Genomic DNA, 144,179 nt, shown 5'->3' with positions numbered 1-144,179 from the left:
GCCAGGATTATCTGAAGAACGATGTAGTATGTTTTGGCACTTCTCTTTGCACAAATAACATTTGAAGCTTTATTCTTGGTGTTACTCGTATTTTCTAGTGGTGAAGAGTTTTACACGGTCGGTTGGAGGCTATATGTAAAACTAGGAATAAATCGACCTTTTAGAATAAGTTGATCAAGATCCCATTTGAAGTTTTGTTTGTTGCTTTTTCCTCTTTGCTTTCTTGGCCAGCTCTTCAGAAGCCCGTAAATATGTATGCTTTCAAGAAGGGTTCTACGTTGCTCCATGATGATGCTGTGAACTTGATGAATATATGGAGATAGGACCCTTGGCAACTCTGCATCAATTCAATGATGGTTGTTACATCCTTTTGTTAGTTGTTTCGTTTTGGATGATGTCGTTGATGTCTACTATGCTTGTTACTCTATTGTTGCTAATTGGAATAAGTAGTAGGCTTTTCTGTTGTTATGTTTTCACCCCGTAGTATATTTATGTTGATTGCTGCATTGGTGTATCGAGCAGGGTGGACGGGTGATCTAGAAACCACCCTGAGATGTTTTCGTTTCAATAGCCCATATATCATAGCAAAAATAAATAAAAACTCATCTTAGACCAAAACTAATATGAAAAGTATATTATTGGTTCACTCTGGCCCAAAATGTTGATAAGGCATAGGATCATGAGCACGCACATACATTGGGTTTGTGAACTGACTTTGTTCCTTTCTCATTTCCTTTAATGTAAAAGTAGATGTTTTCGTTGAGAAACTAATAGAAATGGTGGTAGCCCGGTTAAAAAAATAATGAATTCCAGTTTTTTCTCCTACTTCAATATTTTTTACGCTGATTACCTCATTTAGCAACCTATCATCCGGATTACCCCATTTAGCAAAGTTTTACTAGTCTTTACACCATTTAAAGTAATTTAGGTTGTAGATAGCTCCTCTAGTAATTATTTTTCTTGACAAAACGTGCATGGAGTTATGTCTAGCACGATCCAACACCAGGAAGCAAATACGGTGAAGAAGAATGAGGTGGAAGCAATGAACAAGGAGTTGCGCGACCTGAAGAAGAAACTCATCAAGGCGAAGAGGCGAGTATGTACAGTTGATGACCCTGAGAAAGAAAAACCATGTCTGACTAAGCCATTCGACCAGTTAGGACTTAGGGGAAAACATCAAGAGAAAAATTGGGACGAATCATACCACGTGTACCTCATGACCGGGACGGACCTGATAGATCGCTAGATGAGGTAAAAACTAGCAAACCTATTGCTAAATGGGTAATCTAGAAGAAAAACTGTTAAATGGAGTAACTCGCATTAAGAATGCCAAAATAGGAGGTAAAAACTGGAATTAACTCTTAATGAAAACATACTGTGTGCATCTACCTACAATTTTTTATATGATCTACGTACACGTTATATGATCTACCTAAAATAGGAGGGTTAGCCCCGGGTTAGTCTCTTTTTTTTTGGCAATTGAATCACATTTGCTGACGATGGCGCACTTGAACTTGTCGCTAAGAAGCGCCATAATTGTGGTATACTCCCTCCGTTTTTATTTACTCCGCATATTAGCTTTAGTCAAAGTCAACTTTTATAAACTTTGACAAAATTTATAGACAAAAATATTAACATGTACAATTACAAATCAATATCATTAGATTCATTATTGAACGTACTTTCACATTATATAGATTTGTTACCATAAATATTTATATTCTTTCCTATAAACTTGGTCGAATCTTATGAAGTACTTTGGTCGGAAACTCATAAGTTCATTATTGAACGTACTTTCACATTATATAGATTTGTTACCATAAATATTTATATTCTTTCCTATAAACTTGGTCGAATCTTATGAAGTATTTTGGTCGGAAACTCAAGGCCCTACGACTATACCTAGACCGTATGCACATATTCTCAAGCAAAATCGCCAACGTTTTTCAACCTCCTTTCAGAACGACAAGATATGTTGTTGACCACGGCACTCATGCACACCCGAGGGAAGAATTAGACGGAGGCGAGGAATGCGCGCGTGTCGCAAGAAGTAGTCTAGGGTAAGGTGAAATTGGCTCAAATTCTCCGTTTGCCAATAAAATAGGAAATGATTGGACCATTGGATGAGCCATGCACAACGACATCGTCTCTGTTGCGTGAAGCTCTTGTGAAACAAATCTACAACCAGTCGCTTGGACGCTTTGGGGTTGGAACTTGGGAGTGGACAACCACCATCACTAATCAGAGAAAGCACACCGAATCCGATATTCATTAGCTTTTTCGCTCGCAATGCACTTTGCCGGTCGGTAGATCCGACATGCACAACGGCAACGAATGAAGGAGAAGATTTGCACTTCCCACACTGCTACTCCAGCCATGGCCAGATGGCCCTGAGATAAAGGAGAAATTCTCTAAAGAAGAGAGGTTCCAGCATGTGCCGTCTAAACTGACGAAAGAACAAGAATGAGCTTTCAGCCAACAGCAGCAGACACTATTAGCTTTGAATTCTGGGAAAAGCATGCAACTGGAACAGGATACTGCATTCACAAACAAGCAAAGCCTTATGGAAGAATACACTGGCAAGCCTTTCGCGCCACAATCATTAACGCTACATGTATGGAATGGTAACACACAATTACAGTGATTGGCTATAGAAAATTTTCATCTCCTACAAGGTTGTTATGGCTATTGTAATATCACATATACTACACATCTGTATAACGATTTATTGAAAAGCTCTCCATCAACAACCAACTCTGCACCCAACCCATCGATTTTAGTACATGAAAAATTGGGTACGAAAATGTGCCGTACAAGACCAAAGAATTGCCTATGTTGCTGCAAGACAGCCTGCCAAGATTGACCCCATTAGAGTAGCCTTCCACTGTAGAGTTTGGATTTCATTTTGTGGGATTTGGCCAAGAAGCAATAAGTGGCTCATTGGTTACTAAGCATCAACCCATTCCGAAGTTCCATTATAAAGTTGGGATTGCAATTGTTTACCCTCGGAAAAACAACAGGTTTAACCATTGAGCTGTGGTTCCCTTGGCGCCTACTCATCATGTTGGGTTAGCACTGCAAGGAAACATGAGATTAAATTCAGGTAGGGTTGGAGTATATATGTATGAAACCTCCTAATAAATAGCAATGGTGTATATTGTGGTAACTGGATTTGTTTCCAAAAGTAAGCAGCTCTAGAAGGATTCGGCTATCCTAGAATTTGCAGGCAAAGCCAGTGAATCACCATAGACAAAATTTGGATTTTTACATTTGCCAAACAATTCTTTTAGGCTGGCGAAGTTCCTTCATTGTTCGTACCCCACTGTTCCTCACCCTCATTCCCATTTACAAGAACGGTTTCTTCTGGTTGATCCGTATCAACTTGGACAGCTTCATCCACGTTCTCCTCCGTTTCCATTACCTAAGAGGAAATTTGTTTTATTATTTCAGAAATTAATAAAATAGCATTGCAATAATAATAATCAAATAGAACAATGCCATGGTGATCAAGACATATAATAAGTTTCCTAAAAGCACCACAGAATATAAGTTGAACAAGAACAAGAGGCATACTGCAAATGCAATACCTCTTCATCAGGCTCTCCATTTTCATCCAGTGCTTCCACTGGTTCCTCTTCTTCAATGACCTGCATCCTTTTGAAAGCTTCCACAAGAGTAGTGTCTGACTTCTCAGCATGGTTCAAGTACTCATCTGCAGAAGGATAGTGCCCCCTGCACATAAAAGACATGTTATTGCAAAAGATTTGCCTACTTCAAAATTATGAGATGGACACGATTTTTTAAATAGGAAAATTATGAGATGTCCAATGCAATTCTCCCTCCGTTCCTAAATACTCATACGGATTCCACTATAAGTTTTTGTAGAGATTCCATTATAAGTGTTTGTAGAGATTCCACTATAGACCACATACGGATGTATATAGATGCATTTTTTAGTGTAGATTCACTCATTTTGCTCCGTGTGTGGTCCATAGTGGAATCTCTCCAAAGACTTATATTTAGGATTCACTCATTTTGCTCCGTATGTGGTCCACAGTGGAATCTCTCCAAAGACTTATATTTAGGAACGGAGGGAGTAGAAGCTAACATTTGATATTATTACACTACAAGGAAAAAAACAATATGCAGCAATTTTTACCTCTGGGAAGCAACATTCTGTTCTACAGTAAGTGCAACCTGCCAGTCCTCAAATAAATTTGGATACTCAGCAGGATCTGCCAGAGAATCTGCAGCTTTTGGATTAACCTGCAAAGAAGGAACAAATGAACAGAAGCCGAGGCCAACAACACTTGAATACACTTTCGTACTTTAAACAGACTTCTCAGCAAGAGAGCATAAGATCAAAATTTTACTTTGCTGAGGTCTTTTCTCCAAATTGCTACAATCTCTGAAACTTTGCTGGGAAGATAAGAACGTGCCATTAATGCAGCTTCAGGTATACGATTGCTGCGGAGTACATAAGATGTAGTTTAGCTTTAAACTGAAGTGCATGGCAATTAGTTCATCACAGCAGAAAAGACTCACCTGTCTACAAGCAATTGTATGCAATCTTCCAATTTACCAAGCATAAAGAGACAGAGGAAAGCAACATTGTTTTTTCCGTGCTCTTTCGCTAGAGAAGCAAGCTTTTCGACTCCTTCAGCATCTCCGAGAGATGAGTATAGTAGCAACAAGCCACTCAAGTCCTTCGCTTGCAGAAGACACTCTTCTGATGCCTCAAGCTGCAATGTGTAATTTGTGAAATACTGAAAACACTGAGCTAGCACAGTTAATACAAATGCAAATTTACAAAATTAGTCAATTATATATGTCAATTTAAATTAATGGCCACCATATGACTGCAATACTGATGAAGACATTTTCGCGAGGGAAAATCTTGGAACGGTATTTTTTTTCCAAAAAGAATGTTTGATTGGATTTTTTTCTGAATTTTAACCAGATAAAATGTTTCAATTCAGAACAAATTGTTAGAAAATTAGAATTTCAGGCTTACAATAAAATATAAGACCCCATTGAAAACTTAACTACTTGTAAACAATAATTCATTAACTCTAGAAGTCACATATCAACAACCTTTCATAAGATTTAATCATTTAAGAACCAACCTTCCCGGTGGACATGGCGAGCTCACCAAGCTGCTTCCACTTTGATTCGCTTTGTGCTTCTACGGCAATAGCCTGCACGCAAATGATGACCAGTTTAGCCAAACTTAGCAGCATAGAACCTTACATCACATGCTCTCTATGATGTGAACTTGTGAAGGAAAAAAACACATGACAATGTGCTGTGTACCTTCGCGATTTCTAATTTTCCAAGCTGCACAGCCAAATCAAACTTATAATCAGCATCAGTGGCTATCTCAAGAGCCTCCTCCAACATTCCTCTGGACTCCAAGAAATGAGCAACACTGCCATATGAAAAGGGAGACCAGAGTTAAGTTAGAACATAACGGATTAAGCCGTCATACACTTCTGATCCTACAAGCTGAGCATATTTCAGATTTGATATTGAGATAAATGGCATCACAGTTACAAGATATGACAGACATCATAAACACGGTCAAAATGGGAGCATAACTGAGCACAAATTTGAAGAACCCATCTTGATTTGTTACTGTTTTAAACAAAAATGCTTTTGTTTATTCAGAAGCCGGAGTAACCCCCCACCACCCCCACCCCCCAAAAAAATAACAGGACCTATCCCTGTGTGTCAAAGACAGCCACTAACCTATTATATTGCGTCTTTGGTATGGACGGTAAGATCTCATTTGCACTTTCCAAATCCCCACGCATCACAAGTGTCTTGTATTCAATCAAACTGAGAAGTAATGTATACCCAATGACACTGCAAGGAGCCAATGTATTAGTTACAGAAAGCAAGAAAGCAACAACAGGTGATACATAAGAACTGAGGTATATTCAAGCAAACGCACTTAAACTCCTTATCAATAAGATAAACTCGACTTTGATTCGCAAGATATCCCATCAAATACATAGGGCGATCCAAGTGATACATTGTGGTGACCTGTAAATAGAGTGTGTAACTATGTAAGGAAATAAAGTTGTATCACACAAAATATCCATATAGAGAACGTGAAAACCAAAAAAAATGTTTTTTCAGAGCAAACAATCTTTACCTCTCCACCAACGCAATAATTTAGGCGCCATGATGAGTTGTTATAAATAAAACAGTCTCCAACCCAAATCCCAGTTCGCACCCGCTCATTGACCTCATGAAGCAACTCAAAAGCATCTTCAGCACCTTCCTCGTCAGCAGGCTTTCCACCTTCCAAGTAGGCAGCAACAACATCTCTCTGCAGGGACAAAAATCATAAACGAAATTTCATGTATGTTCTAGAAAAAGATGTTATGTAAGAACATATTCAAAACCCATGGACCAAGGAAAAATTATAGATGAACATTTAGTAAATGCAATAACATACATTGTACTTCAGGATGTAGAATGATGTATCACTTGCGATTGCAACTAGGTCACCACTATCAGCCCAGTAGACGTTCTACAAGCACAGTTGAAAACAGGTTATTGAAATGTGGACTCCACATATTCATAATTACAATAAGATATACTGAACTCACCTTGACAGTCACATCAATTCTGCGAATTACTCTACAATCAGCCCAGTCATAAAAGCAAATAAAGTCACTGGAACACATTGCCAAAAGTACCCCACCAAAGATACGCTCTGCAGAGAATGTAGGACGGATAGTTTTCTTCTCCTGGAAATCAGATCATTTAAGTCAAGAGATGCATTGCTTTCATAATATGGATTAGAACGGTTCGTAAAATTTATACAAACGTGGTAGATAAAAGATGCCAGGTCATGTATTAGTTCAACATACAGTTGTATGATTTCTAGATCAATGAATATTGCTAAGTACTTGAACATAAGTAAAGCATTCCCTTGAGCTGAAGAACTGCAATATGATACAATACACCACAACACTAAACTACACTGAACCGTAAACCTACAACTGTCTCTAATTCCTTTCACCAAATATGACAAAATACGACCACAAGTATTAGTATAAAACAAAGTACATGATATAAAACTCTAAACTGAATTAATATAAGTGTTTGACAGAAATATTCACTGATTAAAGCAGTATATAAACATCACACACTAAAAACACAAACAGCCCCAAAGTGATCTTGGAAGAAATGGGACAGGCAACATCGATCTTGCACAAGTTGCTGGTAAAAAGGCCAAAAATAATAGTATACCACCCACCTGGAATGATTTATTGAAAATCTTTATTCTGGATGTACTTTCTCTGATTGCGTACTCTCCTTCTGATGACCAAGCGAACTCTAACGCGGATCCAAATGATCTGTTCCTCCAAGCCAGTGCAGTATAGATTATGTATTCACCATCTCCGCATACAACAACAAACCGGCCGTTGGGGTTATGCTTCAAGTTCTAAGCAAACAAAAAATTAAACCATAGTTAGATATAATAATCAAGATATATGAAACAACAAATGTTAACTAAAAAAAGAAAATAAAAACTTTTAACTTAGTATCATATCAAGGAACAAAACTCAAGGTGCTGATTTGCTACAAATTTATCTATGAATATAGAAGATGCATAAATGGGAATGATGTTCATAGAAAACTAAAGCTTGTAGTATTCTTCAGTGCACCAATAACAACTCTATAGGCTTATTTTTATGTGTGCAAAGTTGATAGTTATGTATAAAAAAATAAACATACTCAAGTTATAACCCCTATTACAGTAAGCAATTCATATGTTTTTTTAAGCTTATCCATTTAATTGTCAACAGTCATTACAAGCTACAGAAATGGACAGCTGCTGTTATGCATATCAAGACATGGATGAGCAGCTTATGCAGGAGTTCAGATACTTAGGTATGCTGTAACAATACTAACGAGTGCTAAATATGAAGAGCATTGTACCATCCAAAAGTACCTGCGGGTAAAGATCACAGCTGCCTAACTCCTTCACAGCTAGGGGCAATCTTTCCCCATCTGTAGCCTGGTTTCAAACATAATAATCGATCAGCCAAACTTCTCAATTTGATTAATTTTGTGTACAGAACAGGCAAACTAACCTCAAAGTTTGCACCGACAGTCTTTATATTCACAGTCTGTATCTCATTATGCTTTGCCCAGATGATTTTTCCACTGGCATCCATACTTGCTACTGGTACTTCACGACCCATTTTAATCATAATAGTTCCCTCATCATAACCAATCACCATTCTACATCATAAGAAAATGGTATTATTAGTTTCATGATTGGAGAACAGGGAGTAGAACAACCAGGCCCAAAAAGTGTGGGCATGAGAAACAAGAGGAACTAGTTGCGGAAATAAGAATGTGAAAACTTAACATCTAGAAATATAGGCATATTGGAATAAACATACAAGTGAACAGAACAAGAAGGCATAGAAACATTAGTAAATAACCATCAGTTGACAATGCTAGGTTTTGTCAGTGTGAAATTGCATGCTTAACCAACAACGTTATGCATCGCAAGGTCTGTTAGACTAGCCACAATGGATAGTAACATAGACTAGTAACATGCATATGTGTGGTAACATTCAACACTCCATTTGTTAGACTAGCCACAATGGATAGTAACATAGACTAGTAACATATGTGTGGTAACATTCAACACTTCATTTATTAGACTATAGACTCATCTTGCCTTGATATGTGTGATGCATGGATTTCGAGTCGCTCGACTAGTCGCGACTAGTCGTCGACTAGTCGACGAGTCGCAGTTCCAGGGCCGACTCAGCATCCCGACTCGACTCCTGGGATGAGTCGAGCGACTCGCGCGACTAGTCTCGCCTAGTCGCGGTTTTTGGGTCGAACGACTCAAGGCAGCGCTGGATCTGGAGCACTCTCCCGCCGCCGTGCTGCTGATGCTGCTGCTATGCTGCCTCGCTGCTGCTGCTGCGCCCTTGCCGCCGCGCTGCTGCTGCTGCTGCTGAAGCTGAAGCGGCAAGAGGAGCGGGCTGGGAGGAGGAGCGGTGGCAAGAGAGCTGCTGCGGGGGAGTTGAGAGATCCATCGCTGGGAGGAGGAGTGGTGGACTGGTGGCAAGAGAGTGGCAGCGAATGTGTGGCGGCTCTGGTGAGGGAGGAGGGAGTGTGGATGGTGGATTAGGTCACGGGAGGAGTATATAGCTACTAGATGGGCTTTTGGGCCACAGGGAAGTGCATAACTAGTGGCCCATCTCTCAGTTGGCCCTGGTTACTGCTGCTGGTGGTGTGCTCCTCCCCTCCTCCCCTGGTTGCTGCTGCTGCTGTGCACTTGTGCTCCTCCCCTGACTGCCTGCTGCTTAACTCACGTCGACTCGTCGCCATGTCGACTTGTCGACCGTGAGTCTAGACTAGTCACGACTAGTCTAGAGTCGCCCTCCCCGAGCGACCCGTCGACTGATCGACTCGAAAACATTGGTGTGATGTTACTCATACTACTAGTAACTAGCTATGTTACCACTTTCCTCTCTTTCTTCATTTATTGCTTGCCACATCATCTATTTTTATCTAGATATGTGTGATGTTACTACCTATGTTACTTCCACTGTGGGTAGTCTTAAAAGCAAGCATAAATAACTTGTAACAAGAACTTCACAATAATTTATGAAACACAACACCAGTACACATCCGCTAAATAGAAGAAACATACCACAATTTAATCCTCCTAATTAATAGCAAATTATTATTTTGATAGCTAGTGCCCAATGGATAGGTGGTGACAACAATTAAACAAAGTAGAAAACTAGAAATCAGATGATCATTCATTACCTTCTTGATCCCTTCATGTATCCAACAGCCCAGACTCGCTCAAGGCCATAGTTTAGTGTGTTCTCAAGCCTACAAAATAAGTGAAAAAATAACTAAAATTAAGAACTTCTCACCTTTGTGTAATTTGTAGGATTAAACAAAAGTAATGTGCTATCTCAGAGGCTGACATATTTTCCAACTATTACAAAAAATATCAAATAAGCAAACTGATTAATATATTCAATTAATTATTACCCTGATGATGACAGTTATCTTTTTCATACAAATGCTAGGATGAGAATGTTGAAGATGGCAAAACAGTTAACCGGCAAAACAGTTAACCCCTTTAAGTTAGCACATCATGCAAACTAATAAGATTCCACGGGTTTGAACATAGAAGAGTACAAACAAACGCTAAAAGCCTATTGATGTCATGCTCATGGGCCTTAAAAGTTTATTGTGCCTGCATAGGGGAGTCAAGCCTGTTGTTTAGTAACATTCTGGTTGTTGAGAAACAGTCAAGAGATCTCTAAACCAAACTTTAAAGAAATGCTTCAGTAATCAAATTTTCTCTGGGTAAGAAGTAAAGTGACCAACATGAGAACTAAGAAAGATAGATCCAGAGTTTGCACTAACACATTGATGCAGAAAAGAAAGCAACCTGTAAGTTGTCGAATGCCATATACGAACTGTCCCATCTTCCGATCCAGTAATGATTATAGGAAGCTCAGGATGGAAACAAACAGCAGAAATGTTGTGTGTATGGCCTTCAAGAGTCTGAACACAGCTCTTGGTTTGGTAATCCCAGACCTGGTTTATCATAATTATCCATCTTAGGATTGAACCAACATCTGAAGATTCAAAATACTACAGCGGGTACAAAACACAGACCTTTGCAGTGGAGTCATCAGAACCAGTAATCAAATAGGGTCTGTCACCACCAGTAAAGTAATCAACACAGTTCACACCCTTTTGATGTCCATCTAGAGTAAAATTTGGATCTGGAGAACCCAAACTCCATATCTGCCATTTCAGATTAAGAAGCATTAATGAACAAGACCACATCATGAGTCATGGCTCATACTAACATGTCGCTGCATGTGAGGGGGTGTGAAACAGACCTTTGTAGTGCGGTCGAGAGATGCACTTGCAAAAGTGTTAGTATCCTTTGGATTGAAAGTAACCTGCATGACATAGTGTGAATGCCCCTCAAAGATTTGAGTGCACATCCACCCTTTGTCCCAGTCCCAAAGCTTTATCAACATGTCATCAGATGATGACAGCACATATGGAAGAGTTGGATGGACTGCTACACATCTGATGTAATCAGTATGAGCCTCAAAAACTTTAATTTTGTCCATGGTATTGTAGTTGTAGACACGAATGAACATATCATCTGCACCGGCAACAACCCATTGTTTCCTTGACACAAATTTTGCCGACCGCACTGAAATTATGTTCAAATATACATCATACAGTTAAGTCGGTTCCAGATTCCACTTTCAGCACAACTTCTATTTACATGTGAAGATATGTATGTTGTATACCTGGCAGCTCTGAAACTTCAAATGATTTCACCATGGTCTGCAACATATACAAAAACAAACATGTTAAATAATCGAATTCTGTGGAGTCAGCTTTTAAACTTTTATACAGCAGTACTCCATAGATATACTTGTCAAGAATTAGATTTGTAAATAATATTGAGCAACAAAAACGAGGAGAGGAGCCAGGCAAAGCTTTTGACATATTCCCTCCGTCCCAAAGTAAGTGTCGCTGATTTAGTACAACCTAATTAGCGACACTTATTTTGGGACAGAGGGAGTACTAAACTGTATGTGCATAATTCATCTTGTTAAAACCTAAATAGATCCTAAGGCACCACACATGATTTCAAGAAGATTAGTTTGGCTTAATGTATCCTAAATAGATCAACTAAATCTAGTCTAGATAACGAAATAGTACAAGACGTACTTATGTCACCATTTCATATTTTCAAAATACAATAACAATGCAGTAATGCTCACTGGAGTCTAGACTTGGCCCCAAAAGAGGAGATACGTTACATCATGGGTTTCAGCAGTAATTGGTGTTTAAACTATCAACACGATTTCAGGATCGAGTCATTTTGTGCAAAAATGGAATAATTTGCATTAATTAGAGCACTTAGGAGCAAGAAGAGTGTGATGGCAGTTTGAAGTTGCTCCTTGATTACAGTGACGAGCCTAAAACGAGCTATATGTGTCAGCCGAGAGGGTATCAGTAGTATCTAACAAGAGTGATACTTGGGTGGTGAAGTTCTTACTACTTACAGCACTTTCTACTTGTCGCAAGCTTACCGCACATAATCAATATTACGGCATGGGAAATTCTCCATGACTGGCCAATGAGCAAGGATACAGATCATGAACAGCAGAAAATACATCAGAAATCAAGCTCTAGCCTCAGGGGTTGAAACAATTAGGCCTTAATCATGTTATATTCATGTGTGAGTACTTTGTCTGACTTTTTTAGCTGTAGTGTTGGCACTTGATCGATTGTTATGAGTACGAACTGAAGTACCTAACAGTTACTTCAAGAGATTCAACATCATACAGCAGGAACAAAACTGAAGATAAAAACAGCTCAAGTGCCTTGCCTGCGTCTGGTAGTCCCAGATGCAGAGAGTCCCCGAGTACAAACTCGCCAGGATCCTGCACCATTGCAAAAACCATAAAACCAAGTTATCAACCGTAGCACATCACAGGACAAGCACCGACAGTGCAAATGCGACCGAAATGTACTGAACAGCAGGAAAACGCGAGCACTTGCCATGGCTCCGTGGGGTGCAGATCCACCGACTTGACCCTCTCGGACCGCTGCGCGAACTTCCTCTGATCACACCAACAAAAACGAACACCAAATCAGCTCCCGGCCAAGCCCAACTAACTAACCCACGCGACGCGAACAACAACAGCAACACCAGCAACCAAAACAGAACAGCGGGACCGAGATCCAGCACGGGGTCGAGCGGGGGCGCACCTTGATCTCCAACCTGAGCGGCTGCAGAAACAACAAGCAGAGGGCAACAGCACTGGTCAGATCCCGGCGCGCGCAGCACGAAAATTGAGGCAAAACGAACTGGAGACAGATTCGGGAGGGGCGGGGACAAGAGCTCAGATCCGCGTACCATGGCGGCGACGGCGCGGCGGACGGCGGGGCGATCGGGCGGCGGGGACGGGCCGAGCACCGGAGATCCGCGTCGGCGGGGGCGGGGGCTCCTCGCGGCGCTGCGCGGCGAGGCGGCGAGGGGGCGAGCCGGATCGCGCGAGCTCGGTGGAGGAGCGAAGCGGGGTGGTAGGAGAGATGGGGAGGCGAGGGAGGAGGGGTTTTTGTGCGTATTTTTTTATTTTGGAACGTTTCAAATAAGTACCTGGTGGTTTAATACTTTCGCAGAAAGCAACCTGATCAATTTCACCCCCACCCGCTCAATTTCACCCTCCACCCGCTCAATTTCTCAGAGCCGTTTTTCTAAAAACGCAAATTTTGGGTATTACGAGAACCAAATTTTCCTTATCCAAGAATTAGTTAGATAAGCCAAACAAAGTTTTAGTTGGTTAGAATCTAAAACACATTTATAGCTAACTGGTTCTCTAAAAGCTCGCTAACCAAACAACCCCTAATACCGAATAATCCTGGTCAACGGTACTACAACTGTAGCAATTTTCTGGTTTGTGGAGCTGAAAAAATATGTTCCTGATTGAGTTCTTCAATTGGTCATGTGGCTGGACTTCTTTTTCGTCGACTAGGGTGTGGACCGGCGGTTCTTCAAGTGGCATGACAACCACCTTGATGAGTTCGTCAATAGGCTACTAGGTGACCTGAGCGATGTTCTTAACCACCTGATAGATGTTAGGAAACTAAAGCCCAATAATGCACAGTTGGAGCAATCTCTGATGGAGGCCAAGTGCAACATTGTAGATGTTGATGTTTATGTCATGTATCTGAAGGCCATACATTTTGAAGAAATGGATGTCCTTTTAGAAGGAATTTTAGAGAAGCAAATTAAAGTACAAGTTTGCTATCTTTTGTTGCATTGTCTCTGTGATGTTTCATGTTGTGTACAAGATGTGACTGATGAAAATTAGGTGTATGAGAAAAATATATGTTTCATGTTTCATGTTATGTTGAACTGAAGTGATATGTTGTGAAGTGAATGTGTAATGATGTTTTCAGAGTTGCTCACTGTTTTTGTCAGTTATTGTGAAATGAAGATCTATAGTACTGAATTTTGGTATGAAACTCGTAAAGTTAAATAATTTTTTGTACTGCTATTTTCGGCAGGACCTGGTGTTGTTGTTGATGTTTTAGCTGTTGTAGTTGCTTGTGTTGATGTTTCGGGAGAGCATGTGCAGCTACTGGTGTTGCTTTTTTAGCATGTGAGACAGGAACTGATGTTGCAAGTTTCTCATTCAGATATCTCAACTGGTTTTTCCTTCTTCTTGTAATAGTTTAGTGCGTCTACCTTTTTTAATCTTCACATGACTTTCATACTTACTTATAGAGGTTTGAGTATTTTGTATGATCCTAAGATTTTCTTCATATGCAGAAGTTTGTTTAAACCGTTCCACAACATCTGACACTTGCATTTCAGCACCTTTTTCTGCCTCAACATGTTTTTGTTATGCAACAACGGCATACTCCTCTAACATCGTTTCATCCACCTGTTCTGTGTCCATAGCCTTCACATTGATCGGAGAAAACTTGATACCTCTATGAGTGCAATAGGTTTCATCAACTACAACTGGCACCATATGAGTGTTATCCAAATCCATCATCTCTTCTTCACAAAATTGCCATATCTGAATTATGCATCAACACTTTCTCCACAAAGATCTCTGCATATTCCCCAAGAGGTGTTGCATTGTCCATGTTATGAACCGTTGCATCATCACGTAAAAACAGCAACCAATCAGTCAGTGTTTTTCCTGGAGCAAGCCAATGCAATTTGTAACTGAAATTCCCTTTGCATCGACCTCTTTCAATATTATACATATCTTCTAAATACAGCTAATAATAACTACAAAAATTCATCAGTTTTGCTAGAACTTGCCTGTTTTAGGCTCCCATGCCACACAAAATGGCTACCATGGCAACCATTCACATACAATAGACCGCAAAAATCTTGCCATGGCAACCAAAACCGATGCCATGGGCAGCGGTCTTTGCAAAAACCCTAGACCTTCTCCGATGACCTGCGCCTCCTGCCATGACAAAGGAGCAGAGGAAGGAATCAGGGGGCTCCTCTCCTGTCATGCTGGCGGCGAGCACTGCTGACAGCGTAGTCGACGCCACTAGCGATGGTAGGCGGCAACGCCGGTGTACTCGAGGGGATGAGAGGGGCAGCCGACAAGAAAGGGCGAACTACACCTGATTGATCCGCACACTTCTAAGAAACCACCTCAATTTCACTTTGCCAACTCAGCGAGTCCAGTCAGCATGGTATGGGTGAAAACCACCCAAAATTCTGTCCAAAACACCTTAGGGGGGTAATTGATCCGGTTTTAGACATTTGAGGGGGTGATTTATCAGGTATGAAAGTTGAGGGGGATATTGATCCGCGAGGGGTGATTTGGGGGAAAACTATACTTTCTTAGAAAAAAACACATTTTTTTGAGGGAATAGAAAAAAACACATGTACCAACTTTATGGCTCAGTTCTTCTGGCCCAAAAATACCCTGGGCCAGACGGGTCACGGAGGCTCGATCGGCCCGTATTCTCTCTTTTTTTTCTTGTGACCTCGAGAAGCCCTTCGTCTTGGCTAGTCAAATCGAAACTCGCAGGGAACTCTCCATGGTGGACGGCGAGCTCGGGGGAATCAGGGCGTGGCGTCAGTAACCCAAATCTCAGGTATCAACCTCCCGAAACCTCGATTTGAATCTGCCGATTCGGCCCGGAATCCGTTGATCCAGCCTTTCTGACCCGGGTGGTTCTGGGACAGGTTCCGTATCCACGCCGTAATGCCGGAATCGAGCTCGGATCCGGGCAATGGCAAGGGCAAGAGGAGCCTACCCTCCTGGATGGGCTCCGGCGACGGCGGCGGCGGCGGAGGCGGAGGCGGGGGAAGTCCAGGCAAGAAGAATCACGCGGAGGAGACCCACAAGAGGGCTCAAGCAGGGCCGGATTTCTCCAAACTCTTGGTGCTTGTCCGGAGCCCCCTCTGCATACAATGGGATGCGTGTTGATCTGTGTGGATTGCTGGATGCGGCGATGACTCCGTGCGTTTTGTTGGGCAGGATGGTGTGGTCTTTGTGCTGTCAGGGTTCGTGAACCCCGAGAGGGGCAGGCTGCGCTCCCAGGCGCTGGATATGGGGGCGGTGTACCGGCCCGATTGGTCCGATGATTGCACGCTTCTTGTCTGCGCGTTTGCCAACACCCCCAAGTTTCGGCAAGTCCAGTCGGAGAATGGAACCATCGTAGCTAAGGTTCTTTTTCCTTTTAGTTGTGATCATTGTAGCTGGTTTTTTCTTCAAAGATTCTTTATCATCAAGGGAGAAATACTTGACTTATAGTGTTTTGTTTATGGTTGACTTGACATCCCTTCATTCGTGCATAATGTGATTGATTTTACAGATTAAAGTAGGTAGTCCATAGCCCCTTGGCATTTGCTATTCGCTTCTCTGTTATGAATCTTTCTAATTGATGATGGCATGTGTTCATGATTTCATATTCGTGCTGTTGTAAGCATTCAACTGATAGATTCAGATACCCTTATTTCTGCAACATACTGACCAAAATGTCATTCGGAATGCAAAGAAAGGAAAGAGTCACATACAGAATGTGTACTGTTTCATCTGCACTCCAGTGATCCATGCTTAATATAGCTATGTCATCATGCACTATATGTTTCTACGTCTTCGATGGTCTGAGAGCAACTATGTGCCACAAGAAGACTAGCTCTCTCAATAGTTCCATGGAGACACTGGGCTCCTCGGTTCTCTTCAAGCCATATCTATTGCCTTGTCCATGCTAATTAAGCAATTAAATTTATGACAAGATTAGCTGCATATCAAACAAGCTTAGTACTCTGCTCATAGGTACACTTAAAAAGTTAGCCTCGATATGGATAAACAGAAACCTTAGTCCAGCTTACTTTGTCATACATCTTAACATTAGATAAGTTGGATTTGGTTTTCCTGGAGCAACACGATAGTTTCTTATCATTTTTACTTGTTCTAGGAATGGATCTCAGAATCTCACAGCCAAAGAAAACTCGTTGATATTGAGCCTTACCTTATGCATGCTGGAAATCCATGGCGCAAAAATAAAGTGCCAGTTGATTCCAGTCAAGGTGGTAAATTCTTTCATCCAAGATAAAGTTTTATCAACATAGTTTATTTGAGCTTATTTCTTTCATTAGGTGCTCTTAAGACCATATTATTGTTTTTCTCTTACCAATGTGGCATATTTGGGTTCTGCCCTATAACTTCTTTGTGATTTAGACAATATGCAAATTAATGTGAAAAAGTTCGATCTTTGAACTTTTATCCTTTGCCCGTGGACTATGTCAGTGTGATACCATTTTATCACTTTTCAGATAGCTCAAGAAGGTGCTTTCTAAAACTTAGTTTTTTGTAATTTCCCTGGTTATGGGTTCGGGCTACCCTCCCCATGGGAAGAGGGAGCAACTACACTTTGTCCCATACTCCCACTGATGGGAGTAATTTAGTGATGCTCAGTTAGTAACACATGCCAAACATCGCTGTAGACTTGGTTATGGTAATGGAAGAACTAGGATTTAGTTTCGGTAAGCTTAATAAAGAACCATTTGATGCCCATTAACTAATTTATAAAATTTAAATGATATTTGCAGCTCTGTTACTTTACTACTTTTTCCTTGTGTACTTCTGAATTTGAAGTAGCCAATTAAATATAAAGTTCTATTTGTTTAATTTTGTTTTATCATCATGTTGTAGATCAGAAGAAGCCACGTAAAGAGCATGAAAAGCAACCTGAGAAGACTAATGCTAAGACACCGCCCTCTGCTGCCACTAAGGTCTGTTCAAAATAAATTAGTGAACAGTCAAGAACCATGCTTTGCCAGAAGCCTGTTTAATATGCCATATAAACAATTTCTTCTCTGTAGTAACTATTAGCTGGTAGGTTTATCTTACCTGAACTTGGATGTTTCCACAAGGAAGCAAGAAACAAAGCAAAAGCAATGAGGCCCGGCAAGAGAGAAGAGTGTGTAAGCACATGTTTTAATTGGATTTCCCACTGTTCAGATTAGTTAAAACGAATGTGCTTTTGAGCAACCCCTCCAATCTTCTATATCTGGTGGAGGATATTAACACATAAAATTTCAAGGGAACGAAGGTAGGTTGTACGTGATCCAGGTTCCAGACTGACCATCAGAATAAACTGACCATAGTTGATAGTAACTTCCAACCTGCATATGCTAAGATGCATTTGATAAAATATAATGTACTGTGGGATGATATTGATGTTTCTTGAAAACCACTCACAAAAAAAAAGATGTTCCTTGAAAACAAATGACTTCTCAGAGGCATTAAATAGGTAATGACATCTAAATTATAACACAGTCTATGTTTAGATTTTCATGAATGGAACAACACACAGGCAATACTTGTCCCAGAAGCATCTCAATATGCTTCCTTTCTACAGGACCTCATAATAGTCTCTTTTCTACAGGCAGGACGTTCAGATGCTATAAACAAACAATTTTCGCCTTCAAAAATTAAACAATGGGCAATGGATGATTTTGCAAAGACAATATCTTGGTTGGAGAGCCAAGAAGAGAAGGTGAGCAATTGTGGGGATAATAAAATGATCAGGTGATGGTGATGAAATTATATTTCAACTTTCAAGCCTCCTTATGGTCTTAGTTTTTTGTTTAATAATATTTCAGCCTCAGGTTTGGTATGTAATAAAGTACTTTTACAATCAATGTATGGCTACCATAGAGATGATCTGCACGAATTGATCAGACTTTTCCATTTTACCTAATGTAAATGAGATTAGCATTTTCTTAGGCTAATATAACAAAATGCAATGCATATTATCTGTCATGATGGAACGAACAACTAAACAATGGTGATGCATCACTGTTGCTAGCAAATTGTAGAGCAGCAGACAGTTTTGTTTACTATTTGGTCGACTTGTCCTAGATATGTTAATGCAATGGGAATGATGATTGCTGTTATATTGACTTGCCTGGCTTCTTGTCTTGCAGCCAGAGCCAAACGAATTAAAGGCAATAGCTGCTGAAGGGGTTATCACTTGTCTTCAGGATGCCATTGAATCCCTTGAGCAAGGCAATGTAAGGAATGCACACCACTCATTATTTAGATATATGCAGGTCTTTCGAGTTACTTTTCTATTACTTCCAAGTATCATCAACAAAGAAAGAATGTACTACTCAATATCTTGGTGATTTGTATTAGTACACATGCGGACTGAGGTACCAGCCTTAAGTAACCTGAACACATTAAAATGATGCTTGCCTAGAGGGCAATTGTTGATCTGGGTCAAATTGCCATTGACTTATTGTTAATTTGTGATTATGTTTCCAGCAGTGAAACCCAGTGTACCAAACATGTTTACGAAGATCTGTTGTGTTTCTCATTGGAAATGCGGTATACTCTCGGGTGGCTGACCAATGATCATGATCTACTTTTTTGTAGGATATCAGCGGAGTGGCGGAGCAGTGGAGCTTCGTCCCCCATGTTGTGGACGAGCTAGTGCGGCTGGACAGAGAGGGCTCATCGCTGTCTAAAGAGCAGCTGGCCAAACTAGCAACCAAATGCAAGAAAATCTACCAGGCCGAGCTTGCGCACATGGACGGTGGTGACAAGAAGGGCAAGGAGCGCCCCGGGAAGGCTGGGACGGACGACGCTGAGTATGACAGCGATGATACAATTGAGATGACGGAGGAAGAGATCGACCTCGCTTGTAGACAGTTCTCGGGGATTAGTAGTAGCTAGGTCGGGAAATGTTAGTTTGTTTCTGAAGAGAAGAACCCTGGCTGTATATGAGTGAGGATGGTACGGCCGGCAGTGATCGAATCGCTGTTGTCGAGGATTGATAAGCTTAAATTTTCAAATTGTGCTGTTCTTGGTCAAGTATTTTTTTTATTCTCTTTATCGTGCACTTACGCATGTCACTATGTCAGCATAACAGCCATCAACGGATGTGCCATGCTGCTTATTCACTCACACGATGTTTTCATGAACAAGCTAGCGATCATGGGATGAAGGGCAGTGATCGAATCGCTGTTGTCGAGGATTGATAAGCTTAAATTTTCAAATTGTGCTGTTCTTGGTCAAGTATTTTTTTTATTCTCTTTATCGCGCACTTACGCATGTCACTATGTCAGCATAACAGCCATCAACGGATGTGCCATGCTGCTTATTCACTCACACGATGTTTTCATGAACAAGCTAGCGATCATGGGATGAAGCAGTAGGGGCCGCCATGGATGGTCGGCAGGTCGCACTGCCCCGGCAGGGCGAGCGTTGTGGCGAAGTGTCAGGACAGGAATACCAGCGACAACAGTTAGAATCATAACAGTACCGTTTTGTTTGCCCAAGAGCATAGCGACTGTCGATCTGCGATCCTACAATGCCGGCGGGTTTGCCCAAGAGCATAGCAACTGTCGATCTGCGATCCTACGATGCCGGTGGGCGTAACGCTTCGCGCTCAACCGTAGATCTCAAGATGAACGATTCCAGTGGTTGTAACCTCTCTTTTGAACTTTACCTCAGCTCTGTAATGACTGAACCTGTCACTATCTCGCTTTTCACCTGCTAACCTTTTTTAAACCCTTCTCCGGCTTGTGGAGAGGGCATTCTGGATGTAATTGGGCATGGCCCCTAAAGCCGCCGTGTTCCGACTGGCGAACCCTAGTTTTGTGGCTCAGATCCACCGCAATCGATTCCCCCAATACGCCACCAAATTGAGTGATTTCCCCCCTGTTTTCTAAATTTTAGCGACCGTCTCTAGTTCGGTCCTGTCAATTGGTATACAGAGCAAGGTTTAATCCTCGGAGGCGGCGTTTAGCGGACTCCAGATCGGATCTGGAGAAGGCTGGGCGGCGGCGCGAAGCAGGGAGGAGACATCGGCGGTAGATAGCTCGGAAGCAGGATCGGACCGGTTAGTGGTTTCTGAAGAACCTTTCTTCAGTGTCAAATCCCACCCAACCCTCCCTTCAGTGCTTCTTTCCCCGGTGGCGGACGACGTTCGTGGCAGCAGCGGCGAGAGAATTCGGGGCTCGAGATCAGGTTTCCGGAACACCGGAGTAGAATCCCTCCCTCCACAGCCTAGTAGCAACTCCGGCCAAATACTCAACTCCTGAATGATCAATCCGCCCCTGGACCCGATGGCGAAGGAGGACGAGACACTGCATCTCTGGAATTAGAATCTCTGCAGTTGGACATCAAGGCCCTGAGGCAAAATAGAGAGGACAATAAGAAGGAATTTTATGACTTTACTAAAACTGTCAACAGGAATTTTGCCAGCATCGACAGGAACTTCAAGAAGATACATGCGAGCCTGCGAAAATTAACAGAAGAGGATAAAACAGAGGAAGAGGAAGAAGATCCAAGTCCTCAGTCAGCTGTGGGAGTACTATACCTCCTGGCCGCCCCAAGCAACTGTCAGCTTCAAACCAGGGTGAACGAACAGGAGTGACAGTACCTGGATCTGCTGTACTCACTAACAAGGCAACAGGAAAAGAACTGAATTTGGATGGCACACCTAAAAGGCCTTACAGACATCCAAATCATTCAGCAAACAAAGTGGAAATGGTCACACCTCAGAGTAATATTGGAGCAAACCAGGGAGCAATTCAAGCAGTAGAACAGATCCAGGAAGAAGGCCATCGCCAGGAGACACAAAGAGCACGACCCTTGCATAATGATGTGTGAAGGAACATATTAAGTGTCAAACCTGCCAAACTCAACATCTCTGAATTTGAAGACACTGATGCAGACTCTTGGATACAGAACATAGAGCAATTCTTCGAAGCTTCCAGAACTCCTTTGGAGTAAAGAACTGAAATTGTTGTATCTTACTTGAAAGGAGAAGCAATACAGTGATGGAGAGGGACAGGTTTTCTGGTAGCAAACATGCCCTGGCACAGGTTTTGCTTCCACCTGACAGACATGTTTGTAGTAACTTCTGTCTGTGAAAATGTTAAAGCTTTTCACAGCCTTACTCAAACCAGCACCGTGGCACAATACATTACTGCTTTTGAGCAACACATGAACCTCATGAGAAGAGACAATCCTGCAGTGCCAGACAGCTACTACATGCACATTTTCATCTCAGGGTTAAACCCCTACATTCAGAGTCACCTGGAATGTCACCAGCCTGATAATATGCAAAGGGAAATGTGGATTGCAAGGAGGATAGAGAAATCATGTCCCACCCCTACCAACTACAAGAATTCCACAACCTATTACAAGAGACAGAACACTGCTGAAATTAGTAAAACACCAGCTCCTCTTGTAACCCCTGTAGCTAATATTATCCAACAAGCTAGAGAAAAGGGAATTTGCTACAAGTGTAGAGAGCCCTGGTTTCTTGGACACAAACAAGTATGCAAAATGTCACAGAAAGCTCAGATTCAAGCACTACGAGAGCAAAATCCAGTAAACCCTGATGTCATATACATTGTTGATGCAGAGGAAGAACAGTCTGACACTGAAGATGACAACACAGACTCACAACAATTGAAAATATCCATGCATGCTGCAAATGGTACACCTGAGGAACAACCCAAACATACCTTCACACTACAAGTCCAAATTGGATCAACTATGGCCCTAGCACTTGTTGACAGTGGAAGTACAACTACTTTTCTATCTCCTTTGCTAGCTATAAGATCTGGGTGTGAACTGACACCAGCAAAACAAGTAAAGGTCACTGTGGCAAAAATGGACGAACACTACTCAGTGATTTTTCCTGCATCCAGGAAAATTATAACATCCAAGGAAAATCCTTCTGCTCTCATTTCAGAGTGCTTAAGCTCACTGGATATGATATAATATTAGGAGCTGATTGGATGTACAAGCACAACCCTGTCACTTTTGATCTCCCAAACATTACACTGACAATCAAAGATGACAAGGGACAATTGACCACTTACATTGATGAAAGTTTGCCCACAAAACCCTGTTCTCGCACTCTACAAGAGATGGACCACCTCCTAGATGACATGTTATCTGGAGCTTTACTGTGGATGCAACCTGTCACAATGGACAGTGAACTAATAGGAGAACATACATCTGAAATATCTAAACTGCTCACTGATTTTCAGGATGTTTTCCAAGAACTTGCAGGCCTGCCTCCTAAGAGACCTTGTGATCATGCAATCAGCTTGGTTCCTGTCATAAATCAAAGATGTTACAAAATGCCACCTCATCAGAAGGATGCAATGGAACAAATCATAAAAGACCTCATTCAGAAAGGAATAATTAGATTAAGTAGCAGTCCTTATTCTTTTCCTGCAATCTTAGTCAAGAAAAAGGATCTAACTTGGAGACTGTGTGTGGACTACAGGAAACTGAATGCTTATACTATTAAAAACAAATATCCCATCCCTATGATTGAGGATCTCCTTGATGAACTACATGGAGCAACAGTATTCACCAAGATTGACCTCAGGAGTGGATATCATCAAATCAGAATGAAGGTAGAAGACATTGAGAAAACTGCTTTCAACACACACCTGGGCCTATATGAATTTCTTGTGATGCCTTTTGGAGTGACTAATGGACTGTTGGGGAACGTAGTATTTCAAAAAAATTCCTACGATCACGCAAGATCTACCTAGGAGAAGCATAGCAACGAGCGGGGAGAGTGTGTCCACGTACCCTCGTAGACCGAAAGCGGAAGCGTTTAGTAACGCGGTTGATGTAGTCGAACGTCTTCGCGATCCAACCGATCAAGTACCGAACGCACGACACCTTCGCGATCTGCACACGTTCAGCTTGTTGACGTCCCTCGAACTCTTGATCCAGCTGAGGCCGAGTGTCGGTGTCAAAACCGGCGGATCTCGGGTATGGGGCCCCGAACTGTGCGTCTAAGGCAGATGGTAATGGGAGGTAGGGGACACGATGTTTTACCCAGGTTCGGGCCCTCTTGATGGAGGTAAAACCCTACGTCCTGTTTGATTGTTCTTGATAATATGAGTAGTACAAGAGTAGATCTACCAGGAGATCAGAGAGGCTAAACCCTAGAAGCTAGCCTATGGTATGATTGTATGTTGTCCTACGGAGTAAAACCCTTCGGTTTATATAGACACCGGAGGGGGCTAGGGTTACACAGAGTCGGTTACAAGGAAGGAGATCTACATATCCGTATTGCCAAGCTTGCCTTCCACTCCAAGGAGAGTCCCATCCGGACACGGGACGAAGTCTTCAATCTTGTATCTTCATAGTCCAACAGTCCGGCCAAAGGATATAGTCCGGCTGTCCGGATACCCCCTAATCCAGGACTCCCTCAGTAGCCCCTGAACCAAGCTTCAATGACGACGAGTCCGGCGCGTAGATTGTCTTCGGCATTGCAAGGCGGGTTCCTCCTCCGAATACTTCATAGAAGATTTTGAACACGAGGATCGTGTCCGGCTCTGCAAAACAAGTTCCACATACCACCGTAGAGAGAATAATATTTCCACAAATCTGATCTGCCGACGTACCCCGTAGCGTGGCATCACACATAGCCAGGTCTTTATTCGAATCGATTTTCATAACCTATCTCAGCGTGTTTCGCGAGGCGGTTCCTTGGCACGTCTTGTCGAAGCAGAGATCGTGTCCCCTTATTACGGGATTCCCATCAATACGGATGTGGGTAACGCAACCGCGCCATCAATTACGGCGCTTGGGGGATAAGCGAGTTTTACCAGGCTGGTGGGGGCGCATAGTTTCGTCTGCCCTTATAAAGGGATAAGGTTTTAGCTTTTTCTACCCACGCCTTCTTCCTCCTTGCTCATCCATTTTCGCGCACTCGAGCACCAGTGCCCAAGTCCACATCCTTCTCCTCAACTCTCCCCAAACATGTCCGGAGCGGGAGGCAAGTGGATGGTCTCCTCCGTCACAGAGGGACACATAAAAAACTACGTGGGGCCAGATACTTAGCCGCGGATATCGCGCATCGGCTGCCAGCCGCGGGGCAGATTGTCCCTACCCCGGAACCTCACAGAAGGGTGGTTTTCCTCCCCCACTTCATCCGCGGACTGGGGTTTCCCCTCCATCCGTGGCCTTATGTTCTATTATGGGCTGGACTTTCATGATCTGGCCCCGAATTTTATCCTCAACATCTCGTCGTTCATCGTCGTGTGCGAGGCTTTCCTCCGCATCCGGCCCCACTTCGGCCTGTGGCTGAAGACCTTCAATATCAAGCCGAAGGTGGTTGGCGGCCAACAAGCGGAATGCGGCGGAGCCATGGTGGGCAAAATGCCCAATGTTACATGGCTCAAGGGCTCCTTCGTGGAGACCATAAAGGGGTGGAAATCGGGGTGGTTCTACATCACCGAGCCGCGCGACACCAACTGGGTGCGGCCCCCGAGTTTCGATCTGGAATCCCCACGCGGCTCACTTCCTGGAAGGAGAAGGGCCTGTCCTGGGGCTCATCGGTGGAGCTGGACAGACTTCAGAAGTGTATTCGGAACATGATAAGCAAGAAACTTAAGCTTGTCAACATAGTCCAGGTCATGCTCTTCCGCCGGATCCTCCCATGTCAACAACGGGCTTTCAACTTATGGGAGTTCGACCCGGCCCAGCACTAGACTCTACACGAGCTCTTCGACACGACACATAAGGACGTCTGGAAGGTGCTGTTCAAGGGTGCCGAGGTCCCCCCTTCTCTTACCGAGGACCGCGGGCTAAGCACGAAGCGCCCTGCGAATCCGTAAGTTCTATACATCTGGTAGGGTATTTATTTCCCATAGCTTAACCATGTGCGGGGTCTGAGCTCCCATGCCTTTGACAAGACTGGGTGGAGACATCAGAGCAGATTAACTGTCCGGCCCCTCTGCTCGAAGACCCTGCAGACGCTCTCCTGACGGAGATGCGGACTCCGGCTCCTTATGAGGTGCCGGAGAAGACCAAGAAGAAGGCCACAGGAACCCGAAAGAGTTCCTGGCGCCAGGTGGTATCGGACACATCATCCGATAACTCCAAGACGCACTCCTCCCGTGAAAACGAGGAGGAGGAAGATGAAGATTCTCCCCCTCCAGCTGGGGGAGACAAGAAAAGGAAGGCCGCCCCAACCGGGGAGGCCGAAGGGTACAAGAAGGGAAGGACTCTCCTTCCGGACTGCTCCACCACCGCCGCCGACGGCGAAGACGAGTGGCTGCTCAGGGCCAAGCCCCTGGCGAAGTCGTAAGTATTCGGATACCAGAGTAACTCATAGCATACTTTTGTTGCACTGCTTCTCCTAATGTCGAATATGATTATGCAGTCCGCCCCGAGCCCGTATAGACGTATCCTCGTCAGACGGTTCCTTGGACTCGTCGGACATGAATAGTGATACACTTCCAACCGCCTCCTCTCCTTGCCCTACGGACAATGCCGAGGTATTGTCTCAAAGGGCACCGAGCCGGGGGGAGGTAGTCCCGGAGGCGCCTCAAGGCGAACTTCCGGACTCCAGGCGCGAAGGGAGCAAGACTCCCAAGGGCTCCAAGTTCGGCCCCCAGCCGAACGCCGCGCCGGAACCTCCAGTGGTTCCGAACTCTGGCAGGCGGCCCCCTTCCAAGAGGGGCAAGCCGCCCGTGCCGGTGACCTTTGTCCATCCAGAGGCACCGGACAACCTGCTGGGAGCACTTCGCGGCGCTTCCATCGACGAAGAGCACCACACTATTATGAGTGCAGTGATCAAGAAGGTTCAGTCCACCAAGAGTGGACTGACTGAAGCCTGTGCCAGCCTTCTAACAGGCTTTGAGGTAAGTATTTAAAATATAGGAAAATATTACCGCATAGACAGTAGCCCCTGATGCTCTGTTTGGTGTTCACAAAGAAAAGCCGAATAGAGGATCAAATAATATCTGCAAGAGTCTAATATAAGTATGTCTATATGCGTATGCAGGCTTCGCTGCTGACCTCTGCCGCACTGACTGCGGAGGTCGCCGCACTGAAGCAGGACCTTGAGCGGTCTGAGAAAGAGCTCGGCCTTGCCAAGAGGCAACTCGAGGAGAACAAAGGTAAGTAATACCTTGTCTATATAAAAAAGAAAATGTGGTTGCGAAATGACAGGATCATCATGAATGTGCCAGGGGCGACGACCGAAGTGGTGACCCTGAAGCAAGCGTTGTTCGAGGCCGAAAACAAAGTGGCCAAGGAGCGCACCGAGCGGGAGAAACAAGAGGCACGGGTGGGTGAGGTGCAGCAAGAGCTCCAGGATCTCGTGAAGAAACACGAGACTTTGGAGCTTGACTCGAAGACGCGAGAGAACGAGCTTGCTGCGGCCCTTGAGAGCACAAAGCATGCCAAGACTGAAGCCCAAAAGGCCCTCCATGAAATTGAGGCGATGAGGAAGATAGCGGCGGGTAAGGCATTCAATATGCAAAGCAAGTTTGTGAAAGTAAATTACTTGTTACTTACCCGAGTCCGGAGCTCTCTAGGAGCATTCGCAGATTTGCCCCGCAGCGTGTCGGATGCCGCAAAATATTACCAGGCCGAGGAGGGAATCTCGACGGAGAAGTTATTCTGGTCTCAGTATATTGGGACCGAACACCCGATGCCTATGAGCGACCAGCTGAAGCAACTGGTCGAGCTGCACAAGGTGGCCGAATAGGCCATGAGGGGCCTTATAGTCCGGATGTGGCCTGGCGGCTCCCTTCCCAACAGCTACTTCGGCCTGGTGAGGCGGCTTGTGGATGCCTGCCCCCGGCTGGAAGTCATCAAGCGGTCCGTCTGCATCGAAGGTGCCCGCCGGGCTTTTGCCCGTGCGAAGGTGCATTGGGCCAAGATGGACGCCGAGAAGCTGGTGAAGGAGGGGCCGCCGCAGGGCAAGGAGCATCGCCACCCTGAAATGTATTATGAGGGTGTCCTGAAGGGTGCTCATCTTGTGGCGGACGAGTGTGCGAAGGATGTAATGTTTGAATGAACTTGCTTGTGTGATCCTGTACTATGAAAACTTGTTCATATGCGCTATGCAACGCTTGTTTGAATTTAAAATATTACCTTTTGTGCGGCTGTTTATTAAATCTGAGAGATGGCCAGTCGTCGGCTTCTGCCCCCATGCCATGAGTGCTGGGGTGTTCGGGATAAATCTGAGCACTCTTTTTCCCATTGTTGGGTCCTTTGAGGGAGGTGCTCAGCGCAACGAACAAGGCAATCGGACTATACTGCTTTATCACTCTCACTTAGCCATAGAAGTGTTGGGGAACGTAGCAGAATTTTAAAATTTTCTACGCATCACCAAGATCAATCTATGGAGTCATCTAGCAACGAGTGAGAGGGGAGTGCATCTACATACCCTTGTAGATCGCGAGCGGAAGCGTTCAAGAGAACGGGGTTGATGGAGTCGTACTCGTCGTGATCCAAATCACCGATGACCGAGCGCCGAACGGACGACACCTCCGCGTTCAACACACGTACGGTTGGGAAGACGTCTCCTCCTTCTTGATCCAGCAAGGGGAAGGAGAGGTTGATGGGGATCCAGCAGCACGATGGCATGGTGGTGGAAGCAGCGGTGATCTCGGCAGGGCTTCGCCAAGCTCCAACGAGAGAGAGAGAGAGAGGTGTTACGTGGGGAGAGGGAGGCGCCAGAGACTTGGTGCAGCTGCCCTCCCTCCCCCCACTATATATAGGGTCCCTAGGGGGGGGGCTCCGGCCCTAGGAGATCCAATCTCCAAGGGGGGGGCCAAGGGGGGCTTGCCCCCCAAGTCAAGTGGGGCGCCCCCACCCCTAGGGTTTCCAACCCTAGGCATAGGGGGAGGCCCATGGGGGGCGCACCAGCCCACTTGGGGCTGGTTCCCCTCCCACTTCAGCCCATGGGGCCCTCCAGGATAGGTGGCCCCGCCCGGTGGACCCCCGGGACCCTTCCGGTGGTCCTGGTACAATACCGATCACCTCCGGACCATTCCGGAACTCCTCGTGACGTCCGGGATCTCATCCGGGACTCCGAAGAACTTTCGGGTTACCGCATACTAATATCTCTACAACCCTAGCGTCACCGAACCTTAAGTGTGTAGACCCTATGGGTTCGGGAGACATGCAGACATGACCGAGACGACTCTCCGGTCAATAACCAACAGCGGGATCTGGATACCCATGTTGGCTCCCACATGTTCCACGATGATCTCATCGGATGAACCACGATGTCGAGGATTCAATCAATCCCGTATTCAATTCCCTTTGTCAATCGGTACGTTACTTGCCCGAGGTTCGATCGTCGGTATTCCAATACCTCGTTCAATCTCGTTACCGACAAGTCACTTTACTCGTTCCGTAACACATCATCCCGTGACCAACCCTTAGTCACATTGAGCTCATTACGATGATGTTTTACCGAGTGGGCCCAAAGATACCTCTCCGTCATGCGGAGTGACAAATCCCAGTCTCGACTCATGCCAACCCAACAGACACTTTTGGAGATACCCGTAGTGCACCTTTATAGTCACCCATTTACGTTGTGACGTTTGGCACACCCAAAGTATTCCTACAATATCCGGGAGTTGCACAATCTCATGGTCTAAGGAAAATATACTTGACATTCGAAAAGCTCTAGCAGACGAGCTACACGATCTTGTGCTATGCTTAAGATTGGGTCTTGTCCATCACATCATTCTTCTAATGATGTGATCCCATTATCAATGACATCTAATGTCCATAGTCAGGAAACCATGACTATCTGTTGATCAACGAGCTAGTCAACTAGAGGATTACTAGGGACATGTTGTGGTCTATATATTCACACATGTATTACGATTTCCGGATAACACAATTATAGCATGAACAATAGACAATTATCATGAACAAGGAAATATAATAATAACCATTTTATTATTGCCTCTAGGGCATATTTTCAACAGTCTCCCACTTGCACTAGAGTCAATAATCTAGTTACATTGTGATGAATCGAACACTCATAGAGTTCTGGTGTTGATCATGTTTTGCTCGAGGAAGAGGTTTAGTCAACGGATCTGCGACATTCAGGTCCGTATGCACTTTGCAAATATCTATGTCTCCATTTTGAACATTTTCACGAATGGAGTTGAAGCGACGCTTGATATGTCTGGTCTTCCTGTGAAACCTGGGCTCCTTAGCAAGGGCAATAGCTCCAGTGTTGTCACAGAAGAGAGTCATCGGGCCCGACGCATTGGGAATAACTCCTAGGTCGGCAATGAACTCCTTCACCCAGATTGCTTCTTGTGCTGCCTCCGAGGCTGCCATGTACTACGCTTCACATGTAGATCCCGCCACGACGCTTTGCTTGCAACTGCACCAGCTGACTGCCCCACCATTCAAAATATACACGTATCCGGTTTGTGACTTAGAGTCATCCAGATTTGTGTCGAAGCTAGAATCGACGTAACCCTTTTACGATGAGCTCTTCGTCACCTCCACAGACGAGAAACATACCCTTAGTCCTTTTCAAGTACTTCAGGATATTCTTGACCACTGTCCAGTGTTCCATGCCAGGATTACTTTGGTACCTTCCTACCAAACTTACGGCAAGGTTTACATCAGGTCTGGTACACAGCATGGCATACATGATAGACCCTATGGCCGAGGCATAGGGGACGACACTCATCTTTTCTCTATCTTCTGCCGTGGTCGGGCATTGAGCTGTGCTCAATCTCACACCTTGCAATACAGGCAAGAACCCCTTCTTGGACTGATCCATATTGAACTTCTTCAATATCTTGTCAAGGTATGTACTTTGTGAAAGACCAATGAGGCGTCTTGATCTATCTCTATAGATCTTGATGCCTAATATATAAGCAGCTTCTCCAAGGTCCTTCATTGAAAAACACTTGTTCAAGTAGGCCTTTATGCTTCCCAAGAATTCTATATCATTTCCCATCAATAGTATGTCATCCACATACAATATGAGAAATGCTATGGAGCTCCCACTCACTTTCTTGTAAACGCAGGCTTCTCCATAAGTCCGTGTAAACCCAAACGCTTTGATCATCTCATCAAAACGAATGTTCCAACTCCGAGATGCTTGCACCAGCCCATAGATTGAGCGTTGGAGCTTGCACACCTTGTCAGCATTCTTAGGATCGACAAAACCTTCTTGCTGCATCATATACAATTCTTCCTTAAGGAAACCATTAAGGAATGCCGTTTTGACATCCATTTGCCATATCTCATAATCATAGAGTGCGACAATTGCTAACATGATTCGGACGGACTTCAGCTTCGCTACAGGTGAGAAAGTCTCATCGTAGTCAACCCCTTGAACTTGTCGATAACCCTTAGCGACAAGCCGAGCTTTATAGATGGTCACATTACCATCCGCGTCTGTCTTCTTCTTAAAGATCCATTTATTTTCTATGGCTCGCCGATCAACGGGCAAGTCAGTCAAAGTCCATACTTCGTTTTCATACATGGATCCTATCTCGGATTTCATGGCTTCCAGCCATTTGTCAGAATCTGGGCCCGCCATCGTTTCTTCATAGTTTGAAGGTTCACCATTGTCCAACAACATGATTTCCAGGACAGGGTTGCCGTACCACTCTGGTGCGGAATGCGTCCTTGTGGACCTTCGAAGTTCAGTAGCAACTTGATCTGAAGTTTCATGATCATCATCATTATCTTCCTCCCTAGTCGGTGCAGACACCTCAGGAACAATTTCTTGAGCTGCGCCACTCTCCGGTTCAAGAGGCAATACTTCATCAAGTTCTACTTTCCTCCCACTTACTTCTTTCGAGAGAAACTCTTTCTCTAGAAAGGATCCATTCTTGGCAACAAAGGTCTTGCCTTCGGATCTAAGATAGAAGGTATACCCAATAGTTTCTTTAGGGTATCCTATGAAGACGCATTTTTCCGATTTGGGTTCGAGCTTTTCAGGTTAAAGTTTCTTGACATAAGCATCGCATCCCCAAACTTTCAGAAACGACAACTTAGGTTTTTTGCCAAACCACAATTCATACGATGTCGTCTCAACAGATTTTGACGGAGCCCTATTTAAAGTGAATGCGGCAGTCTCTATAGCATAACCCCAAAATGATAGCAGTAGATCAGTAAGAGACATCATAGGTCGTACCATATCCAATAGGGTGCGATTACGACGTTCGGACACACCATAACGCTATGGTGTTCCAGGCGGCGTGAGTTGTGAAACTATTCCACATTTCCTCAAGTGCGTGCCAAATTCGTGACTCAAAATATTCTCCCCCACGATCTGATCGTAAGAACTTGATTTTCCTGTCACGTTGATTCTCAACCTCACTCTGAAATTCCTTGAACCTTTCAAAGGTCTCAGACTTGTGTTTCATTAAGTAGACATTCCCATATCTACTTAAGTCATCAGTGAGGGTGAGGACATAACGATAGCCACCGCGAGCCTCAATGCTCATTGGACCGCACACATCAGTATGTATGATTTCCAATAAGTTGGTTGCTCGCTCCATTGTTCCGGAGAACGGAGTCTTGGTCATTTTACCCATGAGGCATGGTTCGCACGTGTCAAATGATTCATAATCAAGAGACTCCAAAAGTCCATCTGCATGGAGTTTCTTCATGCGTTTGACACCAATGTGACCAAGGCGGCAGTGCCACAAGTATGTGGGACTATCATTATCAACCTTACATCTTTTGGCATTCACACTATGAATGTGTGTAACATCACGTTCGAGATTAAATAAGAATAAACCATTGACCAGCGGGGCATGACCATAAAACATGTCTTTCATATAAATAGAACAACCATTATTCTCAGATTTAAATGAGTAGCCATCTCGCATTAAACGAGATCCAGATACAATGTTCATGCTCAAAGCTGGTACTAAATAACAATTATTGAGGTTTAAAACTAATCCCGTAGGTAAATGCAGAGGTAGCGTGCCGACGGCGATCACATCGACCTTGGAACCATTCCCGACGCGCATCGTCACCTCGTCCTTCGCCAGTCTCCGTTTATTCCGCAGTTCCTGTTTTGAGTTACAAATATGAGCAACTGCACCGGTATCAAATACCCAGGAGCTACTACGAGCGCTGGTAAGGTACACATCAATAACATGTATATCACATATACCTTTGGTATTGCCGGCCTTCTTTTCCGCTAAGTACTTGGGGCAATTCCGCTTCCAGTGACTGTTTCCCTTGCAATAAAAGCACTCAGTCTCAGGCTTGGGTCCATTCTTTGACTTCTTCCCGGCAGCTTGCTTACCGGGCGCGGCAACTCCCTTGCCGTCCTTCTTGAAGTTCTTTTTACCCTTGCCATTCTTGAACTTAGTGGTTTTATTCACCATCAACACTTGATGCTCCTTTTTGATTTCCACCTCCGCTGATTTCAGCATTGAATATACCTCGGGAATGGTCTTTTCCATCCCCTGCATATTGGAGTTCATCACAAAGCTCTTGTAGCTAGGTGGGAGCGACTGAAGGATTCTGTCAACGACCGCATCATCCGGGAGATTAACTCCTAGCTGAGACAAGCGGTTATGCAGCCCAGACAGTTTGAGTATGTGCTCGCTGATAGAACTGTTCTCCTCCATCTTACAACTGTAGAACTTGTCAGAGACTTCATATCTCTCGACTCGGGCATGAGCTTGGAAAACCATTTTCAGCTCTTGGAACATCTCATATGCTCCGTGTTGCTCAAAACGCTTTTGGAGCCCCGGTTCTAAGCTATAAAGCATGCCGCACTGAACCAGGGAGTAATAATCACTACTTGTCTGCCAAGCGTTCATAACGTCTTGTTCTGCAGGGAAAACCGGTGCTTCACCTAGCGGTGCATCAAGGATATATGCTTTCCTGGCAGCTATGAGGATAATCCTCAAGTTACGGACCCAGTCCGTGTAGTTGCTGCCATCATCTTTCAACTTGGTTTTCTCTAGGAACGCATTGAAGTTGAGGGCAACATTAGCGTGGGCCATTTGATCTACAAGACATATTGCAAAGATTTTAGACTAAGTTCATGATAATTAAGTTCATCTAATCAAATTATTTAATGAACTCCCACTCAGACAAACATCCCTCTAGTCATCTAAGTGATACATGATCCAAGTCAACTAGGCCGTGTCCGATCATCACGTGAGACGGTCTAGTCATCATCGGTGAACATCTTCATGTTGATCGTATCTTCTATACGACTCATATTCGACCTTTCGGTCTTCCGTGTTCCGAGGCCATGTCTGTACATGCTAGGCTCGTCAAGTCAACCTAAGTGTATTGCGTGTGTAAATCTGGCTTACACCCGTTGTATTTGAACATTAGAATCTATCACACCCGATCATCACGTGGTGCTTCGAAACAACGAACCTTAGCAACGGTGCACAGTTAGGGGGAACACTTTCTTGAAATTATGTGAGGGATCATCTTATTTAAGCTACCATCGTTCTAAGCAAATAAGATGTAAAACATGATAAACATCACATGCAATCAAATAGTGACATGATATGGCCAATATTATTTTGCTCCTTTTGATCTCCATCTTCGGGGCGCCATGATCATCGTCATCACCGGCATGACACCATGATCTCCATCATCATGATCTCCATTATCGTGTCTTCATGAAGTTGTCTCGTCAACTATTACTTCCACTACTATGGCTAACGGTTAGCGATAAAGTAAAGTAATTACATGACGTTTATGTTGACATGCAGGTCATAAATAAATTAAGACAACTCCTATGGCTCCTGCCGGTTGTCATACTCATCGACATGCAAGTCGTGATTCCTATTACAAGAACATGATCAATCTCATACATCACATATATCATTCATCACATCCTTTTGGCCATATCACATCACATGGCACATGCTGCAAAAACAAGGTAGACGTCCTCTAATTGTTGTTGCAAGTTTTTACGTGGCTGCTATAGGTTTCTAGCAAGAACGTTTCTTACCTACGCCAAAACAACAACGTGATATGCCAATTTCTATTTACCCTTCATAAGGACCCTTTTCATCGAATCCGATCTGACTAAAGTGGGAGAGACAGACACCCGCTAGCCACCTTATGCAACTAGTGCATGTCAGTCGGTGGAACCAGTCTCACGTAAGCATACGTGTAAGGTCGGTCCAGGCCGCTTCATCCCACGATGCCGCCGAATCAAGATAAGACTAGTAACAGTAAGTAAATTGACAAAATCAACGCCCACAACAACTTGTGTTCTATTCGTGCATAGAAACTACACATAGACCTAGCTCATGATGCCACTATTGGGGGACGTAGCAGAATTTTAAAATTTTCTACGCATCACCAAGATCAATCTATGGAGTCATCTAGCAATGAGTGAGAGGGGAGTGCATCTACATACCCTTATAGATCGCGAGCGGAAGTGTTCAAGAGAACGGGGTTGATGGAGTCGTTCTCGTCGTGATCCAAATCACCGATGACCGAGCACCGAACGGACGGCACCTCCGCGTTCAACACACGTACGGTTGGGAAGACGTCTCCTCCTTCTTGATCCAGCAAGGGGAAGGAGAGGTTGATGGAGATCCAGCAGCACGGCGGCATGGTGGTGGAAGCAGCAATGATCTCGGCAGGGCTTCGCCAAGCTCCAACGAGAGAGAGAGAGGTGTTATGTGGGGAGAGGCGCCAGAGACTTGGTGCGGCTGCCCTCCCTCCCCCCACTATATATAGGGTCCCTAGGGGGGGCGCTGGCCCTAGGAGATCCAATCTCCAAGGGGGGGGGCGGCCAAGGGGGCTTGCCCCCCAAGTCAAGTGGGGCGCCCCCACCCCTAGGGTTTCCAACCCTAGGCGCAGGGGGAGGCCCATGGGGGGGCGCACCAGCCCACTTGGGGTTGGTTCCCCTCCCACTTCAGCCCATGGGGCCCTCCGGGATAGGTGGCCCCGCCCGGTGGACCCTCGGGACCCTTCCGGTGGTCTCGGTACAATACCGATTACCCCCGAAACTTTCCCGATGGCCGAAACTGGACTTCCTATATATAAATCTTCACCTCCGGACCATTCCGGAACTCCTCGTGACGTCCGGGATCTCATCCGGGACTCCGAAGAACTTTCGGGTTACCGCATACTAATATCTCTACAACCCTAGCGTCACCGAACCTTAAGTGTGTAGACCCTACGGGTTCGGGAGACATGCAGACATGACTGAGACGACTCTTCGGTCAATAACCAACAGAGGGATCTGGATACCCATGTTGGCTCCCACATGTTCCACGATGATCTCATCGGATGAACCACGATGTCGAGGATTCAATCAATCCCGTATTCAATTCCCTTTGTCAATCGGTACGTTACTTGCCCGAGGTTCGATCGTCGGTATTCCAATACCTCGTTCAATCTCGTTACCGGCAAGTCACTTTACTCGTTCCATAACACATCATCCCATGACCAACCCTTAGTCACATTGAGCTCATTACGATGATGTTTTACCGAGTGGGCCCAGAGATACCTCTCCGTCATGTGGAGTGACAAATCCCAGTCTCGACTGGTGCCAACCCAACAGACACTTTCGGAGATACCCGTAGTGCACCTTTATAGTCACCCAGTTACGTTGTGACGTTTGGCACACACAAAGTATTCCTACAGTATCCGGGAGTTGCACAATCTCATGCTCTAAGGAAAAGATACTTTACATTCGAAAAGCTCTAGCAGACGTACTACACGATCTTGTGCTATGCTTAAGATTGGGTCTTGTCCATCACATCATTCTTCTAATGATGTGATCCCGTTATCAATGATATCTAATGTCCATAGTCAGGAAACCATGACTATCTGTTGATCAACGAGCTAGTCAACTAGAGGATTACTAGGGACATGTTGTGGTCTATATATTCACACATGTATTACGATTTCCGGATAACACAATTATAGCATGAACAATAGACAATTATCATGAACAAGGAAATATAATAATAACCATTTTATTATTGCCTCTAGGGCATATTTCCAACAAGAAGTCTACAATTTTAAATTTTGGCGAAGCCCCTAGTATTCGGAAAGCCGAATTCGGGGCGCCATACACGCCTTAAGCCGGACAAAGCCGACTCCTCGCTCTAAGCGGCATAAGTCTTTAGGGACTCGAGACCTCTCGAACAGCGACCAACTCTCACCTTATCATGGCAGCCAGTTTTAGCTTTCTCTACTAAGGTGCTTGCCTAGATGAACCGGGGCACAATCGCAGTAGTTCTCCCAGTGCTACCTTAGCCGATATAGCGGAACGTAAGGTACCAAAACATGGGAGCCGGGCAAACCCAACTATTGACCCAAGACATGATTTGGAGCTGATGCATATAATGCTATAAGTTCGGGGTGCCGCACTGTCGAAAGTGTTCAGACTTCTCACGCCGTATTGTGGGGTACGCTTAAGCCCCTGGCGTATTGGCCGTACCAGAGTGTACGGGTGCTAAATGTCATGAGTGAACATATATATATATATATAAAAGAAAGAATAGAGAATGCGGTAATAGTCTAGTGCTATGCATTGTTTATTCAAAAAGGTGTGTCGAAGCAGAATGATACAAGTAGTGCGATAAGCAAAAGGTAGGACTATTTGACATGTCCCCTCCAAGGGCAACCTGAGGAATGGTATTTAAAGCAAGTATTTCACTCGTTATCAGAGACCACCTGGGAGTGCCGTGGTGCGACGTAGCTTTCTGCCTCCTTGGTTGTTGCATCATGTGTCCGGCAATCGTACTGCCGGACGGGGTTTCCAGAGATTAAAGTCCTGAAAGAGAGAAAAATAACAAAGCGGGAAGCCCCTAGTGTGGTTGAGCCGCGTCTTGGGGCGTGCCGTAGTCGTGCCCCCTCCCCACCTGTGCCCATGGTATTTTCAATGCGTAATTATGTACGCGTGGCACGGATTTCACCATTTGGCTGGTACTGGGGTGGGGGCCGCATTGCTATGCGAGCTCAGAACGTGCCAGGCGGTCTTGTTGCCGATTACTCTGGGCGCACTTGAAGGTGTCCGGGTCTTTAATCGCCGAACTGGTGGATTGCCTTAAGAGGCTGCTTTGCGCTTCTGCTGCGAGGGCCGCAGTGTGCTCCTCCGTGCGGAGAGAGCGCTCTGTGTTTCCATTGACTGTGATGACCCCCCGAGGTCATGGCATCTTGAGTTTGAGATATGCATAGTGCAGTACCGCGTTGAATCTCGCAAATGCGGTTCGCCCGAGCAGTGCATGATAGCCGCTGCGGAACAGGACTATATCGAAGATTAACTCCTCGCTCCGGAAGTTATCCGGAGATCCGAAGGCCACTTCCAGTGTGACTGAGCCTATGCAATGGGCCTCTACACCTGGTATGACGCCTTTGAAGGTCGTTTTTGTGGGTTTGATCCTTGAGGGGTCTATACCCATTTTGCGCACTGTGTCCTGATAAAGCAGGTTCAGGCTGCTGCCGCCGTCCATAAGGACTCGAGTGAGGTGAAATCCATCGATGATTGGGTCTAGGACCAGTGCGGCGAATCCGCCATGACAGATACTAGTGGGATGGTCCCTGCGATCGAAGGTGATCGGACAGGAGGACCATGGGTTGAACTTTGGGGCGACTGGCTCCAACGCATATACATCCCTTAACGCACGCTTCCGCTCCCTCTTGGGGATGTGGGTTGCGTATATCATGTTCACCGTCCGCACTTGTGGGGGGAACCTCTTCTGTCCTCCGGTGTTCGGCTGCCGGGGCTCTTCCTCGTCATCGCTATGTAGCCTCTTATCTTCGTTTTCGGCGTTTAACTTGCCAGCCTGCTTGAACACCCAACATTCCCTGTTGGTGTGGTTGGCTGGCTTGTCGGGGGTGCCATGTATTTGGCACGAGCGATCGAGTATACGGTCCAAACTGGACGGGCCCGGAGTGCTTCTTTTGAATGGCTTTTTCCGCTGACCGGGTTTAGAGCCTCTGAATCCGGCATTGACTGCCGTATCCTCGGTATTGTCGCTATTGACGCGGCGCTTATGTTTGTTGCGACGTGACCTGCCATTGCTATCCTTGGTATCTGAAGTACCATGGTTCTTTGATATGTTATTGCTGCGAGCCAGCCAGCTGTCTTCTCCCGCGCAAAAGCAGGTCATGAGTGTCGTGAGGGCTTCCATAGATTTCGGCTTTTCCTGGCCAAGGTGCCGGGCGAGCCACTCGTCGCGGATGTTGTGCTTAAAAGTTGCTAGGGCCTCTGCATCCGAACAATCGACGGTTTGATTTTTATTTGTCAGGAACCATGTCCAGAATTGCCTGGCCGATTCCTCTGACTGCTGAATTATGTGGCTCAAGTCATCGGCATCTGGTGGTCGCACATAAGTGCCCTGGAAGTTGTCGAGGAATGCGGCTTCCATATCTTCCCAACAGCCGATGGATTCTGCTGGCAGGCTGTTGAGCCAATGCCGAGCTGGTCCTTTGAGCTTGAGTGGGAGGTATTTGATGGCGTGTAGATCGTCACCGCGGGCCATGTGGATGTGCAGGAGGAAGTCTTCGATCCATACCGCGGGATCTGTTGTGCCGTCGTATGATTCGATATTTACGGGTTTGAAACCCTCTGGGATTTGGTGATCCATTACTTTGTTTGTGAAGCATATGGGGTGTGCGGCACCTCTGTAGTGGGCTATGTCGTGACGCAGCTCGAATGAGTCTTGTCCGCTGTGTTCGGCCCGGCCGGATTTACTTTTACTGTATCCGGCGTGATGGTTATCGTCTCGCGTAGTGGCGCGCCCTCGTGATCCGTAGATCGATCTTGCGTGTTTTGATTTTTCCTCCAATATGTCTCACAGGTCTAGCGTGTTTCCCCGTGCCTTGTCATTTTTATTTGAGTGGCGTCGGGGTGCGGGCTGAGTTTTTGGCTGAAATGCCTCTTTGTCGCGGCCATGAGGTGGCCGATCAGCCGCGTCATATGTTGGAGATGTAGGTTTCAATGCTTCTTCCTCTAGTCGGGGTTGCAACCTGCGCTTTGGGTAACTCTTGGAGGGGCATTCGAGTTCATATTCCTCGGCCGCAAGGACTTCAATCCATCTGTCAGCTAGCAAATCTTGATCAGCTTGAAGCTGCTGCTGCTTTTTCTTAAGGCTATTTGCCATGGCTATAAGCTAGCGCTCTTGCTTGGCGGGATCCTCCGGCACGACAAATTCATCGTCGTCGAGGCTTGCCTTGTCTTCGGAGGGAGGCATGTAATTATCATCCTCCGCCTCTCCATCTGCTGCTCTCTCAGGAGGGCTGGCTTCTCCATCCTCCTGCTCTAAATCTTGCTGGAGGGGATTGTTGTCGTCTTCGGCACTGTCCGGAGTGCTATTATCTCCTGTGCCAGTGTCACCGCTTTTGCTTTGGCGAGACTTAGAGCGGCGCCGCTGACGTCGGCGCTTGGGTTGCTTCTTGGGTTGTCTCGTCGCCATTGCCTTCTTTGGGTGTGTCCACCATGTATATATCATATGATGAGGTGGCTGTCCAGTGCCCTGTGGGCAGTGGTTCCTCTTCGTCTCCCGCATCGTCGTCCATACCATCGATGTCTTTGGAGTTGAAGTCGAGCATGTTGGTTAAATTGTCGACAGCGGCTACTAAGTGGGTGGTGGGTGGGCGGCGAATTTCTTCGTCATCCGCATCCCAATCCTGCCGAACATAGTTTGGCCAGGACTCTCCTGATAGGGAGAGAGACCTTAATGAGTTCAGTATGTCGCCGAAGGGCAAGTGCTGAAAGATATCCACGGAGGTGAACTCCATGATCGGCACCCAGTCGGGTTCGATAGGCACGGGCGCAGGCAGTTCGGAGTCCGTGGCCGGGGAAGAATCCGGCAGTTCGGCGTCACGGCTCCCGTGAAGGGTAAGGTCGATACTCGGCTCGATCGCCGCTGAGAATACAGCCTCCGTGGCGGGGTCTATCCACCCGTCCATGGATGGCGCAATTGGCTCCAAATTGAGGGTCGGAGCGGTTGCCGGTGCGGTCTCATGAACACTGTCCGATGGTAGAGCTAAATCATGCTCATCGTGACCGTGCGGCGCACTCGGCAAGGGCTCGAATCCGTCGAAGATCAAGTCTCCGCGGATGTCGGCCGTGTGGTTTAAGCTTCCAAACCTGACCTGGTGGCCAGGGGCGTAACTCTCGATCTGCTCCAGATGGCCAAGCGAGTTGGCCCGCAGTGCGAAGCCGCCGAATACAAAGATCTGTCCGGGGAGAAAAATCTCACCCTGGACTGCATCGCTATCGATGATCGAAGGAGCCATCAAACCTAATGGTGACGACACAGAGGAACTCTCAATGAAAGCACCAATGTCGGTGTCAAAACCGGCGGATCTCGGGTAGGGGGTCCCGAACTGTGCGTCTAAGGCGGATGGTAACAGGAGGCAGGGGACACGATGTTTTACCCAGGTTCGGGCCCTCTTGATGGAGGTAAAACCCTACGTCCCGTTTGATTGTTCTTGATAATATGAGTAGTACAAGAGTAGATCTACCACGAGATCAGAGAGGCTAAACCCTAGAAGCTAGCCTATGGTATGATTGTATGTTGTCCTACGGACTAAAACCCTCCGGTTTATATAGACACCGGAGGGGGCTAGGGTTACACAGAGTCGGTTACAAGGAAGGAGATCTACATATCCGTATTGCCAAGCTTTCCTTCTACGCCAAGGAGAGTCCCATCCGGACACGAGATGAAGTCTTCAATCTTGTATCTTCATAGTCCAACAGTCCGGCTGTCCAGATACCCCCTAATCCAGGACTCCCTCACCGAGGGAGAATTTCGTCAGCACGACGGCATGGTGACGGTGATGATGAAGTTACCGGCGCAGGGCTTCGCCTAAGCTCTACAATGATATGACCGAGGTGGAAATCTGTGGAGGGGGCACCGCACACGGGATCACATAATTAGAGTATAGCACACTAAGTGTTCCTCCAATATTTGGGAGTTGCATAATCTCATAGTCATAGGAACATGTATAAGTCATGAAGAAAGCAATAACAATAAACTAAACGATCATAGTGCTAAGCTAACGAATGGGTCTAGTCCATCACATCATTCTCTAATGATGTGATCCCGTTCATCAAATGACAACACATGTCCATGGCTAGGAAACTTAACCATCTTTGATTAACGAGCTAGTCAAGTAGAGGCATACTAGGGACACTCTATTTGTCTATGTATTCACACATGTACTAAGTTTCCGGTTAATACAATTCTAGGATGAATAATAAACATTTATCATGATATAAGGAAATAAATAATAACTTTATTATTGTCTCTAGGGCATATTTCCTTCAGTCTCCCACTTGCAATAGAGTCAATAATCTAGTTCACATCGTCATGTGATTTAACACCAATAGTTCACATCTTTATGTGATTAGTTCACATCTCCATGTGACTAGTACCCAAAGGGTTTACTAGAGACAATAATCTAGTTCACATCGCTATGTGATTAACACCCAAAGAGTGATCATGTTTTGCTTGTGAGAGAAGTTTAGTCTATCAGTCTGCAACATCCAGATCCGTATGTATTTTGCAAATTTCTATGTCTACAATACTCTGCACGGAGCTACTCTAGCTAATTGCTCCCACTTGCAATATGTATCTAGATCGAGACTTAGAGCCATATAGATTGGTGTCAAAAGCTTGCATCGACGTAACTCTTTACGACGAACTCTTTTACCACCTCCATAACCGAGAAATATTTTCTTAGTACTCTAAGGATAATTTTGACTGTTGTCCAGTGATATACTCCTAGATCACTATTGTACTCCCTTGCCAAAATCATGCTAAGGTATACAATAGGTGTGGTTCACAGCATAACATACTTTATAGTCTATGACCGAGGCATAGGGAATGACTTTTTCATTCTCTTTCTATTTTCTGCGGTTGTCGGGTTTTTAGTCTTTACTCAACTTCACACCTTGCAACACAGTCAAGAACTCCTTCTTTGACTGTTCCACTTTGAACTACTTCAAAAACTTGTCAAGGTATGTACTCATTGAAAATTTATCAAGCGTCTTGATCTATCTCTATAGATCTTGATGCCCAATGTGTAAGCAGCTTTACCGAGGTCTTTCATTGAAAAATTCTTATTCAAGTATCCTTTTATGCTATCCAAAAATTCAGTATCATTTCCGATCAACAATATGTCATCCACATATAATATTAGAGATGCTACAGAGCTCCCACTCACTTTCTTATAAATACAAGCTTCTCCAAAAGTCTGTATAAAACTATATGCTTTGATCAACTCATCAAAGCGCATATTCCAACTCCGAGATGCTTGCACCAGTCCATAAATGGATCGTTGGAGATTGCACACTTTGTTAGTACCTTTAGGATCGACAAAACCTTCTGGTTGAATCATATACAACTCTTCTTTAATAAATCCATTAAGGAACACAGTTTTGACATCCATTTGCCAAATTTCATAAAATGCGGCAACTGCTAACATGATTCAGACAGACTTTTAAGCATCAATACGAGTGAGAAAATCTCATCGTAGTCAACACTTTGAACTTTTCGAAAACCTTTTTGCGACAATTCAAGCTTTTGTAGATAGTAACACTACTATCAGCGTCCGTCTTCCTCTTGAAGATCCATTTATTCTCAATGGCTCGCCGATCATCGGGCAAGTCAATCAAAGTCCATACTTTGTTCTTTATACATGGATCCCATCTCAGATTTCATGGCCTCAAGCCATTTTGCGGAATCTGGGCTCATCATCACTTCCTCATAGTTTGTAGGTTCGTCATGGTCAAGTAACATGACCTCTAGAATAGGATTACTGTACCACTCTGGTGCGGAATGTACTCTGATTGACCTACGAGGTTCGGTAGTAACTTGATCCGAAGTTTCATGATCATCATCATTAACTTCCTCACTAATTGGTGTAGGCATCACTGGAACTGATTTTTGTGATGAACTACTTTCCAATTCGGGAGAAGGTACAATTACCTCATCAAGTTCTACTTTCCTCCCACTCACTTCTTTTGAGAGAAACTCCTTCTCTAGAAAGGATCCATTTTTAGCAACAAAGATCTGGCCTTAGGATCTGTGATAGAAGGTGTACTCAACAGTTTCATTTGGGTATCCTATGAAGACGCACTTCTCCGATTTGGGTTTGAGCTTGTCAGGCTGAAACTTTTTCACATAAGCATCACAACCCCAAACTTTAAGAACTGACAACTTAGGTTTCTTGCTAAACCACAGTTCATACGGTGTCATCTCAACGGATTTTTAGAAGGTGCCCTATTTAATGTGAATGCAACTATCTCCAATGCATAACCCCAAAACGATAGTGGTAAATCGGTAAGAGACATCATAGATCGCACCATATCTAATAAAGTATGGTTATGACGTTCGAGCACACCATTATACTGTGGTGTTCCAGGTGGCGTGAGTTGTGAAACTATTCGACATTGTTTCAACTGAAGGCCAAACTCGTAATTCAAATATTTCGTCTCCGTGATCAGATCGTAGAAACTTTATTTTCTTGTTATGATGATTCTCCACTCCACTCAGAAATTCTTTGAACTTTTCAAACGTTTCAGACTTGTGTTTCATTAAGTTAATATACTCATATCTGCTCAAACCATCTGTGAAGGTCAGAAAATAACGGTACCCACCGCGAGCCTCAACACTCATCGGACCGCATACATCAGTATGTATTATTTCCAGTAAGTCAGTGGCTCGCTCCATTGTTTCGGAGAACGGAGTCTTAGTCATCTTGCCCATGAGGAATGGTTTGCAAGCATCAAATGATTCATAATCAAGTGATTCCAAAAGTCCATCCGCGTGGAGTTTCTTCATGCGCTTTACACCAATATGACCTAAACGGCAGTGCCACACGTATGTTGTACTATCATTATCAACTTTGCATCTTTTGGCAACAATATTATGAATATGGGTATCACTACGATCGAGATTCAATAAACCATTTATATTAAGTGTATGGCCATAGAAGGTTTTATTCATGTAAATAGACCAACAATCATTCTTTGACTTAAATGAATAACCATATTGCAATAAACATGATCCAATCATATCCATGCTCAACGCAAACACCAAATAACTTTTATTTTAGGTTCAACACTAATCCCGAAGGTAAAGGGAGTGTGCGATGGTGATCTTATAAACCTTGGAATCACTTCCAACTCACATCATCACTTCGCCCTTAACTAGTCTCTGTTTATTTTACAATTCCCGTTTCGAGTTACTACTCTTAGCAACTGAACCAGTATCAAATACTGAGGGGTTGCTATAAACACTAGTAAAGTACACATCAATAACATGTATATCAAATATACGTTTGTTCACTTTGCCATCCTTCTTATCCGCCATGTATCTAGGGCAGTTCACTTCCAGTGACCATTTCCTTTGCAGTAGAAGCACTCAGTTTCAGGGTTGGGTCTAGATTTAGGCTTCTTCATGGGAGTGGCAACTTGCTTGCCATTCTTCTTGAAGTTCCCTTTCTTTCCCTTGCCCTTTTACTTGAAACTAGTGGTCTTGTCAACCATCAACACCTGATGCTTTTCTTGATTTCTACTTTCGCTGATTTCAACATCGCGAAGAGCTCGGGAATCACTTTTGTCATCCCTTACATATTATAGTTCATCACAAAGTTCTAGTAACTTGGTGACAGTGACTAGAGAACTCTGTCAATCACTATCTTATTTGGAAGATTAACTTCCACTCGATTCAAGCGATTGTAGTACTCAGACATTCTGAGCACATGCTCAGTGGTTGAGCTATTCTCCTCCATCTTGTAGGCAAATTACTTTGTCAGAGGTCTCATACCTCTCGACTAGGGCATGAGTCTGAAATACTAATTACAGCTCTTGGAACATCTTATATGCTCCTTGGCGTTCAAAACATTTTTGAAGTCCCGGTTCTAAGCTGTAAAGCATGGCGCACTAAACTATCAAGTAGTCATCATACCGAGCTTGCCAAACGTTCATAACGTCTGCATCTGCTCCTGCAATAGGTCTGTCACCTAGCGGTGCATCAAGGACATAATTCTTCTATGCAGCAATGAGGATAATCCTCAGATCATGGAGCTAGTCCGCATCATTGCTACTAACATCTTTCAACATAGTTTTCTCTAGGAACATATCAAAAATAAAATAGGGGAGCTATACGCGAGCTATTGATCTACAACATAGACATGCAAAAACTATCAGGACTAAGTTCATGATAAATTAAGGTTCAATTAATCATATTACTTAAGAACTCCCACTTAGATAGACATCCCTCTAGTCATCTAAATGATCACGTGATCCATATCAACTAAACCATGTCCGATCATCACGTGAGATGAAGTAGTTTTCAATGGTGAAAATCACTATGTTGATCATATCTACTATATGATTCACGTTCGACCTTTTGGTCTCCAGTGTTCTGAGGCCATATCTGCATATGCTAGGCTCGTCAAGTTTAACCCGAGTATTCTGCTTGTGCAAAACTGGCTTGCACCCATTGTATGTGAACGTAGAGCTGATCACACCCAATCATCACGTGGTATCTCAGCACAAAGAACTGTCGCAATGGTGCATACTCAGGGAGAACACTTATACCTTGAAACCTTTAGTAAGGGATCATCTCATAATGCTACCGTCGTACTAAGAAAAATAAGATGCATAAAAGATAAACATCACATGCAATCAAAAAATAAGTGACATGATATGGCCATCATCATCTTGTGCCTTTGATCTCCATCTCCAAAGTACCGTCATGATCTCTATCGTTACCGACAAGACACCATGGTCTCCATCATCTTGATCTTTATCAATGTGTCGTCACATGGTCGTCTCGCTAACTATTGCTTTTGCAACTATTGCTATCGCATAGCGATGAAGTAAAGCAATTATATGGTGCTTGCATCTTATGCAATAAAGAGACAACCATGAGGCTCCTACCAGTTGCTGATAACTTTAACAAAACATGATCATCTCATACAACAATTTATATCTCATCACGTCTTGACCATATCACATCACAACATACCCTGCAAAAACAAGTTAGACGTCCTCTACTTTGTTGTTACAAGTTATACGTGGCTGCTACGGGCTTCTAGCAAGAACCGTTCTTACCTATGCATAAAACCACAACGATTTTTCGTCAAGTGTGCTGTTTTAACCTTCAACAAGGACCGGTCATAGTCAAACTCGATTCAACTAAAGTTGGAGATACTGACACTCGCTAGCCACCTGTGTGCGAAGCACGTTGGTAGAACCAGTCTCATCAACGTGGTCATGTAATGTCGGTCCGGACTGCTTCATCCACCAATACCGCCGAATCAAAGTAAGATGTTGCTGGTAAGCAGTATGACTATTATCGCCCGCAACTCTTTGTGTTCTACTCGTGCATATAACATCTACGCATAGTCCTGGCTCGGATGCCACTGTTGGGGAACGTAGTATTTCAAAAAAATTCCTACGATCATGCAAGATCTATCTAGGAGAAGCATAGCAATGAGCGGGGAGAGTGTGTCCAAGTACCCTTGTAGATCGAAAGCGGAAGCGTTTAGTAACGCGGTTGATGTAGTCGAACGTCTTCGGGATCCAACCGATCAAGTACTGAACGCACGACACCTCCGCGATCTGCACAGGTTCAGCTCGGTGACGTCCCTCGAACTCTTGATCCAGCTGAGGCCGAGGGAGAGTTTTGTCAGCACGACGGCATGGTGATGGTGATGATGAAGTTACGGCGCAGGGCTTCGCCTAAGCTCTACAACGATATGACCGAGGTGGAAATCTATGGAGGGGGGCACCACACATGGCTAAACAATCAACTTGTGTGTCTATGGGGTGCCCCCTCCCCTGTATATAAAGGAGGGGAGGAGGAGGAGGGTCGGATTCAAGGGGCGCGCCCAAGGGGAGGATTCCTACTCCTAGTAGGAGTAGGTTTCCCCCTTTCCTAGTCCAAGTAGGAGAAGAAGGAAGGAGAGGGAGAGGGAGAAGGAAAGAGGGGGGCGCTGCCCCCTCCTAGTCCAATTTGGACCAGCCCATGAGGGGGCGCGCGGCCACCCCTTGAGGCCTGAGGGAGTCCTGGATTAGGGGCTCCAGACAGCCGGACTATATCCTTTGGCCGGACTGTTGGACCATGAAGATACAAGATTGAAGACTTCATCCCGTGTTCGGATGGGACTCTCCTTGGCGTGGAAGGCAAGCTTGGCAATACGGATATGTAGATCTCCTCCCTTGTAACCGACTCTGTGTAACCCTAGCCCCCTCCGGTGTTTATATAAACCGGAGGGTTTAGTCCGTAGGACAACATACAATCATACCATAGGCTAGCTTCTAGAGTTTAGCCTCTATGATCTCGTGGTAGATCAACTCTTGTAATACTCATATCATCAAGAACAATCAAGCAGGACGTAGGGTATTACCTCCATCAAGAGGGCCCGAACCTGGGTAAACATCATGTCCCCTGCCTCCTGTTACCATCGGCCTTAGACGCACAGTTCAGGACCCCCTACCCGAGATCCGCCGGTTTTGACACCGACATTGGTGCTTTCATTGAGAGTTCCACTATGCCGTCACCGTAAGGATCGATGGCTCCTTCGATCATCGGTAACGATGCGGTCCAACGTGAGGTTTTCCCACCCGGACAGATCTTCGTATTCGGCGGCTTCGCACTGTGGGCCAATTCGCTTGGCCATCTGGAGCAGATCAAGAGCTACGCCCCTGGCCATCAGGTCAGGTTCGGAAACTTAAAGTACACTGCCGACATCCGCGGAGACTTGATCTTCGACGAATTCGAGCCCATGTCAGAAGCGCCGCATAGTCATGACGAGCATGACGTAACTCTGCCGTCGGACAATATTCGGGAGATCACATCTGCAACTACTCCGGCCGTCAATCCGAAGCAAATCACGCCATCCGAGAGCGGAGGGATAGACCCCGCCATGGAGGCCGCACTCTCAGTGGTGATAGAGCCGGATACTGACTTCACCCTTACGAGAGCCGTGTCGCCGAACCACTGGATTCACCCCCGGCCACGGACTCCGAGCCGCTTACATCCATGCCCGCCGAATCCGACTGGGCGCCGATCATGGAGTTCACCTCCGCGGATATCTTTCAGCACTCGCCCTTCGGCGATGTGCTAAATTCATTAAGGTCTCTCTCCTTGTTAGGAGAACCTTGGCCGAACTATGTCTGGCTAGAATGGGATGCAGACGGCGAAGAAATTCGCTGCCCACCCACCACCCATTTAGTAGCCACTGTCGACGATTTAACCGACATGCTCGACTTCGACTCCGAAGACATCGATGGTATGGACGACGATGCAGGAGACGAGCAGGAACCACTGCCCACAGGGCGCTGGACCACTACCTCATCATACGACATATACATGGTGGACACCCCTAAAGAAGGCAATGGCGACGAGACAGCAGAGGATGACCCCTCCAAGAAGCAACCCAAGCGCCGACGTTAGCGGCGCCGCTCTAAGTCCCGCCATAGCAAAAGTAGTGATACCGGCACAGGAGATAATAACACTCCAGATAGTGCCGAAGACAACCACAATCCCCTCTAGCACGATGTAGAGCCGGAGGATGAACAAGCTAGCCCTCCAGAGCAGGCAGCAGATGGAGAACCGGAGGAGGACAATTACATGCCTCTCTCCAAAGACGAAGGGAGCCTCGGCGACGAAGAATTTATCGTGCCTGAGGACCCCGTTGAGCAGGAGCGCTTCAAGCGCCGGCTTATGGCCACAGCACATAGCCTGAAGAAAAAGCAACAACAGCTTCAAGCTGATCAAGACTTGCTAGTAGACAGATGGACCGAAGTCCTTGCAGCCGAGGAATACGAACTCGAGTGCCCCTCCAAGAGTTACCCAAAATGCAGGTTGCTACCTCACCTCGAGGAGGAAGCATTGAAACCTCATTCACCAGTGTACGATGCAGCTGACCGGCCACTGCGTGGCCGAGCCAGAGAGGCGTTTCAGCCTGAAGTTCAGCCTGCACCCCGCCGCCACTCAATCAAAAATACCAAGGCCCGGGGCAACACACGGGACCTGCGAGACATATTGGACAGTAAGGCAAAACTTGCAAGGTCAATATACGGGTCACGGGCACGCGCGCCAACACGGGACGATGATCGTCGCGCCGGATACACCAAAAGCAAATCCGGCCGAGCCGAATACAGCAGACAAGACTCATATGAACTGCGTCGTGATATATCCCGGCACAGAGGGCCGCGCACCCCCTATGCTTCACTGATGAAGTTATGGATCATGAATTCCCGGAAGGTTTCAAACCCGCAAATATCAAATCATATGATGGTACAACAGATCCCGCTGTATGGATTGAGGATTTCCTCCTTCACATCCACATGGCTCGCGGTGATGATCTACATGCCATCAAGTACCTCCCACTAAAACTCAAAGGACCAGCTCGGCATTGGCTGAATAGCTTGCCAGCAGACTCCGTCGGCAGTTGGGAGGATCTGGAAGACGCATTCCTTGACAACTTCCAGGGCACTTATGTGCGACCACCAGATGCTGATGACTTGAGCCATATAACTAAGCAGCCATGGGAATCGGCCAGACAATTCTGGACTCGGTTCCTGACTAAGAAAAACCAAATTGTCGACTGTCCGGATGCAGAGGCCCTAGCGGCATTCAAGCACAACATCCGTGACGAGTGGCTTGCCCGCCACCTTGGCCAGGAGAAGCCGAAGTCTATGGCAGCCCTCATGACACTCATGACCCGCTTTTGCGCGGGCGAGGATAGCTGGCTGGCTCGCAGCAATAAGACATCGAGGAATCCGGGCACTTTGGATACCAAAGATGCCAACGGCAGACAATGTCGTAACAGACCAAAGCGCCGCAGTAGCGGCGATCACACCGAGGATACGACAGTCAATGCCAGATTCAGAGGCTCTAGATCCGGTCAGAGGAAAAAGCCATTTAAAAGAAGTACTCCGGCTCCATCCAGTTTGGATCGCATACTGGATCGCTCGTGTCAAATCCACGGCACCCCCAACAAGCCAGCCAATCACACCAACAAAGAATGCTGGGTGTTGAAGCAGGCCGGCAAGCTAAATACCGAAAACAAGGAAAAGAGGCTGCATAGTGATGACGAGGAGGAGCCCCAGCCGCCGAACACGGGAGGACAAAAGGGGTTCCCCCACAAGTGAAGACGGTGAACATGATATACGCAACCCACATTCCCAAGAGGGAGCGGAAGCGTGCACTAAGGGACGTCTATGCGATGGAGCCCGTCGCCCCAAAGTTCAACCCATGGTCTGCTTTCCCGATCACCTTTGATCGCAGGGACCACCCCACTAGTATCCGTCATGGAGGATTCGCCGCACTGGTCCTAGACCCCATCATCGACGGATTTCACCTCACTCAAGTCCTTATGGACGGCGGCAGCAGCCTGAACCTGCTCTATCAGGATACATTGCGAAAAATGGTATCGATCCCTTAAGGATCAAACCCACCAAAAGCACCTTTAAGGGCGTCATCCCAGGTGTAGAGGCCCATTGCACGGGCTCAATCACACTAGAAGTGGTCTTCGGATCATCGGACAACTTTCGAAGCGAGGAGTTAATCTTCGACATTGTCCCGTTTTGCAGTGGCTATCATGCACTGCTCGGACGAACTGCATTTGCAAGATTCAATGCAGTACCGCATTACGCATACCTCAAGCTCAAGACGCCAGGACCTCGGGGGGGGGGGGGGGGGGTCATAACAGTACCGCTTTCCACTATCCATACGCAGCTTGCCCTTGGATAGGACATTTCGAGTAGTCCTACTTTCTATTTATTGCACTACCTGTACCAGTACGCTTCGACGTATTATTTAAGTAACAATGCATATCATTAGTCTATTATTGCATTATTCATTCCTTTTTCCCCTTATATGTCCATTTACGACAATCCGCACCCGCAAATTCGGGTACATTCAGTACGCCAGGGGCTTTCGTTTACCCATAATACGGCGCGAGAAGTCCGAACACTTTCGATAGTGCGGCACCCCGAACTTATAGCATTATATGCATCAGCTCCGAATCATGTCCTGGGTCAATAGTTGGGTTTGCCCGGCTCCCATGCTTTGGTACCTTACGTTCCACTATATTGGCTAAGGTAGTGGTGGGAGAACTACTGCGATTGTGTCCCGGTTCTTCCGGACGAGCACCTCAGTAGAGAAAGCTGAAAACTGACTGTCATGATAAGGCGAGAGACTGGTCGCTGTTCGAGAGGTCTCAAGTCCTTAAAGACTTTTTCCTCTTCGGGCGAAGAGTCAGCCTTATCCGGCTTAGGCATGTATAGCGCCCCAAATTCGGCCTTCTGAATACTAGGGGCTTCGCCAAAATTTAAAATTGTAGACTTCTATGGCTAAGTGAGAGTGATAAAGCCTTATAGTCCGATTGCCTAGTTTGTTACGCTGAACACCTCCCTTGAAGGACCCAAAATTGGGGTAAAGAGTGCCTAGGTTTATCCCAAACACCCCAGTACTAGTTACATGGGGGCAGAAGCAGACGACTGGCCAACTCTCAGATTTTGTAAATGGCCGCACAGAAGATAATATTTTAAATTAAGAAAAAGCATTGCATAGCGCAGATGAACTTGTTTCACATTACAGGATCACATGAGCATGTTCATTCGAAAATTACATCCCTGGCACATTCATCCGCCACAAGGCGGGAACCCTTCAGGACACTATCATAATACATTTCGGGGCAGCGATGCTGCATGCCCTCCGGCGGCCCCTCCTTCACCAGCTTCACGGCGTCCAGCTTCGCCCAGTGCACCTTCGCTCGGGCAAAATCCCTGCGCGCACCCTCGATGCAGACGGACCGCTTTATGACTTCAAGCCGTGGGCAGGCGTCCACGAGCCGCCTCACCAGATCGAAGTACCTGCTGAACAGGGGATCGCCAGGTCACATCCGGACTATAAGGCCCCTCATGGCCTGTTTGGCCACCTTGTGAAGCTCGACCAATTGCTTCAGCTGGTCGCTCAAGGGCACGGGGTGTTCGGTCCCAGTATACTGAGACCAGAACTACTTCTCCATCGAGCTCCCCTCCTCAGCTCGGTAAAACTCCGCAGCATCCAGTACACTACGGGGAAGATCTGCAAACGCTCCTGGAGAGCTCCGAACTCGGGTAAGAAAAAGGAAAGTTTCCTTCACATGCTTGCTTTGCATAAAGAATGCCTTACCCGCTGCTATCTTCTTCACCACATCAATCTCCTGGAGGGCCTTGTGGGCTTCACCCTTGGCGCTCCGGGCGCTTTCAAGCGCCTGCGCGAGCTCGGACTCTCGCGTCTTAGAGTCAAGCTCCAAGGATTCGTGTTTTTTGGCGAGAGCCTCGAGCTCCTGCTACACCTCGCCCACTCGGGCTTCTTGTTTTTCCCGCTCAATGCGCTCCTTGGCCGCTTTGTCTTCGGCCTCAGACAGCGCCTTCTTCACGGTCGCCACTTCGGTCGTGGCCCCTGGAAAATCCATGATGATCCTATTACTTTACACCCAGAATTCTTTTATATATATATAGACAAGGTATTGCTTACCTTTGCTCTCCTCGAGCTGCCTCTTGGTAAGGCCGAGCTCATTCTCGGACCGCTCCAGGTCCTGCTTCAGTGGAGAGACCTTCGTAGTACGCGCGGCAGCTGTCGGGGGTTGGGTGCGACATATACCAATGGATGGCTTATCATGGTGGGGGCGAGTAGAACGTCGCCGGTGCTTGGAAACGGGATGAGGCGTAGACACGAACGCCGGCGTACTTTACCCAGGTTCGGGGCTCTCCTAGGAGATAACACCCCTAGTCCTGCTCGGCGGGGTCTCCGCATGATCACTAAGATAAAGTGAATACAAGGGCGCTCCTCGAGCTGTATGCTGAAGGTAGGAGAAGGCAGGGCCAGCTCTCTCCCCCCTCTATGATCTAGTCTAGTTCTAATGGATCGGGGCCCTTTGCATGGGTGCCCTGGGGGGTTTATATAGGCCTACCCCCAGGGGTATAATGGTAAACTGTTTAGGCGCAGGGCCCAGCCGTCAGTCTCTTCGCCTGCCGTCCCTTCCGCCGACTGCTGGGGCCCGCCGGCTGGTGGGCCCCGCCGACGGGTCTGGTACGAAGCTGACAGGCCGTACCTGCCGCTTGCGGGGCTTGCCGGCTGCTGATTACTGTAGCCGTGCTTCTAATGACGCAGGCTTGGTCATGGGGTCGTGGCTATAGCCCCGCCGTCTGGCGGGTGATCACTGTAGCCACTCCCCGTCTTGTCTGGTTAATGGCGCGGGGAACCCGCGGGAGGGGCAGGCCGACTCCCTAGGGCCGACTCCCTGCCGGCTCGACTGGTGGCGCTCTTGCCGTCTTCTGGCTCTCGCTGACTGGTAGGGCCCGTCATCCGTGGACCATACTGACATGCCGTCGTGGGCACAGGACTCCGCCCACTATTGCTGATGTCAGGGATGGCATGGCAACAGTGCCGCGCCAGACGGAGATCTCCATTGGTACAACGCATTGTGGCCTAGCCATCTACTGGAAAAGGGGAGGGAGTGGGCTTCACTGTTGCCACTCCCTGTCCCATCCCCCCTGATGAGGGCATGGGCTTTGTTGGTGCTGTGGGCCGACTCCCCGTGGCCGGCTTCTCTGGAAGCCGCCAGGCGGGAGTCGGCTGGTCTTGACCTTGTCTCGAGGACTCGGCTGCATGTGGGCAGCCGACTGTTCCTTCAGCTGTCCCTCAGAAGGCGGCTCTTCATCCATCGTCTCGAGGGGCGCAGTCAGCCCCGATGTATTGAAAGGTTTTGGGCCTCGGGTTAGCCTACCCGTGGCCCATTACTCCGACAGTAGTCCCCGAAGCTGATGAGGCGCCGCGGACAATCAGCCGAGGAGCCTCAACAGTTTCTTTCTCCGAGTATTTGAGGTGAAAACCTCATTCGATTTCTACCGGGCCGACTGGCAAGAGTCGGACTCACCCAATTTGACTTGTCCAAATTTTTTTTGAATGCCCTGGCGGGATCCCAGCGGCGTGCTTGCTAAGCTTCCAGGCCGCAGCCCGTTTCGAGCTCGTCACGTGGCAACAAGCAGCCAGGCCAGTCTGGCCATCCACATGTGCGACGGGACATGCCCTCAGGCGGGGCCCACCACTACCGCGCCTCGGTGCGCGAGCGGATCCGCTGCGGCCGGAGTGGACGGTTGAGGTTCCCGCGGAGTTACTGCGCGCAGTAACTTTGTGCGATAAACGTGGGGGGCGTGGGGTAGTGGGCGCAGTAGATCCCACAACCACCCCCTCGACTTCATAGCCCATGAGGCTATAAGTAGGGGGAGGAGGGGGAGCGGCAGAGCACGCGCGTCCCTCCTCCTCATTGCTTCTTCTTCTTCTCTCTCGCCGCTGCACCTCAAGCTACGTCGAGCGCTGCGGTGGTCCGCTCACAATGAGCTCTTCCTTCACCGTCACGCCCCCTACGACGCACTCCGGCACCTAGGACGGTTCAGAGGTCCACGACGATCATGTCGATTTCCTCCGCAAGACACGTCGGCTGCCCCGCGAGGACCTCGTGCGGGTCCGCCTTGCGTGGAGGGGGAAAATCTCACCGGCGCCGTAGGAGGGTGAGCGGGTCGTCTTCCGCTCGCACTGCCTATGCAGCCTGGGCTTACCGGCAAGCAACTTCTTCCGCTCTTTTCATGAGTTCTACGGACTCCAGCCGCACCACCTCACCCCCAACACGGTGGTGCTGCTGTCCGCCTTCGTCACCTTGTGCGAAGGCTTCCTCGGCGTTCTCCCCACCATCGAGCTCTGGGGAGAGTTCTTCTACTCCAAGCTCGGCACCCAAGCCGTGGGTGTGCCGGCTCAGTGCGACGCGTTCATCACCATGCGGAGGTCGGGGGCCGACAACCCGTTTCCCTCCATCAAGCTGATAAAGTTGGTGAAGATGTGGCAGCGGTCGTACTTCTACGTGAAGAACGTCTCCGCAGAGGGTGATTGGGTCAATCTGCCGGCCTACGTAGCCGGCCCGCCGGCGGGGAGGCAGCCCAACTGGTCGCATCGGGCCAGGATGCTGACGCCCGCAGGAGCCGGCGCCGTCGCGCGACTTCGAGTGCTGACGCAGTCGGAGGGCCTGACCGGGCCGGATTTGCTGGCCGCCTTCGTGGTGCGCCGGGTGCTCCCACTCCAAAGTCGCCCCCACATGATTTGCCAAATGAGCAGGCATCGGGGCCCGAGTCGGATGTGCACCAAGGAAATGCCTCACGAGAAGGTAGCCTATATGGTTAATTATCTTGCGAGCTGCAACCACAAAGAAGAGTGGCAGTTCGGCAAGGAGCCGTATTCATGTGCTGCCCTTCCGCCTCTGGTGAGTCGTTTTCTTTTTATCTTTTCCTTTGACTCTCCTGACCTCTTTGTTGCCGAGTCCGTCTTGTACGATCTGACCAGTCGGCTTTGGTCAGAACCCCCCTCCAGCCAGCAGCCGGCACTGTGGGGCCGGACCGTGAATTCCTCCCCGACCGAGCGGAGAGCGACGTTGACGACCCCGACTTGGGGGCGGCGGCCCTGGAGGACGACGCCGAGGGAGGAAGCGGCGCAACGGGTGGCCCGAGACTTGGGGCCAGTCTCCAGGACTGGCCTGACAATGATGAGGAGGTCGCCCCGCGCCACCAGCCAGGGGCCGGCCAGCCGAGCACGAGCTCGGCCGTCGCACCGGACGCCCAAGGCGGTGCTAAGAAGCGCAGGGCCGGGATGAGCCTGTTCGGCAGCCGGCCAAAGAAGCCCAAGGGATCAGCCACGGCGACCAAGCGGGATGAAGCGGCCGCAAAGGCCAACCGCTTCCACAAGGTGGTGAAGACGCCACAGTTGATTTCTGCGTAAGTGCTACCTCCCTTTGTATCTTCACTTTTCTTCGTTGACTCTGTCTAAAATTCCTTTGCTTTATATTCTTGACTTTAGGGCCCTGCTCTCTCTTGAGAAGTCGGCCGCTGACTCCGTCATGAAGTCTACGGAGACCTCCTCCACCACCCGGCGGATTGATCCGGCCGCCGACCTCTGGGAGGCGACGGAGCGGAATGCGCGGGAGGCGCGCGAGGAGCGGGAAGCCGCCCGCCTGAAGAAGGCGGAAGCCGACAAGGCGGAGGCCGCCGCCCTGAAGAAGCTGGCGGAAGCCGAGGCCACCGACGCGGAGAAGAAGCGCGCTGAAGAAGCCGCACACTGCCAGTCGGCGGTGTTCGTCATCCCCTTGAACTCTGCGCTGCCACCACCGGAGTTCACGGCGCAGACTGGGGAGGTCGGCGACGAGAACCCAGTCATGGAGAGGGACGCCGATGACACCGCCACGCCAGATGTAATCATGCCGCCACCGCCGCCCTCCAGGAGCGCGCCAGGCGGGCAGCCGGCGGACCCGCCGGTGCCGCCAACTGAAGGCGTGGTGGCGACGGGCCTGGCTCTTGAGGTCGGCACGCCGATGCGCCGCTGTCTCGCGAAGGCAGCCTCGGTGCCGCGCCCTTTGGAGACCGACACCACAAGCTCCACGATCCCGGACATCGAAGCGACGAGCGCCGCGCCCACTGGGTGGGTGCGGGGAGGCGGGACGGGCCCGTTGAACCGGGCGCTTTTGGACGTCCAAGCCAAGCTCCGAGCCGAGGGTGACGCCATCAAGGAATGCACCAAGGCGTATCTGGCGCCGCGAGCAGCCATCCGGGTACGCGTCCTTCCTTCTTTGTTTTTGTTTCTTATTCTTCTTTGTGGGGGCACGCCAGCGCACCCACTGGGTGTAGTCCCCGAGTTTCGGGCCGGCTACTGAGCAGGCGGCTCGGAACTCTAATCGGTGAGTTCCAAGTACCAACGCTTTGTCTGAAATTTTGATGCAGAATTACCACAATCTTCGCGTGACTGCCTTCAACGCCAACGTTGAGGAGCTGCCCAAGCGGACCGCTGACTTGTCGGACAGCCGGGGTGAGTCCTCTTCCTTCTCTGCGGGGGCTCGCTGGCGCACCCGCGGGCTGTAGTCCCCGAGATTCAGGCCGACTGCTGAGCAGTCGGGCCAGATCTCCCCGGCGACCTTTCTTCTTTGGTTGATGATTCCTTCCTTCGCGAGGGCGTGCTGGCGCACCCACGGGCTGTAGTCCCCGAGATCCGGCCCGACTGCTGGCCGACTGCTGAGCAGTCGGGCCGGATCTCCCCGACGACCTTTCTTCCTTGTTGACGACTGACACCCCTCCTCCTTCTTCTTCAGAGGCCAACACCGCCCTGCAGCAGCAGCTGGGCGAGGCCAACACCGCGCTGCGTGTCAAGGAGGAGGAGTGCGGTCGGCTGACGGAGGAGCATGACCGGCTGGCTACGCAGCTGGCAGAGCAGAAGGAGCTGCTCCAGAAGGCCTAGAAGGAGGTGGAGGACTAGGAGACCGCCCTCCTTGCCGAATTCGCGTCTGAGCGCTCCTCCTAGACCGACACGGAGACGACACTGGTCTCCGGCTTCCACGCGATCGAAGATCTTGTCGATGGCGAGCTTCCCCTCATTTTCCTTTTCTAAGCTGCCGACTGCTAGTTGAGTCGTTCTCTAGTCTTTAACCTTGTTCTTCGTTCTTCTTCCTTGGCAGACTTCTTCCCCGGCTATTCGGACGCCGCCAATCAAGCCATCGAGGCTGATCGTGAAGGGCGGAGGGCGGACGGCGCACAGATCGCCGCCAACGCCCCCCGAACTCTTGGCGAGCAGATCCTGAGCATCGAGGCCCGCCTTCGGCCAGCCCATTGGATGCTGCCCGGCTTCAACGTGTCGGCGCCCAGGCGATTGCCGCCCTGTGGCCGGATATGCAGGCATCGCGCACCCCCAGTCAGACTGCCGACTGGCTGGAGGTAGCAGCCGGCCGCCTTGACGCCTGGAAGGGCTCTTCGGCCCGGGCTGGAGCGCGCCGGGCCTTAGAGTTCGCCAAGGTGTGGTATCCTGGGCTAAGTCTAGCCCAGCTAGCCACATTCCGGTTGGAAGCTCAGGCGGAGTTGGTGGTCGTGGAAGACGATCTCGTCAAGCACGCCGCGTCAATTGCCGAGTACACCAACACCAGCGTCTTCGTCCTAGAGCGGGCTGAGAACGACGAGGAGGCGCTGCTGGAGTGGTTCGGGCTGAACCCGGACGACGACGAGGACTCGGCGGAGGTGATTGACTCCAGTGGCGAGGAAGAAGGCGAGGAGGAGGAAGGAGACGAGGAGGGGGCGCCAGAGGTCGGGGCAGACGACCAGCCCCAGCTCGACCGTGCCTCTAGCAACGAGCCGCGCCCAACCGAGCCAGCTGCTGCCAGAGGTGATCAAGCGGAGACCAACCAGCCGGCCGCCCCGGCAACTGGCACCGCCGACCCCTCCGGTCCTCCAATTCCGTCCGTAGTTTCCTAGGCTGTCACTTTATCTTTGTTTTTATCTGCTTAATAGTCTGAATGAACTTGTTAATTTGCACAATTCCACCCACGGGGTGTATCTTGAACTTCTGTTTGAAGATTCGGCCAAGGGCCTTTTCTATGTAAATATTTATCCGCGTTCTATCTCTTCTTGCTTATTGCTCTTTGGCTTTTTCCTTTGCCGCCTTCCCTTGGTTGCCGTCTTGCCAGTCGGACAGCGCTCTGCAGACTGCTGCTGGATCAAGTACTTAGCTTCTTTGGGAAGGCAAGTACTTAGCCGTTTAGAGTTTTTAGCAAGTTAATTTAGAAAACGGCGAGCCGGCTGCTCAAGAGTCGGTTGTAAAAGGCTGGAAGCCGGCTTAAACTATGTGCATGCTTTGAGTCCTTAGCCATTTTTCATGTGGACACCCATTCTACCTTACTCTTGCCCACCAGACAGTCGCTCTGCGATCTACAGCTTCTAACAGGAGACGGCTAAAGTGCCACACACTACTTGTCCGGCTGCAGGAAGTCATTTCATAGTTCAAGACGGCAAGTCCCCGGGCCAACTAGTCGAACCCGGTGCCAAGCGGTATAACAAAGAATAACATACTCATAGGCATAATTCTTATCATATAGATAAAAGAGGACAGTCCCCGAGCTCTTCTCGAGGGGCCCAACGTCTTCGTACTTTAATACAAAAGGTAGCACGGTACATACTGCATTAACTGTAAAATCTTCGAAGGAGGTTTGCATTCCATGGCCGCTCTGTCTCTTTGCCAGAGTCGTCCCTCTTGCGTGCTCGGGGCTTCTGAGCATCTATCAGGTAGTAGGAGTCGTTGCCCAACACTTTGCTGATGATGAAAGGGCCTTCCCAAGGTGCTGAGAGCTTGTGCTGGCCGGCTGTTCACTAAATCAGCTGGAGCACAAGGTCTCCTTTTTGGAAAGATCTCGGCTTGACCTTCTGGTTGTAGTATCGGCGCAGGCTCTGCTAGTAGATGCTGGATCGGCTGAGTGCCAATAGCCGGCCCTCTTCCAGCAGATCAATGCCGTCTTGACGTGCTTCTTCTGCTTCCTCTTTGGTGTACATGGTGATTCGAGGGGAGTCAAATTCCATGTCCGTTGGGATGACGGCTTCGGCACCGTAGACGAGGAAGAAGGGCGTGAAGCCGGTTGACTTGTTTGGAGTTGTGCGCAGGCTCCAGAGGACGGCTGTCAACTCATCAAGCCAGCAGCCGGCTGAACGCTCCAGAGGCTCGACCAGTCGAGGCTTGATGCAAGACAAGATTAGGCCGTTTGCTCGCTCTACCTGGCCGTTGGACTGCGGGTGGGCAACAGACGCTAAGTCCAGCCGGATGCCCCGCGTTGCGCAGAAATGGGCCAAGGCACCTTTGGCAAAGTTCGTGCCGTTGTCGGTGATGATGCTGTGCGGTATGCCGTACCGAATTGTGATGTCGGAGATGAAGGTCACAGCAGTCGGACCATTCAACTTCTTGATTGGTTTTGCTTCTATCCACTTGGTGAACTTGTCACTGCGACAAGTAAGTGAGTCAAGCCACCTCGTGCCGTCTTGAATGGTTCGACCATGTCCAGGCCCCAAACAGCAAAGGGCCAGGCAATGGGAATAGTCTTGAGTGCAGAAGCCGGCTGATGTGGCTTGGAGCGGAACTTCTGGCACCCCTTGCATTTTTGGACCAAGGCCTTGGCGTCTTCAAGAGCAGTCGACCAGAAGAAACCATGGCGGAAGGCTTTGGCGACGAGTGCTCTTGAAGCCGCATCGTGGCCACACTTGCCTTGATGGATGTCCTTGAGAATTGCTTGGCCTTGCTCCGGCTCCACACAACGCTGGTAGACACCAGTGACACTGCGCCTTACGAGCTCTCTGTTGACTATGGTGTAGGCTGCCGCCCGGCGTTGCACTTGCCGAGCTAAGATCTCATCAATTGGTAGCTCTTTGTTCACCAGGAATTTGAGGATGGGCTGGGCCCATGATGGTGCTGCAATTTCTGCAACCGTCAGGACTACGACTTGGACGAGGGCGGCTGGGCCGGGAGGTGGTGGGTTCGAGTCGGCAGCTGCTTGCTGTGTCGATGAAGTCCACGGGCCGACTAGCGCGGTCCCCGGACCGGGCTCTAGAGTCTCCGGTCCGACCGCCGCAGTCCCAGGGCCGGGTACGACTGGCACGATCCCCGCGCCATCTGCCGGAATACTCGTGCCGTCTGCGGGGGCTCTCGAGTCGGATCCGATTGCTTCAGGAGGAGCCGGTACAAAGATAGAGTCTGACTCTGGCGATGGCTTGACAGACGGCTTGAGGAGGCGCTGAAGGGCGACGCCGGACGGTATTGCTTGTCAGGTGGAGCCGATTCGTGCCAGGGCGTCTGCTTGGTCGTTGTCGTTTCTTGGCACATGGAGAAACTCACACCCCTCAAAATATCCACTGAGTTGCTGTACGAGGAAGCGGTAGCTTGCCATGTTTGCGTCTTTGGCGTCCCAATCGCCTGACGACTGCTGGACCACCAAGTCGGAGTCACCATAGCACAAGTTCCGGCGAATGCCGAGCTCTTTGGCCAGCCGGAGCCCGTGAATGAGTGCCTCGTATTCGGCGACGTTGTTGGAGGCGGCAAAATGGATTTGCAGCACATACTTGAGCTTGTCGCCTTTGGGAGAGGTGAGGACGATGCCGGCTCCCAAGCCGAAATCCGTCGGGACACCTAGCAAGTCTTTGGGGGACCATGCGAAGATATCCCGATTCTCATGGAGGAAATCGACGAGCTCGCCTTCCTATTTGCTGTCGAGGTTGGTACCTACGACAACGTACCTCTCTAGGTGCTCCGGGTCCAAGGGTATCTTCTTCGTTTCTTTGGCCGGCTTGAACGAGCCCTCAGCTTCCGACTCCCTGGGATCGGGCGACATCTCTGGTTGTTTGCTTGCCATCGCCACAACCCGGTCAAGGAGCCGCTTCTCAGCTGCGATCACGAGGGACTCGGCCAGCCGACTGCTCTTTGCTGCGCAGGCGGACGACTTCTTGTAGTCGCCAGTTATGGTCAGAATCCCCTTAGAACTCGGCATCTTCATCTTGAGGTAGGCATAGTGGGGGACAGCCATGAACCTGGCCAGGGCAGGCCGGCCAAGTAGCGCATGGTATGGGCTCTCAAGGTCCACCACCTCGAACCAAATTGACTCTCGGCGGAAATGATCTTTGTCTCCAAAGAGGACATCAATCAAGATCTTGACGATTGGTGAGCAGGAAAGGCCAGGAACTATGCCATGGAACACTGTCCGGCTGGACTGAAGCTGCCTCTGTCTGATTCCTAATTTCTCCATGGTATCCTTGTACAGGATGTTGATGCTGCTGCCGCTGTCTATCAGGACTCTAGAGAAGCGAGCAGCTTGCTTATCCACGGCAAAGGTGGCGTCCAAAACCAAGGCATAGGAGCCGGGTTTGGGCATTACTTCCGGGTGGTCAGCTCTGCTCCAGCTGATGGGCTTCTCAGACCAATGCATGAACTCTGGTGTATCAGATGCTACTGCATTCACCTCCTGCTGCTGCAGCCGCCTGCTGCGTCGATCATCGACCATGCTGGTGAACACAACATAGGCTCCATGCTCTTGTGGGTACTCGTCTTGTATCGTGCCGACTGGTCTGACCGCCCGCTGCTGGGGCGAAGGAGGAGACGGCTGCACAACAGGTGGGGGAGGCAAAAGACCGTCTCCCTTGGCGATCCTGGTGAGCCAGTGGCACTTCCGAGTGGTGTGGTTGAACGGCTTCGCACCACTATGGAATTTGCAGGGTCCATCCAAAGTCTGCTCATATGAGAAAGCCGGCTGCCAATTGGGCTTGCCGCCCTTCTGGCGTTTGGGCGGAGGCTGCCCTTCCGGCTGCTGGTCTTCGACTGTCGCCACCTGCCGACTGGTGGAAGCCGGCTGTGGGGCTTTGCGCTTGTGGTCGTTTTGCTGTTGACGCCGACTGGTGTCTCCAGCCGGGGTTCGAGGAGCCTGAGGAGCCACCTTGCCTGTCGCACTAACTTGAATCTCCGTCTTCATGGAGGAGTCGGCCGTGGCATATTTGTCTGCTATGATCAGCGGCTCATCGAGGGTCTCTGGCTCATCGCAGAGAAGCCTGTGCTTGAGGAGGGTGCCCTCTCGGCATCCCACAGTGAAGTACTCAATGGCCTGCACCTCGTGCATGCCCTCGCAAGAGTTGCGGAGCTCGGCCCAGCACGTGAGGTAGTCGCGAGTTGACTCGTTGGGGCCTTGCACGCACAAGGAGAGCTGGCGAGGTTTGGGTGGCCGCTTGTATGTGCTGGTGAAGTTGCGGATGAAGGCGTTGGTAAAGTCAACCCAACTGTTGATGCTGCGGGCCCTCAAGCTGTTCAGCCATGTCCGGGTCGTGCCCTGGAGCATGAGCGTAATGTACTTTACGGCAACACACTTGTTGCCATTTGCTATGCTGACGGCCGTGGAGTAGTCGACTAGCCAGTCTTCCGGCTTCATGGAGCCGGTGTATTTGGGTGTGTCTCTGTGGAGCGTGAACCCTTTGGGGAAGGGCTCGTCTTGAATGCGGGGGCCGAAACACGGCGGACCCAACTCATCTTCTTCCTCAAGCGCCAGGGATCGGTGGAGACGGTCGATCCGGTGGCGGGCGTCATTCTCTCCGACTCCCTCTTGGCGGCCAAGGTGGTTGCCGAGTGTCGGGTGATCAACAGGCGGTGGGGAGACTCGCCTTTCCCTTCGAGGGGGAGTAGGCGGACAGTCGTCCCGTCGTTCCACTGTTCTTGGGCGGCCGTCTCGGTCGCGCTCTATGGTGATGCGAGTCCGACTGTGGCTGGCAGCCGGCTCCTTGTCCTTTCTTCCGCGGACGCCACCAGTCGGCGTCTGAGATGTCACGCCTTGGTCTCGGCGGGGAGGCAGGTTGTCATTCTGCCGGTGCGGTGCATCAGTGCGGCAGTCGGCCTCGTTCTGCTCCGCAGCCGCGTCAAGGAGTCGCTAGACGCGCTCCGTCATCAAGCGACGTTCTTCGCCCTCGAACTTGTCCAGCTCGTCTGCCGCCGCCTGGGCGGCTCGGATGTTCTCCGCAGGCGTGGCGTAAATGGGGTGATTTGCCCCGAACAGGTCGGCGATGGCCACGCCGCGCTGCTGGACCGTGCCAAGGCGGCTAGGCCTAGCTGGAGCCGACGTGCCGCCCACAACGCGGTCCATCTCGCGCCGGTAGGCCTCTGACAGGCGTCTCATGCTGGCCAGCTTCTTGGCGCCTTCGACTAGCTGAAGGCGGCATGCCTCCAGCGTCTCGGCATCGGCGTCTTCGGGAATGGGCGCTGCCAGGTCTTGCAGCGTCGCGCTGAGTGGGTCATAATCACCCCCGCCGGAGTGCTCGCCATGACTAATGACAAGCACTTCCGTGATAGTGCTTCCGCCGCTCTCCGCGCGAGGGAGCGGCTCGTCGTAGACCACCACGTTGGTGGGGAACGTGTCAAGCGACGCAGTGTCGGAATCGACCAACATCGGATCGGTGGAGCCTACGGACTCCAAGTCCCCAGCTGGCTCGCTGGCGACATGGAGTTGATCGAGGAGGCCCGTGAGGAGGCTCTCGGGGCCGCCTGTGCCTGCGTCGGATGCGGGCTCGTCGGAGAGGCGGACCTCGCCGACAAGATCGGCGAGGCAACTGGCCGCGCAGGCGATTTCAGCGCCATGTAGCGTGTCGGCGCAGACTCCGTCTGGCGTGCCGGGCTGGCTGCGCTCGCCAGGGAGGAAAAGGGTTCCCGTCCTGAACAGGTCTCCAGACGACGGTGCACCATGCCCCACGGTGGGCGCCAAATGTCGGGGGTTAGGTGCGACATATGCCAATGGATGGCTTATCATGGTGGGGGCGAGTAGAACGTCGCCGGTGCCTGGAAACGGGATGAGGCGTAGACACGAACGCCGGCGTACTTTACCCAGGTTCGGGTCTCTCCTAGGAGATAACACCCCTAGTCCTGCTCTGCGGGGTCTCCGCATGATCACTAAGGCAAAGTGAATATAAGGGCGCTCCTCAAGCTGTATGCTGAAGGTAGGAGAAGGCAGGGCCAGCTCTCTCCCCCCTCTATGATCTGGTCTAGTTCTAATGGATCGGGGCCCTTTGCATGTGTGCCCTGGGGGGTTTATATAAGCCTACCCCCAGGGGTACAATGGTAAACTGTTTGGGCGCAGGGCCCAGCCGTCAGTCTCTTCGCCTGCCGTCCCTTCCGCCGACTACTGAGGCCCACCGGCTGGTGGGCCCCACCGACTAGTCTGGTACGAAGCCGACAGGCCGTACCCGCCGCTTGTGGGTCTTGCCGGCTGCTGATTACTGTAGCCGTGCTTCTAATGATGCAGGCTTGGTCATGGGGTCGTGGATACAGCCCCGCCGTCTGGCGGGTGATCACTGTAGCCACTCCCCATCTTGTCTGGTTAATGGTGCGGGGAACCCATGGGAGGAGCAGGCTGACTCCCTGCCGGCTCGACTGGTGGCGCTCTTGCCGTCTTCTAGACTCTCGCTGACTGGTAGGGCCCGTCATCCGTGGACCGTACTGACAAGCCGTCGTGGGCATAGGACTCCGCCCACTGTTGCTGATGTCAGGAATGGCATGGCAACAGTGCCGCGCCAGACGGAGATCTCCGTTGGTACAACGCACTGTGGCCTAGCCATCTCCTGGAAAAGGGGAGGGAGTGGGCTTCACTGTTTCCACTCCCTGTCCCATCCCCCCTGATGAGGGCAGGGGCTTTGTTGGTGCCATGGGCCGACTCCCCGTGGCCGGCTTCTCTAGAAGCCGCCAGGCGGGAGTCGGCCGGTCTTGACCTCGCCTCTAGGACTCGGCTGCATGCGGGTAGTCGACTGTTCCTTCAGCCATCCCCCAGAAGGAGGCTCTTCATCTGTCGTCTCGAGGGGCGGAGTCAGCCCCGATGTCTTGAAAGGTTTTGGGCCTCGGGTTAGCCTACCCGTGGCCCATTACTCCGACAGCAGCGGCCAGCAGCGAAGCCTGCACATACACATAGATATATTCTGATTAGACTCCTCAGTCATCATTTGATCCTCTATTTCGGCCTTTCTTCTCGAACGCCGAACAGAGCATCAGGGGCTACTATCTATGCGGTAATTTTTTCTTATATTTTTATTGCTAACCTCAAAGCCTGTTAGGAGGCCGGCACAAGCTTCGGTCAGTCCGTTTTTGGTGGACTAAACTTTCTCGATCACCGCACTCATGATAGTGCAGTGCTCTTCGTCGATGGAAGCGCCACGAAGCGCTTCCAGCAAGTTATCCGGTGCCTCTGGATAGACAGAGGACAACGTCACGGGCGGCTTGCCACCCTTAACGGGGGGTCGCCCGCCGGAGTCCAGGACCACCGAAGATTCCGGTGCAGTATTCGGCTGGGGGCCGAACCTGGAGCCCATGGGAGTCCTACTCCCTTTGCGCCCAGGGTCCGGAAGGTCGCCTCGAGGCGCCTCCAGGACTACCTCCCCTTGGCCCAGTGCCTGTTGAGACAACACCTCGACATTGTCCGCAGGGCAAGGGGTGGAGGTGGTCGGAAGAGAACCGCTGTTCATATCCGATGAGTCCAACGAACCGCTCGACAAAGATACGTCAAGATGAGCTCGGGACGGACTACATAATCATGTTCGGCATGAGGAGAAGCAGTGCAATAAAACATACCATGAATTACTATGGTGTCCGGATACTTACGACTTCGCCAGGGGCTTGACCCTGGGTAGCCACTCGTCGCCGCTGTAGGCGGCCGTCGTGGAGCAGTCCGGAGGGAGGGTCCTTCCTTTCTTGAACCCTTCAGCCTCCCCGGTTGGGTCGGCCTTCCTTTTGTTGTCTCCCCCGGCTGGGGGGGGGGAGAACTTTCCTCTTCCTCCTCCTCGTTTTCATGGGAGGAGGGCGCGTCGGAGTTATCAGACGATGAGTCCGATACAACCTTGCGCCGTGATACGTCTCCGTCGTATCTATAATTTTTGATTGTTCCATGCCAATATTCTACAACTTTCATATACTTTTGGCAACTTTTTATACTATTTTTGGTACTAACATATTGATCCAGTGCCCAGTGCCAGTTCCTGTTTGTTGCATGTTTTTTGTTTCGCAGAATATCCATATCAAACGGAGTCCAAACGGGAGAGATTTTTTTGGAATATATATGATTTTTGGGAAGAAAAATCCACGCGAGACGGTGCCCGAGGTGGCCACGAGGCAGGGGCGTGCCCCTGACCCTCGTGGGCCACGCGTAAGGCGGTTGGTGCCCTTCTTTCCCTGAAATAAATCTAATTTCCGGATAGAGATCGTGTTAAATTTCAGCCCAATTGGAGTTACGGATCTCCGGGAATATAAGATACGGTGAAAGGGAAGAATCTGAGAACGCAGAAACATAGAGAGACAGAGAGACAGATCCAATCTCGGAGGGGCTCTTGCCCCTCCCACGCCATGGAGGCCATGGACCAGAGGGGAAACACTTCTCCCATCTAGCGAGGAGGTCAAGGAAGAAGAAGAAGAAGGAGGGGGGCTCTCCCCCCTCGCTTCCGGTGGCACCAGAGTGCCACCGGGGGCCATCATCATTACCGCGATCTACACTAACACCTCCACCATCTTCACCAACATCTCCATCACCTTCCCCCCTCTATCTACAGCGGTCCACTCTCCCGCAACCCGCTGTACCCTCTACTTGAACATGGTGCTTTATGCTTCATATTATTATCCAATGATGCGTTGCCATCCTATGATGTCTAAGTAGATTTTCGTTATCCTATCGGTGGTTGATGAATTTCTATGATTGATTTAATTTTCTTGTTGTTATGTTGCTGTCCTTTGGTGCCTATCATATGATTGCGCGCGTGGATCACACCCTAGGGTTAGTTGTATGTTGATAGGACTATGTATTGGAGGGCAAGAGTGACAGAAGCTTCAACCTAGCATAGAAATTGATGCATACGGGATTGAAGCGGGACCAATATATCTTAATGCTATGGTTGGGTTTTACCTTAATGAACATTAGTAGTTGCAGATGCTTGCTAATAGTTCCAATCATAAGTGCATAGAATTCCAAGTCAGGGATGACATGCTAGCAGTGGCCTCTCCCACATAATACTTGCTATCGGTCTAGTAAAGTAGTCAATTGCTTAGGAGCAATTTCGCAACTCCTACCACCACTTTTCCACACTCGCTATATTTACTTTATTGTTTCTTTATCTAAACAGCCCCTACTTTTTATTTACGTACTCTTTATTATCTTGCAAGCCTATCCAACAACACCTACAAAGTACTTCTAGTTTCATACTTGTTCTAGGTAAAGCGAATGTCAATCGTGCGTAGAGTTGTATCGGTGGTCGATAGAACTTGAGGGAATATTTGTTCTACCTTTAGCTCCTCGTTGGGTTTGACACTCTTACTTATCGAAAACTGTTGCGATCCACTATACTTGTGGGTTATCAAGACCTTTTTCTGGCGCCGTTGCCGGGGAGCAATAGCGTGGGGTGAATATTCTCATGTGTGCTTGTTTGCTTTATCACTAAGTAATTTTTATTTGCTGTTCTTAGTTGTTTTCTATCTTTAGTTATGGGTAGGAAACGCAAAATACCAAAAAAATTAGTTGTACCTACTAAACCAATGGTTGAAGAACCACTCAAAATCTATCACACTGCTGAAGCTTATTACTTGGATCATCTTCGATCCCTATGTGCTCGTGCTGAAACCCCAACTAGCTTAGTTGAGGGCAAATCTTTAGATGAGCATGCTTGTTATGTGCGACACCGAATATCTGAAAAAGGGAAAACTTTACTGGATCAAATTCATCGTTTGCAATGCTATGCTTGGAATTTATGTGAAATATATGATTATACTTGTTGTTCTGAAGACCCTAAGAAACACCTTCCCTACCAATGTTTGTTTAGTGATAATGGAATCTATCTTCGTATGCTAAGGGTGCTTATAGTTACTATGATGTTCAACAAATTGAAGAATTTGTTGCTTTTGAGGGTGCTTATGCAATTGTTTCTTTGATTGAAAAGTATGATGCTACTCTTTACAAATCTGAAAATTTTGCCATATTTAAATATTGCTATGATAATTATGCTTCTAATGCCTATGTTGAACCATATATTGAGTACTACTCCGCTGTCCAAGAAGAGACTAATATTTTGCAGGAGTCTATGGAAGAAGAAATTGATGAAACTGTGAGCTCATTGGATGAAAAAGATCAGGAGGAGAGCGAAGAACAAAAGGAGGAAGAGCGGATTAGCTACCCGTGCCCACCTTCTAATGAGAGTAACTCTTTAACTCATACATTGTTTAATTTCCCTTCGTGCTTACCGGAGGATGATTGCTATGATCCCGTTGATTCTTTTGAAATATCCCTTTTTGATGATGCTTGCTATGCTTGTGGCCATGATGCCAATATGAATGATGATTATAGAGATGAACTTGCTATAGTTCCTTATGTTAAACATGAAATTGTTGCTATTGCACCCACGCATGATAGTCCTATTATCTTTTTGAATTCTCCCGACTACACTATATCGGAGAAGTTTGCTTTTATTAAGGATTATATTGATGGGTTGCATTTTACCGTTGCACATGATGATTTTGATGAATATAATATGCATGTGCTTGCTGCTCCTACTTGCAATTATTATGAGAGAGGAACTATATCTCCACCTCTCTATGTTTCCAATATGATAAAATTGCAAGAAACTGTTTATACTATGCATTGGCCTTTACTTTGTGTACCTGAATTGTTCTTTTATGACATGCCGATGCATAGGAAGAGAGTTAGACTTCGTCATTACATGATATATGTTACCTTGTGCTCACTACTAAATTACAAATCATTGTTAATTAAAATTGGCTTTGATATACCTTGGGATCCGGGTGGATTTACTACTTGAGCACTATATGCCTAGCTTAATGGCTTTAAAGAAAGCGCTGCCAGGGAGACAACCCAGAAGTTTTAGGGAGTCATTTATTTCTGTTGAGTGCTTTCATATAGTTTAAAAACAACAAAAATAAAGAGGGGAACCTAAAACTTTTTCAAAAAGGAAAGTGAAAGTGAGAAAGACAAGCATTGTTGAAGTGGGAGAGCTCCTTGAACTTTGTTCATGCTCACGGCAACTTTATGAATCTTGATTACATAAACTTTTCAACAAAAATAATTATCCCCTTGTACAATTCCATTGTATTATAAAAATAATGTGCCAAGGTTTGCCTTTAGGATGTTTACATTTGCTTGATGGCTTGTACGGTGCAGGACAGAAACTTTGGCTGTAGTGAGCGATTTTACATTTTTTTCTGGAACGTCAAATGGTTCTGATTCTTTTTGCACTGTCTTCCTATACAAATTGTTTATTTTTCATAATTTTGGTAGAATGTTTCAAGTACTATAAGTATGCTGAATGTTCAGATTATTACAGACTGTTCTGTTTTAGACAGATTCTGTTTTTGATGCATAGTTTGCTTGTTTTGATGAAACTATCGATTCATATCAGTGGATTAAGCCATGAAAAAGTTATATTACAGTAGACAATATGCAAAAACAAAATATGAATTGGTTTGCAACAGTACTTAGAGTAGTGATTTGCTTTATTATACTAACGGATCTTACCGAGTTTTCTATTGAAGTTTTGTGTGGATGAAGTGTTCGATGATCGAGAAGGTCTCGATGTGAGAAGAAGGAAGAGAGGCAAGAGCTCAAGCTTGGGGATGCCTGAGGCACACCAAGTAAATATTCAAGGAGACTCAAGCGTCTAAGCTTGGGGATGCCCCGGAAGGCATCCCCTCTTTCTTCAACAAGTATCGTATGTTTTCAGATTCGTTTCGTTCATGCGATATGTGCAATCTTGGAGCGTCTTTTGCATTTAGTTTTCATTTTTCTTTTATGCACCATGCTGGTATGAGATAGTCCTTGGTTGATTTATAGAATTCTCATTGCACGTCACTTATATCTTTTGAGTATGGCTTTATAGAATGCTTCATGTGCTTCGCTTATATCATTTGAAGTTTGGATTGCCTGTTTCTCTTTACATAGAAAACCGCCATCTGTAGAATGCTCTTTTGCTTCACTTAGATTTATTAGAGCACGGGCATATCTTTTGTAGAAAGAATTAAACTCTCTTGCTTCACTTATATATATTTAGAGAGATGACATGAACTAGTCATTCACATGGTTAGTCATAAAATCCTACATAAAACTTGTAGATCACTGAATATGATATGTTTGATTCCTTGCAATAGTTTTGCGATATAGAGATGGTGATATTAGAGTCATGTTAGTGGGTAGTTGTGGATTAGTAGAACTACATGTGTTGAGGTTTGTGATTCCCGTAGCATGCACGTATGGTGAACCGTTATGTAACAAAGTCGGAGCATGATTTATTTATTGATTGTCTTCCTTATGAGTGGCGGTCGGGGACGAGCGATGGTCTTTTCCTACCAATCTATCCCCCTAGGAGCATGCGCGTAGTACTTTGTTTCGATGACTAATAGATTTTTGCAATAAATATGTGAGTTCTTTATGACTAATATTGAGTCCATGGATTATACGCACTCTCACCCTTCCACCATTGCTAGCCTCTCTAGTACCGCGCAACTTTCGCCGGTACCATAAACCCACCATATATCTTCCTCAAAACAGCCACCATACCTACCTATCATGGCATTTCCATAGCCATTCCGAGATATATTGCCATGCAACTTTCATCATCATCATATACATGACTTGAGCATTCATTGTCATATTGCTTTGCATGATCGTAAGATAGCTAGCATGATGTTTCCATGGCTTGTCCGTTTTTTGATGTCATTGCTACGCTAGATCATTGCACATCCCGGTACACCGCCGGAGGCATTCATATAAAGTCATAACCTTGTTCTAGATATTGAGTTGTAATATTGAGTTGTAAGTAAATAAAAGTGTGATGATCATCATTATTAGAACATTGTCCCATGTGAGGTTATCAAAATAAAAGTGGCCAAAGAAGCCCCCCCAAAAAGAGAGAGAGAGGCCAAAGAAGCCTACAAAAAAAGAAAAAAAGAAAAAAAAGAAAAAAATGAGAGAAAAAGAGAGAAGGGGCAATGTTACTATCCTTTTACCACACTTGTGCTTCAAAGTAGCACCATGTTCTTCATATAGAGAGTCTCTTGAGTTATCACTTTCATATACTAGTGGGAATTTTCATTATAGAACTTGGCTTGTATATTCCAACGATGGGCTTCCTCAAATGCCGTAGGTCTTCATGAGCAAGCAGGTTGGATGCACACCCACTTAGTTTCAGTTTGAGCTTTCATATACTTATAGCTCTAGTGCATCCGTTGCATGGCAATCCCTACTCACTCACATTGATATCTATTGATGGGCATCTCCATAGCCCGTTGATACGCCTAGTTGCTGTGAGACTATCTTCTCCTTTTTGTCTTCTCCACAACCACCATTCTATTCCACCTATAGTGCTATGTCCATGGCTCATGCTCATGTATTGCGTGAAAGTTGAAAAGGTTTGAGGACGTCAAAAGTATGAAACAATTGCTTGGCTTGTCATTGGGGTTGTGCATGATGTGCGTATTTTGTGTGGTGAAGATGGAGCATAGCCAGACTATATGATTTTGTAGGGATAACTTTCTTTGGCCTTGTTATTTTGAAAAGACATGATCGCTTTATTAGTAGGCTTGAAGTATTATTGTTTTTATGTCAAATGATAGACTATTGCTTTGAATCACTCGTGTCTTTATATTCATGCCATGATTAGACATATGATCAAGATTATGCTAGGTAGCATTCCACATCAAAAATCATCTTTTTTATCATTTACCTACTCGACGACGAGCAGGAATTAAGCTTGGGGATGCTGATACGTCTCCGTCGTATCTATAATTTTTGATTGTTCCATGCCAATATTCTACAACTTTCATATACTTTTGGCAACTTTTTATACTATTTTTGGGACTAACATATTGATCCAGTGCCCAGTGTTAGTTCCTGTTTGTTGCATGTTTTTTGTTTCGCAGAATATCCATATCAAACGGAGTCCAAACGGGATAAAAATTGACGGAGATTTTTTTGGAATATATATGATTTTTGGGAAGAAAAATCCACGCGAGACGGTGCCCGAGGTGGCCACGAGGCAGGGGGGCGCACCCCTGACCCTCGTGGGCCACCTGTAAGGCGGTTGCTGGTGCCCTTCTTTCGCCACAAGAAAGCTAATTTCCGGATAGAGATCGTGTTAAAATTTAGCCCAATCGGAGTTACGGATCTACGAGAATATAAGAAACGGTGAAAGGGAAGAATCTGAGAACACATAAACACAGAGAGATAGAGAGACAGATCCAATCTCGGAGGGGCTCTCTCCCCTCCCACGCTATGGAGGCCATGGACCAGAGAGGAAACCCGTCTCCCATCTAGGGAGGAGGTCAAGGAAGAAGAAGAAGGAGGGGGGCTCTCTCCCCCTCGCTTCCGTTGGCACCGGAGTGCCACCAGGGGCCATCATCATCACCGCGATCTACACCAACACCTCCGCCATCTTCACTAACATCTCCATCACCTTCCCCCTCTATCTACAGCGGTCCACTCTCCCGCAACCCGCTGTACCCTCTACTTGAACATGGTGCTTTATGCTTCATATTATTATCCAATGATGTGTTGCCATCCTATGATGTCTAAGTAGATTTTCGTTGTCCTATCGGTGATTGATGAATTGCTATGATTGATTTAATTTTCTTGTGGTTATGTTCCTGTCCTTTGGTGCCCATCATATGATTGCGCGCATGGATCACACCCTAGGGTTAGTTGTATGTTGATAGGACTATGTATTGGAGGGCAAGAGTGACAGAAGCTTCAACCTAGCATAGAAATTGATGCATACGGGATTGAAGGGGGACCAGTATATCTTAATGCTATGGTTGGGTTTTACCTTAATGAACATTAGTAGTTGCGGATGCTTGCTAATAGTTCCAACCATAAGTGCATAGAATTCCAAGTCAGGGATGACATGCTAGCAGTGGCATCTCCCACATAATACTTGCTATCGGTCTAGTAAAGTAGTCAATTGCTTAGGGGCAATTTCGCAACTCCTACCACCACTTTTCCACACTCGCTATATTTACTTTATTGTTTCTTTATCTAAACAGCCCCTACTTTTTATTTACGTACTCTTTATTATCTTGCAAACCTATCCAACAACACCTACAAAGTACTTCTAGTTTCATACTTGTTCTAGGTAAAGCGAACGTCAAGCGTGCGTAGAGTTGTATCGGTGGTCAATAGAACTTGAGGGAATATTTGTTCTACCTTTAGCTCCTCATTGGGTTCGACACTCTTACTTATAGAAAACTGTTGCGATCCCCTATACTTGTGGGTTATCACGCCGGAGACCCTTTCGGGTCCCCGCGGCCTTCTTTTTGACCTTCTTCACCGGCACCTCGTAAGGTGCCGGAACCAGCATCTTCGTCAGGAGAGCATCTGTACGATCTTCAGGCAGGGGGCGGGGCAATCGGTCTGCTCCGCTGCCTTCACCCAGTCCTATTAAAGGCATGGAAGGCTTAGATCCCACACATGTTTAAACTGGGGCAAATGGATGCCCTGTGAAATATAAAAACTTACCGGATTGGCGCGGCGCTTTGCGCTGAGTCCGCGGTTCTCGGTGAGGGAAGGAGGTACCTCGGCGCCCTTGAACAGCACCCTCCAAACGTCCTCGTGCGTCGTGTCATAGAGCTCTCACAGCGTCTGGTGCTTGGCCGGGTCGAACTCCCACAAGTTGAATACCCATTGTTGACATGGGAGAATCCAGCGGAAGAGCATGACCTGGACCACATTGACGAGCTTGATTTTCTTGCTCATCATGTTCCTGATGCAGGTCTGGAGTCCGGTCAGCTCTACCGAAGAACCCCAGGACATGCCCTTCTCTTTCCAGGAAGTGAGCCGCGTGGGGATTCCGGATCGAAATTCGGGGGCCGCCGCCTAGTTGGTGTCGCGCGGCTCGGTGATGTAGAACCACCCCGATTGCCACCCCTTTATGGTCTCCACATAGGAGCCTTCGAGCCAGGTGACATTTGGCATCTTGCCCACCATGGCGCCTCCGCATTCTGCTTGCTGGCTGACCACCACCTTCGGTTTGACATTGAAGGTCTTCAGCCACAGGCCGAAATGGGGCTTGATGCAGAGGAAGGCCTCACACACGACGATAAACGCCGAGATGTTGAGGATGAAATTGGGGGCCAGATCATGAAAATCCAGCCCGTAGTAGAACATGAGCCCGCGGACAAACGGGTGGAGGGGAAATCCCAGTCCACGGATGAAGTGGGTAAGAAAAACTACCCTCTCATGGGGTTCGGGCGTAGGGATGACCTGCCCTGCATCTGGCAACCGGTGCGCGCTATCCGCAGCCAGATATCCGGCTTCCCGTAACTTTGTGATGTTCTCCTCCGTGACGGAGGAGACCATCCACTTGCCTCCCGCTCCGGACATGCTTGGAGTGGTTTGAGAAGAAAGACGCGAACTTGGGCACTGGAGCTCGAGTGTGCGAGAATGGGTAAGCAAGGAGGAAGAAGGCGTGGGTAAAAAGAGTGAATCCTAATCCCTTTATAAGGGCGGAAGAGGCAATGCGCCTCCCCACTTGCCTGGCAAAATCGCTTATTCCCCAAGCGCCGTAATTGATGGCGCGGTTGGGTTACCCACGTCCGTATTGATGAGGATCCCGTAATAAGGGGAACACGATCTCTGCTTTGACAAGACGTGTCAAGAAAGCCGCCTCGCGATATGTGCGGTGCTGGTTGAGAAAAACAGTTCGAATAATGACCGGGCCGTGGTGTTATGTCATGCTGTCAAAACGTGTCAGTAGATAAGATTTGTGGAAATATTATTCTCTCTACGGTGGTATGTGGAACTTGTTTTGCAGAGACGAACACTATCCTTGTGTTCAAAATCTTCCATGGAGTATTCGGAGGAGGAACCCGCCTTGCAATGCCGAAGACAATACTGCGTGCCGGACTCATCATCATTGAAGCCTGGTTCAGGGGCTACTGAGGGAGTCCTGGATTAGGGGGTCTTCGGACAGCCGGACTATATCCTTTGGCCGAACTGTTGGACCATGAAGATACAAGATTGAAGACTTCGTCCCGTGTCCGGATGGGACTCTCCTTGGCGTGGAAGGCAAGCTAGGCAATACGGATATGTAGATCTCCTCCCTTGTAACCGACTCTGTGTAACCCTAGCCCCCTCCGGTGTCTATATAAACCGGAGGGTTTAGTCCGTAGGACAACATACAATCATACCATAGGCTAGCTTCTAGGGTTTAGCCTCTATGATCTCGTGGTAGATCAACTCTTGTAATACTCATATCATCAAGAACAATCAAGCAGGACGTAGGGTATTACCTCCATCAAGAGGGCCCGAACCTGGGTAAACATCGTGTCCCCTGCCTCCTATTACCATCGGCCTTAGAAGCACAGTTTGGGACCCCCTACCCGATATCCGCCGGTTTTGACACCGACAAGACCCTTCTCTCCTTTCCCGTATGGCCCATTAAGGCCCACTACTTCCCCCGGCGAATTCCTGTAACTCTCCGGTACTCCGAAAAATACCCGAATCACTCGGAATCTTTCCAATGTCCGAATATAGCCTTCCAATATATCGATCTTTACGTCTCGACCATTTCGAGACTCCTCGTCATGTCTGTGATCTCACTCGGGACTCCAAACAACCTTCGGTACATGAAATCACATAACTCATAATACAAATCGTCATCGAACGCTAAGCGTGCGGACCCTATGGGTTTGAGAACTATGTAGACATGACCAAAACACATCTCCGGTCAATAACCAATAGCGGAACCTGGATGCTCATATTGGCTCCTACATATTCTACGAAGATCTTTATCAGTCAAACCGCATAACAACATACATTGTTCCCTTTGTCATCGGTATGTTACTTGCCCGAGATTGGATCGTCGGTATCATCATACCTAGTTCAATCTTGTTACCGGCAAGTCTCTTTACTTGTTCCGTAATGTATCATCCCGTGACTAACTCATTAGTCACATTGCTTGCAAGGCTGATAGTGATGTGCATTACCGAGAGGGCCCAGAGATACCTCTCCGACAATCGGAGTGACAAATCCTAATATCGATCTATGCCAACTCAAGAAACACCATCGGAGACACCTGTAGAGCATCTTTATAATCACCCAGTTACGTTGTGACGTTTGATAGCACAATAAGTGTTCCTCCGGTATTCGGGAGTTGCATAATCTCATAGTCATAGGAACATGTATAAGTCATGAAGAAAGCAATAGCAATAAACTAAACGATCATAGTGCTAAGCTAACGGATGGGTCTAGTCCATCACATCATTCTCTAATGATGTGATCCCGTTCATCAAATGACAACACATGTCTATGGCTAGGAAACTTAACCATCTTTGATTAACGAGCTAGTCAAGAAGAGGCATACTAGGGACACTCTGTTTGTCTATGTATTCACACATGTACTAAGTTTCCGGTTAATACAATTCTAGCATGAATAATAAACATTTATCATGATATAAGGAAATAAATAATAATTTTATTATTGCCTCTAGGGCATATTTCCTTCATGGACCTCCATCTTTCCACCAACTAATGCACTCAGTATTGGGACCACTTCTCGGAGAATGTGTTTTAGTTTTCTTTGATGACATCCTGGTGTTCAGCAAGTCCTACAGGGAACATCTGAAACATTTGGATTTGGTATTTAAAGCACTCAGAGAACACCATCTATATGCCAAAATGTCTAAATGCACTTTTGCACAACAGAAAGTAGAATATTTGGGGTTTGTCATTTCTGCTAAAGGAGTTGCCACAGATCTTGCTAAAGTTGAGGCAATCACCCAATGGCCCACACCAGAAAATGTAACTCAGCTCAGAAGTTTCTTGGGACTGGCAGATTACTACAGAAGGTTTATCAAGAGCTTTGGAATTATCTGCAAACCACTATTTGATGCATTAAAGAAAGATGCTTTTACTTGGTCTGAGCAACAAGCTCAAGCTTTCCAAACTCTCAAAACAAGCATGACACAAGCCCCAGTCCTAGCATTACCTGACTACTCCTCTCCTTTTGTTCTGGAAGCAGATGCTTTTGGTTATGGAATTGGAGCAGTTTTAATGCAACAGGGCAACCAATAGCTTTTCTGAGCAAATCCCTGGGTTCCAGCAGGATGGTCCACTTATGACAAGGAATCTCTGGCCATCATTGAAGCACTTAAACAATGGAAACATTACTTTCTTGCATCCTCCATCATAATAAGAACTGATCAGCAAAGCCTTAAACACATAGAAGAACAGAAAATTACTGAAGGAATTCAACATAAATTGGTCATTAAACTCTTGGGCTACAAGTTCATAGTGGAATATAAGAAAGGAAAATAAATCAAAGTAGCAGATGCTTTGTCTAGAGTCAAATATGCCCTGCATACTTTACCCACTATTGCTGCAGTACCAGTTTGGATAAAGGAGGTGGTAAACAGCTACAACAGTGACAAAAAGTGTTCTGAACTACTTGCTGAACTAGCTGTTGCTCCTAAGGGACACCCACCCTACACACTCACCAGTGGGGTGTTAAGGTACAAAGGAAAAAAAATCCTAATTGGCAACAACTCTGAATTGAGGGCATCACTGTTGCAAGCTTTTCACACATCTGAATTGGGAGGACACTCAGGGGAGAGAGCTACCTACCACAGACTGAAAATTATTTTCACCTGGCCTGGCATGAGGCAAGCAGTGAAATCTTTTGTTCAATAGTGCCATGTGTGTCAAATTAACAAAGCTAACCACTCCCCTTCACCTAGCTTACTACAACCTCTACATGTTCCTGATTTTGCCTGGACACATATCTCCATGGATTTTGTGGAAGGCATGCCAGTGTCTGACAACAAAGACCTCATCCTGGTGGTGGTGGATAGGTTCACCAAGCATGCCCACTTCATTGCTCACAAGCACCTATCACTGTGAAGGTTGTAGCATAGACATCTGATACATCTCCAACGTATCTATAATTTTTGATTGTTCCATGTTGTTTTATTATCAATCTTCGATGTTTTATAACCATTTTATAGTCATTTTATATCATTTTTTGATACTAACCTATTGACATAGTGCCCAGTGCCAGTTCCTATTTTTTCATGTTTTTTACATCACAGGAAATCAATATCAAACAGAGTCCAAATAGCACAAAACTTTACGATATTTTTTATGGGCCAGAAGGAAGCAGATGGGCCCTGGTGGCACCCGGGGGGAGTCCTAAGGAGGGGACAACTCACCAGGGCGCGTCAGGAGGCCCTGGCGCGCCCTGGTGGGTTGTGCCCACCTCGGGTACCCCCCGGACCGCCTCTTTGCTCTATAAATATCCCAAAAATCCCAGAACCCTAGGGGAGTCGACGGAATATTCATCCAGCCGCCGCAGAGTCCAGAATCACCAGATCCAATCTAGACACCATCATAGAGGAAATATGCCCTAGAGGCAATAATAAAGTGGTTATTCATATTTCCTTATATCATGATAAATGTTTATTATTCATGCTAGAATTGTATTAACCGGAAACTTAGTACATGTGTGAATACATAGACAAACAGAGTGTCACTAGTTTGCCTCTACTCGACTAGCTCGTTGAATCAATGATGGTTATGTTTCCTAACCATAGACATGAGTTGTCATTTGATTAACGGGATCACATCATTAGAGAATGATGTGATTGACTTGACCCATCCGTTAGCTTAGCACGATGATCGTTTTTGTTTTTGTTGCTATTGCTTTTTTCCATAACTATACATGTTCCTATGACTATGAGATCATACAACTCCCGAATACCGGAGGAACACTTTGTGTGCTACCAAATGTCACAACGTAACTGGGTGATTATAAAGGTGCTCTACAGGTGTCTCCGATGGTGTTTGTTGAGTTGGTATGGATCAAGATTAGGATTTATCACCCCGGTTGTCGGAGAGGTATCTCTGGGCCCTCTCGGTAATGCACATCACTATAAGCCTTGCAAGCAATGTAGCTAATGAGTTAGTTATGGGATGTAGCATTACAGAATGAGTAAAGAGACTTTCCGGTAACGAGATTGAACTAGGTATTGAGATACCGACGATCGAATCTTGGGCAAGTAACATACCGATGATAAAGGGAACAACATATACCGTTATGCGGTTTGACCGATAAAGATCTTCGTAGAATATGTCGGAACCAATATGAGCATCCAGGTTCCGCTATTGGTTATTGACCGGAGATGAGTCTCGGTCATGTCTACATAGTTCTCGAACCCGTAGGGTCCGCACGCTTAACGTTCTGTGACGATCGTTATTACGAGTTTATGTGTTTTGATGTACCGAAGGTAGTTCAGAGTCCTGGATTTGATCACGGACATGACGAGGAGTCTCAAAATGGTCGAGACGTAAAGATCGATATATTGGAAGCCTATATTTGGACATCAGAATGGTTTCGAGTGGTTCGGACATTTTCTAGAGTATCAGGAGGTTACCGGAACCCCCGGGGAGTATATGGGCCTTATTGGGCCTTAGTGGAATAGAGGAGAGGGAAGGGAAAAGAGGGAGGGCCATCCCCAAGCCCAATCCGAATTGGGAGGGGGGCCGGCCCCCCTTTCCTTCCTTCCTCTCTTCTCCTTCCTTCCTCTCCTACTACTTGGAAGGGCTCCTACTTCTACTAGGAAAGGGGAGTCCTACTCCCGAGGGAGTAGGACTCCCCCAGGGCGCGCCATAGAGAGGGCCGGCCCTCCCCCTCCTCCACTCCTTTATATACGGGGAGGGGGGCACCCCATGGACACACAAGTTGATCAGTTGATCTTTTAGCCGTGTGCGGTGCCCCCTCCACCATAATCCACCTCGGTTATATCGTAGCGGTGCTTAGGCGAAGCCCTGTGCCGGTAGCATCATCATCACCATCATCATGCCATCGTGCTGACGAAACTCTCCCTCGAAGCTCTACTGGATCGTGAGTCCGCGGGACGTCACCGAGCTGAACGTGTGCAGATCGCGGAGGTGTTGTACGTTCGGTACTAGGGATCGGTCGACCGTGAAGACGTACGACTACATCAACCGCGTTGTCATAACGCTTCAACTTACGGTCTATGAGGGTACGTGGACGACACTCTTCCCTCTCGTTGCTATGCATCACCATGATCTTGCGTTTGCGTAGGAATTTTTTTGAAATTACCGCGTTACCCAACAGTGGCATCCGAGCTAGGTTTATGCATAGATGTTATATGTACGAGTAGAACACAAAGGAGTTGTGAGCGTTGGTATATATATATTGCTTGCCGTCACTAGTTGATTCTTGATTCGGCGGCATTGTTGGATGAAGCGGCCCAGACCGACATTACGCGTACGCTTATGCGAGACTGGTTCTACCGACGTGCTTCGCACACAGGTGGCTAGTGGGTGTCTGTTTCTCCAACTTTAGTTGAATCAGATTCAATGAATAGGGTTCTTTCTGAAGATCAAAAAGCAATCACTATACTGCGTTGTGGTTTTTGATGCCTAGGTAAGAACGGTTCTTGCAGCCCGTAGCAGCCACGTAAAACTTGCAACAACAAAGTAGAGGACGTCTAACTTGTTTTTGCAGGGCTTGTTGTGATGTGATATGGTCAAGACGTGATGAGATATAAGTTGTTGTATGAGATGATCATATTTTGTTGAAGTTAGCGGCAACTGGTAGAAGCCTTATGGTTGTCTCTTTATTGCATAAGATGCAAGCGCCAAATAATTGCTTTTCTTTATCGCTATGCGATAGCAATAGTTGCAAGAGCAATAGTTGGTGAGACGACCATGTGATGACACGTTGATAGAGATCAAGATGATGGAGATCATGGTGTCATGCCGGTGATGATAGAGATCATGATGGTACTTTGGAGATGGAGATCAAAGGCGCAAGATGATCATGGCCATATCATGTCACATATTTTGATTGCATGTGATGTTTATCCTTTATGCATCTTATTTTGCTTAGTTCGGCGGTAGCATTATAAGATGATCTCTCACTAAATTTCAAGGTATAAGTGTTCTCCCTGAGTATGCACCGTTGCGACAGTTCGTCGTGCCGAGACACCACGTGATGATCGGGTGTGATAAGCTCTACCTTCACATACAACGGGTGCAAGCCAGTTTTGCACACGCGGAATACTCGGGTTAAACTTGATGAGCCTAGCATATGCAGATATGGCCTCAGAACACTGGAGACCGAAAGGTCGAGCGTGAATCATATAGTAGATATGATCAACATAGTGATGTTCACCATTGAAAACTACTCCATCTCACGTGATGATCGGACATGGTTTAGTTGATTTGGATCACGTGATCATTTAGATGACTAGAGGGATGCCTATCTAAGTGGGAGTTCTTAAGTAATATGATTAATTGAACTTTAATTTATCATGAACTTAGTACCTGATAGTATTTTGCTTAACTATGTTGTAGATCAATAGCTCGCGATGTAGCTCCCCGTTTTAGTTATGATATGTTCCTAGAGAAAACTATGTTGAAAGATAATAGTAGCAATGATGCGGATTGGATCCGTGATCTGAGGATTATCCTCATTGATGCATAGAAGAATTATGTCCTTGATGCACCGCTAGGTGACAGACCTATTGCAGGAGCAGATGCAGACGTTATGAATGCTTGGCAAAGCTCGGTATGATGACTACTTGATAGTTTAGTGCACCATGCTTTACGGCTTAGAACCGGGACTTCAAAAACATTTTGAACGCCACGGAGCATATAAGATGTTCCAAGAGCTAAAATTTGTATTTCAGACTCATGCCCGAGTCGAGAGGTATGAGACCTCTGACAAAGTGTTTTGCCTACAAGATGGAGGAGAATAACTCAACCAGTGAGCATGTGCTCAGAATGTCTGAGTACTACAATCACTTGAATCAAGTGGGAGTTAATCTTCCAGATAAGATAGTGATTGAAATATTTCTCTAGTCACTATCACCAAGTTACTAGAACTTCGTGATGAACTATAATATGCAAGGGATAACAGAAATGATTCCCAAGCTCTTTGTGATGCTGAAATCAATGAAGGTAGAAATCAAGAAAAGCATCAAGTGTTGATGGTTGACAAGACCACTAGTTTCAAGAAAAGGGCAAAGGGAAGAAGGGGAACTTCAAGAAGAAAGGCAAGCAAGTTGCTGCTCTAGTGAAGAAGCCCAAGTCTAGACCTAAACCCGAGACTAAGTGCTTCTACTGCAAAGGGACTGGTCACTGGAAGCAGAACTGCCCCAAGTATTTGGCGGATAAGAAGGATGGCAAAGTGAACAAAGGTATATTTGATATACATGTTATTGCTGTGTACTTTACTAGTGTTTATAGCAACCCCTCAGTATTTGGTACTAGTTCAGTTGCTAGAGATTAGTAACTCGAAACAGGAGTTGCAAAATGAACAGAGACTAGTTAAGGGTGAAGTGACGATGTGTGTTGGAAGTGGTTCCAAGATTGATATGATCATCATCGCACACTCCCTATACTTTCAGGATTAGTGTTGAACCTAAATAAATGTTATTTGGTGTTTGTGTTAAGCATGTATATGATTTGATCATGTCTATTGCAATATGGTTATTCATTTAAAGTTAGAGAATAATTGTTGTTCTGTTTACATGAATAAAACCTTCAATGGTCATACATCCAAGGTGAATGGTTTACTGAATCTTGATCGTAGTGATACATATATTCATAATATTGAAGCCAAAAGATGCAAAGTTAATAATGATAGTGCAACTTATTTGTGGCACTACCGTTTAGGTCATATTGGTGTAAAGCGCATGAAGAAACTCCATGCTGATGGGCTATTGGAATCACTTGATTATGAATCATTTGATGCTTGTGAACCATGCCTCATGGGCAAGATGACTAAAACTCCGTTCTCCGGAACAATGGAGTAAGCAACCGACTTATTGGAAATAATACATACTGATGTATGCAACCCGATGAGTGTTGAGGCTCGCGGCGGGTATCGTTATTTTCTGACCTTCACAGATGATTTGAGCTGATATGGGTATATCTACTTGATGAAACATAAGTCTGAGACATTTGAAAAGTTCAAAGAATTTCAGAGTGAAGCGGAAAATCATCGTAACAAGAAAATAAAGTTTCTGTGATCTGATCGTGGAGGAGAATATTTGAGTTACGAGTTTGGTCTTCATTTGAAACAATGCAGAATAGTTTCGCAACTCACGCCACCTGGAACACCACAGCGTAATGGTGTGTCCGAACGTCATAACCATACTTTATTGGATATGGTACGATCTATGATGTCTCTTACCGATTTACCACTATCGTTTTGTGGTTATGCATTAGAGACAGCTGCATTCACGTTAAATAGGGCACCATCTAAATCCGTTGAGACGACACCGTATGAACAATGGTTTGGCAAGAAACCTAAGCTGTCGTTTCTTAAAGTTTGGGGTTGCGATGCTTATGAGAAAAAGTTTCAAACCGATAAGATCGAACCCAAATCGGAGAAATGTGTCTTCATAGGATACCCAAAGGAGACTGTTGGGTACACCTTCTATCACAGATCCGAAGGCAAGATATTTTCTGCTAAGAATGGATCCTTTCTAGAGAAGGAGTTTCTCTTGAAAGAAGTGAGTGGGAGGAAAGTAGAACTTGATGAGGTAATTGTACCTTCTCCCAAATTGGAAAGTAGTTCATCACAAAAATCAGTTCCAGTGATTCCTACACCAATTAGTGAGGAAGCTAATGATGATGATCATGAAACTTTAGATCAAGTTACTACCGAACCTCGTAGGTCAACCAGAGTACAGTGCTCACCAGAGTGGTACGGTAATCCTGTTCTGGAAGTCATGTTACTAGACCATGACGAACCTACGAACTATGAGGAAGCGATGATGAGCCCAGATTCCACGAAATGGCTTGAGGCCATGAAATTTGAGATGGGATCCATATATGAGAACAAAGTATGGACTTTGATTGACTTGCTCAATGATCGGTGAGTCATTGAGAATAAATGGATCTTCAAGAGGAAGACGGATGCTGATAGTAGTGTGCGGTGCCCCCATCCACCATAGTAGTGTGCGGTGTGTTTGTTGGGATCGATGAACTTCGAGTTTATGATCAGATCTATGTTTTTATATCCATGAAAGTATAAGAGATCATGCATAAAAGAGATCAAAGAAACTCAAATACTTTCATGGATATAAAAACATAGATCTAATCATAAACTCGAAGTTCATCGATCCCAACAAACACACCGCAAAAAGAGTTGCATCGTATGGATCTCCAAGAGACCATTGTATTGAGGATCAAGAGAGAGATATGAAGCCATCTAGCTACTAACTACGGACCCGAAGGTCTACAAAGAACTACTCACGCATCATCGGAGAGGCACCAATGGAAGTGGTGAACCCCTCTGTGATGGTGTGTAGATTGGATCTGGTGATTCTGGACTCTGCGGCGGCTGGATGGATATTTCGTTGACTCCCATAGGGTTCTGGTATTTTTGGGGTGGGCACAACCCACCAGGGCGCGCTAGGAGGCCCCGGCGCACCCTGGTAGGTTTTGCCCCCCTCGGGGCACCCCCCCAGGTGCAACCAGGGCCCATTGCCTTCCTTTTGGCCCATAAAAAATCTCCGTAAAGTTTCGTGGCATTTGGACTTCGATTGATATTGATTTTCTGCGATGTAAAAAACATGAAAAAATAGCAACTGGCACTTGGCACTATGTCAATAGGTTAGTACCAAAAAATGGTATAAAATGACTGTAACATGATTATAAAACATCCAAGATTGATAATAAAACAACATGAAACAATAAAAAATTATAGATACATTGGAGACGTATCACTTTGTATTTCTCTCTGATCTACTGATTTGGTTTGACCAACTAGATTGGTTTTTCTTGCCATGGGAGAGGTGCTTTGTAATGGTTAAATCTTGCGGTGCTTATTCCCAGTGACAGAAAGGGACTGACACATATTTGTATTGTTGCCATTAAGGATAAAAAGATGGGGTTTATTCATATTGATTGGATGTATCCCTTTACATCATGTCATCTTGCTTAAGGCGTCAGTCCGTTCTTGTTAATTTAATACACTAGCTGCATGCTGGATAGCGGTCGATGTATGGAGTAATAGTAATAGATGCAGGCAGGGTTGGTCTACTTGTCATGGACGTGATACCTATATTCATGATCATTGTCTTAGATATCGTCATAACTATGCTTTTTTCTATAAATTGCTTAACAGTAATTTGTTTACCCACTATATGCTTTCTTTGAAGAGAGAAGACTCTAGTGAAAACTATAGCCCCGGGTCTATTTTTTATCATATTATTTTCAGATCTATAAAATTAAAACACAAAAATCCATTGCTGCAATTTATTTACTTTTATCTTATTTTGCACTTTTACTTATCTTTTATATATATCACTATTAGATCTCATCCTTGCAAGTAACTATGAATGGATTGACAACCCCTTTATCGCGTTGGGTGCAAGTATTTATTTGTTTGTGTAGGTGCAACCATTGGTGACTTGTGTATTCCTCTTACTGGATTGATACCTTAGTTCTAAACTGAGGAAAATACTTATTTCTACTTTACTGCATCACCTTTTCCTTTTTTTAAGGAAAAAAACCAACGCAAGATCAAGAAGTAGCACTGTCCTCGTCTCCCCACCAAAATTATGACATCGCGCCAATGATTTCTTTGATTTTTAGGAATTTTAAAGATGTATATAGCATAGGTGGAGATAACTTGTACGATAGATTTGAGCATAATTTCTTTCCCTCTAGCGGATAACAATTTTTATGAGAAGTGATGGGATGGAATACCTGAGGCGTGGAACAAAAAGAAGCTTAATAAGGAGAAAATAAATATCTGTTTAATCTGTTATCGTTTATCAAAGATTTGCCATTACTAGCATTTTTGCCGGGCGGTAATGTTATGCGGCTGTCATTCTCTGGGAAGGGGATGACAAACGAATGCATTTTGCTGGCAGTTTTAGTTATGACGCGAGATCAAACAGTGTTAGAAGAAAGTACCATCCTCTGAAGCAATTGTCATGTTGTTTTGAAGAAAATGTCACGCGTCTTTGAAGAAACAAAAAACGTTCGCAAATGTCGTCCCTCTCGGCGAACGTTCGCCGGCTATTGGGGTCCATTGCTGGGTTGCCGGTGACATGTATACTGCGAATCAATCACTTATTGGAAGTAGCCACTCACCACTTTTAGCACGAATTAATTACAAAATCTTCAGTTTCACGCACAAGATGATCTCCTCCTCCTCTCCAGCTCTCCAATACGTAGAATCTACCCCTAATTCCATGCGTGGTGCAGAAGGTAGTAATTAATTGAGTATAGTTACGCAGCGGGCTGGCAAATATTCGTCAACAATTAACTTGGGGAAATTCCCCTATTTATATTTCTCTACCCTGCACAGCAGCAGCAGCAACCAATCCTTGCATTGGGAGTTGAGTTCCAGTATAGGCCACAATGCCTGTGATGACGACGATAACTCGCGCTCTCCTGCTCGTCGGCGTCGCCCTGACGGCGCAACTGTGTGCTTGCACGGCGTACGGCGGCGATGGGTTTAGTGTGGAGTTCATCCACCGTGACTCCGTCGGGTCGCCGTTCCACGACCCCTCGCTCACCGCTCATGGCCGCGTGGTTAAGGCCCTCGCGCGGTCCTACGCCCACGCCGACGCACCGTCGGCCCACGGCGTCGTGTCCGAACTCACCTCCACTCCGTTCGAGTACCTGATGGCCTTGAACGTGGGCACGCCGCCCACCCGTCTGCTCGCCATCGCCGACACCGGCAGCGACCTCGTCTGGCTGAATTGCAGCAGGAAGGGGCCCCACGGTCTTGGCCCGGCGTTCGCCGGTGACGCGCCCTCGCCCACACCCCCGCCGGGCGTCGTGTTCGACCCCTCCAAGTCCAAGACGTACAGCCCCGTGGGCTGCGACTCTGGCGCGTGCCGCGAGCTCCATGAAACCGTCTGCGTCGACTCCAAGTGCGCCTACTTCTACGGCTATGGCGGGGGCTCCACCACGAGCGGCCTCCTCTCCACCGAGACCTTCACCTTCGCGGACGATGCCCCAGCTGGCAGCCGCGGCGACCGGACGACGCGCGTGCCCGACGTCAACTTCGGCTGCGGCACGACCTTTGTCGGCTCCTTCATCAGGGACGGCCTCGTCGGCCTCGGCAACACAAACCTCTCCCTCGTCGCGCAGCTCGGCGCGCACGCCTCGCTCGGCCGGAGGTTCTCCTACTGCCTCGTGCCCTACTCCGTCAACGGCTCCTCCCTGCTCAACTTCGGCGCCCGCGCCACCGTGACGGAGCCGGGCGCGGCCACGACGCCGCTGATCCCGTCCAGGGTGAAGTCGTACTACACCATCGGCCTCCTGTCCGTCAAGGTGGGCAACGCGACCTACGCGGCGCCGCAGCAGTCCCCCGCCGTCGTTGACTCCGGCACAACGCTGACGTTCCTCAACAAGGCGCTGCTAGACCCACTGGTGAAGGAGCTGGCCGGGCGGATCAAGCTCCCGAATGTTGGCGCCGCCTCTCGCAGCGCCGCTTCTTCTTCTACCTCGAGCTGCGTCTCACAGCTCTCTCTCTCTCTCTCTCTCTCTCTCTCTCTCTCTCTCTCTTCTCTCTCTTGTGGTTTCTCTCGAACACACACACACATGGTGAGAAACTCACACGCACACACACTTCACCAAGGAGAAAGCTAGCTTTGCCTTGTCTTCGGTGAAAGTCACAGGCGCTACATGTTTTCTCCTTCGGCCCTCTCGGCCTCGTCTTTTCATTAACTCAATGCAGTACATATATATACACCAGGGCTATGACACACCCACTAACCCGGTCACCACGTTGGCCACTAACCAACTAACGCCACATACTTCATGCAGACCCATGCACTAGCCAGCCACTACCCTCGGCAACTAATCCCACTAGCCCATGGCCTTGTCTTTATCCCTGGAATCGCTCCAACAAACAGACGACTCAGCCATACAACTAGTTACTCATGCATGCTAACAAACTGATAATTACTCACCCAGATCAGCCGGAACTACTTGACCATGCAGCTTGTCACGCTCCTGCTGCTCACACTGCTCGCCGCGTCACACGACGCTACCATACCGCGTCGCACGATCGGATGGCATCTCGCTCCGTTGCACGCTGCAGCCATGACTTTGCCGGGACAAGTCCTAAGATAAACTACATGCAAACTAAAGCAAACTATGCATATACATGAACATGACAAGATTAAACCTAACACCGAAGGCCCGGCCGCCGGCGGACCTCCAGCTGCCGCTGTGCTACAACGTGACCGGGCTAAAGGAGGGGCAGATTGCGGCGAAGATCCCTGACGTGGAGCTGGGGCTGGGCGGCGGCGCGGCGGTGACGCTCAAGGCGTTGAACACGTTCGCGGTGGTGCAGAAGGACACCTTGTGCTTGGCCATTGCGCCGTCGGCTCGGTCGTCATTGATCGGGAACATCGCACAGCAGAAGATGCACGTCGGGTACGACCTCGACAAGGGCACCGTCACCTTCGCGGCAGCCGACTGCGCGAGATCCTACTCCGCCCACCCACCCTCCCCGGCCCACTCTCACGCCCCAGCCACCTCCGGCTCTGCGTAGACTTGTAGCCATAAATCTGATCACCATGGCACGCATGCATGAAAGCATTGTTCTCCCGTGCTCCGTACGTATTGACATGCGCACTCCCTCCGAAAATATCAAAGGAAAAATATGAAAAGTTTGATGCTAATTTTGAGTTAATAAAAGCTCTTTTTATCAGGAAAAAATTTGTTTGCGGGCTGGTCCAAACTCGTCCGTGGACAATGATGTGAAAGCTGGATATCCAATCTTTTAGGATCACCTTCAGGATATAGATATGATCCTGAGTCATTCTTTCTCCTCTAGTCATAACTCTAATAGGACGATCATTCATTTTATTTTCATCTCGTTAAGCAAATCATTTTGTGACTTAGCAACTTGTTCTAACCGAGTATGAGCCATGAATGAATGTTTACCTAAGTTTCTAACATCATTAACAATCTTAAACATCAAATCACTCAAATGATCAATCATGATAGCATTCCGTTTCAATTGTTTGCTAACATACATGTTAAAGTGTTCTTGGTTAACAATGTAGTTATCAAATTCATTCAGGAATTGACTAATAGATTTATTATAGCGAATATCACCCTCGTCGAATTTATAAAGAGAATTACATTTACTATCTGTGTCGGGGTATCGATTCCATGTATTTCTTTAATATGTGCTAATTTCTTAGCATCTTCAGATTTAATAACCTTTTCTTTCATAGATTTCTCTGCCTCTTGCATATCTTCAAGACTGAGGAATATAATACCTCTCTTCTTTGAAGTTGGTTTGGATGATAGTTCGGGAAGTGCCCAATCATTGGCATTCTTTAACATATTATTTAACTGTTCTTCAGCATGTCCAACAGTTCGTTCCCTGAAAACATAGCCAGCACAACTATCTAGGTAGTTCCTAAAAGCATCGGTTAATCCATTATAAAAGATATCAAGTATTTCAATTTTCTTAAGAGGATGATCAGACAAAGCATTAAGTGACTGAAGAAGCCTCCCAAGCTTGAGGGAGATTCTCTTTTTCACATTGCGCAAAGTTAAATATTTCCTGTAAGACAGCTTGTTTTTGTGAGCAGGCAAATATTTTTCAGAAAAGTAATATATCATATCCCGGGGACTACGCATACAACCAAGAGCAAGGGTATTAAAACATTTCTTAGCATCATCCTTTAATGAGAAAGGAAACAACTTAAGAATATAGTAGTAACGACTATTTTCCACATGAGCAAATAGGGTGGCTATATCATTCAATTTAGTAAGGTGTGCCACAACGGTTTTAGTTTCATGACTATGAAAATGATTAGATTCAAGCAAAGTCTTCTTGCTTAAGTCTGTCCGAATCATGTTAGCAATCGCCACATTTTATGAAATCTGGCAAATAGATGTCAAAACTGCATTCCTTAATGGATTTTTAAAAGAAGAGCTGTATATGATGCAACCAGAAGGTTTTGTCAATCCTAAAGATGCTAACAAAGTGTGCAAACTCCAGTGATCCATCTATGGATTGGTGCAAGCATCTCGGAGTTGGAATATACGCTTTGATGAGGTGATCAAAGCATATGGTTTTATACAGACTTACGGTGATGCCTGTATTTACAAGAAAGTGAGTGGGAGCTCTATAGCATTTCTGATATTATATGTGAATGGCATATTATTGATTGGAAATGATATATAATTTCTGGACATCATAAAAGGATACTTGAATAAGATTTTTTCAATGAAAAACCTCAGTGAAGCTGCTTACATATTAGGCATCAAGATCTATAGAGATAGATCAAGACGCTTGATAAGACTTTCAATGAGTACATACTTTGACAAGATTTTGAAGGAGGTCAAAATGGACCAGTAAAAGAAGGAGTTCTAGCCTGTATTGTAAGGTGTGAAGTTGAGTAAGACTCAAAGTCCGACCACATCAAAACATAGAAAGAGAATGAAAGTCATTCCCTATGCCTCAGCCATAGGTTCTATAAAGTATGCCATGTTGTGTACCGGACCTGTTGTGTGCCTTGACATTAGTTTGGCAAAGGGGTACAATAGTGATCCAGGAGTAGATCACTGGACAGCGGTCAAAATTATCCTTAGAGGACCAAGGAAATGTTTCTCGGTTATGGAGGTGATAAAGGGTTCGTCGTAAAGGGTTACGTCGATGCAAGCTTTAACACTAATCTAGATGACTCTGAGTCTCAATCTGGATACATATTGAAAGTGGGAGCAATTAGCTAAAGTAGCTCTGTGTAGAGCATTATATACATAGAAAATTGCAAAATACATACGGATCTGAATGTGGCAGACCCGTTGACTAAACCTCTCTCACAAGCAAAACATGATCACACCTTAGTATTATTTGGGTGTTAATCACATGGCGATGTGAACTAGATTATTGACTTTAGTAAACTCTTTGGGTGTTAGTCACATGGCGATGTGAACTATGGGTGTTAATCACATGATGATGTGAACTAGATTATTGACTCTAGTGCAAGTGGGAGACTAAAGGAAATATGCCCTAGAGGCAATAATAAAGTTGTTATTTTATATTTCCTTATTCATGATAAATGTTTATTATTCATGCTAGAATTGTATTGATTGAAACCTTAAATATATGTGTGAATACATAAACAAATATCGTGTCCCTAGCATGCCTCTACTAGACTAGCTCGTTGATCAAAGATCATTAAGGTTTCCTAACCATAGACATGTGTTGTCATTTGATAACGGGATCACATCATTAGGAGAATGATATGATGGATAAGACCCACCCATTAGCTTAGCATAATGATCGTTCGGTTTATTGCTATTGCTTTCTTCATGTCAAATACATATTCCTTCGACTATGAGATTATACAACTCCCGGATACCGGAGGAATACCTTGTGTGCTATCAAACATCACAACGTAACTGGGTGATCATAAAGATGCTCTACAGGTATCTTCGAAGGTGTTTGTTGAGTTGGCATAGATCAAGATTAGGATTTGTCACTCCGAGTTTCGGAGAGATATCTCTGGGCGCTCTCGGTAATACACATAAAAAGCGTGCAAGCAAATGACTAAGGAGTTAGTCACGAGGTGGTGTATTATGGAACGATTAAAGAGACTTTCCAGTAACGAGATTGAACTAGGTATGAAGATACCGACGATCGAATCTCACGCAAGTAACATACCGATGGAGAAAGGGAATTACGTATGTTGTCATAACGGCTCGACCGATAAAGACCTTCGTAGAATATATAGGAGCCAATATGGGCATCCAGGTTCCACTATTGGTTATTGACCGGAGAGGTGTCTCGGTCATGTCTATATAGTTCTCGAACCCGTACGGTTTGCACGCTTAACGTTCGTTGATGATATAATGTTATATGAGTTATATGATTTGGTGACCGAATGTTGTTTGGAGTCCCAAATGAGATCATGGACATGACAAGGTGTCTTGAAATAGTCGAGAAGTAAAGATTGATATATAGGACGATGGTATTCGGACACCGGAAGGGTTTCAGGATGCACCAGATAGCCATTGGGTCACCAGAAGGGGTTTCGGACACCCCCGGTAGGTGTTATGGGCCTAATGAAGGAAATATGCCCTAGAGGCAATAATAAAGTTATTATTTATTTCCTTATTTCATGATAAATGTTTATTATTCATGCTAGAATTGTATTAACCGGAAACATAATACATGTGTAAATACATAGACAAACAGAGTGTCACTAGTGTGCCTCTACTTGACTAGCTCGTTGATCAAAGATGGTTAAGTTTCCTAACCATTGACATGAATTGTCATTTGATTAACGGGATCACATCATTAGGAGAATGATGTGACACTAGTAGAAAAAGGGTCAAACGTGAAGCACATTAGTGCCGGTTTGAATTTGAGCCGGCACTAATGTGTACATTAGTGCCGGTTCCAACGGCTAGCTGGGCCGCTCTCATTAGTACCGGTTCGTGGCGAACCTTTAGCACCGGTTCGTGCCACGAACCGGTACTAAAGTGAGTGGTGGCAGGATGTTGTCAGTCCGGGGCCCCTCCAGCACCTTTATTACCGGGTCGTATCACGAACCGGTACTAAAGGTCGTCCTACATAGACCCTTCGTCCACCCGAGCTCGCTCTGTTCTTCCCCTTTCCCCTCTCCTCTCTGTTCTTTCCCCTCTTCCTCTCAAGCTCATCACACATTTTTCCCAAGATTTGAAGGCCCCCATCCATTCAAATGATCACAAAGGTTAGCAACTCTTTCCTTTCGTCTCTCATTGCTAGATTAGCTCGTGCAATGCTTTATATAGTGATTGATTTTTGAGTTTAGTAATTTGGGAGGAATTATATATATGTGCTAGTATTTGATTTATATGCAATTTGAGGTCAAAAATAACACTTAGTTTTGCATATGTAGGTGTGGTTTACTTAGTACCTTCTAAATCTCCGTCGTAACCACCATCGATCGCTCACAACGTCCCGTCGCCGGCACCACCTTGTGGTGAGCCTCTTGTTCATGAAGTTTTATATAAAAATTGATGTTTGTGTGATTTGGATATGTAGTTACTCGTATAATTATCTTACCCATACGTTGTTTGTTATGCATAGTGCCATGGTTTTGATATCCGTCCCTGTCGGCCCTCGTCCGGGTTATGATTCGGATGTGGTATATTCTCTTTTAAAACTATTCATTGAATTTCGTGTTTATGACAAATTATGCCCATCAAGTTGACATAGATATTTGTATGTAGGAGGTAGTTGAACCCGAAATTCCAACTGACCCTATTGTCGAGAGGTTAAATTTAGTTGAAAGAGAAAATGAGGATTTGAAGGAAAAATTGAAAAGAATTGAGGGGGAGAAGATGGAATTGGAGTTGCATGTTGCCGATGTCATCGATGATCACAAGATTAAGATGGAGAAAATGCGCTTGAAGATTAGAAAGATTAGAAAATATGCCATTCATAGTGAGGCTTGGTATCATTATGCTGTTGGATCAATTGTTACCTTAGTTGCGATCTTGATCGCATTTGTTGTTGCATTTAAATTCTTTAGCTAGAGAGTTATTTGTTTGTTGCATTGAAGTGTTGTATGCTCTTTATGTATGAACTTTATGTATGAACTTTATGTATTGTATTAATTTGATGTTTTCGGTGCTGTGTATTGAAGATGAGCCGGCAATGGATGTACGATGACCGATGCTCTCCCGAGATCATTAATGGCGTGCGTACTTTTCTGCTTGCGGCTGAGGCAAACAAGCGAGCAGATGGTTTTATGCATTGTCCATGTGCTGGCTGTAAGAATGGTCGCAATTACTCCACGTCAAGAACCATTCACGTCCACCTGTTTGAGTCCGGTTTCATGCCCCACTATAATGTTTGGACCAAGCATGGAGAAAGAGGGGTTATGATGGAAGACAATGAAGAAGAAGAGGACGACGACAGCTATCCTGGCCATGGGTTCCCTGAATACGATGATACAACAATGAGGGAAGAAGCTGAGCCGGTAATGCGGGAAGAAGCTGAGCCGACAATGCGGGAAGAAGCTGAAGAAGAGGCATCGGATGAGCCCGTTGATGATCTAGGTCAGGCCATTGCCGATGCAAAGAGAAACTGCGCAAGTGATTTGGAGAAGAAGAAGTTGCAGCGCATGTTAGAGGATCACAAAAAATTGTTGTACCCAAATTGCGAAGGTGACAAGAAAAGGCTGGGCACCACACTGGAATTGCTGCAATGGAAGGCAGAGAATGGTGTATCTGACAAGGTATTTGGAAAGTTGCTGGTAATGATAAAGGATATGCTTCCAAAGGACAACGAATTGCCTGAGAGTACGTACCAAGCAAAGAAGGCTGTCTGCCCTCTAGGGTTAGAGGTGCAGAAGATACATGCATGCCCTAATGATTGCATCCTCTACCGCCGTGAGTACGAGGATTTGAACGCTTGCCCGGTATGCGGTGCATTGCGCTATAAGATCAGCCGCGATGACCCTGGTGATGTCGAGGGCGAGCGCCCCAGGAAGAAGATTCCTGCCAAGGTGATGTGGTATGCTCCTATAATACCACGGTTGAAACGTTTGTTCCAAAACAAAGAGCATGCCAAGGCGATGCGATGGCACAGAGAAGACTGTAAGAAAGACGGAAAGTTCATAGTACCCGCTGACGGGTCGCAGTGGAGAAAAATCGAAAGAAAGTACGGGAAGGAGTTTGCAAATGACGCAAGGAATGTATGGTTTGGTCTAAGCGCAGATGGCATTAATCCTTTTAGGGAGCAGAGCAGCAACCATAGCACCTGGCCTGTGACTCTATGTTTGTATAACCTTCCTCCTTGGTTGTGCATGAAGCGGAAGTTCATTATGATGCCAGTGCTCATCCAAGGCCCTAAGCAACCCGGCAACGACATTGATGTGTACCTAAGGCCATTAGTTGAAGAACTCTTACAACTGTGGAATGGAATAGGTGTACGTGTGTGGGATGAGCACATGGGGGAAGAATTTGACCTAAAGGCGTTGCTGTTCGTGACCATCAATGATTGGCCTGCTCTCAGTAACCTTTCAGGACAAACAAACAAGGGATACCGCGCATGCACGCACTGTTTGGACGATACTGACAGTATATATTTGGCTAATTGTAAGAAGAATGTGTACCTGGGACATCGTCGATTTCTTCCGAGCAGGCATCCCGTAAGAAAGAAAGGCAAGCATTTCTCCGGTGAGGCAGATCACCGGACGAAGCCTCGCCACCGTACTAGTGCTGATGTACATGATATGGTCAAGGATTTGAAGGTGGTCTTTGGAAAGGGTCCTGGTGGACAACCTGTTCCGAATGACGCTGACAGACGCGCACCCATGTGGAAGAAGAAATCTATATTTTGGGACCTTCCCTATTGGAAAGACCTAGAGGTCCGCTCCGCAATCGATGTGATGCACGTGACAAAGAATCTTTGTGTGAACCTACTTGGCTTCTTGGGCGTGTATGGGAAGACAAAAGATACACCTGAGGCACGGGAGGACCAGCAACGTATGCACGGAAAAGACGGCATACATCAGGGTCATGCAAGCTATGCTCTTACCAAAGAAGAGAAGGAAATCTTCTTTGAATGCCTGCTTAGTATTAAGGTACCGTCTGGCTTCTCGTCGAATATAAAGGGAATAATAAACATGGCAGAGAAAAAGTTCCAGAACCTAAAGTCTCATGACTGCCACGTGATTATGACGCAACTGCTTCCGTTGCATTGAGGGGCTTCTACCGGAAAACGTTCGATTAGCCATTGTGAAGCTATGTGCATTTCTCAATGCAATCTCTCAGAAGGTAATCGATCCAGAAATCATACCAAGGTTAGAGAATGATTTGGTGCAATGTCTTGTCAGTTTCAAGTTGGTGTTCCCACCATCCTTCTTCAACATCATGACGCACGTCCTAGTTCACCTATGCGAAGAGATTAACATTTTGGGTCCTGTATTTCTACACAATATGTTCCCCTTTCAGAGGTTCATGGGAGTCTTAAAGAAGTATGTTCATAACCATGCTAGGCCAGAAGGAAGCATCTCCAAGGGCCATGAAAATGAGGAGGTCATTGAGTTTTGTATTGACTTTATTCCTGACCTTAAGCCGATTGGTGTTCCTGAATCGCGGCGTAAGGGCAGACTGGATGGAAAAGGCACGATAGGAGGGGAACAAATAATATGTATGGACGGACATTCTCTCACTGAAGCACACTACACAGTTCTACAGAATTCCGCCTTGGTGGCTCCGTATATGGATGAACACAAGAATTTGCTACGCTCCAAACACCCGGAGCGGTCTGATGACTGTATTACACGTGAACAAACCAGGAGTTTCGCCAGCTGGTTGCAGACATGTACCATGCATGACACCTCTATTGAAGATGACCTGTACTTGCTGTCCCAGTTACCATCTTCGAATATAATGACTTTCAAAGGGTACGAGATAAATGGTAATACATTTTACACGATCGCCCAAGATAAGAAGAGCTCCAGCCAAAACAGTGGTGTCCGCTTTGATGCAGAAACCAAGACAGGAAAGGAAACATATTGTGGTTATATACAGGACATATGGGAACTTGACTATCGACGTGGTTTGAAGGTCCCTTTGTTTCGGTGCAAATGGGTCAATATGACACGAGGCGGGGTAATGGAAGACCCGCAATACGGAATGACAACAGTGGATCTCAACAATCTTGCGTATGCAGACGAACCATTCGTCCTAGCCAATGATGTGGCACAGGTTTTCTATGTGAAGGACATGTCTACCAAGCCAAGAAAAAGAAAAGATAAGGAAGCGAATGCATCGTACGATGATCCAAAGCGGCACATAGTTCTTTCTGGGAAGAGAAACATCGTGGGAGTGGATGACAAGACAGACATGTCAGAAGATTATGAAAAGTTTGATGAAATTGCTCCATTCACAGTGAATATTGACCCGAGCATCCTGTTAAATGATGAAGATTTTCCATGGTTACGGCGCAAAGGGACACACGCGAAGAAAAAGTTTCACACCCAAAGATCTGGGATGTGATCGGCTTCACTATCATCACTTTCTTCTGTGTTTCACACCCAGGAGGGAATCTCTGTAATAGTTAGGGTAGTTATGTGTTTTGGCATTTGAAACGCGAAGAAATTTTATGTGCAAACAAATTATTTCATGCCTTTACTGATTTTTTAAAGCTAAATGACCCTGAAATTGAAAAGCATTTCAAATGAACTTAGAAAAGGTTGAAAGTTGGCATGGTATCATAATTTCACCCACATAGCATGCGCAAAAAAGTAGAGAGGGTTATCGCAAAAACTGGATGCACTTCATGTACTAAATGGACAATCTCTTTCGAAGTATCAGGGTTTCGGACGAAAACTCATCCGTTACAAAAGACATTTCATTTTTTAAATATCCTAAGCATTACCAAATTGAATATAATGATAAAACACACTAATATTAAACATAAGAAAAAAGAATCACTGAAAAATCTATTCTCAAAGTTAAGTTATTCACAAACTAGTGATTCACACAAATTTCAAATAAATCAAAATTTAAACTATTCAAATTTGTAAACTACCTATACTAACATAAAGTTTGTAATTTTTTGTACCTAAAGCAAAAATATTCACAAAGAAACTCTAAATACAGCAAAAAAACAACTCAAACAAAAATAAATAAAGCAAAAAAATAAATAAAAAAGCCCACCTACTGAGCCACAGCGGCCTGCATACGACTAGAAACCCAACCCATTGTTGGGCCAGGATGCAGGCCCGCAAAGGCCCAGTAGGCCCACAGGGCAGCACAGAACATTTAGGCCCAGTAGGCCTGCTTTGGAGAGGAGCTCGAGGGAGCTACCGCACTGGGGCTTATAGACCAGTGCGGACGCCCCTCGGCTAGCGAGGTGGGACTAAACATTTCGCACCGCACCTGCGCCAGCGCACCCCCTTTAGTGTCGGGTGGTAGCACCAACCAGTACTAAAGGGGGGGCCTTTAGTTCCGGTTGGAGCCACCACCCGACACTAAAGGGGGTGCGGTTCCCGCCGCTTGGCCTGGCCAAAACAGGCCTTTAGTACCGGTTGGTGGCTCCAACCGGTACTAAAGGTCCATCCTATATAACTAAACACTTCAAAAATTTCAGTTTCTCCTCTGCTTCTTCTCCTCTACCCCGTCGCCCGCCGCCCCCGTCTCCATAACCCTCGTCGCCGCCCCCGTCCCCGTCGTTGCCGCCACGTCGTCCCCGTCCCCGTCGTCACCACCGCGCCGTCCCGACCCGTCCCGCGTCGTCCCCGTCCCCGTCATCGCCGTCCCGTCCCCGTCGTCGCCGCCATGTCGTCCCCGTCCCCGTCGTCACCGCCGCACCGTCCCGGCCCGTCCCGCGTCGTCCCCGTCCCCGTCACCGCCGCCCCGTCCCCGTCGTCGCCGCCCCGGCCCGTCCCCGTCGTCGCCGCCCCGTCCCTGTCCCCGTCGTCGCCACCCCCGTCGTCGCCGCCCCCCGTCGCCTCTCGCCTCGCCGGTGAGCACACACACACATAGCATTGTTAGAATTTTTTTCTTTTTTTAGTTATAGAAATAGTTAGTTACATAGCATTGTTAGAAATGTTAGAATTGTTAGAAATTTTTCTGTTTTTTAGTTATAGAAATAGTTATGAAAAAGTTAGAAATTTTTCTTTTTTTTAGTTATAGAAATATTAGAAATGTTATACAAATGTTAGTTATATATATAGAAATGTTATAATTTTTTTCTTCTGTTTTTTAGTTATAGAAATATTAGAAATGTTATAGAAATGTTAGTTATATAGCATTGTTAGAAATGTTATAGGAATGTTAGTTATATAGAAATGTTAGAAATTTTAGTTATCAAAATCAAATCATTAAAAAAATGTTACTTTTTGCGGGCATATAGCTAGTATTTGTTCTCGACGATGCCCGGCCCGCATCCTCGCCGTCGACCCGTCCGCGACGACGTCCGGCTGACCCATGTCCGGGACTGGGCTCCGCCGGGCTGGCACTGGGAGGTGCTGCCTGGAGGGGCGCGCCGCTTGATGAGGAACCCGGCCCCGGGTCCCGTCGTCGACCCTGATCTCGTTTGGTGGTGTTCGCGTGGGCCAGTGTCGGTGCGGAGGGAGCCGGCCCCGCCGGAGGTGGTACGTCGCCGTGTCAGGGAGGAGGACGAGCACGTCCATCGCAACATGGTTGCGTTAGAGGGCGAAAGGTTCTCCAATACCTGGCAGTTTCTTCAGGGATCTCACTTCAGCTATGATCCTGTGAGGGTTCCTTCTCTTTGGGTGTCCACCGCCCGCGCCGCAGGAACTGCGAGTGTCCTAGATTCTTCTGTAGTATTCGATCTTTATTAGCTACCTAGCCAGTGATGTACTCGATATATAATATTCGAGATGATGTATTCGAGATTATATATTATTCGAGACGATGAATTCGAGATTATATCTATTATTCGAGACTATGTATTCGAGATTATATCTATTATTCAAGACGATGTATTCGAGATTATATCTATTATTCGAGACGACGTATTCGAGATTATATTCGATGATGCTTATTATGTACTATGATTGATTCAGTTTTTCCTTATTAATTGATTGCATCCATGCATTGTAATTTGAATATATTTCTTTTGGATTAGTTAAACAAAACCTATGGCGGACAATACCGGCAGAGAGGGAGAAGAGGCCCTGTTCAATATCATAAGCAATCCTCGCGGGCCAGATGATGATCAGAATGAAGAAGATTATGACGGCTCCGAATATCTAAAAAACACCGGGGAGGGTGATATGATATTCGATCGCGACGACCGAATTGATGAAGTCGTGAACTATGAACATGACAAAGAAAACGTTGATCTTGAAACCACAAAGACCGGCGAGGTATATATATTTATATAAGCAGGCATCTGGTGATCATCACATGTTTTATATGACTTGAAGATATATTAACGAATCGATCTTTCTTCTTTCAGCTATCCGGATCGAGCAAATCTTCAGGCAACAGGACGAAACGAGGCCCGAACAAAAAGTTGAAGGAGGGCGTAAAGTACAATATCGAGGCAATCAGACCTAATGGCGAACCATTCGCGCCTAAGAAGATTGCGGACAAGTTCGTTCGTCAGTGGGGAGTTCTTGTGAAGGACCAACTCCCGATCTCCCTTCAAGAATGGAGAGAGCCATCAAAGCCACGTCCAGGAGTTACTTTTGTTGACGACAAACAAAAACAGTTGCTTTGGGAAATGCTCATGGAACATTTCACCCTACTAGATCATTTCACAAATGCAGATGTGGAGAAAGTCAAGGACGCTGCTCTTAGGAAGATGGCGGTTGCATTCAAGAACCACAAGATTCGTGAATGGGCCAAGTACATCAACAGAGGAAGGAAGACTCCAGTATTCGAGGGAACACTAGAGAACCAAAGTGCTCATTGGGATGATTTCGTGAAATTCAAGGATTCGGAATTATCTAAGGAACGGTCGAGAATAAACAAGGCCAATGCCGCAAAAAAGGATAAGTTCCATAAGCTGGGGCCAGGTGGCTATGCGGCGGGATTGCCTAAGTGGGATAAGTCTGAGAAAGAGATGCTGGATGCAGGTGTCACTCCAGAAACATTGTGCGGGCCCCCAGGTGCAAGACTTGGTTCTATGCGCATGGGGGGGAGTTGGACCCGAAGACAGGCAAAATTTCCAAGAAGGCATGTCTGGACGGAGCCGAAGATAAGCTACTTGTTGCAATAGAAGAGGCTCGATCTGGGTTGTTCGAGCCCAACAGAGAGAACGACGAGCTTACGCGTGCCCTGGGAAATCCTGAACACCCGAGAAGAACACGAGGCATGGGCGCTATTCCGTGGTATGAGGGGTTTTCGGACTGGAACGCCGACTACAGAACCCGTGCAAGAAAGAAGATTGCGGAGGAGAAGAAGAGGAAGATGGAGGAGGAGCAGAGGAAGCTAGACTATGAACGCCTTCAAGGCCTAGAATTAGCGCACGCGGACTTGGCAATCAAATTCCAGCGGCAGCAGGAGCAGATCGACTCACTTAGCCAGCAAAGGGGGTCTCAGCAGCTAGCGGACGATCCACCAATGGATAGCACCGTCCCATCCATGCCGAGAAGCAGCGTGGGTTCCGCCCCGGGCGACGCATTGCTGGATAGCTACCCAGTGGATGACATCATGGAGAACACTAACTGCGAGCTACACTTCAAAATGAAGAACATATCCATGAAGGTGGCGGACTCCCATGCTTTTACAAATCCCCCCGAGGCAACCTTCCATTGCAACCCGATTCCAGTGGGCTATGCTCGTGTCTTGGTTGATGAGGTGGTGGACCAATATTCGGAGCTAGAGCTTGACATTCCTGGAGGTAACGATGAGCACACACTAGGAGAGGCTAACCATCGTATCATCCTATGGAGAAAGGATTGCATCATCTTTCGAAGGCCACTGACACCGCGTCATCCGACTCCTCGTCACAGTCCGCCACCGAGTCAGCAGACTCCCGCTCCTCCAAGTCCACCAACGCGTCAGGACACTCCTCCTCCAAGTCCGGCACAGCTTCAGGCCACTCCTCCTCCAAGTCCGGCAAAGCGTCAGGCCACTCCTCCTCCAAGTCCGGCACAGCTTTAGGCCACTCCTCCTCCAAGTCCGGCACAGCTTCAGGCCACTCCTTCTCCTCCAACTCAGCCACGTCAGCTGTCTTCGCTGCCTCAGCAATCACGGAAGAGAGCCACCTCAGCTATGGTGCGTAGCGGTACAAGTCGAGGTAGTACTGCAGGTACAGGCGGAGGCAAGCGATTTCAATATGGTCCAAGCCTCGCGCCTCTTCCGCAGAGGCCTTACAACAAGTCCAAGGAGGAAAACGTAGCCATATCGAAGGCCGAGGTGGAAGCCCATTTTGCACCAAAACCGCCACCGCCGCCAAGGGAGAAAGTGCCTGTGGAAAAGATTGACCACTTCATTCGTATGGCTAAACCACCATCTCCCAAGCCCGTTGACACATACTATGAGCGCCACCTCAGGAAGTTAAATCGAGCACGTCTACAGAAAGAGGCGAGCTCGAGCTCGAGCAAACTAGCTAGCAAAAGGAGCGGTAAAACCATTCCCCAGCTGGGAGAACAGGCTGCACAATCAATCCCCCCACTTGTTGTGCCAACAACACATGAGAGTAGGTGCGCCCAATATTATTGTGGGCAAACCGTTAACGTTCCCAGGGTGGGCGATGTGGTAATAACCGAGGAGCATATTGTGCAGGCTCAATCGATCGGGATCACTGTTGGACAACTCCTCGATATCGAGCCCATGTCTCCGACTGGAGAGGAGGAAATAAAACGAAAATATGCCCGGGGCCAACCTTTGGTCAAGCCAGAGGAGGTCAATAAGCTCCCAACGAGAATGTATGAATTGCATCAATGGTACATGGACATTACCAAGATTTCCAATCGAGAGTCCCTCATGGTGAATGTCAACGAGGAGCATTACTACCATAAGAAAGCTATGACTGTTGAGTATTCAGAACTTTTTCAGCTATACAATAAAGACGCACTCGACAAATCTATCATCAGTTGCTATTGTCTGTTAGTGATTCCTTTCTGTAATTTAAGTCTCAAGCTAGCTGATCATTTTGATCAATCATTACCTGTAATTATCCTCACTATATTCTTTTCTGTGGTATTATGTAGGATGAAGATTTATGAAATGAAAAAAGGTGGACGCTATGGCATTGGGTTCGTTGACCCAAATACCATTAATGAATACACATGGAAATTAGATCCATATCACGCAAAATGTGTAGAGGAAAGCATGCTATAGTTCTTCAAGGAACTCAAATACAAGGAAGATATACTACTTCCTTACAACTTCCAGTGAATCACACTGTCTTGTACTACAAATTCTGTTTTTCCCTACTAGCTATAGCTACATGTTTTTGCTTACATATGCCCTCTTAATTAATACATGCAAACGTGTGTGCATGCAGATATCATTGGATCTTGTTAATCATTAAAGTTGATGAAGGAACAGTTGAAGTACTAGACTCGCTACTTAAGAAAGCAAGTGACTACACCATCGTGAACGGGATAGTCAACAGGTAATTTCAATCATTATTAACTATATCTCGGCCTATTTAATTAGTTCGTCATTTCCTGATAACAACTATTTAATAACCCATTTATTCATTTTCTTTGTCGGCGGGCAGGCCTTGGGCAAAGTTCATCAGGGTCACTCCAGGCCCATGGAAACAAAGCCTGAAATGGTATCGACCCAAGGTAAGTAATTAAGTAGTACTAGCTAGCTGCCATCCTTTAATTATCATGCTTGATTAATTATTATCTGATCAAAATTCCATTCTCGTAAAGGCCCTGAGGCAGGCGCCGGGGAATGATATATGTGCATACTACATTTGCGAGAACATTCGCATGATGGCGTCCGAAAGGAGCAAATCTCAAAGACAGGAGTGGGTACGATATCGATTGTCAGAACACTATTCACAATTTTTACAACATTATCGATATCAAGTCACACAACTAATACACATGCATATTGATCTCCTTCTTAACAGTTCAAAGAGGTGCGGGACAAGCTCCTAGCACAGGACCGCATAGAAGCAATTCAAGAGGAAATAGCGGGATTTTTGCTCGACCAGGTCATAGATCCCAAAGGAGAATACTATTACCCGCTACCGCCCCCATGAACCACTTCCAATTGTTATCGTGCTCCGAAGGCACCAATTAGCTAGGCTAATGCCACTGGCTCCGAAGGCACCAATTAGGAGAAACTGTATATATATACATGTGTGTATATATGTGTGAATTAATTAATGGTGGTTGTGAGACATTCGATGATATATATATATATTATGATCGGTTCTACTAGAAATTCTATTTGTATATATGCATAAAGTGTACAATATGTAGTATCGTAAAATACCAGCAAACGAAAAAGAATTAAATGGAAAACACAAAATTAAATGAAAAAGAAATCATAAACCCACCCCCCAACATTTTAATACCGGTTGGTGACACCAACAGGTACTAAAGGGCTCCCTGCCCCCGAAGCTGGCTCGTGCCACGTGGTTACCCTTTAGCACCGGTTCGTGCTGAACCGGTACTAAAGGGGGGCCTTTAGTGCCTACATTTTAGCGCCGGTTACCAAACCGACACTAAAGGGCCTTACGAACCGGTGCTATTGCCCGGTTCTGCACTAGTGTGATTGACTTGACCCATTCCGTTAGCTTAGCACTTGATCGTTTAGTTTGTTGCTATTGCTTTCTTCATGACTTATACATGTTCCTATGACTATGAGATTATGCAACCCCCGTTTACCGGAGGAACACTTTGTGTGCCACCAAACGTCACAACATAACTGGGTGATTATAAAGGTGCTCTACAGGTGTCTCCAAAGGTACTTGTTGGGTTAGCGTATTTCGAGATTAGGATTTGTCACTCCGATTGTCGGAGAGGTATCTCTGGGCCCACTCGGTAATGCACATCACTATAAGCCTTGCAAGCATTGCAACTAATGAGTTAGTTGCGAGATGATGTATTACGGAACGAGTAAAGAGACTTGCCGGTAACGAGATTGAACTAGGTATTGAGATACCGACGATCGAATCTCGGGCAAGTAACATACCGATGACAAAGGGAACAACGTATGTTGTTATGCGGTCTGACCGATAAAGATCTTCGTAGAATATGTAGGAGCCAATATGGGCATCCAGGTCCCGCTATTGGTTATTGAACAGAGAGGTGTCTCGGTCATGTCTACATAGTTCTCGAACCCGTAGGGTCCGCACGCTTAACGTTCGTTGACGATATAGTACTATATGAGTTATGTATGTTGATGACCAAATGTTCTTCGCAGTCCGGGCTGAGATCACGGACATGATGAGGAACTCCGGAATGGTCCGGAGATAAAGTTTGATATATGGGATAATAGTGTTTGGTCACCGGAAGGGTTCCGGAAATCACCGGAAGGGGTACCGGATGTTTCCTGAAATGTTTGGGTACGAGAACACTTTATTTGGGCCAAAGGGGAAAGCCCACAAGGTTTTTGGAAATCGCAAAAGGAAGTTTTGCGGAGTCCAGGGGCCAGACGTCAGGGTCCCTGGCGTCTGGGTCCAGACGCCGGGAACCCTGGCGTCTGGCCCTGGAGTTCGTGAAGGACTCTTGCCTTTCGGGTGAAACCAACTTTGTGGAGGCTTTTACTCCAAGTTTCGACCCCAAGGCTCGACATATAAATAGAGGGGTAGGGCTAGCACCCAAGACACATTAAAAAACACCAAGTCGTGTGCCGGCAATCCCGTCCCCTCTAGTTTATCCTCCGTCATAGTTTTCGTAGTGCTTAGGCGAAGCCCTGTGGAGACTGTTCTTCACCAACACCGTCACCACGCCGTTGTGCTGTCGGAACTCATCTACTACTTCGCCCCTCTTGTTGGATCGAGAAGGCGAGGACGTCACCGAGCCGAACATGTGCAAAACTCGGAGGTGCCGTGCTTTCGGTACTTGGATCGTTCGGACATGAAGACGTACGACTACATCAACCGCGTTGATATAACGCTTCCGCAAACGGTCTACGAGGGTACGTAGACAACACACTCCCCTCTCGTTGCTATGCATCACCATGATCTTGCGTGTGCGTAGGAATTTTTTTGAAATTACTACGTTCCCCAACAGTGGCACCGAGCTAGGTTTTATGCGTTGATGTTATATGCACGAGTAGAACACAAGTGAGTTGTGGGCGATATAAGTCATACTACTTACCAGCATGTCATACTTTGGTTCAGCGGTATTGTTGGATGAAGCGGCCCGGACCGACATTATGCGTACGCTTATGCGAGACTGGTTCTACCGACGTGCTTTGCACATAGGTGGCTGGCGGGTGTCAGTTTCTCCAGCTTTAGTTGAACCAAGTGTGGCTACGCCCGGTCCTTGCGAAGGTTAAAACAACATCAACTTGACAAACTATCGTTGTGGTTTTGATGCATAGGTAAGAACGGTTCTTGCTAAGCCCGTAGTAGCCACGTAAAACTTGCAACAACAAAGTAGAGGACATCTAACTTGTTTTTGCAGGGCATGTTGTGATGTGATATGGTCAAGACATGATGCTAAATTTTATTGTATGAGATGATCATGTTTTGTAACCGAGTTATCGGCAACTGGTAGGAGCCATATGGTTGTCGCTTTATTGTATGCAATGCAATCGCCCTGTAATGCTTTACTTTATCACTAAGTGGTAGCGATAGTCGTGGAAGCATAAGATTGGCGAGATGACAACGATGCTACGATGGAGATCAAGGTGTCGCGCCGGTGACGATGGTGATCATGAAGGTGCTTCGGAGATGGAGATCACAAGCACAAGATGATGATGGCCATATCATATCACTTATACTGATTGCATGTGATGTTTATGTTTTATGCATCTTATCTTGCTTTGATTGACGGTAGCATTATAAAATGATCTCTCACTAAATTTCAAGATAAAAGTGTTCTCCCTGAGTATGCACCATTGCCAAAGTTCGTCGTGCCCAGACACCACGTGATGATCGGGTGTGATAAGCTCTACGTCCATCTACAATGGGTGCAAGCCAGTTTTTGCACACGCAGAATACTCAGGTTAAACTTGACGAGCCTAGCATATGCAGATATGGCCTCAGAACACTGAGACCGAAAGGTCAAGCGTGAATCATATAGTAGATATGATCAACATATTGATGTTCACCATTGAAAGCTACTCCATTTCACGTGATGATTGGTTATGGTTTAGTTGATTTGGATCACGTGATCACTTAGAAGATTAGAGGGATGTCTTTCTAAGTGGGAGTTCTTAAGTAATATGATTAATTGAACTTAAATTTATCATGAACTTAGTACCTGATAGTATTTTGCTTGTCTATGTTGATTGTAGATAGATGGCCCGTGCTGTTGTTCCGTTGAATTTTAATGCGTTCCTTGAGAAAGCAAAGTTGAAAGATGATGGTAGCAATTACACGGACTGGGTCCATAACTTGAGGATTATCCTCATTGTTGCACAGAAGAATTACGTCCTGGAAGCACCGCTAAGTGCCAAGCCTGCTGCAGGAGCAACACCAGATGTTATGAACGTCTGGCAGAGCAAAGCTGATGACTACTCGATAGTTCAGCGTGCCATGCTTTACGACTTAGAACCGGGTCTTCAACGACGTTTTGAACGTCATGGAGCATATGAGATGTTCCAGGAGTTGAAGTTAATATTTCAAGAAAATGCCCGGATTGAGAGATATGAAGTCCCCAATAAGTTCTATAGCTGCAAGATGGAGGAGAATAGTTCTATCAGTGAACATATACTCAAAATGTCTGGGTATCATAATCACTTGACTCAACTAGGAGTTAATCTTCCTGTTGATAGTGTCATTGACAGAGTTCTTCAAATACTGCCACCAAGCTACAAGAGCTTCGTGATGAACTATAACATGCAAGGGATGGATAAGACGATTCCCGAGCTCTTCGCAATGCTAAAGGCTGCGGAGGTAGAAATCAAGAAGGAGCATCAAGTGTTGATGGTCAATAAGACCGCCAGTTTCAAGAAAAAGGGCAAAGGGAAGAAGAAGGGGAACTTCAAGAAGAACATTAAACAAGTTGCTGCTCAGGAGAAGAAACCCAAGTCTGGACCTAAGCCTGAAACTGAGTTCTTCTACTCCAAGAAGACTGGTCACTGGAAGCGAAACTGCCCCAAGTATTTGGCGGATAAGAAGGATGGCAAGGTGAACAAAGGTATATGTGATATACATGTTATTGATGTGTACCTTACTAGAGCTCGCAGTAGCACCTAGGTATTTGATACTGGTTCCATTGCTAATATTTGCAACTCGAAACAGGGACTACGGATTAAGCGAACACTAGCCAAGGACGAGGTGACGATGCGCGTGGGAAATGGTTCCAAAGTCGATGTGATCGCGGTCGGCACGCTACCTCTACATCTACCTTAGGGATTAGTTTTAGAGCTAAATAATTGTTATTTGGTGCCAACGTTGAGCATGAACATTATATCTGGATCTTGTTTGATGCGAGACGGTTATTCATTTAAATCAGAGAATAATGGTTGTTCTATTTATATGAGTAATATCTTTTATGGTCATGCACCCTTGAAGAGTGGTCTATTTTTGACGAATCTCGATAGTAGTGATACACATATTCATAATGTTGAAGCCAAAAGATACAGAGTTGATAATGATAGTGCAACTTATTTGTGGCACTGCCGTTTAGGTCATATCGGTGTAAAGCGCATGAAGAAACTCCATACTGATGGACTTTTGGAACCACTTAATTATGAATCACTTGGTACTTGCGAACTGTGCCTCATGGGCAAGATGACTAAAACGCCGTTCTCCAGTACTATGGAGAGAGCAACAGATTTGTTGGAAATCATACATACAGATGTATGTGGTCTGATGAGTGATGAGGCTCGTGGTGGATATCGTTATTTTCTCACCTTCATAGATGATTTAAGCAGATATGGGTATATCTACTTAATGAAACATAAATCTGAAACATTTGAAAAGTTCAATGAATTTCAGAGTGAAGTTGAAAATCATCGTAACAAGAAATTAAAATTTCTATGATCTGATCGTGGAGGAGAATATTTGAGTTACGAGTTTGGTCTACATTTGAAACAAAGCGGAATAGTTTCGCAACTCACGCCACCAGGAACACCACAGCGTAATGGTGTGTCCGAACATTGTAATCGTACCTTACTAGATATGGTGCGATCTATGATGTCTCTTACTAATTTACCGCTATCGTTTTGGGGTTATGATTTAGAGACGGCCGCATTCACGTTAAATAGGGCACCATCGAAATCCGTTGAGACGATGCCTTATGAACTGTGGTTTGGCAAGAAACCAAAGTTGTCGTTTCTGAAAATTTGGGGCTGCGATGCTTATGTGAAAAAGCTTCAACCTGATAAGCTCGAACCCAAATCGGAGAAATGTGTATTCATAGGATACCCAAAGGAGACTGTTGGGTACACCTTCTATCACAGATCCGAAGGCAAGACATTCGTTGCTAAGAATGGATCCTTTCTAGAGGAGTTTCTCTCGAAAGAAGTGAGTGGGAGGAAAGTAGAACTTGATGAGGTAACTGTACCTACTCCCTTATTGGAAAGTAGTCCATCACAGAAACCGGTTTCTGTGACACCTACACCAATTAGTGAGGAAGTTAATGATGATGATCATGGAACTTCAGATCAAGTTATTACTGAACCTCGTAGATCAACCAGAGTAAGATCCGCACCAGAGTGGTACGGTTATCCTGTTCTGGAAGTCATGCTACTGGATCATGATGAACCTACGGACTATGAAGAAGCGATGGTGAGCCCAGATTCCGCAAAATGGCTTGAAGCCATGAAATCTGAGATGGGATCCATGTATGAGAACAAAGTGTGGACTTTGGTTGACTTTCCCGTTGATCGGCAAGCAATTGAGAATAAATGGATCTTCAAGAAGAAGACTGACGCTGACGGTAATATTACTGTCTACAAAGCTCGACTTGTTGCGAAAGGTTTTCGACAAGTTCAAGGGATTGACTACGATGAGACCTTCTCATCCGTAGCGATGCTTAAGTCTGTCCGAATCATGTTAGCGATTGCCGCATTTTATGATTATGAAATTTGGCAGATGGATGTCAAAACTGGATTCCTGAATGGATTTCTGGAAGAAGAGTTGTATATGATGCAACCGAAAGGTTTTGTCGATCCAAAGGGAGCTAACAAAGTGTGCAAGCTCCAGCGATCCATTTATGGACCGGTGCAAGCCTCTCGGAGTTGGAATAAACGCTTTGATAGTGTGATCAAAGCATTTGGTTTTGTACAGACTTTTGGAGAAGCCTGTACTTACAAGAAAGTGAGTGGGATCTCTGTAGCATTTCTGATATTATATGTGGATGACATATTACTAATTGGAAATGATATAGAATTTCTGGATAGCATAAAGGGATACTTGAATAAAAGTTTTTCTATGAAAGACCTCGGTGAAGCTGCTTACATATTGGGCATCAAGATCTATAGAGATAGATCAAGACGCTTAACTAGACTTTCACAAAGCACATACCTTGACAAAGTTTTGAAAAAGTTCAAAATGGATCAAGCAAAGAAAGGGTTCTTGCCTGTGTTACAAGGTGTGAAGTTGAGTAAGACTCAATGCCCGACCACTGCAGAAGATAGAGAGAAGATGAAAGATGTTCCCTATGCTTCAGCCATAGGCTCTATCATGTATGCAATGCTGTGTACCAGACCTGATGTGTGCCTTGCTATAAGTCTAGCAGGGAGGTACCAAAGTAATCCAGGAGTGGATCACTGGACAGTGGTCAAGAACATCCTGAAATACCTGAAAAGGACTAAGGATATGTTTCTCATTTATGGAGGTGACAAAGAGCTCATTGTAAATGGTTACGTTGACGCAAGCTTTGACACTGATCCGGACGATTCTAAATCGCAAACCGGATACGTGTTTATATTAAACGGTGGAGCTGTCAGTTGGTGCAGTCCTAAACAAAGGATCGTGGCGGGATCTATGTGTGAAGCGGAGTACATAGCTGTTTCGGAAGCAGCAAATGAAGGAGTTCATATCCGATCTAGGTGTCATACCTAGTGCATCGGGTCCAATGAAAATCTTTTGTGACAATACTGGTGCAATTGCCTTGGTAAAGGAATCCAGATTTCACAAGAGAACCAAGCAGATCAAGAGATGCTTCAATTCCATCCGGGATTTAGTCCAGGTGGGAGACATAGAGATTTGCAAGATACATACGGATCTGAATGTTGCAGACCCGTTGACTAAGCCTCTTCCACGAGCAAAACATGATCAGCACCAAGGCTCCATGGGTGTTAGAATCATTACTGTGTAATCTAGATTATTGACTCTAGTGCAAGTGGGAGACTGAGGGAAATATGCCCTAGAGGTAATAATAAAGTTATTATTTATTTCCTTATTTCATGATACATGTTTATTATTCATGCTAGAATTGTCTTAACCGGAAACATAATACATGTGTGAATACATAGACAAACAGAGTGTCACTAGTATGCCTCTACTTGACTAGCTCGTTGATCAAAGATGGTTAAGTTTCCTAACCATAAACATGAGTTGTCATTTGATTAATGGGATCACATCATTAGGAGAATGATGTGATTGACTTGACCCATTCCGTTAGCTTAGCACTTGATCGTTTAGTTTGTTGCTATTGCTTTCTTCATGACTTATACATGTTCCTATGACTATGAGATTATGCAACCCCCGTTTACCGAAGGAACACTTTGTGTGCCACCAAACGTCACAACGTAACTGGGTGATTATAAAGGTGCTCTATAGGTGTCTCCAAAGGTACTTGTTGGGTTGGCGTATTTTGAGATTAGGATTTGTCACTCCGATTGTCGGAGAGGTATCTCTGGGCCCACTCGGTAATGCACATCACTATAAGCATTGCAACTAATGAGTTAGTTGCGGGATGATGTATTACGGAACGAGTAAAGAGACTTGTCGGTAATGAGATTGAACTAGGTATTGAGATACCGACGATCGAATCTCGGGCAAGTAACATACCGATGACAAAGGGAACAACGTATGTTGTTATGCGGTCTGACCGATAAAGATCTTCGTAGAATATGTAGGAGCCAATATGGGCATCCAAGTTCCGCTATTGGCTATTGACCAGAGAGGTGTCTCGGTCATGTCTACATAGTTCTCGAACCCGTAGGGTCCGCACGCTTAACGTTCATTGATGATATAGTACTATATGAGTTATGTATGTTGATGACCGAATGTTGTTTGGAGTCCGGGATGAGATCACGGACATGACGAGGAACTCCGGAATGGTCCAGAGATAAAGTTTGATATATGGGATAATAGTGTTTGGTCACTGGAAGGGTTCCAGAAATCACCGGAAGGGGTTCCGGATGTTTCCCGAAATGTTTGGGTATGAGAACACTTTATTTGGGCCAAAGGGGAAAGCCCACAAGGTTTTTGGAAAGCGCAAAAGGAAGTTTCGCGGAGTCCAGGGGCCAGACGCTAGGGTCCCTGGCGTCTGGGTCCAGACGCCGGGAACCCTGGCGCCTGGCCCTGGAGTCCGAGAAGGACTCTTGCCTTTCGGGTGAAACCAACTTTGTGGAGGCTTTTACTCCAAGTTTCGACCCCAAGGCTCAACATATAAGGGGTAGTGTTAGTGCATCTAGTGCCCCTTAGTGATTTTGGTGTATTGAAGACTTACAGATTAAGGGACTAATGCGTTTGTGAGTGTACACAGGTCTATAAGTCTATGAGGAGTTTGATATTTACAGGAAAAGTCGACCCCTAAAAATGAATATCTTCGACTCAAGATTTTGGTATTTCTGAAGACTTTCATGAAGACTTTGAAAGTGAAGAAATTGGTGTGTCCGTGAAGACTTGATATTCACACGAGGAATATGAAGCTTGAAGACTTTCGTTTTCATAGTTTTGTTTTTTCTCTTTCTTGAGTCATAGGAAACACCGTACTTTTAAAGGGGGTCGAGGAAATACTAAGGAAAAATTTCCATGTGATGCTCAACTCAAAATCCTACACCTACCAATCCCTTCGAGTGAAGCCATTGGAAATCTCATACAGTTCAGTCAATTTCTTCAGTGACAGAGACGAAGTTCTTCTGGTCTCTGAGGAATTTGTCCTGACTGAGGAGTTAGGAATTCGCTAGTGCGGATTGCCTACACAGTGAGGAACATGATAGCCCTGAGGATTTTGCTACTCAAAATTCCGACCGTTGCTGTGCTATGCGCCAGCTGTCCCAAAATATCTATCCACCTAACGGTCATATCATTGAAGGGCATTTATGTCTTATCATGTCGGGCTGCTCCCTAGGCTATAAATAGCCGCCCCCTACAACCACTAGCTTGTTGGCTGCTCCGAGAGAAACTGACACTTGTCATTTGAGAGCAACCCATCCTCTGAGGACTTTGAGCGAAAATCATCAAGTGAGGAAAAACCAAAAACCCAAAACCCAAACACCTACAAACCCCAAGTGATTGAGCATCACTGAAGAGATTGATCCTGCGTGGATCCGACGCTTGTTACCTTTGAAGACTGTGCTTCTTCCAGACGGTTAGGCTTCATGGTCTAGAGCATCCAAGAGGAATTGTGGATCGCCGAGTGACCAATTTTGTGAAGGTTTGGAAGTCACCTGAAGACTTACCACGAGTGATTGGACGAGGTCTGTGTGACCTTAGTTCAAGGAGAATACGGTGAGGACTGGGTGTCCCGAGCTGCGTGTTCAGGAATGGGTGTTCAGGACTGTGTGTCCTGAGTTTAAATACTCAGCCGCTCCAACCAGACGTACAACTGAGACAACAGTTGGAACTGGTCTACCAAATCATTGTCTTCACCAAGCTTACTGGTTCTATTTCCTCAACTCTTTCATTTCCTCATAACTGTGTTGTGTGCTTGTTCATATCTGTGTTTGAAGACTTTGACTGAATACTTTCTCAATTTCCTCAGTTCAATTTCTTCAGTCTGTTTGTCTTCATCCTGTGTTATCCTGTGTTTACGCTTCTGTACTCTGTGCCTGTCTTCATTTCATCATGATGACTATGCTTGTATTTTGTTATGTTTACTTTTGAGTACTCATTCCGCTGCTGGTAGTTCTTCGCCAAGGAATTTGCTCACCAGCAAATTCCCCAGTGAAGAATTTCATAAAAATCGCCTATTCACCCCCCCTCTAGTCGATATAACACACTTTCAATTGGTATCAGAGCAAGGTACTCCCTTGTTTTGTGTGATTTTGGTTTAACCGTCTAGAGTTTTAGTTATGTCGACCGCAGGTATGATCAAGGTCTCTGCTGGGTGTCTTACCTTCGATGGGACAGACTACCCCTACTGGAAGAATAAGATGCGAATGCATCTTGAGGCAATTGATAACGATCTCTGGTATGTTGTGGAAAATGGTGTTCCCTCAGTCACACCTTCTCTGAATGCTGCTGATGTGAAGAGATTCAAGCAACTCGACTCTCAAGCGAAGAATATCATATGTGGCCATCTGAGCAAAGGACAGTATGGCAGAGTGAGTGCTTTGAGACAGCGAAGCTTATCTGGGACAGGTTGTCCAAAGTGAATGAAGGAGTCTCAACTCAGCGTGACTCTCGAGTTGATGTTCTTCGCAATCTCTTCAACCGCTTCAAAAGACTCGACAATGAAAATGTTCAACAAACCTTCGATCGCCTCACTGACATCTCAAATGAGCTTCAAGCACTTGGTGCCACTGACATCACCGACCATGAGGTGGTGAAGAAATTGCTGAGATTGCTTGATTCCTCATTTGACACTCTGGCATTGATGATACAAGAACTTGCTGATTACAAGTCACTTGATCCCGCTGATATTCTCGAAAGGCTAAATACTCATGAGTTCCAACTTGCTAAAAAGAGAGATCTCTATGGTACTAGCTATGGCAGATCACGTGCACTGAAGGCCAAGGCAGTATCTGAATCCGAAGATGAAGACTCTGGTAGCAGCCTTGGTGATCCTGAAGAACTAACCCATGATCTAGCACTGCTCGTGAAGAAGTTCCAAAAGTTCTCAAGACGTGGTTGCCTTGGAAGATCCTCAAGGAGCAATGATTCCTCATCCAGTGACTACAAGAAGAGGCTCTGTCACAAATGCAAGAAACCTGGACATTTCACTCAAGAGTGTCCTCAGTGGGAAAAGGAATCAAAGAAGAAGAAATACAAGGATTACAGTTCTGATGATGCGAAGAAAAAGAAGAAATCCACAAAATCTTCATCATCAAAATCCTCAAAGTCTTCATATCACAAGAAGAGCATCTCCAAGAAGGCTAGGGCATTCATTGGCAAGGAAATGGACTCTGAGGCTGAATCTAAAGAGAATGAGGAAGAGGAGACATCTGAGGAGTCCGAATCCGGAGTGGTGACCCTAGCTCTCGCTACTGCATTCGTCAGCAAGTCTATCTTCAACACCGAAGAAAATGACCTCACCAATGCTTATGAAAGCGATGATGACTACGCTCCCACCTATTGCTTCATGGCAAAGGGTGCCAAGGTACTCAAATATACCTCCTCTGAATCTAGTGATGATGAATCCGATGAAAACCTTAAGCCCAGCTATTCTAAACTTGCTAAGATTGCTATAAAACAACAAAGGGCTTTAAAAAAGGTTCAAAACATGCTAGACAAAAGTGATGATATGTTGGGTGAAGAAATGGATCGCACTGAAACTTTGACTGAAAATCTTCAGAGACTTCAGTCCAAGCTTGACAATCTTCAAAGTCATCATAACACTCTCTTATCGGATCATGAGAAGCTTTCTTATGAATTTCTTCAAAGAAAGCAAGACCTTGAGAAGTTAAGAGTGAGTTATGAAGATCTTCAGAAGGAGTGTGATTCATTACTTGCTTAACAAATCAGCGCTTCTCAGGAAGAATTTGTTCCTCCATGTTTGAAATGCATTGAACGTGAATCTGCTAATTCTTCACCTGAATGTTCAAATGCTGCTAATGTTTCAAATTCTTCACATGCCTCTGCTATTACTAATTCCTCATCTGAGGACATTGCTATTATCGCTGACGATGCAGGGCTGAAGGAATTGTACATGACAGGCATGTACAAAAGCCTCAAAGGGCATCAGACTCTTTGTGATGTGCTTAAAAAGCAGATCCTCAACTGGAACCCTAGGAAAGAGGGTATTGCCTTTGAGAGGAAACTCAATGCTGATGGTACATATTGGAACCCTGAGCAGTACCCCAAAACTACATGGGTTGCTGCAAAGGGACCTCCAGTTGATCCATCTAACTTATCTAGATTTCCATGTGAATCTCCTTGTTCTGATGATGAGTCATTGGACTCCAACTATAAACTATTCAAAAATCAGAATGGTGAAGTATTTGCTAGATATGTTGGCACTAACTGCAGGAACGGTCGTCCTATGAAGAAAATCTGGGTTCCCAAAAGATGCCTTGAAAATCTTCAGGTGAATGTCATCATGACGCCACCTGTGAAGAATAGGAACCCCAGATCAAATTCTTCATATGGACCAAATTCTTCATATGGATCCAAGTCCTCATACAGACCAAATTCCTCGCATGGATCATATTCCTCAAAAGGATCAAAGTCCTCATATGAACATCATCGTGCTAACCCGTCTGTTTCGCAGGGAAGATCTAAGGATTATGGATATGTGCATTATTCTTCAAATTATTATGTCCATAAGTCCTCGAAGAATTTCTCTGCTTACTCTTATGCTTATTCTGACCCCTCTTATGTGAAACGAAATGGACTGGCTTCTATGCCATCCTTCTCGTATGGAGCTCGCAGAATGATGAACTCTTTGCCACCCCTTCAGATGTGGGTGGTGAAGAAAAATAACTAATCTCTTCTGCAGGGTCAGGTCTCCAGACGTACGTAATCGTCTGAAGAATTTTCTGGAGACCTGAGTATGCCTGATAGGACGCAGGCTAATCATGAAGAAATGAACCTTCATTTCTCACGTCCTCATATTGCTTTATCTGTTCTTTTGCTTGATGAAATTGATATGATGGATTGATGTCATATTCTTCACTGATGAAGTATATGAGTTTGTAAGCTGTACTAATTCATCTACATGATGATCAACCCAAAGCCGCTGAGTGGGTCCTCGATAGTGGATGTACAAACCACATGACTGGTGACAAGAATCTATTGATGGATGCTCCATTATCTCCGTCGCATCTGAAGCATATCATCTTTGCTGACAAAGGCAAAAGTCAGGTATTGGGTCTAGGTAAGGTTGCGATCACAAAGGATCGACACATGGACAAAGTCATGCTTGTTGAGTCCTTAGGATACAACCTTATGTCTGTCTCAATGCTTTGTGATCTTGATATGGTTGTTGTCTTTGGCAAGTACCATTATGTTGTGGTTATGGAAGCTGACAATTCCAAAGTCTTCGAAGGCTTTAGGAGAGGAGACATGTATATTGTTGATTTCTCTACAGGACCACAACCAGCCGTGTGCTTACTTGCAAAAGCTTCAGAAAGCTGGCTCTGGCATCGACGACTTGGTCATGCAGGCATGAGGAATTTTCACACGCTTGCGAAGAAGAAGCATGTCATTGGCATCGAGAATGTGAAATTCCTTAAGGATTACCTATGCGGAGCCTGTGAAGCTGGGAAGATGACGAAGGCCAAGCATCCAGCGAAGACTATCATGACCACCACTTGCCCATTTGAATTGCTTCACATGGATCTCTTTGGTCCTAATTATTATTCCGCTATTTCAAATGAAGCATCTCAATATGGCTTTGTTATTATTGATGATTATTCTCGCTACACATGGGTACACCTTGTTACTTACAAACATGAAGTGTAGGAAGTCTTCAAACGATTTTCCTCGAGGGCTTCAACCAACCTTGGTGTGAAGATCAAGCACATCAGAAGTGACAATGGCACTGAGTTCAAGAATTCTGGTCTCGATGACTATCTTGATGAACTTGGTATTACTCATGAGTTATCTGCTCCTTACACTCCTTAGCAGAATGGCGTCGTGGAGCGCAAGAACAGGACTCTTGCTGAGATGGCTCGCACTATGCTTGATGAATACAAAATGCCTCGTCGTTTCTGGACTGAGGCAATCGATACTGCGTGCCACATCATCAACAGAGTATATCTTCACAAATTCTTCAAAAAGACTGCCTATGAACTCCTCACTGATAAGAAACCCAATGTAAGTTATTTCAAAGTCTTCGGTGCTAAATGTTGGATTAGAGATCCTCATCACAACTCAAAATTTGCACCAAAAGCACATGAAGGTTTTTTGCTTGGTTACGGAAAGGACTCGCACACCTACAGAGTCTTCAATAACGTTCTTCACAAAGTTGTTGAAACTGTAGATGTGCGGTTCGATGAAACTAATGGCTCGCAAAGAGAGCACCTACCTACTGTGATAGATGAACCAACACCTGAGGAAACTATCAAGTTCAAGGCTACCAAGGATGTCATTCCTACTGAAGAATCTGCTGAAGAATTCATTCCAGAACATGAAGAACGTTGGGCTAATGCACCTGAAGAAAATAGTGCTGAAGAAAACGCTAATCAAATTCTTCAACGACAACCAGCTCATCCTCGCATTGCAAAAGAAGTGCAAGTTGAAAAGATCATCAATGACATCAAAGCGCCAGGTCCTCTCACACACTCAAAAGCTTCACATTTGTCTAACTTTTGTGGGCACTATGCTTTTGTCTCTATTATAGAGCCCACTAAGGTAGATGAAGCGTTTCTGGAGCCTGAGTGGATTCAGGCCATGCAAGAAGAATTACATCAGTTCGAGGTCAACAATATCTGGGAACTGGTCAAACGTCCAGATCCTCGCAAGCACAATATCATCGGCACAAAGTGGATCTACGACAACAAGCAAGATGAAAATGGCCTTGTGGTGAGGAATAAGACATGGCTTGTAGCTCAAGGCTACACACAGGTTGAAGGAATTGATTTCGATGAAACTTTTGCACCTGTTGCGAGACTTGAGGCTATTCGCATATTACTTGCTTATGCTAACCATCATGATATCACTTTATATCAAATGGATGTGAAAAGTGCATTCCTCAATGGTAAGCTTGAGGAAGAAGTATATGTTGCTCAACCCCCAGGTTTTGAAGATCCAAAGAATCCTGACAAAGTCTTCAAACTCAACAAGGCCCTCTATGGCCTCAAGCAGGCCCCACGGGCTTGGTATGATACCTTGAAGGAACTCTTCATGAAGAAAGGCTTCAAACCCGGTTCACTCGACCCTACTCTTTTCACTAAATCTTATGATGGTGAATTGTTTGTGTGCCAAATATATGTTGATGATATTATCTTTGGCTGTACTGACCAACGTTATAGTGATGAATTTGCCTATATGATGAGTGAAGAATATCAAATGTCTAGGATGGGAGAGTTGAAATTCTTCTTAGGTCTTCAAATTCATCAACAACACAATGGCATATTCATATCTCAGGAGAAATACCTCAAGGATGTACTGAGGAAATTCGGCATGCAAGATTGCAAAGGCGTCAAAATTTCTATGCCCACAAATGGCCATCTGTGCACTGATGAAAATGGTATTGACTTCGATCATAAGGTATACCGCTCCATGATAGGTTCCTTATTGTACTTATGTGCATCTAGGCCAGATATAATGCTTAGTGTTTGCATGTGTGCCCGATTTCAAGCTACACCGAAGGAATCACACTATAAGGCTGTGAAGCATATTCTTCGATATCTAGCTCACACACCAACACTTGGATTATGGTACCCCAAGGGCTCGGCTTTTGATCTCATTGGATATTCTGACTCTGACTATGCTGGTGATCGTGTGGACCGCAAGTCAACATCTGGTACATGTCATTTCCTCAGACGATCTTTGGTCTGTTGGTCCTCGAAGAAACAGAACTGCGTATCACTATCTACTGCTGAAGCTGAGTACATTGCCGCTGGTTCTTGCTGTGCCCAATTGCTATGGATGAAGCAAACTCTCAAGGACTACGGCGTCAACATGAAGAATGTGCCTCTCTTCTGTGACAATGAGAGTGCCATCAAGATTGCTCACAACCCAGTTCAGCACTCGAAGACAAAGCACATTCAGATACGTCATCATTTTCTTCGTGATCATGTGTTGAAGGGCGACATTTCTATTGAGCATGTGAAGACTGAAGAACAGCTAGCCGATATCTTCACAAAGCCCTTGGATGAGAAGAGATTTAGCAAGTTGCGGTGTGAGCTAAATATCCTAGAATCTTCGAATGTTCTTTGAAAAGGACACTCATCCTAACACTTATGCAAAATTGATGACTTAGATGTGCAACACATGAAGAAACGTTTTTCTTCAATCAATGAATAATAACACTCTTAGTGTGAAGAAATTAATGAAGAATTTGATTCTCAGAACCCTACAATAATTGTACGCGGTGTCTGAAATCATCATTCTTATACGGTGGGTCACGCCACCACCAAAAGTTGAAATTCCTCAAATTATTCATATTCTTCAACTTTGCATAGTCTTCACTGGTTCCGTCGTTTTTCTTCATTGGCTATATATATATATGTATATATATGAGTTTATGTCCTCTACAACATTCACTTATTGCTATTTCTTCAAGTTGGTTCTCTGCTAAGTGAATGTGATCGGACCCTTCCCCTCTATGCTATACTCAACCCAATCTGTTCACAAATTCTTCATGTGCATTCTATTTGAAACTCGTTCAAAATCTTCACTGTGTCCTTGTCAGCTGTAGAAATTGCGAACGGAACTTTAAAACCTATCTTATCAAAATTTTCGGCTTTGCCGCTCAAACCGTTCCACATCCCACGATACACTTATCCACTCACCCACGATCTAACACGATGTCCACCTCTCACTACGTGGGTGACACATGTCATGCGAATGAGAAGGGTCAGGGGCACGTTCGTCCAATTTCTTCGGGCGAACAGTTTTTCACCGTGGCTATAAATACCCCTCCTTCCCTTCCTCACTTCTTTTACTCCGCTCGACCTCTCTCTCCAGCTCGAGCTTCTCAAACCCTAGCGCCGCCGCTACTTCATTGCCGCCGGTGAGGAAGAGCTTCACTGCCTCGACCTCGTCGCCGACGTACTCGCGCCAACTGCGGAAATCTTCACTCCGCCGTCGCCGTAGCTCTCTTCCTTCGCCAAGTTAGGGCGTGGAGGATCTGCACAGACGAACTTCACATCTCCTCACTCCAGTTCGTCGTGTTCTTCATCCAGGGTAATTAAAAGTTACTTTTACTACCCTCATTGATTCGAATGATTATCTTCAAAATCTTCAAAGGTGTTTTTCTTCATAGATTCACACACTAAACACCTCACAAGTCATCTGTTCTTGACTCATTTCTCTAAGCCATGTTTTTTTCTTCAAGATTCCTCAAATGTGTGGATTTTTAATCTACACATCTCTGGAACCTAAGACAAAGAACGCTTAATGAAATTCTTCAAGACTCATCTGTTCAAATTCCTCAAACTTGTTCTTTGTTCAAAACCTTCTAAGAACGCATATGACCTCTCCAAATTCCTCGCAACTATACTCTGTTCACAGGTACACATGTCAGCTACTGAATCACTAGGTTCTCATCAACTTAACTCATTTGCAGCGTTCCTCGAAGAAAAGTTGCATACTTCTTCAGAGAATTCAATTGTTCAAATTCCTCAACTGAAGAAAATGGCTGACGGTAAGAAGCCACAGAAGGGAGGAAAGAGGCCTGAGGTAAATGCAGCATTTGAGATCCCTGATGACATATATGCTGGGTACTGCACACCTACTGAGGAAACCAAGAATGAGCGCAAAGTACGCATTCAGAAGATAGAGAGGAGATGGGCAAGAGAATGGAGGGAGTACAAATATGTCACTCCTAAGTACATGAAGAAGTTCGCACTCAATCCTCCATGCCCAAGAGCTCCACTGGCACCTGGCCAAATTGCTGATCCCACCAGCCTCAAGCGCGGTGAGGACTATCCTAATGAATGGGCCAAGCACCAAGCCAAGCTGGCTAAGCAAGCCAGAGAAGCAGTGAGGAAATTTAATGAAGACTCTACTGCTGCTGCTGCCTCTGCTGAGGCCTTTGCTGTCAAGCCAAAGAAGGCTATGTCAAAGAAGCCTACGCGCAAGCCAAGTGCTTCACCAACAATGCCCTCAAGGCCAAGTTCCTCAGCAATGCCCTCACGGCAAGAATCCTCAAAGCCCTCACGGCAAATTCCTCATGCTGCTCCTGTTCCTCCAAAGTCCCCAGCTCCTCCGCCAAAGCCTTCAGCTGTTCCGACTAAATCCTCAGCACCTGTGCATCTCGCCTCGTGCCAAAGGACTGTTGGCATCTCCATTGCATCAGGTGTCTCAGCTAGTTCCTCAGCTACACCAAGTTCCTCAGCTGGCCCCTCACTCCTGAAGACAAAGGCCACTGCTGGACGAGGTCCTCGCCCAAGTCCTCAAAAGAAGCAAGTCGCTTTCTGAGTGCCGTCTGATGAAGACGAAGCTGATGATGATGAACTTGCAGAAATCATCAGAGACAGGCAAGTCAGGGCCGCTAGAGCCAAAGGATCAGAGGTGCCACTGCTTTTGGATCCCAAGCTGATCCTCCACTACATTGATGATTGGCACAAGGACCCCAACACTCCCTTGCCCGACTTCAAGCTGACTCCTGGCCAGAGTCACATGCTGACACACTTCATTCAAGAAGGAAAGTGGAAATTTGAGAAGGCCAGGCAGATCAAGAAAGCGCAGTAGAAGAAAGAGCACTATCTGAAGAAAAACGTTGTCTCTCTGACAACTGAAGAACTTGTCACTATTCAGACTGAGATTAAGAAACTCAGTGATGACTTTGACGCATATCGCGCTGATTGGCTTGGAGCCAAGGTTCATTTTGTGAAACTTGCAGATAACTTCACTTCCAATGTTGCAGCCCCAACGCAACAGGAAATTCCTCAGGCTGAAGCATCTGCTCAGCCTACTGAAGAAAATGCCAGCACCACTGATGACAATCAGGCTGCTAAAGATAATGTGAGTTCCAGGGCTGATGACTGCATTCCAGCCACTGAAGAAATTGCCAGGGCACCCACTAGTGGTGTGCCTGAAGAAACTGAAGAACTCAGGGAAACTGCATCAGTTGTGCCTGAAGAAAATCAACCAGATTCCTCAGCTGCTCCTGCACCAACTTCAACTCCAATCCTTCCATCTGCATCAGATGTGAAGAAGACCAAGGCTGTAGAGCGTGCTACAGTGAAGAAAAGGAGAGCATCAGTTGCTTCAGATTCTTCAGCTCCGAAGAAAATGAAGCCTTATGACAAGTTCATTTGCAAATTCGATTGATGCTGTTCCCATCTCAACTTGGCCATCAAAGGACCTTGTTCCTTTTGATGAAGAATATGTGATCCCCAGCGGATCTGATGAAGAAACTCCTTCTGCTGCTTCGTCTGAACCGTTGGATGAAGAAATTGAAGTGGATGCGATCCCTTCAACACCTATCATCTCCTCGCCTATGCCTCAGTTCACAGCTGAAGAGGCTGGCATTGAAGAAATGGAAGATGAAGATGTGGACATTGGCTGCTCCACACCCGTAATCAGTGATGAATTCTGGGAAAGTCAGCATCCAAACTCTCCAATGTTCACCCCTCTACAGCAAATTCCTCAGTCCCCCACACAAACTATTCACATGGGCTCTGAAGAAACTCATCCCACTGCATCTGTCCATGAGGAAATTCCAGCCACTAGCGCTGAAGAAACTGCTGCTGCTGAACAACCAATGACGCAGACTGCCACTGAGGAGGAACCAGAAATTCCTCAGCCTGAAGAACCTGCGATTGAGATTCCTGAGGTCGTGATGCAACTCACCGACACACCTCTGCCGAAGCCAAAGGATCCATTCTCACGCAAGCAAAAGTTCAAGGCTGATGATTTCTTCGGTGAGCACGTATTCTTCAAAGATTACAACCCATATGACTCTGCTTGCATTAGGAAGAGGCGTTTCTGGACTGCTAGTCAAGCCAATTTCTATTCCTCAGTGCTGTTCAACAAGGAGAAGATCTTCTACCATGAGCATATTCCTCACATGGATATGGAATCTCTGCTGTGCTTCGCACCAGTCCTCAGTGTTCTTCACGATGCTGGACCGCTAAACTTTTGCTCTGACATCTGCGATTGGAATGAAGAACTGATTCTTCAATTCTATGCAACGCTGCACATCACCGGAGATGCTGAAGATGTGAATTCATGGGTGCTGTACTGGATGTCTGAAAACACTCACTACACTGCACCAGCCTCTGAATTGCTTCGTGGTCTACCACTCAGTCCTCCCCTTGAAGAAGCTCACTGCATCTACAGTGAACCTGAGCTCACACATCATTACATGCAGGTGCTGATGAAACCTTTGAAGCCAGGTCAAGCACCAAGAACCAAATTCCTCATGAAGGAATTGCTGTACGTGCCCAGAACTGTCTATCGTATTCTTACGAGGAGAATCAGTCCCATCAAAGGCCACGACTCATCTGATGAGGAAATTGTTGGCATCATGAAGAATCTGGTATTCAACATTGTTCATGGCATTCTTGTCAATTATCACGATTTCTTCATGAGGACTATGGCAAATGTTGCACTGTCTCCGTTTGAGCTGAAGCCTTATGCACCTTGGATTATGAGATTCCTCAGGACAAGGTCTTCACTCAACTACAAAGCTGATTTCCAGAATCACCTCAGCTACTTGCCCCCAATTGAAGTCCTCAAGCAAACATATTCCTCAGTTGATGGAAAGGGCAAGGCACCAGCTGTAATAGATGAAGGCATTCGTCCATTGGATGGTCAGTTTCGCAAAGCTGCATCTTATTCCACCAATGATGACTCTGCCACACATGACTCTGCCAATGCACCCAAGTCCACTCCTCAAACCACTGCTCCGCGCGTGATGACTGACCGTGAACTTCTGCTTAGTCTTCACCAGAAGGTGGATCGAAATCACAAATGGGTTAATCGTCAGTTTGGTTCACTTCTTCACAACATGACTGCCACACACAATGCAGTGAAGAAAAACCACTACTACCTCCATCAAGTTTTCGGTCGCACCTGGGCAATCCTGTCACATCTGTATGGTGAATAAGATCTGAAGAACATGGGTCCCAAAGAAGATTTTGACTGGTCTGCACCTCCACCGAAGAAATTCAAGAAGGTCCAGGTTCCTTCTCTGGTGGCCAGCTCATATTCTTCATCGCACGACACTGATAAACATGAAGATTTGGACGACACTGCGGCAGGCCCTACATCAACAAACGACCCCAACAATGCTGGTGCTCCTTCATCAACATGATTGTCTTCAGGGGCGTTAGTCCTCATTTTCGATCCTTTTGGTCATTCGATGACAAAGGGGGAGAAATATGAGTTAGTCTTCAAGCGAGTCTACTATATGGGAGTTTTTTTGCTAAGTTACAACTCTCGTTCTTCTGAAACTTTATTGGATCGAGTTGTAATCTTAAACCCGATGGTGCTCTGATACTTTGGATGCACTGTGCTCTGATACTTTTGATGCACTATTCTGCATACTTATTCCTCGTTAATATTATTGCACGCATGCTGAATTTCATCAGGCACCATATTTTAATCATGCATTCAAATTCTTCATATTATATGTTAAATGCGTGTATGAATTACAAGATATAGGGGGAGATCTCCATGATTCAACTCTTCAAGTGTGCATTTCTTCAAAAGCAAATTCCTCACTATGCACATCTTCAGGGGGAGTTCTTCTATATCTTGCAATCAAGTTCCTCAATATCAGTAGTTACACTTCATATGTTTATCCCGGTTGAAAACTTAACCTATATTGTCATCAATCACCAAAAAGGGGGAGATTGTAAGTGCATCTAGTGCCCCTTAGTGATTTTGGTGTATTGAAGACTTATAGGTTAAGGGACTAATGCGTTTGTGAGAGTACACAGGTCTATAAGTCTATGAGGAGTTTGATATTTACAGGAAAAGTCGACCCCTAAAAATGAATATCTTTGGCTGAAGATTTTGGTATTTCTGAAGACTTTCATGAAGACTTTGAAAGTGAAGAAATTGGTGTGTCCGTGAAGACTTGATGTTCATGCGAGGAATATGAAGCTTGAAGACCTTCATTTTCATAGTTTTGTTTTTTCTCTTTCTTGAGTCATAGAAAACACCGTACTGTTAAAGGGGGTCGAGGAAATACTAAGGAAAAATTTCCATGTGATGCTCAACTCAAAATCCTACACCTACCAATCCCTTTGAGTGAAGCCATTGGAAATCTCATACAGTTCAGTCAATTTCTTCAGTGACAAAGACGAAGTTCTTCTGGTCTCTGAGGAATTTGTCCTGACTGAGGAGTTAGGAATTCGCTAGTGCGGATTGCCTACACAGTGAGGAACATTGTCAGGACCCCGATTCCAAGTCACATCGATCTAGCTGGTAACACCTCATATCACTTTGCGGCCTCACGCACGGTATTCCCACGGGTGTCGCCTTACCTTGGCCCGGGACCATTTGCGCCTTTTGGCTCACGTATATGATAGTGTCGCTAGCATCCATATGATAGAGAACCCGGGCCGACATGGCTAGTCGTCAACCCAAAGTGGCACTAACCCATGGAGACAGGCATACATGAATCAACTTTGAGCATGTCGGTCAGCAGTGTGTGAATCCGGGCTGTAGCACTGGGCTAACAGGACTCCGGATGTCACCGCGTGACATTTCCCCGAAGGGACAGACACAGGAACGAAGTGAAACACATGCCGGCCAATCAAGTGTCCTGAGCAGTAGTGCTGGGCTAGCAGGACTCCGGTGAACCGGGCTGTAGCGGACTACTATGGCTCAAGGAAGCACTAGACTACATTTCCCCATAAGAGAGGCTGCCAAGGATAAACAACTAGATTGTCGGATCCCGCACATACCAAGCATTTCAATCATACACACAATATGCTCGATATGTGTAAATACAACATGGCATCACAACAAGACTCTACGACTCAAGTATTTATTCATTAGGCTCCGAGGAGCGAGATATTACAAACATGGGTCTCATGACCCAACAATCATAGCATACAAATCAAAGCACAAGCGGAAGCTTAACATGTCTGAGTACAGACATCTACAAATGAAAAAGGCTAAGACGCCTAACTATCTACCAGATGCTGCCGAGGGCACAAGATCGTAGCTGTGGTATCAAGCTAAACGTCGAAGTCCACACAGAACTACTAGCGAGACGGAAGTCTCTCTGCATAACATAAATTAAGCAAACGTGAGTACAAAAGTACTCAGCAAGACTTACATCAGAACTAGCTACATATGCATCGGTATCAACAAGGGGGGGGGGTGGAGTTTAATTGCAGCAAGCCAGCTTTGACTCAGTGGCTAACCTGAACTACGACTGCATGCAACTCTTTTGAGGTGGCGCACACGAGTCCACATATTCACCATTCAATACACCACTATGGATCCGCTCCCATCTCCCTACGAGAAGGCCATCCATAGTACTCACACTTATCTTGCGAGTTTTAGAGTATCCACTTTCACTTGTCTATGAACTGTTATAGGCAACCCAGAAGTCCATTACCGCGGACACGGCTATTCGAATAGATGAGGTTAACCCTGCAGGGGTGTACTTCTTCACACACGCTCTCACCACTTACCGCCGTTTACACAACATGTACTCGTCAACCTTCAAGCGGAAGCCCAACGAGGGTGTCGGCCACGGCCTACCTAAACACTCAAGTCTCTAGTCCAGGTTTATCGCCTATCCAGGTTCCATCCGCAGGGAGTCCGGCCGAGGTTTCCACATACGGCCCCGGATGATGTGTACAGGGTTCCGAGACACCAAACGGGCGCCCGGCATGCCCGGCCACGGTGTATCTACCGCATCATAGCCCACCCCTAGGGTCAGCGCTACGCACGGCTGCCAACACATATCCTATAAACACCAGAAGCTAGTTGCAACTCCTGGACAGAGGACAAGGGTGATCAAGAAGCCGAGAGGGTCCATTTTTTTCGGACCCAATGCATGGTAGTAACTGTTTCATGGATCACAAACACAGAACTCAGTTCCTGAGGACGGCTTCAATGAGACAACCCACCATGTACTCCTACATGGCCTCTCACCGCTACCTTTACCAAATCGTGTTCACACAATTAGCTCTCAACAGTAGGACATGTTTACTCACCTCCGATTCATCCCCGATGAATCAGACCTGACTCAACTCTAAGCAGTAGCAGGCATAACAAACAAACATGAATGAGTAGGCACATCAGGGCTCAAACAACTCCTACTCATTCTAGTGGGTTTCATCTATTTACTGTGGCAATGACATGTCATGTAGAGGAAAGGGGTTCAACTACCGTAGCATGTAACAGTTGAATCATTGTTGTCCTAATGCAGTAAAAGAGAGCAAGAGCGAGAGAGTGGGATTGTATCGGAATGAACAAGGGGTTTTTTCTTGCCTGGCACTCCTGAAGATAATATAGTTCTTCATCGGTGTCATCGATCTCATCATTGAAACCACGTCTATCGAGAGGGGACAAATACCGGCAACAGAGAAAGAAACACAATCAATGCAATGCACAATATGATGCATGATCATGACATGTCAATATGCTATGGTTTGAGCTAATGCAACTAGCAACATGTTAAATGGAGTTGGTTTGAACCCTAGGTTCAAATTCAAACTCCATATGTGAGTGTTTAAATTCCATTTATATGAATTGGCCTAAACAGTAGCCATAAGTTGTTCTAACTTGCATGAAAATGCCATAAACAGATTCCTTGAATTTTTGTGATAATTTTTCATATATAAATTATTTCATTCTGAGCTACGGTTGATTTTATATGATTTTTAGAAGTTAATAACATTTTCTGGAATTTCCTGAATAGAAATAAATCCAGAAATTACATTATTGCATCAGCATTACGTCATGCTGACCTCAGCAGGTCAACAGGAGCCATCCAGGTCAAACCTAACCAGTGGGGTCCACTGGTCAGTGACCCAGTGCATCCTAGGTCAATGACAGGTGGGTCCGGTCAATAGACACGTCAGCACAGTCAACTCCGACGCGTGGGTCCCGCTGGGTTATAAACTAAAGAAAACAGAAAATAAGCCCGGTGTTAATTAGGCGTGGGGCCCTTGTGTCAGTGAGAGAGGGGGTTAATTAGTTGGGGTCATTAGTGGCTAATGACATGCCACATCATCCAAGACGGCGGTTAGCCGCCAGCGCTAAACAGGACACTGCGGGGTTGCCCGTACGGCCAACTCCGGCAACGGGAGCTCGCGCGGCTGGTCTCTACGAAAGCAGCGCGTCGAGGCACGTCGGATGGTGCAAGTGGCAGCTGTAGGGGAGGGTTTAGCATTACCGGCGTCGAGGTGGGCGGCGGCGGCGCTCGGGTCCACGCGGGCAGCGGTGCTACGGGGCACGGGCGAGCTGGCAAAAGGGATAAGCAGCCTCCTGGAAGCACCAGGAGCTCATTGCCATGCCCAGCAACAATGGGCGCGGGCTGCAGTGGCGGCGCACGACAAGGCAGGCGGTGGCGAGCTTCGGCCGCTGTGGCCGGCGGGGTTAGAGGAAGGAATTGAGAAGCTCACAGCGATCATGTAGGGAAGGTCAGAGAGCTCGGGGAGGCGCCGGAGCGAGCGGGGTGGCGAGGGGGATCTCCGGTGTCCGACAGCGAGGATGAGGATGATGGCGTCGCTTAGGGCGTTCCGCGGGCGCGTGCTTCGTCTTGGGGCTCCGTGGCGTCGAGGCGGAGCCTCTGGACATCACGGACAGGCGAGGGAGAGGTGATGGCCGCGGTTGCGCTCATCGGCGGCGACGACAGCGCTCGGTGGTTTGCGTGTGAGAGAGCCAGAGGAGGAGGGGAGCTCGGGGAGAGGCTGAGAGGGCCTGGGGGGCGCGTGGCTTCTCCAGGGCGACGTCGGGGAGGCGGCAGCAAGCAGGAGGTGGCCAGGCGCGACGTCGGCGCTCGCCACCGAGCTGGTTCGTGCGCTGGCAAGGGGAAGAAGACAAGCGTGCCCCTAGTGGGCTGGGCCAGCCAGCTGGGCCAGCTTTGGTGGGCTGCGCAGGTAGGTGGCCAGGTAAGTGTTCTCTCTCTTTTCTAAATTGTTCTATTTTCTATTTTTCTGCAATTGTTTTGACTTAATTAAAATGCTAAGACATTTCCAAAAATCATGAAACTAATCATGACTATTGTTTATAATATATCCAACAGTAAACATTTTAGTTTATGATTATTTAAGCATTTAAAATATTTTATAGCATTTAAATGCCCAAATGCAAATATAATATGATTTAATTCAGAGCCCAAATATGTCATGGAAAAATGTGCAACACCTCTGGTTATTGCTTCCAGCATTTTCGAGAAATGATGAACATTTTTGAAAACCATTTGGATTCACTAAGAATATTTTTAGTTGAACCTAGTGAATTTCATTTGGTGCTAGGGTTCCAACAACCCCCATTTCAAGTTTCTTTGGAATTAAAACATGATGGCATGAAGAACAAGCAAAGTCAAGCAAGGGCTGAACTGGGGCTGTGACAGCTCACTCCTACTAAACAAGAATCTCGTCCCAAGATTCAAGACGTGAGGTAAGAAGAAAGGAGGTCACAAACTATCACAGTCTTCCCGATCCAAGCTGCACCTCATAAGGTTGTTGATTCGTTGCATACGTTGATCTTGACATCCTCGCTTTTTGATCTTCATCCACGTGATGACGACGGAAAGAAACTCTACTAGGATTGATCTTCTCAAAGACCGAGCTATACGAGACCAACTCGCGGAATGGGATGTCGACACATCTCGAGTTGAGACACAACGCACATCAAGAGGGATGGAAGGACAAACGATAGGATTTGATTTGGTGGGCAACAATTCCACGCTTAGAAAGATGGTGGATGGTGTCGAGGTGGCGTGGAAATAATGGACATGATCCCATAACGGGGCACCTTGGGAAAGGTGACTTGTTGGATTGTTCCCTTAAGTGGCAAAAAGAATTACTTTTGATCCATAGCTCATTGGAACTCTTCAGACCAGCCTAAGGCAATCACAAATGATCGTGTGAATGAATTCGAAAGAATGGCATACCCATACCAGAATGGATGATGTGGGCTACCTTGTTGAAGACAACGCAAGGAATGATTTTGCTTGCGCGTGCTCTCAAGAACTTGAGAATTTCCATATTCATCAAGGTTTTACCAACATCCGTGCCAAGGATCCTTGCAACACATCTTGCTACCATGATGAATAGTGTTGGACAATGCAGATGGAAAGGAAGACAACACTTTCCCAGATTTCACCTTAGCGAGGCCAAGGAAACAAAATCTAGATGATCGACTGAGAGACATTTGGCACTTCGCTTCTAATGTTCTCCTTGATGTGCTAGCGCAACCCATTTATAGATATGGTTTAATGACAAGAGCATCAAGTAAAGGTCAGACTTCGGAAGCTCAAGAATCCATAAGGAATAACTACGGAGGCACATCCTGCGAGATCCTTATGGGGAGATGACCAACTTCTTCAACCAAGATACTACAATAATAGGCCTTCTGGCTAGGTGTGTTGGCCACGACATCCACGTTACCGGGTTTACCGAGAGACCAATATTATAATTCTTGGGACATGTCCCAACCATCATATCTGCCTGAGATTCAGATCTGGTTGGTGTCAGGATATTCCAGACTCATCGAATCTAGAAAGAAAAGTGAAAGTTTGCAACACAAATCGATGAGATGACGTTGCGAGATTCTCAGAAAATGAACTACGATAGCAAGCTCCAAAACATGAGCTGGTCCTGCTAAACACATGTGAACGCGTTCTCGCAGACAAGCATGACCACGTAGTAGTCTTACAACGAAACACTACCGAGTTCTGATTTGGAACCATCATTGGAATAACGAAGTCTTGTGCATGTCCGTCCGGCCCTTCAGGATTAGCGCATGAACTTCTTTTATTTGAACAAATCAATCAGTGGCTTGGTGTGCTAGGAAATACCGATGGGATGGAGGTAGCTAATCTCTCAAGCCATAATATACTTCGCACGTGCATGACTGACTTGGGATGATTCCCAAGGAAGCAAAACTAACTTTCTCGAATTCACGACGGCAACTTGCACCTAATGCACGTGAACTTGGAGAAAGCCACTTCTTGCACCAAACATATACCTCATGAACGCAACATGAAGGCAATGGTTACAAAGTTCCCAATACTAGCTTAATGTTCAACATGTATCATGGGGAGACAAAATGTTGCTGATGGGCTCAACAGCAACTCATCAGAGTTTCCATATCACTGGACTTCCACCATCATGTGAACACGGTGATAGCATTGGTCAGACCAAAAGATGTAATGGTGTATGCTCGAGGGATCAACCACGAGTAAGACAACATTACGAACATCGTTGGTTCTGATTTGACTTGACGATAGCCCATACTCAAGTCAAAGTTTTGACAAGACAATAAATCCAACAACTGATCACGAGGACCAATTGGTGAAGATAACATCTTTCCTCAACACACGCCCACACAAAAAGATATCCCCTTAACATGAACTAGGTCAGACAAGCTTTTATCTTCCAACTCTCCAAGTTGTTGTTTAGCTTAACCAACTAGCTCAGGGGTATCCAACACCGATTCTTGGAGAAAAGGCGTGGATACAAGAAACCAACTTGATCACGAACTCAACATAGCGGTCAGGTGACAACCTGGTAACACTTCCGAGAAGATATTCAGAAAATCATGAACCACCGATATGTTACTAAGCTCGAGAACAACCTTGCTTCTCAGGTCAAGATGATATGATCAAAAGAGTGAGGGATTGACACAATCCTAACTCCTGGATCGAAGAGTGCACCAGAAATAAGGATTAGGTAGCACGATCAATCTTAGGATGATGATTTAATAACCAACAAGCTACGAAATGAGAATGTTGTCCATTTACTACCAAGCAACGAGTTGCTCGGAGTATTGATTTCACACATCACAATTCACTTGTCGGCATTCCGGTTACAACAACACGAGGACCGAGGAATGAATGATGATGGTGAGAAGTATCACTGCATCAAGAATTCATAAGATATGGTGCAATTCCTATAATATCTTTGACATAAATATGGTAACACTTCAAGGTAGAACAGAGCAAAAGCTGGATTGGCATTTTGATCCATGGAATACAACTACTTTGACCCAATCATAGATATGGACGAGGTACTGGGGTTTGTTTCTCCTAGTCATTCTAGAATAGAATGGCTTGACGGACCACAAGAATAATAGGCATCGATGAACACACATGTACAAATATTCCTGACTATCAAGTGATAGACTAGGGTCGGGATACAGCTGAGGAGGGTCAACTCAAGGAACATATAACTTTCTGAGTTGTGGATGTATAGATTGGTATGTCGAATCAAGTTCAACATGTTTCTTCCGGATAACCCATGCAGAGAGGTAGGACTGGCAGAGTCACAATTATGAATGGAGAACTCCTCAAGAGTACTCTGATTGTGATCTTTTGGTTCAAATAACTTCTGCCATATTGGCTCATGGTATTGGAAGAACGATGTACCACAGACCTTAAGGACTATCACAAAGGTTACTAATATCCTAAAGGAACTATCAAACACTATCAACATGAGGTAAGTAGGGTGAATCTCGGGTTCAAGAACCCATGAATAGAATACCTACCACTACATTGCATCACGGGATGCTTTCGAGAATAATGGCCAAAATCACACACTGGGGATACAAAACATGGCTAGATCACTAGGTGACTCCCTGAAACACCTAGGGTCATAATAATAATTCCGACATACACGTCAAGGCAACGGAGTACCTCAACACACCGATTAGTGTGCTTAATCTGGCCCAAAATACAACGGAAACATGGAGGAAAGATTTGCATGTGCATCAGACTATTTAGAAACCTAGGATGACTCGGACAGCATAACGGCTGTAAATGCTCAAAATGATTTGAGACATCCTGCAAAATGGTGGCATAACCACTCAACATCACAATATCAAAGTTCCGAGATCAACTGTCAACACACAGAAGATAGTAGGAACTGAACTTGGGCTTGAATTCAACAATCTTAGGCAACTATGGTTTAGCAACACGTCATCCTGAGAGATAGAAGAGAAGCCTAGTTCTTAACCCCCGCACAAAAGAAGAGGGTGACTCAGATCAGAAGGCATAGGGTATAAGAAGTAAAAAGAGCCCTACGTTCCCTTCCACAATCAATTCCCCTACATAACTAAAGCATTTCTAGACTCAACTTCGACCGGTTTGGCTTGGTAATCCTACAGGCAGTCAGGCTCTGATACCAACGCTGTCAGAATCCCGATTCCAAGTCACATCAATCTAGCTGTAACACCTCATATCACTTTGCGGCCTCACGCACGGTATTCCCACGGGTGTCGCCTTACCATGGCCCGGGACCATTTGCGCCTTTTGGCTCACCTATATGATAGTGTCGCTAGCATCCATATGACAGAGAACCCGGGCTGACATGGCTAGTCGTGAGCCCAAAGCGTCACTAACCCATGGAGACAGGCATACATGAATCAACTTCGAGCATGTCGGTCAGCAGCGTGTGAATCCGGGCTGTAGCACTGGGCTGACAAGACTCCGGATGTCACCGCGTGACATTTCCCCGAAGGGACAGACACAGGAACGAAGGGAAACACATGCCGGCCAATCAAGTGTCCTGAGCAGTAGTGCTGGGCTAGCAGGACTCCGGTGAACCGGGCTGTAGCGGACTACTATGGCTCAAGGAAGCACTAGACTACATTTCCCCATAAGAGAGGCTGCCAAGGATAAACAACTATATTGTCGGATCCCACACATACCAAGAATTTCAATCATACACACAATATGCTCGATATGTGTAAATACAACATGGCATGACAACAAGACTCTACAACTCAAGTATTTATTCATTAGGCTCCGAGGAGCGAGATATTACAAACATGGGTCTCATGACCCAACAATCATAGCATACAAATCAAAGCACAAGCGGAAGCTTAACATGTCTGAGTATAGACATCTACAAATGAAAAAGGCTAAGCAGCCTGACTATCTACCAGATCCTGCCGAGGGCACAAGATCGTAGCTGAGGTATCAAGCTAAATGTCGAAGTCCACACGGAACTACTAGCGAGACGGAAGTCTCTCTGCAAAACATAAATTAAGCAAACATGAGTACAAAAGTACTCAGCAAGACTTACATCAAAACTAGCTACATATGCATCGGTATCAACAAGGGGGGGGGGTGTGGTGGAGTTTAACTGCAGCAAGCCAGCTTTGACTCAGTGGCTAACCTGAACTATGACTGCAAGCAACTCTTTTGAGGTGGTGCACACGAGTCCATATATTCACCATTCAATACACCACTATGGATCCGCTCCCGTCTCCCTACGAGAAGGCCATCCATAGTACTCACACATATCTTGCGAGTTTTAGAGTATCCACTTTCACTTGTCTATGAACTGTTATAGGCAACCCAGAAGTCCATAATCGTGCACACGACTATTGGAATAGATGATGTTAACCCTGCAGGGTGTACTTCTTCACACACGCTCTCACCAGTTACCGCCGGTTACACGACATGTACTCGGCAACCTTCAAGCGGAAGCCCAACGAGGGTGTCGGCCACGACCTACCTAAACACTCAAGTCTCTAGTCCAGGTTTATCGCCTATCTAGGTTCCATCCGCAGGGAGTCCGGCCGAGGTTTCCACATACGGCCCCGAACGATGTGTACAGGGTTCCGAGACACCAAACGGGCGCCCGGCATGCCCGGCCACGGTGTATCTACCGCATCATAGCCCACCCCTAGGGTCAGCGCTACGCACGGCAGCCAACACATATCTTATAAACACCAGAAACTAGTTGCAACTCCTGGACAGAGGACAAGGGTGATCAAGAAGCTGAGAGGGTCCATTGGTTTCGGGCCCAATGCGTGGTAGTAACCATTTCATGGATCACAAACACAGAACTCAGTTCCTGAGGACGGCTTCAATGAGACAACCCACCTTGTACTCCTACCTGGCCTCTCACCGCTACCTTTACCAAATCGTGTTCACACACTTAGCTCTCAACAGTAGGACATGTTTACACACCTCTGATTCATCCCCGATGAATCAGACCTGACTCAACTCTAAGCAGTAGCAGGCATGACAAACAAACATGAATGAGTAGGCACATCAGGGCTCAAACAACTCCTACTCATGCTAGTGGGTTTCATCTATTTACTGTGGCAATGACAGGTCATGCAGAGGAAAGGGGTTCAACTACCGCAACATGTAACAGTTGAATCGTTGTTGTCCTAATGCAGTAAAAGAGAGCAGGAGTGAGAGAGTGGGATTGTATCGGAATGAACAAGGGGGTTTTGCTTGCCTGGCACTCATGAAGATAATATAGTTCTTCATCGGTGTCATCGATCTCATCGTCAAAACCACGTCTATCGAGAGGGGACAGATACCGGCAACAGAGAAAGAAACACAATCAATGCAATGCACAATATGATGCATGATCATGACATGTCAATATGCTATGGTTTGAGCTAATGAAACTAGCAACATGTTAAATGGAGTTGGTTTGAACCCTAGGTTCAAATTCAAACTCCATATGTGAGTGTTTAAATTCCATTTATATGAATTGGCCTAAACAGCAGCCATAAGTTGTTCTAACATGCATGAAAATGCCATAAATAGATTCCTTGAATTTTTTTTGATAATTTTTCATATATAAATTATTTGATTCTGAGCTACGGTTGATTTTATATGTTTTTTAGAAGTTAATAACATTTTCTGGAATTTCCTGAATAGAAATAAATCCAGAAATTACATTATTGCATCAACATTACGTCATGCTGACCTCAGCAGGTCAACAGGCGCTATCCAGGTCAAACCTGACCAGTGGGGTCCACTGGTCAGTGACCTAGTGCATCCTAGGTCAATGACAGGTGGGTCCGGTCAACAAACACGTCAGCACAGTCAACTCCGACGCGTGGGTCCCGCTGGGTTATAAACTAAACAAACAGAAAATAAGCCCGGTGTTAATTAGGCATGGGGCCCTTGTGTCAGTGAGAGAGGGGGTTAATTAGTCGGGGTCATTAGTGTCTAATGACGTGCCACGTCATCGAAGACGGCGGTTAGCCGCCGGCGCTAAACAGGACACGGCGGGGTTGCCTGTCCGGCCAACTCCGGCGACGGGAGCTCGCGCGGCTGGGCTCTACGGAAGCAGCGCGTTGAGGCGTGTCGGATGGTGCAAGTGGCAGCTGCAGGGGAGGGTTGTAGCATCGCCGGCGTCGAGGTGGGCGGCGGCGGCGCTTGGGTACACACGGGCAGCGGTGCTACGGGGCACGAGCGAGCTGGCAAAAGGGATAGGCGGCCTCCTAGAAGCACCAGGAGCTCATTGCCATTCCCAGCAACGATGGGCGCAGGCTGAAGTGGCGGCGCACGACAAGGCAGGCAGTGGCGAGCTTCGGCCATGGTGGCCGGCGGGGTTAGAGGAAGGAATTGAGTGGGAGGAGAGACAGGTTGGGAGCCTCTGGACATCACGGAGAGGCGAGGAAGAGGCGATGGCCGTGGTTGCGCTCGTCGGCGACGACGACAGCGCTCGGTGGTTTGCGTGCGAGAGAGCCAGAGGAGGAGGGGAGCTCGGGGAGAGGCTGAGAGGGCCTGGGGGCGTGTGGCTTCTCCAGGGCGACGTCAGGGAGGCGGCAGCAAGCAGGAGGTGGCCAGGCGCGACGTCGGCGCTCGCCACCGAGCTGCTTCGTGCGCTGGCAAGGGGAAGAAGACAAGCGTGCCCCTAGTGGGCTGGGCCAGCCAGCTGGGCCGGCTTTGGTGGGCTGCATAGGTAGGTGGCCAGGTAAGTGTTCTCTCTCTCTTTTCTAAATTGTTTCTGTTTTCTATTTTTCTGCAATTGTTTTGACTTAATTAAAATGCTAAGACATTTCCAAAAATCATGAAACTAATCATGGCTACTGTTTATAATATATCCAACAGTAAACATTTTAGTATATGATTATTTGAGCATTTAAAATATTTTATAGCATTTAAATGCCCAAATGCAAATATAATATGATTTAATTCAGAGCCCGAATATTTCATGGAAAAATGTGCAACACCTCTGGTTATTGCTTCCAGCATTTTCCAGAAATGATGAACATTTTTGAAAACCATTTGGATTCACTGAGAATATTTTTAGTTGAACCTAGTGAATTTCATTTGGTGCTAGGGTTCCAACAATCCCCATTTCAAGTTTCTTTGAAATTAAAACATGATGGCATGGAGAACAAGCAAAGTCAAGCAAGGGCTGAACTGGGGCTGTGACAAACATGATAGCCCTGAGGATTTTGCTACTCAAAATTCCGACTGTTGCTGTGCTATGCGCCAGCTGTCCCAAAATATTTATCCACCTAACGGTCATATCATTGAAGGGCATTTATGTCTTATCATGTCGGGCTGCTCCCTAGGCTATAAATAGCCGCCCCCTACAACCACTAGCTGTTTGGCTGCTCCGAGAGAAACTAACACTTGTCATTTGAGAGCAACCCATCCTCTGAGGACTTTGAGCGAAAATCATCAAGTGTGGAAAAACCAAAAACCCAAAACCCAAACACCTACAAACCCCAAGTGATTGAGCATCACTTAAGAGATTGATCCTGCATGTATCCGACGCTTGTTACCTTTGAAGACTGTGCTTCTTCCAGACGGTTAGGCGTCATGGTCTAGAGCATCCAAGAGGAATTGTGGATCGCCGAGTGACCAAGTTTGTGAAGGTTTGGAAGTCACCTGAAGACTTACCATGAGTGATTGGACGAGGTCTGTGTGACCTTAGTTCAAGGAGAATACGGTGAGGATTGGGTGTCCTGAGCTGCGTGTTTAGGACTGGGTGTCCGGGACTGTGTGTCCTCGAGTTTAAATACTCAGCCGCTCCAACCAGACGTACAACTGAGACAGCAGTTGGAATTGGTCTACCAAATCATTGTCTTCACCAAGCTTACTGGTTCTATTTCCTCAACTCTTTCATTTCCTCATAACTGTGTTGTGTGCTTGTTCAGATCTGTGTTTGAAGACTTTGACTGAAGACTTTCTCAATTTCCTCAGTTCCATTTCTTCAGTCTATTTGTCTTCATCCTGTGTTATCCTGTGTTTACGCTTTTGTACTCTGTGCCTGTCTTCATTTCATCATGATGACTATGCTTGTATTCTGTTATGTTTACTTTTGAGTACTCATTCCGCTGCTGGTAGTTCTTCGCTAAGGAATTTCCTCACCAACAAATTCCTCAGTGAAGAATTTCATAAAAATCGCCTATTCACCCCCCTCTAGTCGATATAACGCACTTTCAGGTAGGGCTAGCACCCAAGACACATTAAGAAACACCAAGACGTGTGCCAGCAACCCCGTCCCCTCTAGTTTATCCTCCGTCATAGTTTTCGTAGTGCTTAGGCGAAGCCCTGCGGAGATTGTTCTTCACCAAAACTGTCACCACACCGCCGTGCTGTCGAAAATCATCTACTACTTCGCCCCTCTTGCTGGACCGAGAAGGCGAGGACGTCACCGAGCCGAACGTGTGCAGAACTCGGAGGTGCCGTGCTTTCGGTACTTGGATTGGTCGGACGTGAAGACGTACGACTACATCAACCGCGTTGATATAACACTTCCGCGAACGGTCTACGAGGGCACGTAGACAACACTCTCCCCTCTCGTTGCTATGCATCACCATGATCTCGCGTGTGCGTAGGAATTTTTTTGAAATTACTACGTTCCCCAACACCTAATGGGCCAAGGGAGGGACATACCAGCCCCTGGTGCGCCCCTTCTTTGGACAGCAGGCCCTAAGGGATACCAGCCCCTGGTGCGCCCCTCTCATGGGAGAAAGGAAAGTGGGGGGGAGCCACCCTCCCCTACCTTTCCCCCGCACCTATATATGGCAGGAGGGGGCGCGGCTTGGGAGGGACTACAAGTAGGACTCCTCCTACTTGGGAGCCTCCCTTGGCTGCTCCTCCCTCCCTCCCACCTATATATATGTGTTAAGGGGGCGCCAAGCACACAACAGATCAATTGTTAGCCGTGTGCGGCGCCCCCTCCACCGTTTGCACCCATGGTCCTATTTTCGTAGTGCTTATGCGACGCCTGTTGGTGTCAAAACCGGCGGATCTCGGGTAGGGGGTCCCGAACTGTTCGTCTAAGGTGGATGGTAACAGGAGGCGGGGGACACCGTGTTTACCCAGGTTCGGGCCCTCTCGATGGAGGTAATACCATACTTCCTGCTTGATTGATATTGATGATATGAGTATTACAAGAGTTGATCTACCACGAGATCGTAGAGGCTAAACCCTAGAAGCTAGCCTATGATTATGATTGTTGTTGTCCTACGGACTAAACCCTCCAGTTTGTATAGACACCACAGGGGGCTAGGGTTACACAGAGTCGGTTAGAAGGGAGGAGATCTACATATCCGAATTGCCAAGCTTTCCTTCCACGCAAAGGAGAGTCCCACCCGGACACGGGACGAAGTCTTCAATCTTGTATCTTCATAATCGAACAGTCCGGCCGAAGGATATAGTCTGGCTGTCCGAGGACCCCCTAATCCAGGACTCCCTCAGTAGCCCCTGAACCAGGCTTCAATGACGATGAGTCCGACGCGCATATTGTCTTCGGCATTGCAAGGCGGGTTCCTTCTCCGAATACTCCATAGAAGATTTTGAACACAAGGATCGTGTACGACTCTACAAAACAAATTCCACATACCACCGTAGAGAGTATAATATTTCCACAAATCTAATCTGCTGACAACTTTTCATAACATGACATCACGCCATGGCCCGGTCATTATTCTAACCATTTTATCAACCAGCTACTACACATATTGTGAGGCGGTTTTCTTGGCACGTCTTGTCGAAGCAGAGATCATGTCCCCTTATCACGGGATTCTCATCAATACGGGTGTGGGTAACCCAACCGCGCCATCAATTACGGCGCTTGCGGAATAAGCGAGTTTACCAGGCAGGTGGGGAGGCGCATAGCTTCTTCCGCCCTTATAAAGGGACAATGACTCCTCCTTTTCACCCACGCCTTCTTCTTCCCTGCCCATCCATTCTTGCGCACTCGTGCCCCAGTGCCCAAGTTCGCATTTTCTCCGCAAAACTACTCCAAACATGTCCGGAGCGGCAGGCAAGTGGATGGTCTCCTTTGTTATGGAGGAGAACATTACGAAGCTCTGGGAAGCCGGATACCTGGCCGCAGATATCGCGCACCGGCTCCCAGATGCGGGGCAGATCGTCCCTACCCCCGAACCATACGAAAGGGTTGTATTCCTTACCCATTTCGTCTACGGTCTGGCATTTCCCCTCCACCAATTTGTTCGCGGGCTCATGTTCTACTATGGGATGGACTTCCATGATCTGACCCCCAATTTCATCCTCAACATCTCGGCGTTTATCGTCGTGTGCGAGGCCTTCCTCCGCATCAAGCCCCACTTCGGCCTGTGGCTGAAGACCTTCAATGTTAAACCGAAGGTGGTGGTCGGCCAACAAGTGGAGTGCGGAGGTGCCATGGTTGGAAAAATGCCCAATGTCACCTGGCTCAAAGGCTCCAATGTGGAGAAAGTGAAGGGGTGGCAATCGGGGTGGTTCTACATCACCGAGCCGCGTGACACCAATTGGGTGGCGGCCCTCGAATTTCGATCCGGCATCCCCACGCGGCTCACCTCCTGGAAAGAGAAGGGCCTATCCTGGGGTTCATCGGTGGAGCTGACCGGACTCCAGAACTGTGTTAAAAACATGATAAGCAAGAAAATCAAGCTTGTCAACATGGTCCAGGTCATGCTCTTATGCCGGATCCTCCCGTGTCAAAGACGGGCATTCAATATGTGGGAGTTCGACCTGGCTAAGCACCAGACGCTGCGAGAGCTCTTCGACACGACACAGCAGGACATCTGGAGGGTGCTGTTCAAGTCCACCGAGGTACCTCCTCCCCTTACTGAGGACCGCGGACTCAGCGCAAAGTGCCCTGCCAATCCGGTAAGCTTCTTATATCTCATAAGACGTTTCTTTCCCCAGTATAATCATGTGGGGGATCTAAGCCTCCACGCCATTTAACAGGAATGGGTCGCGACAGCGGAGCGAATCAATTGTCCAGCCCACTGCCCGAGGATCCAGCAAGTGCTCTCTTAACGGAGATGCTGGTTCCGGCGCCCTATGAGGTGCCGGAGAAGAAGGCCAAGAAGAAGGCCATGGGGACCAGGAAAGGTCTCCGGCGCAAGGTCATATCGGACTCATCGTCCGATAACACCGAGGCGCCCTCCTCCCACGAAAACAAGGAGGGGGAAGAGGAAAGTTCTCCCCCCAGCCGAGGGAGATAACAAAGGGAAGGCTGCCCCGTCAGGGGAAGCCGAAGGGTCCAAGAAGGGAAGGACTCTCCTTCCGGACTGCTCCACGGCGGCCGCTTTTAGCGACGAGGAGTGGTTACCCAGGGACAAGCCCCTGGCGAAGTCGTAAGTATCCGAATATCGTAATTATTCTTGGTATGTTTTATTTTATTACTTCTTATCATGCCGAACATGATCATGCAGCCCCTCCAAAGCCCGTATCGACGTATCCTCTTTGGATGAGTCTTTGGGCCTGTCAGAGATGAAGAACGATTCACTCCCGACCGCCTCCTCCCCCCGCCCTACGGACGACGTCGAGGTGCTGTCTCAAAGGGTACCGAACCAAGGGGAGACAGCTCCGGAAGCGCCCCAAGGCGACATTCTGGACGCTGGGCGCACGAGGGGCAAGAGTCCCATGGGCTCTAATGCCGGGGGCAGCAAGTCTGTGCCGATGGCCCCTATCCATCCAGGGGCATTGGACAATTTGCTAGAAGCGCTTCGCGGCGCTTCCATTGACGAAGAGCACCACACTATCATGAGTGCGGTGGTCAAGAAGATTCAATCCGCCAAAAGCGGACTGACTGAAGCCTGTGCCAGCCTCCTAACAGGCTTTGAGGTAAGTAATCAAATTATGAGAAAATGTTACAACATAGACAGTAGCCCCTGATGCTCTGTTTGGTGTTCAGAAGAAAGGCCGAACAGAGGATCAAATAATAATCACAGGATTCTAATCAGAATATGTCTATGTGAATACGTAGGCTTCACTGCTGGCCGCTGCCGCTCACACGGCAGAGGTCTCTGCACTAAAGCGGGAGCTTGAGCGGTCCGAGGAAGAGCTTGGGCTTACCAAGAGGCAGCTCGAAGAGAACAAAGGTAAGTGATACCTCATCTATTTATTGATAAAGAAAAAAGAAACTTGTTGGTAGATCACAGGATCATCATAAATTTTGCTAGGGGCCACGACCAAAGTGGCGACCCTGAAGAAGGCGCTGTCCGAGGCCGAAGGCAAAGCGGCCAAGGAGCGCGCCGAGCGCGAGAAGCAAGAGGCCCGTGTCGGCGAGGTTCAGCAAGAGCTCCAGGAGTTTGTCAAGAAGTACGAGTCCTTGGAGCGTGACTCTAAGATGCAAGGG

General features: G+C 46.5%; 3 protein-coding genes across 4 annotated transcripts; 2 read left to right on the top strand and 1 right to left on the bottom strand.

Annotated features, from left to right (window-relative positions):
* Positions 1-2,521: 2,521 nt before the first annotated feature.
* Positions 2,522-13,163, bottom strand: LOC125524637 (coatomer subunit beta'-1). The gene is made up of 25 exons (XM_048689676.2): positions 12,965-13,163; positions 12,817-12,837; positions 12,607-12,668; positions 12,434-12,488; positions 11,343-11,379; positions 10,917-11,242; positions 10,687-10,818; positions 10,457-10,605; positions 9,817-9,885; positions 8,112-8,262; positions 7,970-8,035; positions 7,271-7,459; positions 6,618-6,758; positions 6,464-6,538; positions 6,158-6,334; positions 5,954-6,045; positions 5,749-5,865; positions 5,314-5,428; positions 5,127-5,198; positions 4,546-4,742; positions 4,374-4,467; positions 4,160-4,266; positions 3,588-3,732; positions 3,334-3,421; positions 2,522-3,075 (listed from the first exon to the last, which is right to left on the bottom strand). The coding sequence occupies exons 1-25, from the start codon at positions 12,965-12,967 to the stop codon at positions 3,053-3,055; spliced, it is 2,703 nt and encodes a 900-aa protein (XP_048545633.1). The 5' UTR covers positions 12,968-13,163; the 3' UTR covers positions 2,522-3,052.
* A 2,365-nt stretch (positions 13,164-15,528) lies between these two features.
* ATXRCC1 (BRCT domain-containing DNA repair protein) lies at positions 15,529-19,916 on the top strand. 2 transcript variants are annotated; one of them, XM_048687620.2, is made up of 8 exons: positions 15,529-15,684; positions 15,776-15,974; positions 16,071-16,259; positions 17,014-17,128; positions 17,751-17,830; positions 18,487-18,597; positions 19,028-19,114; positions 19,479-19,916. In XM_048687620.2, exons 2-8 carry the CDS (start codon positions 15,795-15,797, stop codon positions 19,776-19,778), a joined length of 1,062 nt encoding a protein of 353 aa, XP_048543577.2. In that variant the 5' UTR covers positions 15,529-15,684; positions 15,776-15,794; the 3' UTR covers positions 19,779-19,916. The 2 variants fall into 2 exon arrangements, with proteins under 2 accessions (XP_048543577.2, XP_048543578.2); XM_048687621.2 differs by having other exon boundaries at positions 15,553-15,684; positions 17,014-17,125.
* A 67,439-nt stretch (positions 19,917-87,355) lies between these two features.
* On the top strand, positions 87,356-130,281 carry LOC125518293 (aspartic proteinase CDR1-like). The gene is made up of 4 exons (XM_087531876.1): positions 87,356-88,652; positions 89,389-89,684; positions 99,546-99,622; positions 129,911-130,281. The coding sequence occupies exons 1-4, from the start codon at positions 87,597-87,599 to the stop codon at positions 130,279-130,281; spliced, it is 1,800 nt and encodes a 599-aa protein (XP_087388002.1). The 5' UTR covers positions 87,356-87,596.
* The last annotated feature ends 13,898 nt before the right edge of the window (positions 130,282-144,179 follow it).

The sequence above is a fragment of the Triticum urartu genome, chromosome 7A (assembly GCF_056163025.1).
Source record: "Triticum urartu cultivar PI428250 chromosome 7A, HENAU_Tu73, whole genome shotgun sequence".
NCBI lineage: Eukaryota > Viridiplantae > Streptophyta > Magnoliopsida > Poales > Poaceae > Triticum > Triticum urartu.
Note: the sequence above shows the minus strand (reverse complement) of the source record. Positions and strands in the feature narration are given on the sequence as shown.

Bases quoted from the DNA above. Each gene is read 5' to 3' on its own strand.
- LOC125524637 (XM_048689676.2), bottom strand. The intron at 12,489-12,606 runs GCAAGTGCTCGC...GCAATGGTGCAG, and splicing joins CTGCACCCCACGGAGCCATG to GATCCTGGCGAGTTTGTACT. The intron at 3,733-4,159 runs GTAAAAATTGCT...TTTTATGTGCAG, and splicing joins CAGAATGTTGCTTCCCAGAG to GGGGCACTATCCTTCTGCAG.
- ATXRCC1 (XM_048687620.2), top strand. From the start codon at position 15,795: ATGCCGGAATCGAGCTCGGATCCGGGCAATGGCAAGGGCAAGAGGAGC. The intron at 17,129-17,750 runs GTAAATTCTTTC...ATCATGTTGTAG, and splicing joins AGTTGATTCCAGTCAAGGTG to ATCAGAAGAAGCCACGTAAA. The intron at 17,831-18,486 runs GTCTGTTCAAAA...TCTTTTCTACAG, and splicing joins CGCCCTCTGCTGCCACTAAG to GCAGGACGTTCAGATGCTAT.
- LOC125518293 (XM_087531876.1), top strand. From the start codon at position 87,597: ATGCCTGTGATGACGACGATAACTCGCGCTCTCCTGCTCGTCGGCGTC. The intron at 88,653-89,388 runs GTTGGCGCCGCC...CTAACACCGAAG, and splicing joins GGCGGATCAAGCTCCCGAAT to GCCCGGCCGCCGGCGGACCT. The intron at 89,685-99,545 runs CTCCGCCCACCC...CCCGGCCCGTCC, and splicing joins GCCGACTGCGCGAGATCCTA to CGCGTCGTCCCCGTCCCCGT.